The sequence below is a fragment of the Brienomyrus brachyistius genome, chromosome 8, assembly GCF_023856365.1.
Source record: "Brienomyrus brachyistius isolate T26 chromosome 8, BBRACH_0.4, whole genome shotgun sequence".
Lineage (NCBI taxonomy): Eukaryota > Metazoa > Chordata > Actinopteri > Osteoglossiformes > Mormyridae > Brienomyrus > Brienomyrus brachyistius.
In genome coordinates, this window is record NC_064540.1 from 1,978,490 (window position 1) to 2,095,659 (window position 117,170).

The window sequence follows — 117,170 nt, forward strand, 5'->3', positions numbered from 1 at the left end:
TTTCAACCAACCAGTTAAGCACACTGTGACTTGTGACTCTTCATGCTCAGCTGGTCGGTGCAAACAAAACCCTGGTCTGGATTTCTAGCCTCTGGACCTGAAATGTCCAAAACAGCTAGTAGCAAATAGGATGAGGATGTCAAGCTTTATTATATTTACATTCATATCACTTCATGCAATACATTTGATTTGTGAATTCACATCCATAATTCTTCTCAAGACGTCAAAATACAAAGACCCATTACAATCCAGTAACAGCAAGAGAAGGAATCAGGACTGTTACAGACTTTATGTATTTTTTTATTTCTTAACACTCCAATATGAATATACTAATGTACCTGGAAAACACATTTCACTCTCATCACTGAGAATGACACCGATTCTTCCCTCATGCACACACATCCTTTCCTAACCTCTATGCAGTCTCAGCAGAATACGAATGCAAACGGCAGCTGGAGTCCAAGTGGTTCTTAACCAGAATGGCCGGGCCCAGGGTGACGCAAGGTGACGCAGGGTTACGCAGAGGACGCCGACCCCATCCCCGGCTTCCCATCAGCATCTCCGTGATGAATCGCCCCAGCGCTGCACGCTCCCGCAGCCTTGTCGACGACCAGCAGGAGCGGCCGTACCTACGCAATCAGCCGACGTCCTTCATCTGGCCGCTCTTGATCATCCTTCCTGCGATGGCCCGCACGCTTCTGGGTGTCCTTCCAGAGAACATTCCGAGGGTATCAGCAGAACGGTGTGGGCAGAGCCTGTCACCGCGCTGTTATCACAGCACAAAAGACAAAGCCAAGAATTCCAGGGTTACTGAAAGCACCATACTTCAATTTGAGGACCACGGAACACGACCAGGGGCAGCAGATAGTAAAAGTGATTAAGGGCATGCGCTTATAGCCGGAAGGTTGTTGGCTCAATTCCCAATGAGGGGACCAGTTTTTGGGGAGGGTGCCTGATCTATATCGCTACATCAACATACGCGGCTCCATAGACTGTAAATCTTTTCTTGGATAAAAGCACAACAAAGTAACTAAGCAATCTTATTAAGAAGCACGACTGGTTCGCCCTCACATATTGAGAAAAGGGCGAAAGATATGGCAGCGTTACCGGGGCGCCAGGAGGCCGGGGGGGGGGGGGGGGGGCAGAGATGTAAACATTGGCGAGATGAAAACACAGATGGCTCAGCTCCAGCCTGCGAGGCCAAACAGCTAAAAGCAGAGCAAACTGCCATGTGTCACATGTGCCGTTTGTGGAATCAATGAAAACAAAGGGGAGTTTCACACAATAGCATATGCACAAAGTGGGCCCTCTAACGCAGTGTTAATTTATTCACTTACACATCACAAGGCACTGTATCATACCACATGTACGAGGTAATAAAGATCCACGGAGGTTCAGAGGGCTTAACTTCAGCTTCACGCCTCCAAGTGTAGCTTCTCCTTCCTCAGCTTCGCGCTGCGCGCGTGCGGAGTCTGCATGTCGAGTTGTGCGAGTGCAAGTCTCCTCCCGCAGCTCAACAGACATGCATTTAGGCTGAAGAGCGTCAGTAACTGTACATCCATAATAGTAAATTGTACATCCGCGCACTGGAACGTTGTTCGGGATGCTCCCTGCCCTTACGCTTCCTGGGATGTGGCCCCGGCTGACTGCAGCGCTCTGCTGGACAAAAGGATACGGAAGAAGGATGGTTATAAGATAATGTGTAGCGCTATGGAATCACCCAAGCGGACGTCAGTCACATGATGCTGCATAGGGCAGCATTCTCTTTGCCGGTCAGCAGGCACTTGTCATCGTCATTGCTGTCACCTACCTGGACTTTTGGGCACTACATTGGGCCTCCAGTACAGACCAATGTAATTATGTTCCAGATCTTTTAGAGCCCCAGTCACTCAGGGCTCCTTGGATTCATCTTAACCCCCCCCTTACAGCACCCTTGCAGACATAGCAAATGTGGCTAAGAGTTACTCTTCTTTCAGGCCCTCAATCAGTCCCCCCCCCATCACTTCCTGCTCTAACCTTTTTCCTTCACAAGGCCGTGATCGTAATCTACACTCCCTAGGCGATTTTCACACACAGCTGAGTGTCCAGACTGGCCTCCTGCTTCTTACCGCTTTAGCATGTTACGTTTTTGTTAACATTTGCACACCACTCACACAGGCATCCCTAGAGTAGAGCATCATGCCAGCAACTGAAGCTCATAGGTTCTAAACCCAGGGAACACACAGAAACGACACCACTTTCCACCATTTTAACACACTTTAGGAAAAAGCAACAGGTAAATGTGTTAAATAGATACTGCAGGGCCAATCTTATCCGCAAAGGGCCGGTGTGTATGCAGGTTGTTGGGATAACCTTTAGGTCAGCTGTTCAAACCCAGGTGTGAGGACTCTTCACCCAATCAGTCCTCTAATTAGTGATCTAATTAGGGAGTTGCAGCAAAAAAACCCACAAACCTAAAAGCCCTTTCCGGATAAGATTGGCCACCTCTGAGTCAAATACACCTCAAACTAAATGCACCGGCTTTACTAGCTGCACAGTTTGAAGAGAAACTGGCATCTATCAACTGGTGATGTTTCGTTAAACCCATTTGCCTTCATGCAGGTCTTCTGCAAATTGTCGCACGTTGACGACAATAAACCTCAAACGGCCCTTGAGGAATGTGTGCGGCATTAATTTAACACAGGTGTAATGGTATTTACCTCACATTTCATTTATCTGCCTGACGGCCTTCACCCAGCATAAGTTATGTCGCTGTTGCGGCAGATTACTGCGTAATGCACTTAAGCGCAGGTTAAAAACGACACCGGCAGAGTTTCCATTATTCATTAAGGTTCATTTTTTAATTAATTAATTTTTTTATAACATCACAATTGCATTAACACATAACATTTTCTCTACTGTCGTAGCAAACCTGGGCCGAATCTGAGACGCTCAGCTGCCTCTGAGCTTCCTGACTTCCAAGGTCTTACAGCAAATAATCACCCTCTGCAGATGGGAAAACAATTTTTCGATCGGTTGCAGGAAACCTGCAGGGAAAGAGGACAGTTTTTTTCCTCCTATGCAGCCCTCCCTTCCACCTTTAACTCCATAATACACATAGATGCGCTCATCGCCTAGATCTTACCATAGGTGAACCCCCCACTCAAGATTCTGGTGTCTTTGGGGTGGGGGAGGGGGGGGGGTCCTCTTTAGTGGATTTTGCCAACCTGGGGGCCCAAGAGAATTTAAAGGGGATTCATACTTGTGATATTACTACTGGGCTACATGCCTGAACATTAACTAAAAAAAAAACAATGGGGGAGGGTTAGGGTTCAAACCTGCTGTCATCCACACAGCCAGCACTGGTCCCTCATCCATATATGGCGGCCGGCGCATCCCATCATGCTTTGCCAGCTCCTGTCACATGGCACACCCCAGCTCTGATGCCCACTGTGCTGGGCGCTCCATGTCGAAATTAAAGCATCTTCACCTTCCTGCGCTGTTGCCAAAGCAACAAGTCCAGGCCGGGCCAGGGTGGGAGTCTGTGGCATCCATGGCAACAGGGTTACATCGAAGATGTCACAGGTTTTGGTTCACTCCGGCCTTAAGGTTAAGAGTCTTAAGAAAAATGCCTGCCACTGTATTTCAGCACTGTAAGTAATATGGCACAGATCTGTGGTCTCTAATGAAGCACATCTGGTCTTGACAACACCATCCCCCCTCCCCCCCCCCACCCTATGCATTTGTGAGCGTGGAGCCAGATTGTGAGGGAAACAAACCACAGCAGGGAGTAAAGAGGGAGGGGGGACATGCGAGATATGATAGAGAATCAGAATCAAAATGCTTCCTTCTCTTGCATTATATAATTCAGTCAGGACTTGGATTCGGTGCTGATGTCCAGAAAACAAACCCAGACAATCTGGGCTGGTTTCAGAGAATTCTTTAGAGAGTCCTTCTGACGGACAGTCTGCCCGCGGCAGGGACACCTCTAAGTGATGACTTCAATCAGGAAAGCGTGTAAGACTCAATGAGTGGCTTTTACACAGCGTGTAACTAAGTCGAAGTCAAGGCAAGAGCCTTGTGGTCACTGATAACGAAGTACCACATGGTTTTGAAAGGTACTAATTAAAAGAAAAAACATATCGAGATTAACTGCTGCTGGTTTATACTCACATAATCAAACCTATATATCCCTGAAGAGACAGTCAAGGAACAAAGCCACCCCTGGCATTAATTATTAATTATTCTAACCTGTCCTTCAGCTCCAGCAGGGTCTATATATAATTATGCATCTGCTCTAGATTTCTGTAGTTGGCCAGAAAGCAAGCAGAAGTCATATTCATCATGCGCGAACAAACAACAGCAGTCTTTCTCAGTAGTTTTGTTTGTTTCACTTTGTTTGTTTCACTTTGTTTCACTGTTTGTTTCACTGTTTCACTTTGTTTCACTTTGTTTCACTGTTTGTTTCACTGTTTGTTTCACTGTTTGTTTCACTGTTTCACTTTGTTTCACTGTTTGTTTCACTTTGCTTGTTTCACTTTGTTTCACTGTTTGTTTCACTTTGTTTGTTACACTTGCCCTTTTCTTGTACTTCTTCCTTCTTTTTTGAGTGTTTCCCATTCCTTGGAAGTATAACAGTCAATGAAACAGACTGGATCATGACACCTCCCGTGTCACACGGCTGGAGATTCCAAAATAAAATCTTTTGAGGGGGTGCCATTGAGGAGCCTCAAGCGCCGACACAATGGAGTCATTGGAACTGGTCTGGGTCTGAGAACATGCACGGCTCGGAGGGAGAGAACAGATGGTTCTGGAACCTGGAACGGTTCCTTCATGCTACTTGTGCCCCCTGCTCCTGGAGACAGTTATTCTTGTTGCAGAACTCTTGCAGACGACGTCCTCCACTAGACGGTAGCTCCTCAGATGACCCTGTAGATGTGCTGGAAGGGGAACAATTTTTCCCAGGCACCAAGTAGGCCACCTTGGAATGGCTCAGGTGTCACTGCTGCTGCTACCCAGCTGTCCAAGAAACCACGACACTGTCTGCTTTAACAAAGGGAGGAACTACAAAGCCAAACACCTCCCTCATCTGCTGTCCTTGGCTATTTTTCATAAACCCTTCACACCCAAGTGCAGCTCTGCTTGAGGCATATAGCGCTTAGTTGCCCCCACATCAGTCAGCTGCTACATAAATTAGACATGGCTCTCTATTATTCAACGCTGGGTTTAACCAAAGGCAATAAAAAAATCCTGCCAACAGGCCACGTGCACTGCAAAATCGTTCTCCATTGTTCCGATTTACACCGATTTTTACACTCTTTCTTACAGTATAGGGCCCTGATATCCAACTGGTGGGCAGGATCATTCAGCTTCACTTTGCCAAGCCAACCTGTCATGGCCCTTGCAATTATCTTCAATATGTAAGGAGTGCCCTGAAATTGTCAAGATCAGCTGAGGCTTTACTGCAAAACTGGCAAAGTATGCCATCATGCGAAGGGTGGTTCGGGGATCCAGATGACAGGTGCATCCCTAAATCACCAAGATGTGTGATCCATTTCAGGGCTCCCTGCTGCTGTGGGTTCATTTCCTACTTGGCATCTCTGGCTGGGTCCCTCAAGGATTCCACCTAGAAGGGGGAACCAAATCTGGGCCAGGGGGAAGAAGCCACACCAGCTGGTGTAAGCATGGCTATCATGCTGCTCTGAATCCCCTCCTGAGTATCAGGGTGCTCTCTATTCAGTGTTACCCCAAGTGTAGTTTACTCTGCGTACTGGGTGGATGTTTTTTTGGGGTGTGTCATTTTGTTCCTGGCACCGCCCACTATTATGTGTCACACTTCTCCATTTTGATTGGCTGCTTTCTTCCTTTCCATCACTTCCTTTATAAGACCCGTCCAGACAGGAACAGCAGGCCATTGCCTTGGAATTTGCTTTGCACTTCTTGTGCTGCTGATATTCATTGTGCTTGACCCGTGATGCCGTTCGACCGTTGATCTATCTTGGGCCGTCTTGGATTTGGTTAGTTTTGAATCTGTAAATAGCCAGTAAATATCTGTAAATATTGTGTTCACTGCGTGTAGCTGGGGAAGTAGGGATTGCGGCGGCATTTTGCTATGGTTACATTTTCTCACTCTTCTGAAGCTAGTTAGGGAGATAGGTAAGTTTTCGTATACTTTTATTTTCTTTTTGTTTGGGTTAGTTAAAGGAGTATCTTTTATTAGTCATTTATTAGTTGAGCTTTACAACCCTGGAGGTCCAGGAGGTCTGTCCATTAGAAGTGCGCAATCTGAACTGGCCACCAGTCCCGGGGTGGGTAATGGTGGGATTGGGGCGCTGGTCGTGTGTATTTCTACCTCCTGGCCCATGTCTGCTCTTGGATCATTGCTGAGACTGTTGATTGATGAACAGTCCAACATCCATCCCTTGCAATACACATTACCGCCCCACCCCCCCCCCCCCCACCAGCTTTTCTGCTGCCTACATTTATTAGTGCATCTGCTGTTGATGTTTTTATTCAGACGTGAAGCAGGAAAGCAAAGAGGACACAGAAGCGAGAGCTGGTGTTCTGACTAAATGGGGTTCCTCTCTGTTCCTCTGCTCTATCTTGCCTTACATTTGGCCCCCATCCCTCAGGTGGAAATCAAATCAATAAAGCGGAACCAGTTCCCTGCACCCCTCTGTGTCACACTGCTCTGCTTTTTGGCCCGGCAAGAAGAACCTTTCAGGTTCTAATTTCAGGTACCACGTAAGCGGATCTGTGCTGAATCTGCAGTTCCGTTAACATTGCCATCATAATTAGCCGTTATGCCGTATAAACGGGGCTCAGAGTGGGGGGGGGGGGGGTTCGCCATCGGCGACGGGGAGTAAAGGCTGTAACGCGCATTTCCTTTGGGCTGATCCGCAGCAAAACTGCAAGAACCTGTCAATTTAAATTCAGAGTGCGCGACACAAGCCCCGGCCTGACAGCACACGTTTCCATGCGATGGAATGCGGATACCTAACCCAGAAACACTCGATATTAAATTTGTAACATTCCATCAAATTTTTCTGCAGTTGCCGCCAGTTTATCACTTCCACTTCTTCTTTTTTTTGTTTTGTTTTAAATACTGGTCTCAGATACCGCCTACAATTTGGGTGTCAAACCAAAAAACAGATGCCAGCAGGAAATTCAATCGATCAGCTTGCACGCTGTACACAGCACAGTCCCTCTTGTTGTTCCGGTTAGAAAATCATGAGCAAGCAGACAGATGGTGTCCAGCATACAAAAGGAAGGAAAAAAGCCATTCTTACTTAGTCGCATATCCAACCAGAGAACAATGCTGAGGGGAGTGTATGAATAAAAAAAAAAAAAAAAAACTATTATATTCTTCTTCCAACCGCTGATGGAGTGCAGGGTCATGGGGGGCCGGGAGCCTACCCAGGCAGGAGTACACCCTGGATGGTATGCCAGTCCATCACAGGACACTCACAAAATACCAGTTTACCAGAATGTCTTTGGGCTGTGGGAGGAAACCTACACAGCATGGGAAGAACATGCACACATCAAATGCACAAAGAGCAGAGGTGGGATTCAAACCCACATCCCTAAGGGTGCGAGACAACAGCACCACTGAGCCACCCTGTCACCACTTCCTTTTATCCTTCCTGCAGTTTCGGAGCGACTTCACATGCTTTAGCGGTTATGAGTCAGTTCATCCATCTTCCAACTGCTTATACTGCTCATTTTTGACCTGCGGGAGAACACTCACGCAACAGAAGGAAAGAATGCAAAACTCCAGCACACAGGGGCAAGGACACGAACCCCTAGCCCTAGCCCATCAAGTCACCAAGCCCTGATATCATCAGCCTCCATCTGTATGTTGGATAACATCACAACACTGCCATGTGACACTGATATGTGGAGTAGACGGCTTTAATCTTGCTAGTGTAGGTGTATAAATGCACCAGAGCGTATGATCTAGTTTGGCATCAGGTTTGGGAGATTTGCACATCCTTCAACGATTCAGTAACATGTGGAGATTGACATTTTTTCCGTCCATATCCGGGGGCCTTATTTTTGGCGTCTCTGTCAAACCAGGCCTCCCTACCTGTCCTCCCCGAATGCTACAGACGTACAACAGAATTGCAGGCGTTCCCGGGCTCGGCGACAGATGGGGGCATGCGGGGGCCGACAGGATGGCGCTGGAGTGCGGGGTGACCTTTTCGCGGCGTAGAGGCGCCGCGGTTCTGACAGCGTGACAGAGAGAGCCAGATCCTCCGTGTAATAGATGGGCGTCCTCAAAGCAGTACACCCGCCCCCTCGCTTCCTCCACGCCCCCAACACTGCAGATGGTTCCACCCTGAGTTCATTTCCTACCATTAAAATACATATTTCTTTTCTTCCGGCTTTGGTAATCCAGTGTATTTATTATTCCCATTCCTTTTTTCTCGTGTCACTTTCCCTCCACCTCCTGTTCCCACTTCAAGCCAACGATACCTACATACATAGATGTCACCGTGCTAGGAAGAAACAACACTTTATTTGTACAAGTATGAGAACAAGTACATTGGAATGAGTTTGTGTTCCGCATATCCCATCTTGCACTCCGTTTTTTAAAGACACATATAGAGCAGTGAAAGCAAGACTTTTCTGGGGGCATTTTTCTGGGGGGGGGGGGTGCACATGTCACCCCCCCCCCCAAGGTGAAATAGAAATAAAAAAAAAAACCAAGGTGCTCTCCACCAAGCCAGTAGGGTCATCCTTTACTATGAGTAGGGAATGTCCAAATGCGTCAGATTAAACCAAGCCAGTCACATGACACGGGTGGAACCAAGCCAGTCACATGACACGGGTGGAACCAAGCCAGTCACATGACACGGGTGGCCTAGAGCAGCTTCAGCCCTCGAATCAAACTTAGAACCCGAGACAACACATTATTTACTGTGTGAGCCTGGGTGTCACCACACGGTGAGGAAAGAGGACTCCAGAAAACGCAACAGGAAATTCAGTATATTGCCCCGACCTAAGAAACTGACTTCACTGGCATGTTCCGAACGTGCCTTAACAGAAGGTTGCAGGGCGCAGGGTAGGCTAGGCTGTGTGAGGTCACATTAGACTAGAAGATTCCTGCCTCGGAATGAGCTCATCCGACTGCTTGAGGATATGCAGCCGAAATGAGAAAAAATCTGTTGCAACACCCAGGAAACAGCCAGACTGAGACATGCAGGATTCATACCAGCTCCCCTGACTTTCAAAAAAGAATATAGACTGTCACTGAAGCTCGCTTTTTAACCCGAATAAGCAACGGTAACGGAAAACTGGCCATTGGTCCAGCCCATGAAAGAACAGCATGCACACGCAACCAGGTGCTGTACCAATGGCGGCGTCCCAGAAACTCTCGCACTTACCGCTCTGCCGTGGGCCGTAATATCCTCCTCTGTTGATGAGATGCCAGGCAGATTACTCGGGGGGAAGGGGGGGAGATTTCTTCGAAAGATGATCCTAATTGAGCCGTCACTGGTTCAAAGGCGCGAGAGACTCCGCGTGTGCCGACGTCAGGTCTGGCTAACCAGCCAAAGACCCCGGAGGAACCACAACGAATGTATTTTTGTATAGCGCATTATCATAACATTACATCGTCTCCAAGCGCTTTACAGCATCCCCACCCAAAGCCCCCAGTGAGTAAGCCAGAGGCGACAGGGGCAAGGAAAAACTCTCAAGAAGGAAGAAACCTTGGGAGGGACCAGACTCAAAGGGGGAGCCCAACCTCCAGGGGCCGGCAGGGAGAGTCAAATAGGAGAGATGGTTAAGTGTCAAGTCACACTGTCCAAATCACAGGAGACACAACCAGGGAGCGGGGGGGGGGGGAGTGGGGGTGACAAGCCGGTGCCGACTCTCCCTCCAATCGCCAGGTAACCAGAAGTAAGGCAGCGAGTCATACATGGAAGATGGCACAGGAAGCCCACGCTGGAAAAGTGGGCACAATGGCAGCATCCTTTAACGGAAACACCCAGCTATGAACTATGCAGTGCATCATTGTTTTCAGGCATTACGTGAATATAAATTTATTTGGAGCAACAACTTTAAACAGATTACAGGCTTTCGGTGCCTCTTTACCACCACATTTACCTCAGCTCAGTGACTATCATTAAGGCTAATTCGCCAAGGGCTGATTCCCCCAACCAAGACCTGCACGGTCCCCCTGCCAGGGGACGCGACAGCACGATAGCAGAAGGGGCGTCGCCAAGATCTCACTGCTGACAAGCCATAATCCATCATGAATTCGCGACAAACTTTATATACCCTTGCTGATCTAACCCCCCCCCCCACACCTCCCCCAACATTCTGCTAATGCCCCATCCCCATTTCTCGAGATTGTACGGCGTGACCGAATATTACTTATTTTCCCGTCTTTTGCAGACGGAAAGATGCTGAACAGCAGTTAAAAGGGAGACGGTACATTAATTAAAGGCAGCAATTTGCTTTCCTTTCCTTTGTTGCCGGGACAGCAGTGCGAAGATTGATGAAGCAGAGGCTAATTCAAGAGGAGCTACTGCATCTACATCTACGGCTAATTGAGATGGAACACCCATTAGATCGGCAGTATATATTAAGGTGTCAGAATTCATATTATTTTCCTCCATAGCTTTTTGTTTGTGTGGACGTTCCATTCTTCGGTCATAAGTGTGTTGTTAATACGGCGCCGTTAGCGATTAGCGAAGTCGCCTACCCAGCGCCACCAACCCCACCGACTAAAAGGGGAAGCACACCTTTGTTAATTAGCAGGTCATGCTCCGAGGGGGTGAGACGAACAACAGGGGTAGTGTGTGGCAGGGAGGGTCAGTATGCTGTCCTTTTCAACGGTAGGTTGTTGGTTCAAATCCCAGCATTGGCCGAGTAATTTCACCATTAGGTTTCTAAGCGAGACCCTTGATCCCTGATTGCTCCAGGGAGTGCTGGGCTCTGCGTCTGCTTTAAAAAATATTGTGTTCCAACAGCACCTTTTTAGAGGACGGCCCTCACCAGGCCTTCAGATGAACCCGCTCGCACTTTCCTGCTCGCATCCAAACTAGAAACAGTGAGGCTGGAATGGTTTTTTTAAAAATACATGCAACTGGTTTCGCCAGAGGCATCTAGGTCAAGCCTGGAATGTAAATATACACACATTTGCCAAGAAAGAAAAAAACATCGTCAGTGTGCCAGCGAGATGTCAGACTATGTCCGTCTTTCCCTTGTCGTAGTAGTAACATCGCTACAGGCCCTCTGTGAGCTAATCCCATTCTCCATTCACTCCCCCTCCACTGCCAGGCTCATAATATTCAGCAATATAAAATGTTTCCAGCATAAAAAAAATTAAATGTGGCAAACTGAATATTTCAGTCGATTTGTATATTAATAAATTGTCGGGAACTGAAAGCTGGCCTGCGCCCAAGGCAAATGAGAGGATATTATCTGCCATGACAACGTGAATCCATCCAGTTGGCATACAGTTCGCTTCTATCTCATCCTCCATCCTTTTATCAACCCCCCCTCCCCCCCCCCCCCCCACACACACACACACACACACACCCGACCGCTTCACCTCTGCCCTCAGCCACGCCGAGATTGGATCGTAAGGCCAGCTCTGCGTGGCCTTGCAGCCTAATTAATGCAGACAGACTTAGTTAAGATGTCAGTTTGAGGCGTCCGTGGCGAGTTGAAGTGACGCCCAGCGATCGGGTTCCGATAGACCAGCGACACAAAACTAAGCGGATAAATTGGCGTCATGGAGAAAAAAAAAGGTCAGATCTGTGGAGAGTACGGAGGAAGCGTGACCTCTCTGCTCGACCCAGCCCACACACCTCATACCCGCCACCCCCCGCCCCCCGCCACCCCCCGGAGCATTCTGTAATTGCCATTTCTCGCTCGACACGAAGCTAACCACCGCTAATCTGCCTGCTTGACCGCAGGTTCAACTGCGTTCAGAACCGCTAGAAGGCGTGGATGAGGAAGCGTTTCCGTGGCGACCTCTCAGACCTGTTTTCAGAGCGTGCCCCTTCCCCAGCAGAGGGTCCCGCTCTTCAGGATTTTCCCTAAATCGTGCGCCGTCAAATTAGCTCCAAATTAGTTCAGAGCCCAGAAGATGAGTTTGCTGATGGGAATTTTCCCGATAATAGTTTCATTATCAGCCGATGCCGGAGCAATGCGGGAGTTGAATATCTTCATAAATGGAAACAGGATACTCAAAAAAAAAAAAACAAGGCACGTGTCTTATCGCAATACGGTAATAAAGATTTGAAGTGTCAGGAACAGTAAACTCTTATTTTGAAATATGCTCCCCCGACGCTTTTATCTTCAGGCTGGCAAAAACTTTACGCTTCAGAGAGAGGCTAAATTAGGATCGCGACACATTATCAGTCATATATGACTCTGCAGTGCCACAAAAGAAGGCGACCGTGACAGATTGTACATTACTGCAATATATGGGCTCTCACTGATGAATAAACAGCCAAACATCAGCGAGGCAGCTTTGCGAAGCACTTTGGTTAATGAATTGTAAATCAAACGAAAACACAAGGATTACAGGTTAGCTAAAAGAAACACCTGCTCTTAAACAACTAAAGAAATGATTCAGAAAATGCTAGAAATCCCTAGACAGATTAAACGTGCATTCGCACACAGTTCTTTAAGTATGCCAACAAGGGAACCTGGAATTGCAGCCTGGTTAAATCTGCTATTTATGACAGACAGGCTAACACTGAGGAGCAAACTGCACTCAAATGACAAGGCCAATCAAAATGCAGCAAAAAGAAATGCCACATGACTAAATGCAGCCAGATCAAGCCAGTTTGCCAGCACAGAAAGTTCGCATTTGGGACTGAAAGAAGACATTTTTACTTCAGCTTCTTCTCAATCAGAGAGGAGCTGAAACACTCAGAGAAGAGATTCAGCCACATTTGACACATTCCCCCATTTCAAATGTCACACCACCTCCAAATTCACGCCAGCAGCAAACCCCCATCACTAGGGTTACCCTACGTCAGGACACGTCTCCTTCTTTGGGAACCCGTTCGGATGAGAACTTTCGTTTTACAGGGCGGTTCAAGGAATCCATTATTATCCATAAGAGAAGCACCACCTGATTGGCCAATGAATACTAAAACTCATTAATATTTATGAGAGAAGCACTACCTGATTGGTCAGTGAATGTGAAAACTCATTTGTAGTCTGATCTCCAGACACGTCGTCTGTTTGTCTCACCAAATATGGTAACCCTACCCATCACCAACATCATTACTAACTGGACTATCTGATTGCCTGATTGCTCACAGGTGCACATAATTAACCTGTAGATACGTAAATCAGTGAGACTCAATGCAATTTAAAGTCTCTTTCGTCTTGTGGCCTGAGGTTTCGATATCACTCTTAACCGTTTCACATTTTTGGATTGTCCTCATCGTCCCATTCGCTCCTGATCTACCTCTGCCTGACCCTCGATTTTGGACCCTCGATAAACACCACGACTGGATTCCCCACGTGTGAGTTTCCTGTCTCCGTGACAACAAGAAGGGCGCAATTGCTAACAAAAATGTCCTTGTGGACACGCAGCCAAGCTATACTGTGATCTTTCTTCAGGTTTCCAAACTCGATTTCTGAGCAATAGCCCAACTGGCAATACGATAACAAAGGGACAAAGACTGGCGTGCTGAAGTCACTCGTGTTGACGAGTGACTCAGACATGCAGAATGGCTACACTCATTCCTCCATCGCTGGTGCTTAAGGCGCTGCTGTCAATGTTTATGGATCGGCACAATATCGCCTCTCACGCCGACCCGCAACAACGTGGGCTCCTCTCCCGAGAAATGGGCCTTTTTGTAATACTGATTGTTCCAAACGCGTCGCATATGGGAAACGTTTAACGGCAAACTGAGACAAACACAGGGAATATTGGCCGTGACGACGCGCCGTAGTTACCTCCGTCACATTCCATCTTCCTCAAGGCGAGCCGCCATTATGCCGTGATGAATTCCCCGAGCCGGGAAGGCGGGGAGATGCTTAACCTTGAGCGGCAGGTGGGGGTGAGCAAAAGAAGCATAGATGGGAAGCCGTCAAGGTCAGAACCAGGCCAACGGGAAGGTCCTCAGTCCACAGCTAACACAAACACGGGGAGGCTCGCATGAACGCTTGGATGCATGCTGTGCTCACGGAAAGTCATGGGATGCTTACTTAATTCTGCAAAAAATGTTGCAAATTCATTGGTTTTACAGAAAAGTCCATTTACAAGCTCCCATACACACAGCCACGGAAATAAATTAAGAGACCACTCTATATTTTTAAAGAAAATCTACATTTTTAGGTCACGGTTTGATTGAAGGCGACGCTGAGCGGCAAGATGCTTTCAGGTTCAAAATTTCTAAGACAGCAGGACACAAGAACAAGGTGAAGCAGGAGATGCTGGGAACGACCAGAAACCAGCCAGGTAGAGGGTAGAAGTGACCTTCTAATGCCAGAGATGACCGAGAACTTATCTGACAGTGCCTCGTGAATCGAAGGATGACATCAAGTGACCTGGGAAACGTTAAGTGCAGGTGTGAAGCGCACTGCTAGGACAGGATCGCATCAGGCTCATAGAAGCAGGACTGAAGTCCCATAAAGCGAGGAAGAAGCCCTTCATTAATGAGAAACAGGGAAGAACCAGACTGCTGCAGTTTGCAGAAAAATACATATTATTCACAGAAGCGCACCTATAAATTGAGAAATGAGTGACACAAAAAATTGTGTCGTGGTCCCTTAACTTCTTCCGTGGCCGTATATTCCACTTCAACATTTTTTTTGTGTCATCATTTTTTGACTGACTCAATTCTGTTTTGCCATTTTCCTATTAATTGCAACTGTAGTCACAGGCTCCCAAAAGGATGGTATACAGGCATGTTTGGTGTTTTATGGTAATGCAAAGGTGTCACTAATTAAAAAGGTACCCAATGAGACTGGTTGTCACTGATCTTTTTAACTCAGAACAGCTCGTTTAGAACTATAATACGGGTTTCGGTTTATTAGTACTTGAATGTTTTACTTAAAACTTTTTCTTTCTAATGTGATATATATTTTTTGTTAACAAATGAGTAATGATTTAGTTAAAAAAAAATAATAATAAATTCACAATATTTTTACTGAGTTAAGCGAGCGTCCCGAGACTTCCAGTGCGCACTGCATTTGAGCATGACAGGATCCACTGGGGGGGGTGTGAAATTAAAACAGAGCTGAAACGAGACAAACGTGCTGCTGTCTCACGAGTGGAAAGCAGCCAAAAGGCGTCTCCAGCCAGACATGTCAGTGAAAATGGATTGCAGGTAATTTTCAATAAGGTGCTTAAGGAACGACTCCTAATCAGAGCCTTAATTACAGTCCCCAGCCATTAAAGCCAGATAATTCAACAGAACATTCCGGCTCACAGTATTGCCACCTTCTGCACACGCAGCACCTTGGACCCCTAAGCAAACTCATCCAATTACTGAGGTGTTTCTGCATCTCCAGACCTACAAAACCCGGACAGCTATTCTATGTTTCGGCCAGCTCAACCGCAAAGCTACCGATTTCTAAGGACGCATGTGAAATGTCTTGCCTGAAGAATCCAACCACGGGGCCCCTTTTGGGACTCGACCTGGGTTACAAGGTTACAGGCCCACTTCCTAAAAAGCAGGTCTGAGGTAGAAGCAAATTAACAAAACTCCAGTGCTATAACAAGCACAATCAGAGTTAGCCATTCATTCAGGCTGCCTCTTCTCGTGAAGCACACAAACAGCAGGAATGATTTAACCTAATACTCTCACCCTTTGTCGCCCCTATCTAGGCGCATCCCTCACTTTTTATTTTGTCTATGTACAGATATATAGTGGCGTTTGGCTAATAACCCTCTGACCATTTCATTACAGTAATCACACTGGGATCGCTGTTGATGGCAGGATGAGTTAGAGCAGAAGGCCCCGGCTCGTTAACTTCCAGCGGCTGCCGCGGATCGCTCCGAGACAGATCAGAATTGCCTTTGCGGTCCACGGCTCTGGCGGGGCTCCTCTGGCGGAGAGAGAGGCACCTTCGTGTCGCCCCACAACGCCTCTCCCATCTCCAAGTGGGTCAGATGGCGAGATGGAGGTTGGGGACGCCTGTGACAGTTACGGAGGAGGTTAGGAGCAAGGCGGTGCAAAGATCTCGTTTTTTTATTCTTTACTGGCGCCAACCCTTGTTCTTATCTCATTGATTTTTATCATCATCATCCTGGTCCATTTATTTGTTTAGATAGTCATTGCAACTGCCAAGGACTATACCGTACAGCTCTATACCGGTGTACCAATCTGAATTTCCTGTTTCCTACCTACTGTAACCCCCCTCTAGCTAGGTTCAGCCTGAACCCCATAAGAGCCAGACGAGAGGAGGGGAGTTGAGCCTGCCGGTCTCCCCCTCGCTACAATAAAGCGCCGATTCGGATTGCCTCCGAAAGGATCCCGTAGAAAAAAAGCGGACATCGTAAGTGTGCCACTTCATCCAACCTCCTTCACGCCTGTCTGGCTCTCTCCAGGTGTCTGACTGCCTCGAGAAGAGACAATGTGGTCCCACAACAAGGCCCACCGATACTAAGCGATTATAGTCGTTGGATATCCTTTTAGTGATGGTGATGGGTTATCGATATGCCTGTCCTCACGCTCTCCAGGTCATTGAGATCTATCGGTCGCTACGGCAAATGAAGATGCATCGGAAATAAAAGCAGGACTCTTGACATTTTAGAGAGCATAATGGAGCAGAGCCGGGTGGGCTGGGATGCGGGATGTGGGATGTGTGATGCGGGATGTGGGATGGACCGTAATTGGGTTTTAATATCATGGGATCTAACTGCAGCTTTGAGTGGAAAGAGAGCCTGATGCCCCACTGGGGAATAATGGTATCACACGACACAATCCCAGCATGCTTAGCACCTATCCGCCATCATTCCTCTCCACCACTTGAAGGCCACAAGCCCTTAACGACAACAGAGTCTGGGTTCCAAGGTACACATGATTGAAGGTTTGGCCCCCAAGACCAAACGTGCCACATACTTCTCTAAAGATGAAGACCCCCATCCCCCCAACCCCAAATGAATCCCCAGGTACTGCCCCCCCCCCACCCTTCCCAAACAGACTTTCTACTATCTCTATTAATTATCTCCTTTCAAGCCTTATCACTGAACGCAATCATAATAAATAAAGTCTGAGAGGCAGGAGAAGAAAAAATAAATGATTAAACAGATAAATAGAGAGTATGAGATGGTTTCACACTGGAGTCTATAGGACCACTGAAGCCGCAGCCTCCAACCCACAAAACCAGTGTGATTATTCACCCCCATAGCATGTTCAATAACTAGCAACCTTGGCGTGCAAACCTCAGCCACCGATGCTTGGATGATTGAGTAGACTCAAGATTCAGTCCATATTTAATTGTCATGCCCTCAAGGTCCCGGTGTGGAGGGGGGTGCATGATGTAATTATTAGTCGACCGGTATATTAATAAGGCATGGATGATTCCACAGAGGGTGAAGTGATGAAGATGGAGATGCTTCTGTTTCTATGGACAAGGGGGCTTGAGGTATAATGCCTCAAAATCTGGAACAAAAGTAGCGGAAGAAATGTGTTGTTTTCACGCGTCGCCAGATCAGCTCAAACATACCGGAGAGAGGCAGCATATTTTACGCGGAATTCTCTTTTGCCAGCCCTGAAATTCTCCATCAGCTCCACACGGCTCAGCTGAGAGACGCCGGGACTTTCTCTGGTTCATTTGCACGCTGAAGGGTGGAAACAAGCGCTAAATCTTTTTAGCGTTTGACTGTGAACTATTCCGAAAAGGTGCCACAATACTGAGGCTGGATTAAAACACGGCGAGAGGGGCTGACGGTATTGACCCTGCGGTGTCTTAGCACGCCGTCAAGCCAACTCTTCTGATGTCACACTTAGGAGACGTTGACGTTAACAGTGCGATGATTAATGAGGTAATTAATTACTTTATCGATCCATTTATCAATTAAGGGTTTTTTTCTGTTAGAGGACCATGACACTGAAGTGGAAGGTTTAATATTACTTTAGTATGTAATTAGGTGTCAGTTTATTCCATACATTGTATGTGAGCATTTTTCCTGGTCCTGTATATGTGTGTTGCCTGTATGCCATCAGCAGAACTACAGTAATACTATAGAACTCTGTGACTGTATGACAACAGTTAAACTGGGACTGCATCCTGCTGGTGTCCCAGGGCAGCCAAAATTCGCTGTTTCTCCAGAGAAAGAACCAGCAAAGTAGAGGAAAGAGACAATACTGTTCCATTGTTCGCTCAACACCCCCCACACACCACCAGCCAGCCGTCAAGCTGACTGTTCGCTGGGGCTGGGTGGTGCTGAAGGGTACGGCGCCGACTCCAAAATACAGCGATGCAGGGTTCAGATCTGCTGATAGCCTCTTTATTTCAGGGGCAGTGTGCCTATGAGTGGAAGGTCGCTGGTTCAAGTCTCAGGATCGGCAGAGTAATTTCATCATTGGGCCCTTGAGTAAAACCTTGAATCTCCAAATGCCCCAAGGACAGTCTGACCCTACTTTCCCAAAAATTGTGTTGGATAAAAGCACCTGCAAGATTTGTTGAAAACCAGCCGAGGACAAGAGTGGCATCAACAAGGGACAAACACAGAGGACAGATCCAGCAGAAACAACGTTCATCCCCAGCATGTTAAAACAGAACATTAGGGCCATAATTTTAGAACTTTAAGTCCTTCTATGGCTTCAGAGTAATTGTGACCCATCACCACGAAATGGGTCTTATGGGTGCAGTTCTACTAGTGCGACTTAAGACTCATTTCGTGGTGACGGGTCACAATTTTGTTCATAAAAACAGCATTGAGCATTAACTACTGGAGAGAAGGAGACATTTGCTCTTGTGACACTATTGAGGGTGTCAGGGCCTGTTTGGGGTAACGCAAGCAGATGGTTAAGAAGTGATCGAGTGGGAAAGGTGAGCCCAGCTACTTAGACCTGATTTATTTAAACTGTGAAAGAAAGATTAAGGGGAAAAAACCCTTAGAGAGAGATGGGTCTGTTAGACCCTCATAACTTATGGCATGTATGTGCTGTGAAGTTTGCTTAAGATCAACGGCAGCAGGGCATGCAGGTAATGTCCCAGGACGGAGAGAGACGTGAGCAGTGGGAAGCGTGAGTAGCGGGGACAGCAGGTAAGCTGGTTCCCGGGAACGGTAATGGCGGAGTTGGGGCCCCTTTCATTCTGGAGCCCTCGCTCCTGGTCCCAAGGGCACGCCAGTGCTCTGGGAGATCCGGCCTTTTCCATCGACAGCGATCGCCTGATGCATTTATATTCCCTGATTATCCCGGAGCCCCTTCCCATGTGAATTCCTGACATCCCTGGGACAGGCAGGGCTGGAAATGGGGGAGACAGGAGACTCCTGCTTAGTTTTGTGGGGGGGTCACCATCTGTCCGTCTTGAGGATGGAGAATTAGAGTGGATTCTTGGAGACAGGGAGTGTTCCAGTGCAGTGGGATCACGGTAATAGGAAGGTGATTCTTTGGGTTGTTTCCAGCTGGGTCATGGACCCCCCCCCCCCCCCCCCCCCGCCCAAATTCAGGGTGGCACAGAGGCCATGTGTGTGGAGGTCACATGTTCTCCACTACATGCCTGGCATCTACCAAGTCAAGTCCAGTCAAATGGGTTTTATTGTCTTACCATCCATATAGAGGTATACAGTTATGGCCAAAAGTATTGAGAATGACACGATCTTGGTTTCCACAAAGTTCGCTGCTTCAGTGTTTGTAGATCTTTTTGTCAAATATTTCTATGGGCTACTGAAGTATAATTGCAAGCATTTCATAAGTATCAAAGGCTTTTATTGACAATTACATTAAGTCTATGCAAAGAGTCAGTATTTGCAGTGTTGGCCCTTCTTTTCCAAGACTTCTGCGATTCGCCCTGGCTGCTGTCAGTCAACTTCTGGGCCAATCCTGATGGCAGCCTATTCTTGCATAATCAACACTTGGAGTTTGTCAGAATTTGTGGGTTTTTGTTTGTCCATCTGCCTCTTGAGGATTGACCACAAGTTCTCAATGGGTCTGGGGAGTTTCCTGGCCATGGACCCAAACTGTCGTTTCGTTCCCCGAGCCACTTAGTTATCACTTTGGCTTTATGGCACGGAGCTCCATCATGCTGGAAAAGGCATTGTTCATCACCAAACTGTTCTTGGATGGAGGGGGGAAGTTGGTCTCAGAGGATATTTTGATATCATTCTTTATTCATAGCTGTGTTCTTAGGCAAAATTGTGAGTGAGCTGAGAAGCAACCCCACACATGAATGGTCTCAGGATGCTTTACTGTTGGCATGACACAGGACTGGTGGTAGCGTCACCTTTTCTTCTCCGGAGAATCTTTTTTCCTGATGCCCCAAACAATTGGAAAGGGGATTCATTAGAGAAAATGAATTTTACTCAAGTCCTCAGCAGTCCGATCTCTGTACCTTTTGCAGAATATCAGTCTGTCCCTGATATGTTTTTTGGAGAGAAGCGGCTTCTTTGCTGCCCCTCTTGACACCAGACCATCCTCCAGAAATCTTCGCCTCACTTTGCGTGCAGATCCACTCACACTTGCCTGCTGCCACTGTTGAGCGAGTTCTGCACTGGTGGTGCCTCGATCCCGCAGCTGAAGACGGTTCTGGCACTTGGTGGACTTTCCTGGGTGCCCTGACGTCTTCTTCAGAACAACTGAACCTCCCCTTGAAGTTTCTGATGATCCGATAAATGGTTGATTTAGGTGCAATCTTACTAGGGAGCAAGACTGAAAATCAATATTTGTGTCATTCTCAAAACTTTTGCCCATGCCTGTACAGTGGCATGGAATAGCTCTCCCCTATACCCATGGTGCACCATGCAAACAGTGCGGAGGGTTTACACAGTAGAAGGGGGGGAGGTGATGCCCACTGCAGTCGACTTGAGACTGTCCACTAACTGCACTGGACGCAGCTCATTATGCGCCCTGAGTCTGCGAGCCCTGCGATAGGCTGGCATGCCTTCCAGGGGTCTCCAGGGAATTGCAATGGCTCGAGGCTCATCACAGCCATCCTTCGTAAGTGTAACTAGGTGGATGCGAATGTGGAATTTTGGGGGCAGGGGGAATTAATAGCAATAAATAGCACACTGATACTTTAATAATTAGGCCAGGACCGGGAGTTGTGATTAAGGCCCCCACCTAGTAACGACACATAAGTACCATGTAAGTCATTAAAAGAACACACTCACAGCCAGGACCGAAGAGAAAAACCCTTTAATTCACGTTCTCGCCGAGCCCCACGCGCCCCGTGTTTTAATTAGGCTGAAACTCCGGCACGGGGGCTTGGCGGGATGTGAGGGAGAGCGACGAATCACACGGGGAGGTTGAGGGGGACCTCTGAGTCGCGGCGACGCGCCGGCGAATGAGACACCTGTTTATTAGATCCCGGCCAATTTTGCTGCTGACAGCTTTTTAATTGGCTGTTTTTTGAAATGGTAACAGCAGAGATTGTCCTTTGGTTCCATTGGTACATTCCTGGTATGACAGCCCAGCACCTCATAGCAGACCGCTGCCATTAGACTCATTACTTTTAATAATCTTGCCTGTTTTTTCAGTCCTTACACTTCTTCCCCCATTAGCTACTTATTTCTAACAGGAAACAGACATTAGTGTTTACTTCATTATTGTTGACAACTTCATTTAATAAAAAAATAAAAGTCCTCCGCCCTTGTTGAAAATATAGAGTTTGCCACATCTCGTTGTTTTATGCCAGGTTAGATAAGTGCTGAACTTAAAGAGGGGGGGAGGAGTGTGTATTTTAAGTAAAATAATTTGCATTTGGAAACAAGGAAAGGCTTTCTAAAACTTTTTGGAAGCAAAGTTAAAAACCCTCGATAAAAAATTCAAATCATCGCCTGTAACACCAGTCCCTACAGCTGAACTGTCCTTCCTCAGCAAATTGCGTTTCTTTGCATTGCGTCACCCTGCTTACACAAAATCAGAGCTGTGATTTCCCCCCCCCCCCCCCAAGGCTGCAGGTTGTTATCCTGGAAGGTAGGGGGAGCCAGTACATCCCTGAGTAAAAATGCAGAACCCCAACCATCGGTTGTGGACAGAGTCAATTTACTTCGGAGATAAGCACAGCCGCGTGTAGGAGACAGAGTCTGCAGAAGTATTCGGGTGGGAGATTCAATTACTACACAGGGCTTCACGCATGTGAGGCAGAGTTTGTTTTCTAGATTCGATCTGCGGAACATCACCGCTGACAGAGTCTTTTTATTCACAATACAGTGTACTGTCAAGGCGTTGGCAGAGCAGCGGGGACCATGAAGACGTGCGGGGCCAGGAGGTGTGTTTGCGTAAGCGCACTTGTGCTCTCAGCATGGATATTAAGTCGGTTTCCCCTCTTCATGGATGCGCCTGTAGTATCTTGTGTCTAATCCAGTAATAGCTGTATTTATACGTCTGCATTTCTCGTAGCGTTCCTGATGCACCATCTGGACCTACGTCTGGGTGTGAACGAAGTCTCCACTCGTGATCATATGAGTCATTCTGTCATGAGTTCCCAAAGAGGCGTCGCTTATCAGACCCAACGAGACAGAGAGGGCTCTCACCACCTTGTCTGACAGAGCCCAGGAGAGCTTCCGTCTTGTGCTACATGCTGCTGAGCGGCTCTCCAAAACCTGAATGTTTCCCTGGAACCCTTGTACTCACGCTGCAAAGGAAAACATATTCATTGTAGAGGCAGCCAAGTTTACAGAGAGGGGGCACAGTTGTACAGTTGACCACGACCACCCAACTCTCAAAACAAGGTGCATTTAATGGCAGCTGGTACCCGGGCCGGCTGTAGACAACTCGTTCGTTTCTATGAGACCTTCCGTTGGCCCCTGGCGTTTGGTATTCCACCGCCTTCCCTGCTGTCAACATTCAGGAGGAGGGGGAAAGGGAGTCAGCAGGGATCAGGTGTGATTTATCTGTGCTTAGACAGGCTGGAGAGGAGTACGCGACAGCAGGAGAAGGTCAGAGCTGTATAAACACCGACATGGCATCAGGTAGCACCAGCCGACTGGGAAACTCACAGATCTGCAAATATTTAGCCACCCACCCCCTCAACCCCCCCTTTGTCAACCAAACTTCTAATCTTATACAGTTTGCAACTTGCAAAAAAAAAAAATTGTGATCATTCCAGCAGTCTTCTAATGTAGTAAAGGAAACGTGCTTCGCGAAAAGCTCGCTGTTAGACAATGCATATTTTTGCACCCTCCATGGACTATCTGCATGGACTATCTGCATGGACTATCTGCAGGTCCCCAAGGACCGGGTTGTGAAAAACTAATGTAAAGCTTTGGGATTCATAAGCATGGAGTTCCACTCTGTCAGGACCGCCAAGAACCCGCTGATTTAAAACTATATGTCAACATGCAAAGAACTGGTTAACTGTCTCAAGTTTGACTGCTTCTGCGTGATACTGCAGAATGGCCATACGATGAAACAATGCTTCATTTGTCATTGGGAAAAGTACATTGGAATTCTTTAGTCTTCACACACCCCACTGTTCTCTCCTTATGGAGACATACATGCATGTACACACACACACACACATACACACACACACGTGACAGCAAAGCTTGGGCTTGGAGTGTAGGATGAGCCATTTATCCAGTATCCAGCATTTTTCAGGGTGTTAAGAGTCCAAAGCACAAGCGACTATTCAGCCAAGGACAGGATTCAACCCAACAACCTTCCAAACACAGATATAGAGACCTAACTCGCTGATCCACACACAAAGAGATGAAACAGCAAGAGCGTCCTACTGCACACAGTGCTCATCTCCAGGAAGCAACTTAGTGGCCTATAGAACGATGAACCAATTATGAATCCATAGATTTAGTCACACTTGTTTTTCCTCATTGACGTTATTCTCAAACACACGGGATGAGGCGCATTTCCAAGAGGCTGTGAACAGCAGACCAGGCTCTCATTTTCTTCACTTTGTTGGGCGTCTTTGTGATTCTGGGTCCTCACACTGGCAGCTAATTCATCCTATCTGTAGATGCTATCAGTCTGCAGGAAAAATATGACCTATGAATCAGAAGAGAGGATGCAGTCCCAGTCATCGTCTATTGCCTTTGGGCTCTGTTCTCCGGCCTGGAATTCTCCATCTCCGCCTCTCCATGTACCAATCCACAGTGCCCAGAATCCCATCTAACTCCATCTCTTTCCCTGCATGTACCTGTCGATGGTGCCTGTTGGCCATACTCAGGCTGAAGATCAGGAAATGTCTCCATTGACAGATGGCATTGCCTATGCGGGGTGAGCGAGGAGGGGGATGGGGGGGGGGGGGGTTGCCCGCATTCAGGTGCATGGAGTGAGCGCCGGGAGCTCAAATGGATAAGCTTAACGACAGGAGACTGACAACAGCTAGCGAGAAACACTGGGACAACGACAAGTCCGCAGCGTCGGAGAAGCAGAGCATCGCCTCCTATGAACATTTCATCATGGGGGGGTCTGGGCAAGGACAAGATGGGCAGGAGTAGAGGACGACATCTTATGAGGGATGCGGGGAGCTTCACCTAGAGCATCACGTGGGCTTCTGCTCTTAAAAAGGAGCAGCGGTCAACATTATTCACACAACAGGTGGCAGAGTGTAGCTCCAACACTGTAACTCGGCTCAGAATTTAAACATCTACAAATCCAAGACGTCAGAGAAGGTAATCCTAACATGCTCCTATGCAAGATGCAAGACGAAACTGCTTGATGAAGCAAGATGAAGTGTCAGAATTCTCACACATGTAAATAATTTACGAAAGACATTGTGTACCATTGTCTTACTAGCCTCTCTCCTTCTTTTTTAGAAAGTCGCTAATTTTTATCTCTTTTCCCTGGAAGGAAAACTGCTCACTTGTTATTGACATTGCGATGCATTGGTTTCCTTTTCTGCAAACTCCTCACTTTCCTCGCCCATCTGTTCCTTGTTATGCTTCCCTCCACAGATAACGGGGTATCTGCACAATTATTTGCTACGAGAGGGAGATCAATACAACTAATATAAAAGGTTAAAGAACAGAGTGACCAGATTCCGGCCTCATTAGCATAACGTGGTTTGAATGGCAGAGACTCAGCAAAAGGGATGGAGGTGGAAGCAGTTTTGGTGTGGAAGTAGCACACCCCCCCTCCCCCCCCCCTCCCCACTCCCCACTGCTTTGCACACCGAAGCAACAGTGTGTGTCCAGCCCATCTGCCGTGGACAGCTATGCAACTTCACACGCCCCAAAGAAAAACCAAACAAACAACAAACCAAAAGCAATTTCAAGCGGCGCGTTCACACTGGTATAACCAATCGACCAAGGAAGACGGAAAAAAAAAAAAAAGCCTGCGCAACATCACCCCCTGGAGACCACAGCGAGTATTGCAAAAAATGGAGGAAAACAGCGTATCATGCAACGACAGGGATGGAAACACAGATTGATGGAAAGATTGCTGGAGAAAAGCAGAGATTGAATAGTGGGCAGAGAGGAAGTGATGAGAAGAGTAAAGCTAGTTAGACAAGTACTTTAAGCTCCACTGAGCCCTTCTTGAAAAGACATTTCCAAGGCAGTTGATGAAATGGACTCCTCTGTATCACCCTCCTTCTTAATAAGCCACTTTCCTCAACAGCATGAAGTAGCCCACTGATCCCCAAGGGGGACGACAACAGCAATGAATAAAAGCAATAGTAGCAGGTAGTGCAAAGGGTGAGGACTGGACTTGGCCTTCCTATAAGCGACACCTTGCCCACTACAGCCTGCAGTTGATCCAGGCTGTTAAATCGCAGAGAAGGTCACTCACCCTGATTAGCTCCAGTAAGATTCCCAGCTCTGTCACTTTAGATAAATGTGTCAGACAAATAATTACCATAGATAGTAAAAGAGGAGGGTCATAATGATGGGAGATAGAATAATGGGGGGGGGCATGAAAGCGGGCGGTGACTAAGGGTGAACCGCGCACCCGTCCACGTTGGGTTGTGAAGCTGTAATTCCCACCGCTATCCACAGGCTGAAGGTCTGTTACGACAAAACGCGTCTTTAAAAAGAGACGCGACAACAGAGATTGACAAGTTTCATTGACTGGTGCATAGTTCCGGTTCAAAAGGGAGAGGAAGGGGGAGGGGTGTCCCACTGCAACAAAGACAATAAGACGGAAGCGATAAAAAGTTCTACGACCGTATAACAAGGGTACAAACAAAACAGACAATATGAACGGCCTTTGTCGTGAATTCAAACGGCAAGAAGAAATCGTACATGATCCTTGATATAGATACTTTTCTGTGTGTGTTCGTCACCAAAGCTGCAAAGTAAAGCCTGAAAGAAAAAACAGCTAAAATAAAATACAAAAATAGCGATGTGTTCATTCAAAGAAAACGACAAAAAGCTACAACACCAAGCACTTAGTAGCGGACAGGTAATCTGGGTATTTAACTTTTAATTGAAATGGATTATGTTTCCAGGAACCGCATCTCTGCCATACAACCCTCAGACATACAAGCAACCAATAAAACAATCAATGCCGACCTTGTACTCAGTCGCTTTAGCTTTACCTGGGATGCATGTTTTTTGAAAAAAAAGCAAAAAAAAATCAAAAACAAAACAAACAAAAAAATCCAGTGGTTTCACCCCAAAACCCTTATAAGGCACCACATGAATGCATGAGCAATAAAATATTTATCACAGCGTAGAACTGGGGCACAATGGTGATTCATTTTTAATTAAATCAAGCTCCTACGAGGTCCTGGCCATGGTTTTATTTATTTTTATTTTTTTTTTGGGGGGGGGGAGGGGGGGTGTGTGATGTCAGTGACGTTTGTTTTTTTCCTGTCATGCAAGTGGCACCGTGAATCTTAGGTGTCGCCGAAACATCAGCCACATGCAGATAGAGAGTGACCTGGAAGGTGGGACAGACCCACGGAGGGGGAGGAGCCTTTTGGGGAGAGGTCCACGCGGGGGGGCCCAGCAAATCCCCCCGTGTTGAGGTGTCAGTGTGGGCACTGCGCAATGGCAGGGAGTGGGTGGAAGCATGCTAAGACACACACACTCACACTGAGAAACACACACACTCACACAAAAAACACTGAGAGACACACACAGTCACACAAAACACTGAGAGACACACACAGTCACACAGACACATACACACATATACACACACACACACTGAGAAACACACACACAGATACACACATACACACACACTCAGATATACAGTCACACACATCACCCCCCACCCACCACAGCTGCCACTGGGACTCTGACTGCTCTTCAGCTGTGTGGATCACAGAATAAGGGGGGGGGGGGGGTAGCAGAATTAATGTGGGGGGGGGGGGGGCTCACAGTAGATAGCGGCCATAGAGCATGAAGTCCTGCAGGCCCATTAGCAGGCAGAAAGCAATGACCATTAGGTTCACTCCCACTGCATCATCAGCGCCCAATGTCCAATGCACAGTCAGCCCCTCCTCAGCTCCACTTTCGGGGGGGGCGGGGGGTTGACCTACCAGCCTGCATGTCACTGGTATAATCCCACATCATCTGCATTCAGCACATGGAGCAAGGGCGAGCAGACAGAAACAGGCAGGCACCGGAACGGCAGGGAACAACAGCTCCCTGGCATCGGGCGGGGTGGGGGGGGGGGGCGTCATGCCTCCCCCCAACACCATTCAGTCGTCCTCCGGTCTAAATAATAGCGACATCAGCCACCCCTCCTCCACTACACGCAGAAACACACACACTCAGACACATTCATACATCCCGCCCCAGGGATAGGATACATTATGGGACAATTATCCCCTTAATTGACAGTTAATTAATCTAAAGTCAATTTAACCTTCCCAGTATAACCTTGAGATTTTAAGACAGTGACAGGCTTGGGGGGGACATAGGGGGGTGGGGGGAGCACGGCGTCCTGATGCTTCAGCTCGTCAGAGTCGGTTGAGGAGCGCAGTAATGAGGGAACAAGGGAGGAGCGCAGTGACGAGGGAACAAGGGAGGAGCGCAGTGACGAGGGAACAAGGGAGGAGCGCAGTGACGAGGGAACAAGGGAGGAGCGCAGTGACGAGGGAACAAGGGAGGAGCGCAGTGACAAGGGAACAAGGGAGGAGCGCAGTGACAAGGGAACAAGGGAGGAGCGCAGTGACGAGGGAACAAGGGAGGAGCGCAGTAACAAGGGAACAAGGGAGGAGCGCAATAACGAGAAAACAAGGGAGGAGCACAGTGACGAGGGAACAAGGGAGGAGCACAGTGACGAGGGAACAAGGGAGGAGCGCAGTGAGGCGGGAACAAGGGAGGAGCGCAGTGACGAGGGAACAAGGGAGGAGCATTCACCGTCCATCTGCAGCCGCGGAGCCCCCCTCTCTGAGGAGGACAGGTGAGAAAAACATGCTGTCCGAGCTCCGGAAGGCTCTCCTCGTCCCTTAGGAGCGCATGAGAATGTCTACAAGCCCAAAGTTTGTTTCTATGAGCAAAACACTTCCCCAGGACTTCAACATGCTTTCTATAGATATAACTCATAATAAAACTGTTAAGTTCCATTAGTATAAAGAATTCATAAAATAATTTTTTAAAAAGTGTTTTCCAGTCACTCCTGTAATTTTCTGCCGTTGAAGGTGGACCCGAAACACACCTTTAAAGCATTTCACACCAGCTGCAATAGTATCAGAATCACACTTGAACAATAAGATTATTGTGCAAGTTAGATTATTTTACCTGATCTGAGATCACTCTCTACCACTGTAAACCAACAGCAGAACTTCAGAAACTTCTTTCTGATGATCACAAGACATGAAAAACCCCAGCAATGCAAAATAATCTCCATCTGGTCCAATACAGGGCCGGAAACATGCAAACAATATGTGGAACCACCTGTATTATAACAGCAGCGTATATTAAAATAAGCACTATCAGAGAGCTTTAACGCACAGGTGAGGGAGCTTTGACGCACAGGTGAGGGAGCTTTGACGCACAGGTGAGGGAGCTTTGACGCACAGGTGAGGGAGCTTTGACGCACTGGTGAGGGAGCTTTGACGCACTGGTGAGGGAGCTTTGACGCACAGGTGAGGGAGCTTTGACGCACTGGTGAGGGAGCTTTGACGCACTGGTGAGGGAGCTTTGACGCACAGGTGAGGGAGCTTTGACGCACTGGTGAGGGAGCTTTGACGCACAGGTGAGGGAGCTTTGACGCACTGGTGAGGGAGCTTTGACGCACAGGTGAGGGAGCTTTGACGCACAGGTGTAACCCTTGATTATTTTTTCTCAGTTTTTAAGGGCCCCATGATAGAAAATTCCAGGGGCCTCCGCCCAAGTTAATGTGCCACTATCCCTGGCTAATAAATAAAAGGCAACTTAAACATGGGAATGTAATTCCAGTAACTAACAAAAAAAAGAAAGTTAGTCAGAAAAACATGCAAAGTCTGCAGGTTTGTAGGAAGAATGACTCCCAAATTATAAGGACTTGCCCTCAACCAGAAGGTGACCAGTTTACATCCCGGGAGGGGCCCTGTTACAGCACTCAAAAGGACGGTACTTAACTTGAATCATTACTATAAATCCCTATGAAGAAAATGCCTACTAACAAAACAAAAAACATAACAGAGGTTTAAACCTTTTCATGATCAGTGAGCCAAGAGTCTAACAAAACATTTACTGAAGCATAAGTACAGTGTTTTCTCTTTAATATCCACACTGCACATAGCTGCTTCCTCTACCCCTTCCTGCCAAACAGGAAAATGGTGGTGGTGGGGGGGGGTATTTCTTCACAAAGCACTTTGGATTAATTTGTTGCCTGTTTGTGTTGCTGTGACAAGACGAAGCTTTTCCCTTCACGCCCAGCTGAATCCCGGTGATTAAAGAGACGAGAAAGAAAACCATCTGCGTGTCACATTCATCTGTCATGGTGGAACATCCCCCATCAGGGCCGCATCACTCAAAAACGAGGCACCAGGTCCGACGAGAGGGAGGGCCAGCCAGTCGCCCGCAAAGGCGGGGGGGGAACTGAGGACCAGAGGGGTACGGGGGCCATCGGAGGTCACTGACTCACTCCTCACTCTGTCATCTCTCCAAAGGAGAGCCCCAACCCGGCCCCCGCCTGCTTTGATAGCCCATCGGAGCATTTCACGGGACTCACTTCTCCCAGTGCAGGTGGAAACAGGTCGAGGTTACAACACTGCAGAGGAGTTCCTGCAGTGTACCTTTGTATATATATATATATATATATAACTCTCTTTAAGGTTTAAAGGCACTGTGCTCCTGTATAGTGTCCCAAACCACTGCTGGTCTCCGTTGCCTCATTTTCATTTGTCTCATTATGAACAATAACAGGAAACCATTCAAGTCCGGCCACTAACAATAGTACAAAAGACCCAGAAACCAAGTTTCTGACAATTACACATGCTAATTTCAGGGAGGTGGAAATCGAGAAGGGTTCAGCTACAGACGCCTATGGAGTGGAGCTCCAGTGGAAATACGTCATCTCCATGGGAAATACGTGATCTCAACTCTGTGTTACAGCGAATAGACCCTAACCTTAACCCTAACCGGAGCTCCACTTTACGTCCTTAAAGATCACGGTCCGCGGGAACGGATTAAGATTAGCATCTGAAACAGAACAGACCCACAAGCTGCTCACCAGCCCAGAGCAAAGCTTGTATGCATAAAGAGTGCATAGGACAAAAGAGTCAACTTAGTGAAGCATTTAGGCTGCAAAAAGACAAGCCAGGTGCCCAAAGCTCAGGAGCGCATTACTTCGGCACTTACCAAGCCGCCGCGAAGGAAAGCAGGTCTCCCCCCGCTATGTGAGCCTGGGAGAGCCACCAGGCTTAATTCTCACCGTAATGCCGGAATCCCATTACGTGTGCCTCCGCAGACGCCACTGTTAAGCAAATAGATAACAATGACGATCCCTCATGCTGTCATTCGGTCCCCTCCCCCGGGGGCAGTTTCCCTGCCGCTGTGCCGGTCCCCTGGTTTAATTGCTGTTGGCCCTGCGGCCGTCTGCCTGTCTGCTGGGCTCTCTGCACTCCTTACGATGTGTGTGTAGGTGCGTGTGGTCTGGGTCACACAAACACATGTGGCGAATGGACCTGTTACCACCAGCCACGCCCAGCTCCGAACCCGGCTGCCCCTGTCCAGGTTACATGCCCATTCTGGGGTCAGAACCCTGGGCCGACAGGACCCGAGCCAAGCTGTCAAGCCACACCCACTAGCCCCGCTGCTTCTAGACGACAGAGCAGTTTAGGGTAATAATTATCCGAGCGCTCAGCTAAACGCCGGTTTCAATCAACAGAAAAGACATGTTGCTGTTTTGCTATGGAGAAGCAAAACCCGAAAACCATCTTCCGGCTGTGAATTGGGACTTCGTGACATTCCCAGTCATTAGTCTGCGGTAGACAATAAAGATCTGAAGTCGTGCTCCGAAAAAAAAAAACTACTCGTATAAATAATGGGGATTAATAATAGTGCAAATCAGAATAATATAATTTAATTTAATTCGGCCGCTGTGAAAAATCTAAAACGATAACGACAGCTTTTCTCTAACGATTCAGCCTCCGCGCCCCCGCCCCCTACAAAAAAATCATGGGTTTTAATTTTACACTCCAGAAACTCTAACCTCAAAGCCTGTCCGTACCCACACAGTCACACACAAAGCGAAAATAGCCTAAATTAAGTTATTCGCCGTACGTTGCAAATGTCTAAATTTTGTTATGGCTGCTTTGAGAGGCTGGCAAGGAAAAAGCACCAATTAACAGTAAGGAAGATTGCACTCAAATCAATATCCTCCCCACCAGACATAAAGGAACTGTTTTTTATGCTGCCATTTACTAAAATACATTTGCCGCCATACATTACGGTTCGAATCCAAAGGTCTGTATTCCCGGTGCTTTTTCTCAGAAGCGGCCCACAGAATTCAATTTAACATCATGATTATAAAAAAGTAACATGTTGCAGTACAGCGGACTTTTAAAATATACAGGTCGATCATATTTTTTTAAATAATAAAATAAAATTTAAAAAACTCGTTTTTCAGTACCGTTATGTGTATTTTCACTTGCTTTGCTGGCGCTTTGATCCAAGGCAACTCCATGCACTAATGCATTAATAAAGTTAGATGATTTACTGACAGTTAGGCACCTAAGCTTAAACAGGGTTTTTTACAGCTGGGTGGGGTCTGCTCTGCAGTGCAATGGAACAGATTGCTTGCAGGGTCGTTCTAATAACATAATAAAATGTAATGTATATATTGTATTTTTATGAATATAGACGCGATGAGACTCTAACGCATGTTGAAGGCTGTCCGCGGGCTGGTTCCGTTCCCATTTTCGGTCTCTCCCTTTACCCTGTGAACCACATTATTCGCTGGTAGGCTACCCGTCCACCTTGGCGCTGGTGGCGAGGCAGTAGCCATCTGCCATAAAATAAAGATCATAAAGTGTAGAGAGCATGCGGGGGGTGTGCGTTGTAGGGACGGTTGTGTAAGAAGAGTTTAAGGTGAGCTCGGGGAATCCCATGAGGCAGCTGGAAAGCTGACGCCACAAGAAAAAGATCGGCCGTCAACTGTCGGTGATCGGCCGTCAACTGTCGGTCTGCAGAGGCAGGCCGTGATTTTCTGCATGGCCACATTTGCATTTTATGCCTGTCCCGAGCAGAGCCTCAATAGGCCGGAATTATACATCTAGCAGTCACCACACTGCAGAAACTTTGGACTCCAAAACACAAAGTCGTATATAAAAAGTGAATTAGGGAGTTTCTCCCTTGATTTGTTGACGGTGATCATGTATCTAACCGGATTTGGATTTGGAAATGCAATGTTTTAAATAAGTTGCGAGGAAACGGGTAATGGTTGTTAACAAGTCATTTTCATCTAGGGTTGAGCGGCTGTGAGTAGACGTCCCCTACTGGAAAAATAGGGGAAGACTTGCGTTCGCCGTCTGCGGGAATTTAAGCGCAATGGGGACCTCTGGTGGTCGTCATAAAACATTACAAACGGTCGTCCAAACGCGGGATATAGCACGATGTCCTAGCCACTCTTCGGCATGTGTTCGTCCGTTTATCTTGCCAGGAAGTGTAAACATTGGGCACTTTCTTCACCTCCGTAACTTAGCCATAGCTAACTTAGCTATGTTCACGGTACACAAATACAGAAAACACACTGAAGTTAACTTGTTACATCTGTAATGGCAATTATCAGCTCGGTGTTTAATTTATGTGACTTAATGTTATTAAGAAATTGAAGTTAGCTATGGAGGTTTAAAATGTAATTTACGCTATCTCACAAGTTTAGGTGTGTTCGTCTCATGAGACTCAAACAAAGTCTGATTTTGATCAAAAAGTTAATACCAGTGATAAATGCGATTGTTAGAAATAGTTCACAGGTATAAGGCTTCATCATCTTAAAGAATGTTTAAAAAGGAGAATTCTGGCTTCTTCCGTTACACTGAAGCCTTGTGGTCTGACTAACTCCCAGTGCTGAAATGGGTTTCAAGTCAGTGGGTCATTTCCAAATATATATTGTGGGTCCATTGCAGATATTATTTATTTGCCACTCATTCTTGTATTGCATGGTCCTGTCTTGTATTGCACTGCTGTTTGTCCTAATCCCCCCCCCCCCCCCCCACACACACACACACACACACCTTGCAACTGTGGCATAAGAATGTCACTGTGTTCCTCAGAACACAACCATAAAACTTGAAACCTGGTGACACAGCAGATCAAATCTACTTGACAGTGAGGCATTTTTCCCCAGATCCTCCCACTCTTTCCACACACACACACACACACACACTTCCAGCCAATCACAATCCCCTCCCCCACTCTCAGCCAATCACAATGCTGGATTTTTCCAAAAGGGCAGTGCATTCCATCTGAGGGGGAGGGGTTTGTCACCATCCATGCTCCCTCGGCCGCCCCGGCCAACATCTCACTGCTGTTTTGGCAGTGATCGGAGGAGGCAGGCAGACAGCTCTGCCCCATGCCTTTGCTCTCTGTATTCCCATTTATCCTTTCTGGAGCACATCAGCAGAACGTCATTGCTTAATCCGTCTCCTGGGTGACTTTAAGTCCTCCTATCTATGGCCCTTCTAGCATGGAGCTGCCATTGGCGGATGGAGCCCAAGACCTGGGGTGAAATCAGAACCTGCTGCTGGCCAGGGATCAGCCTGGGCTTCTCCCTCTCCTCTCCTCTCCCTCCCTTTCACTCCTCTCCCCACCTCTCGCTCCCTCTCTTTCTGTCTCCCTGATTGTGGGCCGAGCAACAGCAAATGTCCACCTCCACACTATCCCAACACTGTCACGGCCCCCTTTTGACTGAAAAAACAGGCGTTTCGATGCATAACCGAAAAAGTGGATGATTAGTGAATAAGGCAAACAAGCCAGGAAGCCAACACACAGGATGGTAGAATCACTTTATTTAAAGGCATATTACTTTAAATGAAAGCATCATTATTATCATCATCACCATCATCATTTATCCAGGGAAAACACCCCTTTCAGCTTGAACCGTGAATGTTTTAACAGTGCACAGTTTGTTGGGCCAGTGGAGCAGAGCAGTGGAGAAGTGTATAGTGGGCGTGGCCTGACTGGAAAGGATGCGGCTTAATAGGGTCAGAATGCAATGGGTGTGGCTCGGCTGCAGGGGGCGTGGCTCAGTGCATTAAGGTGAGGCACAGCATTCAAAGGTGCGGCCCACCATGCCAGGGTGTGGCAGGGGAGACTCAACGGACGAGGCCGGGGGGGGGGGGGGGGGGGCTGAGGGATTCAGTCCCTGCAAACAGCATGCCGATGCAGACAGGAACATGATTTGTGTGGAGTTTCAATTACATGTTGGGTGGACTGCAAGGAAGAGGCTGCAGAGTCTCGCTGACTGTACAGGAACATGTGTGCACACCCCTAACCGTAATGTACCTCCCAGTACGCCTGTCACTCACAGTGAGGATGGAACCATTTCTGCCCTCTCCAAGCCCCTGGATCTTAAACACAATAAACAAAACAGTAAACTGTAAATAAAGCACAAATGGCAGAACGCCACATCTCAGCTTTCAGGCCGGGAACCATGACATTAAAATCCAAGGAGACCATGGTCTGAAAGCGGCGAAAATCACAGCTAGTGGGGCCTGATAGAAGCAGTTGGGTGTATGGAGGGTTAGGGAGCTTACAAATGCTAAGCCTTACAACTACAAAACACAAAATGGTCTGACAACACACTCTGTTTACAGATGTACAAAGTCTAAAACACTCAATGATTGCAGGAGGATAACATGGCATATGAATGAGGGCAGCGTATAGCTGCAGCATCTCTTCTTGCAGGGTTAAACTCAAAGCGTTATTTTAAAAAAAAGGTGTTTTCTGCGGGGGAAGTGTGCGCACACTGTGGCGTGCCCTTCCAAGAAGATCACAACAGATGGTCAGCACTTGTGAGAAACCCCTTTGTTCACCAGTTCTTCTTTCAGGGCTCTTGATCACTGTCCGAGTGTCGGGCTGAGAAAGCGGACGCGTTCACGTCGGCTCTTTGTGACACCGGGTTCTGGACCAAGACGGGGTCAGATCTCCTGCAGCAGGTCAGCGGGGAAGAATCCAGCTTGCGTCCAGTGCTGACCTTCAGGTACCCATTCACCTCCTCGCCCTTTTTGACCACAATCTGACGACATGGAAAACAATAAGTAAGACGGCATTGGCAAGCCTGCGTCGTCAGTCCTGGCTTCTGGGCTCCGTGATCTTGGCGCACCTCACCTGGTCTTTCTTCAGCGTGATCTGCCCCATCTCCCGGTTCCCGACAAAGGAGCGGGTCACCTTGTAGACTTGTTCCCCGGCTCGCACCCGAATGATGTAAGATGCCGGGAAGAAACCAGCTTTTTCCCCGAGTTTCCCCTGCATCGGCAGGACAGACCGCAGCCCCCACAGCCATATGTATGAGACAAAACCAAGCTGCCAGCTCACAAGGTACCCAACAGCCACCCCAGGTCGTGGTTATGTTGGCAACTTCAAACAAAGTGCTAGGTGAGGTAACGATACACCGTAGCGTCTTACCCTCCACCACTCCTCATTGGAGTCGTCGAAGCACGGTGATGCGGTCGCCGGGGCTGCGGGGTCACGCCACGCACAGATGCAGACACACAGACACACACCAGAGTTTGTTAGCGCTCATCGATGGCAAAGGAAGCTCTTATAGGGAGAGGAATGGATTAATGCTTAAGGTATTCCAGGCTGCAGCCTAGGGGCCAAACCTAGCAAAATCAGAGATTAGCAGATTATTTATGTTGCATCAATTTTAATTCTTCTGGCTCCGTAAAATAATTCAAGCGTCCCGCTTGGGGTGGGGGGCTCCTAGTCTTTTTAGCCTAGGGTGCCCTGAGGAGATAATCTGCCTCTGATGAGTGTGGTCAGCTCATGGAGGAAGTGGAGAAGAGGCTAGGCTGTAGGGGCAGACAGCTGAAGTGGGGTGGGGGGGGGTGGGTAGCCTGCAAGACACAGATGTGGAAGTGATAAAGAGACGAGGACTTACTGGAGGTCCAGGTCGTCCTTCTCAATGGCCTTAAAGCGATAGAGGGCCATATAATAGTGCGACTGGGAGAAGACGCCGAGCTTCCCGGCTGGGGCTTCTTGTTCTGAAACCACATGGATGGCGGCCAGGCTGTAAATCACAGCCGTATCGCGAGATATTTGGTGCCAATGCGGAGGCCTCAGTGAAACCAATCAGGCTGAATCATAATGATCCCCGATCTGGCCAATAGGGGCCGGGGCAGAGGTGACCCCGTACCTTGTCGTCTGCTGCCGATTTCTCTCCTTTCTTATCGCCTTCTGCGTTCCCTGAAACGTCAAAGAGGAAACTCACTCGCACGTCTCCTACAGCCCATATCACGCTGCAGTCACCACAAGAAGACCAGCCTCCTCCTGTCTGACTCTCAGCTGGCCGGGACCATCCCGGGGCACGTCGAAGCCCAGGCGCAAACGGGGAATACTCACCGCCCTCTGCTCCACCTTCCTCAACTTTGGGCGGGATCTCCTCCTCTTCCATCATCATCATCATCATCTGCAGCATGGAGAAGCGCCACATTCGGAGCCAAAATGTCACAGTCGAAGCCACTTCAGGCTGACAATTACCGCTTACCACTGACAGCTTAACATTGTCGTTTCTGGTTTGCTTTCTGGTTCCTACCAGCAGCACTTTATTTATTTTTTTTGTGTGCGAGCGCTGTGTCAGGAATAGCACTGTGGAGATGTGCCTCACATCACACCCCCTGAGAACGGGAAGGGGGAGCTACAGAAACCTCAGTGGGGTCACGATTCAACAGCTGCTCACATGGTTCCCCTAGCTCTGCACCTGTCATTGCCACACCTGCCCGTGAAATCGTAGCGTCAGCTGGGCGGTGGAGCGACCCTAAAGTCCACCGGGTTCGGTTGGCTTGTGCTTTAAACAAGCAGAGAGCAGGAAGACTTTACGGAAAGCAAAGAGGTGCTATTTGAAAACCCAACAATAGTATCTTTTTACAACTTCTATAGGAGGCTGAGACTTCATAACGTATATTGTTATATACGATAGCGACATTAAAACAAGCATTATTTTTTTTCTACATCCAAAGTGCGGGTTGCCAGGGAAACGGATCAGGCACGGCTTTCATGGCGGGCCGCAGCCCCACCCCCGCTCCTAACGGGAGTCTCCTTGACGTCAGAGCAGACGCCTTCACTTCACGCTTCCTCCCATCCGCCGCTCGCCGGCGTAAAAATAGCCGCACGCCCTTACCGCGGTGGCAGCTCAACACCGGAGGGCTGCCTCTCATTACCATGCCGACCAGCACAGAGTGGAGCGGGCAGTGGCCGCGGCAGGAGGGTGGGCACCGCTGGGACGCCGGCGGGGGCCCATGAGCAGCCAAAAGCCGGAAGCCGCCCACATCCTCTCAGGTTGCTCCATACGGGACCGACGGGTCCAAACATCTGGTCCAGCCCACTGCTGGCCAAATGCACACACATCTGTAACGCAGATACTCCACAAAATTCATCTCCTATTACTGTCCTCCCCGTGTCTGTGAGCACGTCGCCCGAAGTATATAACCGGTGACACATACTAGTTGGAACGTCACGCATTGAAGGTGATTTCCTGTCGGTGACAGTATCCCAATATCTGAATTTTTTATATTAATTGCGAGTGTATTCGTTGCCCTGTACTTCTTAAAGCTCCTGTCGTTTCTACTTGCCAAACAATTTTTTTATAGATCATTTTTGATTTTGACCCCACAATAATTCTGCAGCCACACTCCTGATTTTTCAGTTCGATAAGCAAACGACTAAGACGTTATCGCCATTTCCGACCGACATTCGCAGCGATCCACCTCCTCTCCTTAAACCCCGTGACCCTTCTGAACGTTTTTCTCTTCTTCTTTTGCAGACCCCAGCCTGCCTGGCAGACCACAGAGCACCAGGAGAGCATCACCTACGTTCTTCTTGTCCTCTGAGCCCTTCTTGCGCTCCTTGTTGGCCATGATGACTCCAGTGCGCAGCGTTTCGAACACGGGGTCAGTGCGGTTGGACTGCGCTGGCCAGGGAGGAGAGAGTCCGTCAGAGAGACGAGTGCAAGGCACCAGCGCATGGCACGCCACATTTTATTATTAGCATTATTATTAGCGTCCCAACACACGTAGCGTCCAATTTTTCATACTCAACAGTGATTATATAGTTAACATTTTGGCCGTCTGAGGTCCATGAGCGTTTTCACTAGAGCTGAACGAAAACACATTATATAAGCAGCAGTGAAATGAGGTTTGGGAGATGGAGCAGGTTACATAACAACGGGATGCCAGCGAGCGCGGGCCCTGGTATGGGATGTCGGGGTTTGGCTCACAGAACGGCAGAAGCTCCTTCACGGTCGCGTTCTGCTGGCTGCTGTAGAGAGGAGAGCTGTAAGCCCGTCTGAAGCCGGGGGGCTGGAGGGAAGGGGGGGAGGCATGGGGGTGGAAGAGGAGGAGAGGAAGAGGAGGACAGAGAGGAGGACAAGGCAGCTTAGGGAGGAAATGAATGAGGAAGTCTTTCTACTCGTATGTTATTTAATCATGTCTCAGATTGAAGCCTTTGGCAAAAGCACAGGAAGCACATCTCTGCCTCAAAATAGCGTCATTCACAAAGACCAGCAATCGTGCTGGTGAGGAATCGGAGACTTGATTCCCTCTAATGTGTCCTTCGCGTGCATCTCTGTTGAGCGTTCGTCTACAGTGATGTTCATTGATATCTCTGGCCTGAGGATCTATTTTGGTACTACAGTCTCTATAGCGCACAGGTAAGAATTTCCTTGTACTATGTACCCACAAGCACTGCAACCACTGGATAAGCAGTTATGGAAGATGGATGGATGGATGGATGGATGACAAGCTTTGAAAATCGAGCTTGCTTTTGTTGAGAATGGAAACTAAGCTATAGGCACAGCGGCGCTCCCTGCGAATGCGGCGTAGATGGTAGGCAGACCGTCGGCCAAGAAGAGGTGAGGAGGCTCACGATTTTGCCGAAGCATCTCTGGAACTCCACGTAAGACTGGCACTGGTGGTGGATGTTGGTCTTGCAGTTTTTACACCTCAGAGCAAATTTGTTGTTGACTGAAGGGCAAGACAGGAGAGAGAAGCGACGAACTGAGACACCAATATCAACCCCTTGTACACCAATTAGCATGCACTAGCCACTCAGTATCTACGCAAGCAATGCTCATTGCTCTGTGCTAAAGTACAACAGACAGAAATGCATTAAATACATCTAATAAAGGGCAGGAGTAGCACATTACTGAACAGTGAGGCGCAACATGAGATCAAGGCTCAAATCCCAAGATGGAAAAGTAGCATTTGGAAGCATTTTCTTTAATCTTTTTGCGCTTATGCTTAAGGCTTAAACACTCAGCTGTGCAAGCCTGCAATATCAGACATCACACACGTTGCTATGGGTAAAGGTGCGGAGGTCACAGTGAAACAGACGCGCGGCAGTCTGGCAAACTCACGGACTATCATGCGGGCGCAGACGTCGCAGAATTTGGGCTTCTTGCAGTAGTGGTCCTTGAACTTGTGGGGCTTGTCGTTGACAGGCTTGACCGGCTCTGGGGGCGGCGGCTCCTCCTTCTCCTCCTCCTCCACCTCCTCGTCGTAGACGAAATACACCTGCGGGCCGACGCCCGAGTCGTGTCTCCCTCAGTGGCGGTAAGCTAGCCGGGTAGCTCCGTACGATACAGAAACGTAACGTGACGCGGCAAGCGAAACGCAACTGCAGCTAGCAGCGGAGAGGCTAAGGACTCAAAAATCACAGTTCCGTGAGGGGCTCTGACGTCATACCCATAAAGATAGCATGGCACACAAATATAAAATTATGCATTCTTTCATTTTTTGCAGAACATTTGCATGGACATAATTGTGTGCGTCTGCTGTACTTTGACATAAAAATGCCTCAAGTCTTACAAACCAGCACATACCCAACCCAACCCAACCCAACCCAACCGCGCTGTGACTCACAGCTACAGCCCACAGGTATGTTAGTCACATGCCATTCTCCGACGTGACTTCCTGCGTGACAACAGATGATCGGAATGTTTTCCATGACACGTTCCATGACATGACGCTCTAATACGTGTAGGATTAAGCACCTGCACCTTTAGATCTAATTATAATTAGTAACATTGGAAACAACTAAAATATGAATAGGTTCATATCTCATCCCATGCAGGGCAGCCGGTCATGTGCCCTGAGCTTACCCACGGGAGATGCTGCAGGCTCACTGCCTCGGCGTGATGGATAAGCAGCTTACCTGAAAACATTTCCTGAAACGGTCAGCTGGACTGACCACAAAGCAGAACGATTCTGATTGTCTGGATTTTTATTTTAAAAAAATGTAACATCTGGCAAGCTGCAGTAAAAACTCCCCTGAAGCTCCTCTGTTTAACCTCGCTTACGACCCCTTAGCGGCTGTCAATCCATGCTGCCTCTGCATCGAGCAGAGGCCCATCCGTACCAGGAAGGATCTTCCAATATGCACATTTTACTGTAGCCTCCCAGCTCCCCAAGTAGAGAATCAGGACCATTCCTGTCTTACCTGGGGAACATTCCTCATTCCTTATCCCACGTCCTGGACTCAGAAGGGGCCTTTACCCTCGGTTATAAATGCACCGAGTGCCACCTCCTTCGTTCGCGATCCAAGGTGTTCCCATCCCCTCAACCTGTCCATCGTTACCTCAGCCCCTCTCGTTCCATCCTCGCTCAAAAGCACAGCCCCCTTGAACCTCTCTGTTTTATTAATTAGCTCCCTGCCCCACCACATACTGCATCACTCCACCAGCTCTACTCTGTTCCAGCGGCGCAGCTGTGGAATTAAGGGAGGTCCGAAAATAGACTTCAACAGAGACCCGGAAAAACTCCCAAACGCAACTGATGGAGAGTGTTTGACACCGTTCCTAAATATACCGTAAAGCGTGCAGCCTGGGCTCCAACATGGCCGAAACCTGTCCAGTTAGCCTGCGTGCTGATGTCGATTCTGCATGGGTCTGAGAAGGTCTAAATAGTCTACAACTCACCCTGCACAGCTGTCCTATCAGGCTCTCTTTTGGCACACAAGTATAGAGGGTTAGTGAAACACTGATTGACCGTGGGATTACTTAAGGGTGCAACTCTACCATGTTGTCGCTTTCTTTGACAACGTTCTCCGGAACCGGCGGGTTGTCATGGATGTCCAAGGAATCCTTGTCGTCTAGTCTGAAACAAAGACACACGGCAGAGAATTCTGGGTGTGCTGGACACAGTAACGGATAGACCGGGGGAAGGTGATGCATGTGTGATTTGGATGACGACACACGTTTCAGGTGTACCCAAAAATATGACAAAGATATAGCTTGATTTGTCAAAGTATCATTAACATGACCCAAGACGGAAGGACTCAAAATTTCTTGTTAGCAAAAGCAACACTTCAACTTGACAGGAGCTTGACTAAAGAGTAGACTGAATGTACACTATTAGTTACCAGTCAATGCCCAGATCTCCTAATTCTGCTGCAGTGGGATTAATGAGGAAACACTGCCCAGTTTTAACCCAATGGGAAATAGATGCGACCAACCAATGACTGACAAGACACAAAAGGGCAGGTCTTACATAAACTAAGGACTTTTTGATTCGTTTAGCAGCGGCAGGTAGGACACAGGCGGCCAGCAACTGCGACATCACAATGCAAAGACAAGCCCACATGCATGCAGTGGGACTCACTGGTCATACTGGGCCATGTTGAGATGAAGGTCAGACTGCTTGCGTGCAGCTTAGGTCAGCGCGGGGGGGGGGGGGGGGGGGGAGGGGGGGTGAATCTGTGGAGATAATGGCTTTAATGTTCGTGCACTAACACCTCCCACTATTACACATTCAACACAATATCAGATTTTGCTCTTGTAATTACTAGCAGAGGTAATTACTAGCGTTGCATTCTCACTGTTCAAAGCCAATGTTTGATTGTTTTCTGTACCAAAATAAACTAATAAAACCCTCTCTTAGAATAAATATATACCAGATATATATTAGATGCGCACAATAGTGTGGAAACTGGATGATGCTGAACACCGATTTGACTCTTAAGACGCTCGGTGAAAGCAAACAGATGAGAAATACAATCCTCTCGGGGTTAAAAAGGAGCACAGCTAGAATAGCAGTGAGGAGCCACACCGACCGACTCGCTCAGGCTTCATCTGCAGGCAGCCTCAGCTACGTCAGAGATACTCAAACATCTCCGCTACCCTCATGACAGAATGAGAAAGTTTCAGATCTTTTCAAAAACCAACGGAAAAGCGGCAAGCTCAATACACTCGCATCTAAAATACGTAGATGGGCCATACATAGAGAGACTGCCCGCTCTCACAATAACCTAAGTGACCAGAGCATTCACTTCCCCCAGAATTCCCTCCTTACCAGTTGGATCGCTGCCTTGCGGGAGTGGTCCACACAATCTGAAGACGCGCAGTTGGACAGCACGCGGATTTACAGATTGTTTTCCTCGGTTTGGTGCTTTAGGCACTGAGCTGTCCGGAAAGAGTTCTGACAGGTGGAAGCAGTGAGGGCAGCATGTCCCCAACACTCCTGGGCTGTTTGTGTGTCAGAGTGACAGCTAGGGACAGCTGTCCCCTCGGCCCCTACCCCAACCAAGCAGAGCTGACGAGGAGAAATCAGAGACCACCTCCCCCCAACCCCAATACAGAGACCCCACCCCATCTAGCCAATCCCAGGCAGACACACATCTCCATAACCGGCATCGTTTATGCCATCATCGCCTACATCGTAGGAAAAACCAAACCATCTGAAACTGATGCCAAAAGACGGCATTGCTCAGGCCTTCAGTGATGAGCCGACTGGCAGCGAAAATGGTGCTAGCAAGTAGGATTATAATCACGTGGAGTGTAGAGGGGAGATTCCAAACTGCACACATACACTTCAAGTTGAAAGCTCCATCCTTCAGGAGATCTGTAATCACCTTCACGTGGTCCTCCTGTGACTGAGAGCCACAGTTCATGAAGACGTGAGGGATAGTGGGATCCGCCAACCCGAAGAGGCGTATCACTCGCACAGGCGCACAGCAGAAACACACAGCAGGCTGGTTTTTAACCTCATCATTTATATTTTTAAAAACAAACAAAACAGATTAAATAAAATTTACAGTAGACATATGCAATCATTGTGCACTTTTTAAATAACTTTTGATACGTTCTGCACAGCTGTCAACAAAAAACGCAAACACAATGGGGGGGGGGGGGGGTAAGTGATGGAGAGAAAGGGAGGAGGGGCAAAGGGGGCTGAAAAATCAGGGAGAAAAGGGGGCATTAATGGGGGGGGGGGGGTCACTGAATATATAGATTTCTTTAAATCCTTACATCACTTATATAAATATTGAACCAAGAATAATTAACAAAAACATTTGAAGGGAGAAAAAAAAAACTGCGCAATACAGAAACACACAACAGCAGTAAGGCCAACAGAAAGCGAGAGAGAGAGAGAGAGAGAGGGAGCAAGGGAGAGAGAGAGAGAGAGAGAGAGGAAGAATCTGTGCGTATGAAAGACTAAAAGTATTTGACAGATTGTAAGAGTTGGGGGGGGGAGAGAGAGAGCCAGAAAGGGGACATGACTGAAAGTACGGAGTAGAGGAGAGGAGAGAGCAGAAGGTAGGAGCAGTCAAAAGGAGCAACTGAGGCTGCTGATCCAGTGTCCTCCAGTGTGCTACGCAACCGCGTGGCGTGTGTGCGTGCGTGTGTGTGCGCGTGTGCATGTACACCGCAACAATGACACACGTGATCACGTGCGTTGTGTGCTTCTGGTATAAACAAAAAAAAATTAAATTAAAAACAAAAACCAAAAACAACCCTGTGCTACTGGAGAGCGGACAGAAGTACGCCCTCCCCTTCGGTTAGGATGCTCCGCCCCCACGCACACGCACGCACGCACGGATGCCCCCTCCCCTGCTCTCTCCTGCTCCCCCTCACTGAGAGCTGGCTCTCTCCAGGATACGCAGGTCATAGTTCTTTTTGGCTGCTCGCAGCTTGAAGTGGCTCGCGCTGTTGTTGAGTTTGAAGGAAGCGCTCTGCGCGGCCATGGTGTTGGGGAACACGGCCACCACCGTGTACAGGTGGGCGGGGTCACCCGCCTCGCCCTTGCCGGCACTGGGCCCCGCCGCTCCCCGTGGCCCCTGGGAATCCTTAAGCCACTGGATCTTGGCGCCGCATAGCGACAGCTGGTTGAAGAGCTTCTCAGCCTCAGGCCGCGAGATCCCCTCCGGCAAATCCGTGACCTCCAGTACCCGGCTCACCACTGCCACCCGGCAGAAGACAGAAAGGGGGGGTGGGGGAAAGATCGGCTCAGATCGGGGAGGAAAGGGACCCAGGATCATCAGAAACATATCTGTATGATTACACTCTCAGTGCATAAAATCAGACATGGCGACACCTGTGACCAAAAAAGTCTGCAGCTGTGAGGCGCGACTGCCGCCCCCTGCAGGTGACTCACCCACGTCAGTGGTGCCCAGGTCCGTGGAGGCAGATTTTAGTGTTTGTCTCTTCCCTCGCGTGCCGTGCTTCATTCCACCTTGGCCCTGGAATGAAGTAGAAACAAGATGCCCCTTTGAAATCACAGTATGAGAGAGTGGGAGAGAGAAAATGAACGAGAAGGAGAGAGAGAAAGAGAGAGATGGCCAACCTGATGGGAACTGTAGGACTGGCTGTGCATTACTGGAGGAGGGCAGAGGCTGTACTGCAGCGGCTGCCCGAGTAGAGAGTAACGCCCATCCCCTGTGACAAACAGTACAGACAGTCAGCACTGCAGACAGACATCAACGCAGTTCACAGTACATTCTGCACTTCGGGACAGTCCTTGCTGTCTGAGCACCAAGAAGGGCTAAGCCTGCATCTGGAAGGATTAATCAACACGCGTTTGTTTGCTTTCTGAAGGTAACAAACAGCAACAAGGGGCCAGCTCCCCTGAACGCCTGCATCATACCCATAATGCAGTGGGGGGGACACTAGAGAGCAGCTCATTCAGAGGGCTAATCGCCCGTTTGCTTGGCGACTGCGCCCGTCTGCGGCTGGGGGCGAGTTCAGTAGTACCTTGTGCAGGTCCTCCGGGCCGGGGAAACTGGGAGATCAAAGGGAGGGGCCCCAGGCCAGCACACATGCTGTTGACGCTGCCGGAGGGAGAGGGGGTGGGGGACTGAGTGGGGGAGGCCAGGGGGCTGCTCAGTTGGGTACTGACCTGTAACAGCAAGGGGGGGGGGGTCATACATGGCATTAGATCATCAATAGTGTGGGCATTGATCAAAGTCTTCAAATAACACAAGCAGCAGCTATTTCCTCACTGATGACACCTAAACGTTGAATTTATGTCCTTAGCTTATTATTATTAATAATAATAATAATAATAATAATAATAATAATAATCTAGAGACTTTACGCCATTTACTGCAATGACAGGACATAAGTACCAAGCCCAATGGAACTAAACCAGGAATATCCCTGGGTGAAAGATCTGCTCTTCTCCAGTAGCTGAGAGACTGACCGTGAGCTTCATCAGCGCCCCCTACCTGCGGACCCGAGTCAGGCTTGTACAGTTCTCCGGGTTTGTTGGGCCTCTGCTCCAGACTATAGTATTTGCAGGGGTTCCACTGCACCATGGGGGGGTTCTGCGTGGGCTGGGGGCCGTTTGGGACACTCAGCTGCATCACCATGACACCGGGGCCAGGAGGAGGGACGCCTGAAGCAACATGCAGGTAAACAGGCAGCTCAGAGACACACATACACACACACAGATGACCTTGTAGCTACACATTATTATAAGAATGATGGACTACTTGCAAGAACGATTCCAAGTTCAGCATATCATGGCTACTTTGGTTCTGGTCTTACTTGATTGTATGAGGTTGCGGCCTCACACTCGCTGCCGCCACGAGCTACCAAAGATAAACGTAAATGACGTTCATCATGTTTGCAAGATGATGAGCAAAGCACCATCCATCAAGCTGGGAAAAGCCTTCAAACTGTATGCGCTGTGCACACTGTCTGTCTACCTTGTCTACTAGGAACTATACGTTCATTCCCCAGGCAAGCTAACAGCTAAAACGAACAGTGTTCCAGCTGCCGAACAATCAGAGAACCCACAATGAAGTGTGAAATGAAAATATTTCTGGTTATTGATATTCAGTGTCAAATAGAGAGTCAGGATGGCAGGGAAGTCAGGGAGAGACCCTCATGCCGCAGATCCATGATGAGGGAGCTACAACATAAATTAAAAGTTGGGAAGAAACCGTTTATAATTCACCTTGCTAACGTGTAGTGAATCTTCAAGTTCAGATGTTTAAATTTGACATGACTAAAATGTCTGCTGCAAACCTTTACAGTCTACAGAGGCTGGAAAATCGTCATTTGGAACGTTTGCAAGCTACGACTTTCTCAGATTGAACTGGGAAATAAACTGCAGATAAATTTTGAAGATGCTGTATACAGAGGAATTCAATAATGTGCAAAACAATTTCTCTCTCGCCTCTGAATATACTGTGTATTGAATATCTTCTGACCATTCATTTTAAAAGAAAAAGAAAATCACACTACTTTAATAGTACCTACTCTAATACCAATACTACTGTATGTAAACAGACAGATTAGTAGCCATGCTATTTTAAAACTTAAGTGTGTCACAGTGTATCCTGCAGGCGCTGCATTAAGGTCATCAAAAGATGCATGCAGACTGCTTTGTGAACTATGACCGAATTTACAGTACTGTGCAAAAGTCGCGGGATGTAAAAGAAAACATTTAATGTTGGAGTAAAACTACACCACTAATCACGTGTTTGCACATCACAGGTTTTTTTTTTTTTACCACTTTTCCATTTATTTCATAAATTGCAGATTTTCTATTCTTGTTAAGCATCGGAAAGGTGAGTGATTAAAATGTCAAAATACAAGTTTCCTTTATAACATGGAAAGAGTATTTAACAGTGCAGGTCTAACATCCAACTGATTGTGTGATGATGGCATAGTCAGATTCTAGGCTGTCCTTTAACTTTAAATGCACTGGTTTACTCTTTCATCCCATGAAACAGAGCAGTATTTAATGTCCCTTGCAGAAAGGATGCCTCGATTTTCCCTGCCGTTATGACTGCTAGAGGAGGTCACTTTGATTAATCAAAGATATGACATTTTCTTGCTAATAAAAGTACTCAAATGGTGAACATACTGTATTTGTCAGCAAAGAATACTGATTGCATTTTAGTAAATGTTAAGCAAGCATCATGCAAATGCAGATGGAGTGCTTAAATCTATACCTCACTGAGATGTGAATTTAACTAATACATGGAATGGCTGAGGTGCCCCTGAAGAGAGGTTTGGGAACCAAAGCGATGTTCATCTAATTTTTTGGAGAACAATAAATCCTTGCTAGTTTTTATTGTTGTTTTATTTTTTACTTTGCATGTTAAATGTTAAATTTTTCTTAGTAAATATACATTTACTACCCAGATAAATATTTTAATCATTTTCTTTGACTACTAAGACTTTGGCACGACACTCTGTTTAGTCTTGTGTTTAGACCTGGAGTTAGATGCACAGCAGATGTTTGTATGAAATAAGATTAAATAAAAATTTACAGTAGACATATGCAATCATTGTGCACTTTTTAGATAACTTTTGATACATTTTGCACAGGTGTCAACAAAAAATGCAAACACAACGGGGGGGTGGGGGTAAGTGACGGAGAGAAAGGGAGGAGGGGCAAAGGGGGCTGAAAAATCAGGGAGAAAAGGGGGCTCAAACCCAACGCTTACAAAGCCAACACGAAGCTCATAAATGCACATAACGGAACACAGGGTGAGGCACAGGGGACGCATACTTGAGTATTGCTGCTGCATCTGCTGAAGGTTGCAGGGTGAGGAGGACTGTGTCATGGAGTACTGTTCTGAGCTGGGGGGCTGCAGGTACCCCACGGACGGGCTGCAGTGGTGAGAGGTGGGAAACGCAAGTCACATGACGAGGACAGCAGCCAGCGACAAAGAAGCCAGTTACCATGTGCTTGGAACGACGGTAGCTGGGAACTACGATGGGGTTAATCATAGCGCAACATACTAAAGTGCTAAATGTAGCTACCGCTAATAACTGCTGAACCCTCCTAAGAGAATAAGCAGGGACATCTGGCCCGAGATAAAAAGGAACTATTAAAAATAACAGAAACAAAAATAACCGGTACATTTTTCCCGAGGCCTTCCAAACAGAGGATATAACCTTTACGTTTCAGGTTTAGTGTGGCCCCTGGCAGGGCAGGCGAGCTCGGGGGACGGGGCCGCACAGCGGGGGAGGGGGCCGACCTGCTGGCGCTCTGCTGCGAGGGCGTCAGGACGCTGTAGTAGACGGGCACGGCCCCCTGCACCGACTGGCTGGCTGGCACCATGACAGGCTGCTGGAACTGCTGCTGTACCACCTGCTGCGACTCGTTGGCCACTGGCACCTGCAGCGGGGAGGCGACACGGCGCTCAGACCCGAGTGGCGGCGGGACGCAGAGGCGAGGAGGCACATGTTGTGCGGTACAGCGTGCATGTTATTATGAGGCTGTATTAATAACACGGCATTACGCAACGGTGTCTCATGCCGTCTGCCTAATGGTCTGTGCATATATATATACACACACACACACACACACACACACGTTTGTATACAAGTATGTGGATGCATGCACGCACAGTGCAGCTTCAATGCCCAAACATGGCACGGCTCTGGGTGTTGGCGAGAGGAGTTCACCCTGCCAGGGGTGACACTACCTGGTACGATGGCATCGGGGGATATTGGACCATCATGCTCTGCATCTGCCCTCCTATGCCAGCCCGCTGGGTGTTGAGGAGCCCGGGGTTCTGCGGCTGCTGCACTCCCATCATGCCCTGGTAGGCCGGCTGCTGATTGGCCATCATGGTCTGAAGACCAGCTGATGGGGACGGAGGGGGCGGGGGGTCAGGTGAGGTCACGTCCATTTGCATGGCGTCGTGAGCAATCATGCCGCCTTTGCCCGCAGTCGAGGTAATAAGAGCGACAATTTTATGCACTTATGCTGAATAACGTGGAGCCAATAAGCCACGGCGCTGTAATACGCTCATGGCTCGGCACGAGAAAAAAATCGATGCGGACGAGGGCTGCGAATAAACAGAACGTGGGACTTAAATGTATTTCGATATCTGCGGGTGACAGAGAGCTGTTTGACGGCATCAGCAGATGCCAGCGTTAATGGGCTCTGCATCGCGGGGGGGGGGGGCGGAGTACTGACCAGACTGCTGTGTGGGCTGAGACCGGTGGGTGGGGTATGACACTTGATGGGATACGGCCCGATACTGCTGCCCGGAACTGGGGTACTGTCCGGGGGGGTAATACGACACCTGGATCTGAAGAAGAGAAGGATGGGGGGGGGGGGGGGGGTGATGACAAGAAATACCAGATTATCTTATTAGTCAATTAAATAAAGGGGACATTAATTTCAGAGATGAGGTGAATGGGATAATCTGGCCACAGCCGCACACCGTGCCGGGGGCCGGACATCGGCGCGTTAGATACCACAGGATAAGGAGGCAGCAAAGGCAACAGACGCAAGGTTAATACTGATCTGCTGAAAAGAAGAAAGGTGAATGCCAAGTACAGCCATGAGCAGCCATCCCAGGGGCCAAATGTACTGCTGCGCTGGGGATTGTGCTACATTAAAGACAGACACGGCCAAGGCTGTGAGTGACGCGGTGAGTGTAGTCAGAGTGAAACTGTTCATTTTGGTAAAAGAAAAATGCATTATATGAGGAAGACTATAATCTCCAGGGCAACATTTCCAATGTACACCAATTATATGATTATATGAACTGGTTCAACCAACCAGTTGAGCATAAAGAGTCAGATTCACAGAGTACTCAGCTGGTTGTTTGACACAAAATCCTGGTCTGGATTTTTACTTTCTGGACCTGAAATTTCTACCTCTGCAGATCAGTAACGTCACATTTCACGATCAATAAAGTTCACATTTAAAGAAATCCACAGTGAGTATTTCCCCTGGTGTTCTACCGTATTGTATCATCAAAGCCTGTTTTCCAAGTATTACATCCAATACCATGGCTGTGTTACACAATGTTCAGCCTACAATTCCCATAAACCCTTGCAGGGGACTACTTTGGAACACCAGCACTCATGGGAAGTGAAGATCGCAACAAACATCAAAAGGGTTAGCAGAGGCGTCTGGACCCAAGAGCCACATTACCGCTCCTTCGAATCTAGGTTGCGGATTTCTGTCTCGCATGTAGTTATGCAACAAAACTTGTGCAAATGTCTGTCAAATTAAGCTTAGCTCCTTCCCTATGTATTACGGCCTTATTGAAACTGTATGATTAAAAATTAGCTTTTTACGCCCACAGACACAGGCAACAGAAAGCATATTATTAATACACTATACGGCACACAATAATGTCTATTAAAAGCAATGAATCTTCATCTGAAACTAAGAGTAAGAATGTAAAGTTGGCCTGATGTGAAATTAGCTGATTAGCATTGATCTGTGTACCCGAAAAAATAAGACACGGCTTCACAGACAGACAGAAGAGTCGCAGAGATCCATTCATACCCAGCTTGCCTGCATACCTGCTGCGGGGGTGGGGCCTGCATGTAGCCCTGGGGAGGGGGCGGGGCCTGCATCACCGTTTGGGACGGAGGCGGGGGTGGAGGTGGAGGAGGGTGCGGGAGCGCAGAGCTGGGCTGGTACCCCGATGGAGGCGGCATGGGCTGACCCCCCGCCGTCAGGATGTAGCCGGGCTGCGGTGGAGGATGCTGGGACAGGACGGTGGGCGGCGGCTGGTACATTGTGGGGGGTTCTGGAGCCTCGCTGGAACCTTGCCGGCTCAAAGTCATCTGGCCAAACTGAGGAGCGAGGTCATCCGTCTGAGAGAGAGAGAGAGAGAGAGAGGGGGGGGGGCGGGGTGGGCTAAAAGTTACACCTAAAACACAGGACCACTTGCTGCACTGTTTAAGAGAATGAACCCTGCCTAGGAGACACTAATGCCCTCCCCCCACCCCAGTGATGAGAGGAGCCCCCAGGGCATGAGAGTCATGCCTTGGAGGCACCACTGGAGAAACACCCGTGTGTGTGACAGGAGATCAGTGTGAGGACCATGAGCCCGACACTGAGAGTCTCACAGGAGAGACCTACTGTAACCCAATACAGGGACTGGCAGACTAACCAGCAAACACACACACCTGCGCTGGCTATACACACTACTGGGGGGGGATGGGTGGTGCTAATGCTTCAAGCCAGCAGGTTCCACCATAACAGCTACATAACCCTTGAAATGAGAGCAGCCTTCCTTCAGAGACATTGCACTCAGCCCGTTAAATGATCCTCTTCCAGGACCCAGATAATCTACTGCCCCCTTCTGGCTGAAACCTTTACAAACCACCGGCAGCTTCCCGTTAAGTAAATACAAACCAAAAAATTATGTCCAATACCACATCATTTCTTTACTCGCTAAAGTAGATGTATTGCCTACAAATGTAGTTTTTGCTTCCTTGTGTAGCTGCTCACCCAAAACTCTCCATCACTGACCGCCACCCATTCACCAAATGTGTTTACATCGTTTTCCGTATTCTCTGCCCTCAATGCATTACCCCACACTGACGCACATGCACCATAAAACTGGGAAAAGAAGCCATTAATTTGCAGCCATTTCAGAGGAACTGAGGCTCTGCTACAACTCAAACACATCTAATAATGATTGGGAGTCCTGCAAAAGAGGTTTTAGGGTGGCTGCCATTTAAAAATGGGCAGTTTTCTTCCTGCCAAGATGTGGTGCTTGTGTTCCTTTCCCATTGAGTGTTTCTGATGCAAAGCAAGAGTCACGTGCTGAAGTGAGAGTCGTCAGTCTCCCCCAGGTGGCCAGGCGGTTATACAAAATGAGGGAGTGTGTGTGTGTGTGCACGTGTGCACAGGACACGGTTATATGAGACAGAAAGGAAGATAAACTGGGAAGTAAGAAGTGCATCAAAAGACTCTATTCCCTCACATGAAAATCCGCCAATGATTCAACGGGACTGATCTGAGGGGAAAGGATGAGATTGTCTGAACTTTCTTCAGTATATTTTGCCAAAAAAACATACCATCCAAAACAGCAGTGAAAATTAAAAGGAATTGAATGATGAGGGAGGGAGATGGGGGCGGCAAAACGCCAGTGGAGAGACAGAATCAGTTTTAACTGATCTTCCTAGAGACTCTGATGGAGCAGCAGGCTGAATTATAGGTGTGGGCAGCGGCTACACCTGGAACAGCCAGAAATTCACTGGCAGAGAGAAGAGCATTAACTGAAAGGGTGGCAAAAAAAAAACAACACTTTTCTTTTCCAGTTTTAGGCAAAATGTAAATGCGAAAAATCCTGGCCCAAACCCTCCATCTGTCAGAGCACTGCCTGGGAATGCAGCGGGAAGAGAGAGAGAGAGATTGAGAGAGAGAGAGAGAGAGAGAGAGAGAGAGAGAGAGAGAGAGAGAGAGAGAGAGAGAAAGATTGAGAGAGAGAGAGATGGGCCGGGCGGGTACCATGTTGTACTGCTGGGGAGGAGAGACGGGCAGGAGGACCTGGGGGCAGGAAGGACTGGAGTAGGACACAGGCTGCGGGGACGGCTGCAGAGAAGCCACCGGCTGATGTAGAGAGAAGGGGGAGGGGGGAGACCCCACGGAGTGAGAGAAGGGGAGGGGGGAGACCCCACGGAGTGAGAGAAGGGGAGGGGGGAGACCCCACGGAGTGAGAGAAGGGGGAGGGGGGAGACCCCACGGAGTGAGAGAAGGGGAGGGGCGGGGGGAAGGAGCACCAGAAAGAGGAGAGGTTGATTAAAAACCTTTCAAATCGATTCAAGTCTTATTTACACAGGAAAGTCCCTCAGAGATTAAATATCCGTTTCAAGAGGCTTTGACCCAAATGGCAGGGATGAAACAAAGGGAGGCGCGGAGGAGCAGCACACCAGGGGAGGCGCGGAGGAGCAGCACACCAGGGGAGGCGCGGAGGAGCAGCACACCAGGGGAGGCGCGGAGGAGCAGCACACCAGGGGAGGCGCGGAGGAGCAGCACACCAGGGGAGGCGCGGAGGAGCAGCACACCAGGGGAGGCGCGGAGGAGCAGCACACCAGGGGAGGCGCGGAGGAGCAGCACAAAGAGCGTGCAGACATTTACATGCAGACGGGCACTGTGGCGGGTTGTGGGGCCGGCACAGCGACTCGGCCACACTGACACGCACACAAAGGGCCTGGAACTGGGGCTGCGGGGGGGGGGGGGTGCCACTCTGTCACTCACTGCCCGGTTTAACCAAAAACAGGGGGCACTGGAGTGACCGGAGACCTGAAAGCGACTTCAATAGCTCGGAGAGGGAGCAGGGCGACCCCCAACACTGCTCCCGGCTGCCATGAAATACATGCAGAAATCGGGGCAGTGGGGGGGGGCTCACCTGGGACATGATGTGATGCTGAGCTGGCGTGGGCAACAGGGCTGCCTGAGGGGGGGCCTGGGTCTGCTGGCTCTGAGGCTGCTGGGGGTTTGAGGGGCAGGGAAGAAGACTGCGGCCGGGTTGGAGACAGGGAGGTGGAGGGCAAACATCCTGGGTGATTAGGGGAAGACCTGAGAGAGAGAGAAAGAAAGAAAGAAAGAGAGAGAGAGAGAGAGAGAGAGAAAGAAAGAGAGAGAGAGAGAGAGAGAGAGAGAGAGAGATACTGTAAGAGCTCAGAGCAACAGCAAACGCAACTGAAACCCAGCAGCCAGGACCACCCTGCACTGTATGTGAATTATTCGAACTAAGAATATTCACCACCTACCAGCACAAAAACAAGCCCAAGAAGGTAAAGCCCACCCCCCCCACGGCGAGCCGTACCAGAGCGGGAGCCCCGGCAGCTGCCCTGGGAGCCCTTGCTGCCCAGGCTGTCCCCGCGTGTCAGGATGGAGATGCCCGAGAAGCTGCTGGCCTTGGTGACCGGCGGACGCAGAGTGCGGTTCGAGCTGTCCGAGTCAGTGCTGCTCCAGGGCCGCGGCTCCAGGCACTTCATCTCGCTGTCTGTGCTGCTCTGCCGGCTGCTCGACGCCCGGCTGGAGCTCTCGCGGTTGCCCCTGGGGAGGGACGGGGTGGGGGGAGCGAGGAGCGTGAGCGAGGGAGCCGGCACGCGAACGAATACGCACCGGCAACGGGCAACAGACGGCGGCGCATTCTCACGCGCGCAATTCACACATGCAGGGGGGACGCAGTTAGGAAAACCAGGGGGCGGGGTCACATGACGAGTCGTCACACTGAGCGAGGGAGCCCTTGGACCCAGGGCAAACATGACGCACGCAGGCCCGCTGCAGAAAGGGGGCTCCCGAACCTCACAGATACACAATACGGACACACACGCACTCACAGTTCTAGATGAGGAGCCCAGCATCACACACACACCCAGGCGCACACACACACACACACACACACACACACACACACACACATACTCCCTCACATGAGTCACACCCGGGGGCAGTGCCGCTCACAAGAAATGCAATCGGTGAGACAGGACCACAGTCCCAGCTGTGTATGTGGAAGGGGGGGGGGGGGAGAAAAAAACCGGCGTAAAACCCTGACGACGTGGTGGGGGAGAGAAAACGTTCACCCCCCCCCCACAAAAGTGTCAGGACGCATCCTTCCAGACAGGAAATAACCATCATGGGAAAACACCGCAAATTGCCACATCATTAAAACAAGTTCAGATTGCCTGAATATATATATATATATATATATATATATATATATATATAACGATTATGAACATGGCTGCGCAAGAAAAAGAAAAAAAAAAAAAACACACAAAAAAAGATGAATCATTAAAAAAATCTGAGCTCTGGAGATGAAATGTACAAAAAAAAAAAAAAAAAAAAAAAAAGGTTTTTGAAGGTGGCACTGGATGAATATTTCAGCAGGACTGTAATTAATGAATGAGCTATCCTGAGCACTCTGTGGGACTATTTAAAGCACAGACCTGCACTCCTCTATCAGATAAAGGTGACAGAGACGATGGGGATTCTGCTCCACATCACGCCGCATTATCACCAGCATCCCGTTTCGCTCCCGACGCCCTACTCTCCGCCCGCTGAAGAGGAATCTCACTCTAGGAACATTTCTCCATGTATATCGTCCTGCCGGTTGCCATTACATTCATTCTGTTCCCTCTGGCTGAGCCGGGGAATCCCAACATGGACCGGACGCAGGAAACAGCTGTGCTTGGAGTTACGGCAAGCAAGTGAAATCCTTCATGGGTAGAGCACAGACTTTTAAGTTGCTTCCACAACGGACCATTTCGGGAAAATCTAAGCAATTTGTTCATTTGCGGTCCCAAACCTCATGCCACAATGTAAGAGCTTCTATTACAGGAAAAGAGCCCCTAATCCCATGCCCCACCCTCACAGAAAGGCCAGGCCAGGCGAGTTCCACCTTCCCACCAGCAGCACGTGAGAGCCAAAGCGCCAACCGGGCGATCAGGGACATACAGGTCGGGAAAATGCATTTCGTACAGTAGGAATGTGGCGGGAATGGGTGCCCAGGAAACCACAAAGCGGCCATGCAGGGGTGGGGGGCTGGAGGGGCGGAAGGGGACCCAACGCTGCGTAGCCAACGGCAAGCAAGAACACAGTCACCACCGATGGGCATGACAACACACATCACACCCAGTACCTAAAGATCTGCCTCCTCTTTTGGGAGGCAGGAGAATAGCCGTCAGTGGTAAGTCTGTCACACAGGAGGGAGAAACGGCAGGGTTACTGACAAGGGGAGACGGCGAAGCTCCTCACTGGAGAAAAAAACCAGCGACACTGGAACACACATGCACGCAAAGACACACACACACACACACACACACACACACACACACACACACACACACACACACACACACACACCTTATCTCTCTCTCTCTCTCTCACACGCACACACACAAACACACGCAGCTTCTCTCTCTCTCTCTCTCTCACACACACACACACACACACACACACACACCTTATCTCTCTCTCTCTCTCTCTCTCTCACACACACACACACAAACACACTCACAGCTTCACAGTAGATGAGCCAAAAAAAAATGGAGGGGGGGGGGGCTTTCTGAAAGCACCACTGCCCTCATCTGGCTTTTTCCAGTTGCCTGTGCGATGTCCACACTGCTGCGGGTTATAAAAAACCCACAGCGCACACTTCATACAATCTTGGAATATCCCAGGGGGGGCTTTTGGACAGTCACTGGGTTCTCCTGCCAATATTTAATCAAGAGGAGTCTGCAGTCTTCAGCCAGCTCTGCATCGATGTGCAACACTGGTCACTCGTCTGTTCCTCGATCTCAAATCAGGCCGAACAGGGACGGCAGGGGAAGGTTCACCAAGCTGACTGTATGCAGGCTGGACTCGACACTCATACTGGGGCGGTGGGGGTGGGGTGGAGGCTCACCTGTTGTCGTTGACGTATCCATTCTGAGAGGACTAGGTAGATGAGGGCAGAAACAAAAGAAAATCAAGGAAAGGAAAAAGCAGCATTATGAGAAGAACATCAGCATTAAGCTGATGCATTAAGCCTGATTCAGACACTGACAATTTTACAGACCATCACAAAGACGAAAGCAGGGTGTCGTCAAGGCCAATCACGGTCATCTTCTTATGCAAGTTCACCAATGATGGATCACCACCTTGATTATTTATAACAGCTGGTGTGATCCATAGCCTAGAGGCATGGGCTCAGGCAGGTGGCATGCTCACCTCTCGGGCGAAGATCCGGTCTCGCACCCGCTGATATTCCTCCTCGCGTTCCTCAATGGACTTACTGCGCCTCCCGTCCTGCAGCGGCACACGGATCTGCGGGCCAGGGAGTGCACTTTGAAGGGCAGCACTTCCTTGTAAACATTGGCCATCTTATAGGCCAAGGTAAGCGTTTACGCGACAGACAAATCCAAACATTTTGAGGCGAACAGGTGGAAAACACCCTAAATATAATATAAAACGCGTGCAACCAAAATTACCATTAAAAATAATTCTAGCTGTGAAAACATGAGTCACTGTTTCAAGTGATTAGTTTTGCATGCTAAAATTTAGTGCTCATTTAACACTGATTTGTTTATCGTGAATAATTAACTGAGTAATTCAAATTAATCATTAAATATATTGTTAAACATTAACAATTAATCCAACAGGAATATTGGTACAGACAACCAAGTTTTCAGAATGTCAGTTAACATGATTAAAATTTGTACAGAGGGAAGATCTCAAGTGACATATTGGTTCATGCGAGCAGAACTGTGCAATACTTTCAATTAATGTCTCAACGAAGCCTAATTAAGCCTGCAGCTGCAGAAGCACAGCCTGCAGGAACAGGTTACAGACGCTGTTGATATCTGCAAGGAGCTGGCTGGCGGCCGAGCTGCCGGACGGGGTAAATTCAGCACACTCCTACCTGGTTGTCATCCTTGTCCATGCTAGCATCGTCCCTCTTCAGAATGAACTTTTTTTGGAAGTCCATGTTTCTCTCGTCCTTGATGTGCTCAGAGAACCTCTGCTCTGGGCTGTGGAGAGAGAGAGAGAGACAGCAGAATGGGTTACAGCAAGAGCGAGGATGGACCAAAGAGGAGAAAAAAAAAAAAAGAAGTCAATTCTGGATCCTAAAAACACACCATCTGTTCTGCAGCACAAGTTGGAAACCATGAAACCAATGAGATATAATCTCCAACACTCGCACGCAGAATGTACGATTGATTTCCCTCATATTAAATGTTCATATACACGCCCCAAATATATGCTTCTGTAATATATGCCTTTGTGATATATTATTTTATAGCGTTTTGCCATGAATAAGGCTCATAAACCTGTACTCAGAGAACATGTTTGCGGCCGACGGCACGCAGCCCCTTTCTGGCAGGACGTCACAGGCGGCGCCTCTCACATGCGCGTGTTGCCGGTCTTGTTGATGATGACCGCCTTGCCGGTCTGGTCCACGTTGTGATCCATGCCGAAGTACGCCGCCACGCGGTGCAACAGCATGCGGTGGTACGAGGTCATCTGGGGGAACTTCTTGTACTGGTTACTGTGAGGGGCAGAGGAGGAGAAAGGGGGGAGAGAAAGAGGAATACGCAAGCCGGAGATAAGAAACAGAGAGGAGGCACGCAGAGGACAATGCTATGTGTCGTGTGTGTCCGTTACATGTGCGATAGGGGCTTACATGCCCCCCAGTGACTGCTTTCCATTAAAAGTAACGGCCATTACTGTTTTGACACCCGATACATTAGCTGAGACGCGGGAAATTAATGGCCGCTTGCCTCCAGGGCTCAGGACTTACTTGTCATCATTAATGAACTCCAGAATATCTTGTTCCAGTTTGAGCAGCATCATCCGGTCCCTGCAAAAGGTAGCAGGACATGGTGTGAAGCCCCTAAACTCCAGAGGGCCGAGGCAGTGAGGCGGGCGTCACCCAGTGGATAAGGGCAACGTACCGCGGGTTGTTTTTCAGTGTGTTGACCAAGAATTCGTGCACATCGATGCCAGTGGAGTCAGTGTATTCCTGACTGGAGTCTTCGGAGACAATGCAATCAGAAAAGAGGAAAACTTAAATAAATGCTCGCACACTCTTAAAATCTTCATTAACAACAGAGTAAAACACTCAAAGCAAAAACGCAGAAACCAGTGATGAGTCAGTTTCTTCAGGCTGCCTTATGGAACTTCAGGCGACAGCGGCGGCAGCCCCCCGGGGGAACACGAGACCCCCACGTACCGCGAGACAGCATCTTCCGAGGGGCCTTCTCCTTGTTTTTCTCCTTCTCTTCGCTTTCATACTCATCTTTGGAGGACTTTTCCTCCTCCTTGTCGGAGGGGCAGCTGATGTGCAATTGGATGATGTCCTACACAAAGAAGCCAGATGTTCAGTGCAGGTCAAATAAGTAAAAATCAGATTAATGGCAGAAGGGGCTCCGTTACTGCATGCCTTGATATGTCAGTGGCAGCTAATACCAAAAACACCAGGCATTTGAATCACACTGTGCACCAACTTCAATGTCTTACTGTTTGACAACGATGAGACACTTTAAATTTAGTAATGCATATAAACACAGTCACCATGAACAAAGTTACATCAACAAATTAGCATCACTTAGTTTAAAATTAATATAACATCCATATATCTCCCAGGGGTGGAGGGCAACACTTCAAAATCTGAATGCAGGATGAAGGTTTTAACCCTCAAAAAGTGTTCTTCACTGATAACTAACGAGACTTAAACAGAAGGAGTAAAACTGACTGCGTAGGCAATCACAGCCAACCTGAGAGTAGTTATACACACAAGGGGTGCCGAAATTTAAGCAAAATGCCAGTGGCTGCAACAATAACTGACTTTCAGTGGAAATAAACATGCAGGGCTCAGTTCAAGAGGACTGGAGGCTCCCACACAATGACAACACACTCCTGCCTGGGTTCTGTCATCAGATACCTTATTACTGCTCAACAGGTTTTAAACAGACTGTTGTTATTTCAGTGGAAAACTCCTTCTCACGCTGACTAATGATTCAAAACTACACACTGCAAGCATGAAGATACTATTTATCAGTGTGATGAACAGCAGCAGAATGTGATTACTACAGTGGATTAATTCACTTGCATCCTTAATCCACAGACAGTTAATTTCTACTCTTTTGTACAGCAGGGCATTCACTCAGAAAACTGCTCTAGGATGCTGACTGCCAAACTGCCTCCAGTATTAGAAATGCAGTGGGGCTAAGGGCTATGGCTACAGACTGCCATAAGCACATGTGTGAATCCCAGAGTGCAGTGGGGCTAAGGGCCTATACTTGGCTAAAAGTAGGACACAGGCTCACAAGGATCATGGGTGTAAAATGGCACCTGTGACTCTGAGGGTCCATCCGTGCTGTACGGGTTCGAGGATTCCTCACACACCGCTAAACTCCGCACCAGTTTCAGTTTGGCATTGGACTGGGAAGGGGGGGGAGCAGAAAACAAGGTACAATGTAAAAAAAAAAAAAGTTAATCTACATATTTCATGGTTCAATACAAATCTTACACGGGGGTGAAGGGCGGGCTGTTTCCTCGAAAAATTGAACTAGTAAAAAATAAATCAAATTTAACTATAATCATATTTTTATGGCTAATACTGCAGAATTAAGATAAATCCTTATATGTTTTTAAATAAACCCACCGAGGAAAAAGTACCATAAAACCCCCATTTACTTACCAATAAAATAAAATTCTTGAATATGAACCTGGGAACATACCCACTTGCATTAAAAAAAAAATAATAATCAAAAAATCAAAATGAAGTCTACTTCAATACTGAATATGAAGTTGTAGCGTTGCATATATGCATGCAGGCATGCATGCAAGTATGCACACATGTACTGCTAAAGTAACATGACAAGCAGGCTAATAGCTTCATTCAGAAATGGAGCTGACACACTTGGCATCTCGGCCAACTAGTGCAACAGAGGATATACAGGAAATGAGGTCAGCACCGAAAAAAAAAGATCCTCACATTCTCTTCACAGAGGACTGACCCAGATACTATACATGACAGCAATACGCAGAAAGGTCAGGAAAACGAGGAAGGAGCGAGCGAGCGAGAGAGAGCACACACAGGATCCTATTATCACAGAGTAATATGCAGTAAGCTACTTAGCAAGCTCGCTTCCTCATGAGTGCTGCATCCTGAGCTTAACTCTCGGGAATTAAGGTGAGGGTGGCCAGGGCACTTAGTGTCCCAAGAAGGCTGATAACGCAAAGTGCCTTCGCCTCCGTCTCTACTGGCTCTCTTACCTTTGCCCTTTTCCTTCCATGCCCGTGATTCTGGGTTCGTCGCTGCAAGACAGAAAATGAGCGATAAACAAAAAAAATCTGCAAGGTACCAGCATCAGAGGTGTTCAGCATCAAACCAAAAGCAGCAGCCCTGGACTGCAGTATTTATGACATGAAGAAGCCTGATCCTAATCCTGCCTCAAATCTACTAGCATTCCACTGGATGGTTCTCACCCATTTAAAAGGAGCTTGAATGACAGCACAAACCACAGCAAGGGCACTGCCTGGGTTACCAGGCTCGGGTCAGTGCCCCCTAGCTGGCTCCTCACAGTACAAAATGAAGGCACGTTCTCAGCACTAACAAGCGCTTAATTAGGCTGAACTGGAAGAATAACCTCAATTTGAATACGAAAGATTTGACTAAAACTACTTCTGAACCAAAGGTTGTAATCGGAATAATTAAAAAAATTTCCCGATTAATACGGTTTTCAGTCCTTGAATTCACACCTTGAATTATTAAAATCAATTAGTCAAATTCTGAAACTTGAGTAACAGCAAACCAATAAATGGAAAGCATTTCATAGGCACAAATAGGTGACCCTGGACTGTGAAAGTAAACAGTACTGCAAAGGGTCAGAGGTCAGGGCATTTCAGGGTCATTTAAACCAGTCGCGTTTGTTCAGCATCAAAAAGCAGCACCTGTATTTTAAACTGCCTTGTTTGTTTCATCAATTTAATGGGGGCTTCATATTTGGAATGAAAATTTGGTACGCCCATAATCAGATGCCACTGTCACATGCAGTTTCCTCCCTTACTATTACTAGGCATGATGGAAGTCAGGGTTTTCACAAATGGTGTCACTAGTTGAACACTATGACACCAACTCCCCTCTCCAAAGAGAACTCTGTACATCTCTCTAACAAAGCCACCAGGCCAGAGGGGCCAGTGCTTCACACACTTGCGAAAAACCTAGTAGGGAGCAAAAATGTGAACTGTCTGGCAAGGAGCTCAGAGGGAGCACAAAAAACACGGACTGGCTGTGGGTCCCCGAGAACTGTATTGAGAAACACTTCCTAGACCATGCGTTGGTGATGTCTTCAATGCAGTGCTTATTGCTACTAGCCCTCATCCGAGTTTGAGTCTTTGCTGTGCATACGGACATAAGTTTACCGGTTCTGCTGTTCATCAAGAAGCAGATTTTTTGCTTCCTATGTACTGAATTGCAGTGATGCAGTTTGTGTTGGAGGCTTCTTGGCCATATTCTGCATGTCTGGGACCTCTGGGTATACATACTATTAAAAACAAAGCACTGGTCTTTTGCCCGATTCATCTATTAACCTATCCATACTTCTTACATTTCAGAATTAGAATAACTTCATGATCCTGAAGGAAGTCACTTTGGAAGCAGAGGTGGCAAAGTCCAAGTAAAAAGAAAAGATGCTCCACAGTATTTGAGGAAGAAAAGTGAACCTGGTCTTTTTAGGGTCAGCATACTAGGTAATGTATATTATTACATCTTTACCACAGACACAAGTTCAAAGCGAGCCTCGGTGTGCAGCTGAGTGTGGCGCTGTCTGGGAGGAGTGACCGCTTACCTGAGTTTCCTGTGCAGAATTCTCCTCTCCCTCCAGGCCCTCGCCGGCCCCCTCCTTGCCGGTGCCCTGGGGTGCCACCCTGCCTCTGCCGCCCACGGACTCGATCAGAGGTCCATTCTCACCCTCCTTGGGGACGTCGACAGCAATGGTCATCGACATCTTTCACGTGGGGAGGGAGAGGAGAGGGGAGAGGGGCAGGGGGAGGGGGGGGGGGGGATTGGTGGGTGGCTGAATCCGAGACCCCAAAGGAAGCGGCTGTGGAGGGAATGAGGAGGGGCACAGGTTGGCAAAGTGGCGGTCAAAAAGGAGAGCAAGTCCCCTACACGATTCTCCATATTGACCTGAAAACGCGAAAGGGATTTTGCTGGAGTCTGTGCCAGGTAACAGTGCATTGTTAGCGTGTCACACCTAGGATTCCACACCCAAAAAACCCACGCACTGGAACAATGAGCAAAACCACCCGCAAAGCCAAGGAGGACGGACAGGTGTACCTGCAGGGGAAATCAGCTGCGCTCTGTTGGTCCCCTGTATGCAGTGGGAACAGAGGGAAATCCTACAGTGGAAGATCGAGTTGGGCCACAGGAAGAGGGCATTCCATAGCAAGTAAAAGAGCAGGGAGGGGAGGGAGGGAGGGGCAGGAGTTCAGCAGGGGGGGTGAAGGGGAAAAAATATATATAAAAATAAAAAAAAACAAAAAAAAAAAAACAAAAAAAAGCTCACTCCTCCGACATTGTTCAGGACGTCATGGTAGAGCTCCTGTGAAGGACAGAAGGAAAAGGGATGTCACATGACGGCACGGGCGTGACTGCGAGCATGGGCGTCACTGGGAGCATGGGCGTCACTGGGAGCATGGGCGTCACTGGGAGCATGGGCGTCACTGGGCAACACAGACGACGCAGTGCAATGAGCAATTAAAGAAACGGCAGATTAAGAAACCCAAAAGGCGTCGCTTTCAGTGGCAGTTCAACAGGCACCAACTCCTACAGGAACACTACCCCCCCCACCCCACTGCTCCCTGTCTGGAAACCACGAAACCCAATTATTCACCATGCGTCATCATTATCGACACTGGCCCAAGCAAACATGATAGGCGGCTCAAATGCACCTTCAGAGCAGATGTACCAGTGCCAAAGAAGGGATGGAAACAAGAAAATAAGAAAATATCACACACACACACACACACACACACACACACACACACCAAGACAGCTCTCCATCTGTCACACACACTGCTCAGTGGACAGCACCATAATTCTACTGCCGCATCGGATCACCTCCAGAAAACTAGATCACCTCCAAAACATCCGGCTGCAGACACGCACGCAGACACGCACAGGAACAAATTCACAAACACGAGAAAATCCATTCCTATAATTGCAGTGGTGATGGAATCAGCGAGTTCAACCCCTCCCATCCCCTCCCCCAATAATGATGAGGGTAGGGCAACACCATGGGGGGAGGGGGATGTCAGTAAGTGTGGCGCAGGAGAGAGACCGGGATTCCCACAGCAGGGAACACCCCTGCAAGGAGACAGAGGGGACGTCATCCACTGCACTCAGCATCAATGACCAGGACACCCACACAGCAAGCGCGGCACACATGCGGGTCCACAGGCTCGGCGTTTCACAGAGACGCTCACAACACACACGCACACTGCTGAACGTCGCCTCTAATTATCGCAGATGCGGGTTCAAGCTGGTCCGAGCTTTTTCTGCAGGCGGCAGGCAGCGCTTGGTGGGTCTGCTCAGCGCAGAGGCTGAATGAGCGAACCAGGCACTCATGAATGAACGCGCACCATCCCAGAGTGAAGCCTTTTCCTTCATTCTCGCCCTGTACTCCTCCTCCTCCTTCCCCCCCCGTTCTCCTTCCTCCCCATTTCACAGGCACACTGGGTTGCCAGGGAGACCGTGACGTCATTCTCAGCTGCTGCCATTTGCGTCTAGAGAGAGGTGGGGGTGGTTTGGGGTTGGAGGGGGGGGGGGGGTGTGTGGAGAACAGCAATATTATTAAAAATAAATATGTGGACTGCAGACAGCTGAACAGAAAAGGACATGAGAGAGATGCAGAGACCGGAGAGAGATGAAAAGCTCACATCCTCACACAAAACACCCATGTCATCCATTCTGGTGCCATGTCTTCCCATCAGCTGGTACCAGATGTACCAGCCCTATTCCATACCAGTGAATTTATCCATTTACTATATTTTCTGCTCCTGACAAGCCATGAAAAGAGTTCTTAACTTGGTCCATTATAAGAAATTATAAAGGTGATTATAGCAGTAATGAGGGGGGGGGGTGTTTTGGATTTGGTATTGGGGCAGGTCAGGATTCCCTTATCTGACATTCCACCCGAATTCTGTTATCCTCCCAAACACTGCGGCAGATTTAAGTGGCTGGAGTGCAGGATCCCAAAGGGATCGAACCTTCTGTACCATTAAACAAAACCAAAACACCTAGCAATAAGCTAGTGAAGTTTATTACTTATTTAAAACCTGTTGGGTAGCGAAGGCACAGCAGCCACGGATATCTGGGTATTACGGCAGCCCTGACTGCAGAGACGGACCGGTAATGCAGCAGCGCTGAATGAGAGGTGACAGATTCCATTCTGTGAATGAAGTGCCGACTCGCTGCAGAGACCGCTGATGCGTTCTGACCTACTTCAGCTTCCTCATGAGCTCCTGCATTACCCACACCGCAATTGTCCATTTTAATTTCTGTCATTGAAGGGGGGGAGGCAAAAAGCAAGCAGGCACGCAAGCAAGGGGAGGAAGACAGGGACATTGTGGGAGGGGGATTTGTTCTAATGCTTTTCTGTTACTCTTCAGTCCTGCATTTCTTTTTGTCTTCCTGCCAATAAAGCTCATTTTGAATTTGAATGAGAGAGAGCGAGAAGGAAAGAGAGAGAGAGAGAGAAGGAGAGAGAGTGCGTGAATGGGTCAGAATATGTGATGGGAAGGGCATCAGCAACCAACGCTGAGGATTCCCCTCACCCAGCAGCCAGCGAGTACACACACATCTGCGAACACAGAACATGCAAAGAGCATGGCGGCGACAGAGGCGATGAGCAACACTGACACAGCCATCATGAGGTAGGGGGAAATGAATGAATGAAACAGGGATGGTGGAGGGGACAGGGGAAAAAAAAGGAAATTTAAAAAGGAGAATGGTGGGGCGGGGGTGAGAAAATGAGGCAATGAGTCAGAGCCCATCCCACAGGACTGAGGGGGCTGTAGGAAAGAGGACGCCACGAGCGGGACTGACAGGAAGCAAAGGGTGGGGGCTAAGATGGTGACATAAGGAGATCAACGTGGGTACTAGGCATGTCGGAGATTCACGCCAAAATAAAATTAATAAATGATGAAGGTCACGAGAGACACTATATGAAGCACATGGAGAGTCAATAGAGTGATCACCTCAACTGCACGCAACGGCTGTTAACCGCCATTAATAATTGATGGTGGCAAAGAAAAGTAGGGGGGACCCCCCACATTGCATTCATTATGGGTTAGAGAGGGAGTGCAGGTGTGAGGGTAGGTGTGGCCCAAATAGAACCACCAAACGGACCGGAGTCTCCCCATCTCACGGAAACGGAGCCGCCCATCCCCACGACGCAGGCTCTTGGACGAGCGCGTCCGCCACCTCCTGTCGCTTTGCTGGTTAGTCACAGGACTCGTTGTTCAAGTTCTGGCTGAAGTTAATTAACACGCCAGGGACTTCAAACAACTCCCAGTGGCTTCACTCTCCCCCTGCACCCCCCATGCTTGCCTGACGAGTTTCCCTCCTGATCCATGCCAGGCTCAGCTTGACTGGAGGTCGGAGTGAATCCTTGCAGTTTTTATCATCGGCACTGGCAGTGTGCATGTGGATTGGCCACGGTGTGGCACACTGACATCCCGCTCATTCTAAGGCCAGTGAGCCATTGCTTTTGGGTGCGTCTCCCCCCCGGCAAGGCAACATGCAGTTGACGCTGCGGCCTCTCTCTGCCACTGCGGCACGACGCTCTCGAGACTGCACACTGAAATTTGCTGCGATACAAAGTTTGTGTGGTCTGGAAATAGAGTGATGCTAATGCGCTTCAGGATGCTAACCCGGCTGCGGCACTCTGAAACGTGTGGGCGCCACGAGCTGCACAGCACTCATTAAAAGCCTTGTGAAACCTCCCCACTTACTGTTTAAGGTGGGAGGGAAGCAGTGAGAAAGAGCTGGAGAAAGCAGGAGAAATATTCTCAATGATGAAATAGTCATCATCGCACTGCTATTGGCCAAGTCCTCTGCCAATGGGAGGACCAGCTCCATGGCAACAGGCTCTGTCACCAAGAGAAAAACCAGAGATCTCCCCTAATACCCATATTCCTTTCCACTCCCCCAACTCACCCACACCCACCCCCAACCCCAAACACCCACCACCCCTAAATCTGGCTCCATGCATCAGAACAAACACAGCTTAAACCTTTACACACATTATAAAAAATACATATTGACACAGTACCACCCATGTTGCCATCTTCCATCTGCACACTTAGCCCTGATTCCCCTCCCCCCCCCCAATGGGCTGAGTGCAATGGGTCACTTACCACTGAACTCTCTGCTGGACTAATGCCTCAGAACCAACCACAGTCAGTCCGTGCCCCTGCAGGCTGAGCATGCATACAGCTTCCCTGCCCCAGGCTTCAAAGCAGCACCCCTCCCATACCCAAAAGTAAAATTATGGGCGTGTTTATGTGATCCCGCCTCACACAGCAGCAGGCGCGCTCAGTTACAGCCACACACACACACACACCCGCGCGCACGCACGCACACACACAGATCCACACAGATGGTACTTGATCACTCCAGCACAAAGGGCACAGAGCAGAACCAGGGAGGGAAGGACAAAAAAAGAAAATGAAGACTGCAGCTAAGAACTGGGAGCAGTTAGGGGAAGTGGGGGAGGAGGAGAGGGAACCCAGTGACGAAGGCCTTTCGCAGCCAAGCCAGCATTAATGAGTAACGTCCATCCTCTGCAGGGCTTTCCTGGAACACTGATCCGCACACTCCTGCCCACAGAGCCAGGGCCGGAGCACGATGCATGCTGGGAGATGCTCGCGCCCAGGGCCACCTCACTCCTGTAGAAACCTCCATGGCGTCACAAGCTGCTATATCCACGCCCACCACCCACCCACCCATCCCAACACTGTGAGGTGGGGGGGGACGCTTCAGCCAATCAGGTTTATTTAAAAACGGCAAGTTCAGCCAAAGCGTGGTGGAGTGGATTTTCCAGGGGGAATCAAAGAACAACAAAACAGCTGATGAAGCCATTTTACCGTGACCATGGGTGTGATTTTGCTATAGAACAAACAGAAAACCACAGGCAGAACCCAACTCAAAGGCTACAGCCCCCCAGGAAGCATCATACTCCCTCTGGAACCAGGTTTAGGGGAAAATCGCAGTCAAGTTCTCTATTAGGGATGGAGTGCCTTCTGATTTTACAGACCATAAAAACACCACACTTCTGCAAAGTTGAATATATACACTATGGCATATACAATGTACATTTAGTTAAAATATTAAGAAAAGAAAACACAAATTACACACATAAAATACAAATATGAACACGCGGATGTGCAGGCTATTGAGAATTTTGGAACATTGCAGGCTAGACCATGTTGGCGCTTTTCACCGTGCATGTAATGCAATATGCCTGAAGCACGGCTGTGGGGGGGGCAGAGTGACGTTGGCAAGGATTTTTCAGGTCACGGATTCAGCGCCCCTTGAGCAGCCGTACCCAAGGCCAGCGGACCTCTGTGACTTGGCTGCAGGGGATACGCGGGTTGCATGGCTCACTGACTGCTTTAATACAACCAGTCTCCATCCGTTCGCACTCCCCCCCCCCTGCCCCCGCCCAAAGGAAAAAGCGCAGTCACGCAACACTGACCTTTGCTCTGTTCAAACTGGTCAGATGGAGCTGCTCAGATTCACATCACGTGACTCAAACAGAGGATCCAAAAATGATTGTAGACAATTGAAGGGAGATGAGAGGTGGGAAGGAGAGACACAAATCTCTGAACTATTAAAAGAAGGACATCAGCTTCGCAAAGGATTTAAATTCTATATCATCATTTCCTTTTGATATCATTGCTCAATATCCAGAATAAGCCTCAGCTGACTGTGAATCCTGAGTATCAGTTACATGACAGCCGCGTGCAGGCTTTCCGCTCTTGATAATCATATGGGACACAGCACCCAGATCACGTCACTGATCCTGCTAGCAGTGGCAGGGCCAGTCTCTCACAGCGATGCACCATCTGCTCACCTGTCGCATGTCTCCACCACCACCACCCCCCCCTCCTTCCCAAACCATTCTCCACTTCCCTCGCTGTTTCCCAGGCCTCACTAATGTTACACAACAGAGTGGCAGAGTGTTCAGTTGTGTGCCCGTGAACATGAGCCTACACGAGTCCACAACGCCGGGATTTGTGGCGTTGTGTGTGTGTGTGTGTGGGGGGGGGGGGGGTCAATCGACAAGCTCTCTGTGCTTCTACGTTCCACTCACTTAAGCTGCGGTATGACACATCAGGGCTCAAGGGCCACCAAGAAGTAACATCAGTGGCGGTTAAATCAACATCGTACCAGTGGAACAGAAAAACATCAGCTTACATGGTTGCAGAACAGCTATACTGACAAGTATCGTCACCTCCAGATCATGGAAGGGTCACGCCAATTTGACACTATCATCCAATCTCCAGATGGGCTAGACACTTTGACCCTACATAACCTCAACTCTCTCTTCACTGTTTCTACTGCAAAAACATGTACAAACAGCGGCCCATGTCTAACGGTCCAGCATTTTCCAGCCAGAACTAGATTGCACAATTATAACGAAAGAGGTCTGCAGCAGTTCTGAGCTACGAAAATCCTTCCTGGAGATGAGGGAACACTCTTGCCTTTGAACACACCTTCCTACTTCTGTTCATCTAAGCTGAGCCCCCCACCCCTGTCTTCCTGCCAATATCCAGAGGGATCATTCACATATACATCAGCACATGCTTGTCCAGTCCTCATCTGTAGTGAGCGGAACCCAAAGAATCCAATAAAAAAACCTGGGAAACTAACAATGCGTCAAACTAGTAAGCAGAGCCTGGAGGGGGTGATGCTATAGGGGAACACTTTTTTATATATTACACACACACACACACACACCACTGACGCAAAGGCTCTCCCAGAGCATTACTTTCTAGGCCAGCACAGGTATGGTCATACAAGATGCAGGTGGGCAGAAGGAGGAAAGGGGAGAGGTGCTTTATAGAGTTTAAAGGGATAAGAAAACCACAAACCTTCAGACTTCAAAAGCAATTATGCCTGCAGTCGCTATTGATTTCCCCATCGCCGCCTTTTTCCCACGGACTCCGATTAGCATGCAAGCTGCTTCCTCAGCAACCTGGGCAATGCTCTCCAGGAAAAGCAAACAAAACGGGGGCACTGTAGGGAGTGACGAATTAACCCCCACTTCTGGGTGCTCATGTGAGGCAGAGAGGACCCCTTTCGACCTCCTTTAACAGAACACGCTGCCTGATTGGTGCACGCCCAGATGGCCGCCACAAAAAACTGTACCCTTGGGGGGGGGGAGTGGGGGGGGGTGGTGGTGGTGGTGTGTATTTAATTGGGGTCAGCAAGTTTCCAAGAGTTCTTTGGTGGAGCAAACAAAATGCAGGGAATCCTGAAGATCACTGATGAACTGATAAATGATGTTCCAAAGGGTTTGTCAGCCAGCAAGCTGAAACTGAGCACTGGGAGGTCGACTACTGGCACAACAGATTATGCAATGGCCGATTGTTAACGCTCAGTGTGCTGATACAGACTGACGTGGGTGAGAAATTTCAGGCGTTTCAATGGATCTCATTCACAAACACGAGCGAGGGCTTCCACGCAGGTGATCTGATGACACAACACATACAAAAAAATGCAAATAAATAAAAAGCAAAACAGACCGCCCTAAACCTATAAAGCTACTACCACAAAAACAAACCATTAGATTTTTTCTAAATAATTTTTTTAGAATAGGAGGACCCACAGACGCCGCAGATTTTTTAAAATATAGATACCACAACTTTTTTCGGTGCAGAGTATCGATTCTGCAATGCAAAAATTCATAATGACTTCCGTACCAAATGCGGTTCATGCATATTCCCATTACGTCATCAAAAACATCTTGTGCACAGAGACACAGGAAGATTAAAGCACACAGAGGGACAGGGAGCAGCCCAGCAGGTGACGGTACAGATAATCAGGGAAAAGGAAGATGGTCAGGAGAAAGGAAGGCAGGTTTTGCAACGATGGAACTGCAGTCAGGCCATGAGAGTTAGCTTCTATTTTTAGCAGGAGATTTTTTATTTTTTTTTATTCAGGAGAGCGCTGCTGCTCCTCGCTCTCTCTCTCCCTCTCTCCCTCTCTCCCTCTCCCCATCTCCCTCTCGCTGCTTCTCTGTTCTAGCACATCATGTTCGAAAATAAATAAAGGGGGAGAAATGTGCTGTGAAAAGCAGGTGGATGCACAGACAATGAGCACGGTGGCAGCGCAGCGTCAAACTCCTTTATTTCTGTTCCCTATGTGGGTAAGGCTACAGGCTGAGGTTTGATACCAGTAACTTTGGAAAATGCTCATGTTTGGGCTTTCTGCAGGAAACTGCCCCTCCATACATGCAGCGACGCAGACCCGCGCAGGCACACACTCTCTCACACTCACACACACCCCTTTACCCATCAGCCAATATATCCACATTTCACCAACCACACCCCCCACCAATCTTGATACTATTTTACATGCATGGCAATGACTGTAATGCTTTCCTCACTGCTCCTTGAACTCTCTCAACCCCCTCCCCCCACCCAAAAGATGCACTTGCAGGGAATTCCTCGTTACCTCAGCATCGTCCCCGTTTGCGTGTACGTGGCATTCAGATCACAGAAGCCTCTCACAGCAGCGCGTGCGCGCGCACACACACACACACACACACACACACACACACACACACACACACACGAGGGACTCTGACTCACAGCCAGCGAAATCGGTTTAAAAACATACAGCAAAGATACCAATCTTCACCTTTCTGTGAACGCACAGATGTGTGTGTACACACATGGGCACAGGACTACGTCACATGACTGTGTCGGGGTTTCTACTTTAAAATAAATAAATAAAAGCAGTACCTGGAGTCTATAAATATCCAAACAGGCAACAGTTAAAATGCGACTCCACTGTCCCTGACCCATCCAACGCAAGAGGAAACTGCAGGCTCCTAAAAGGGTATGTCAATAGCACATCTTTGTACAGAAGCACAATTACAGATATTTAATTAGCTCTTCGCACGATCATTGCAGGCTTTGAAGAAGCAGCTAAACGCATTGTGCCATCACAGCGAAAAGAACGGGGGGGGGGGGGGGGGGGGGGATGACTGAAAGAGACTAGATGAGCCCTGAGTGCAACAGAAAGGCAGGAGCCCAAAAGGAGCAAAACAGAGACTGTAAGCATGACGGCAAGTCGAGTTCTGGAAGTGTCGCATGCACACACACCCACAGCTTACTGTGTATGTCGCTCCTGCAGGTCTCCTTGCAGACTTTTGAATGCTTTTCCAGAGCGGCACAGGAAGTTGCTCAGGAATCACACGACGCTCACGACTCTCATCTCAGGGATTCGCCCAGTCGATTCCTTCTCATCCAGCCTCCCTCTGACAGCCCCCCCCCCCGCCCCCCTCGCAAAAGCCCGACAGGCTACAGCGGTGCTAAGTGGCAAAGCAGGGCAGAAAGTGCGGCCTCCTGCCGGTCTCTGCCTGCCCCCTGCACCAGGTCTGCCCCGTCCGTCCGTCTATCTGTCTGTCAGTCAACAACAACAACCTGCTTCTTTTCTTTTTGTGAATGAAGCCTGAGTGGCACAGAAGCACAACGATCTCCCTCGCTCTCCCTCGCTCTCCCTCGCTCTCCCTCGCTCTCCTCACTGTACCACAAGCACATTCGCTCTCTCTGCACCCCCGCCTCCCCCCTCCCTTCGCCACTCTCGCTCTCCCTCGCTCTCCCTCGCTCTCTCTCCACCCCCCCCCCATCTCTTGCTCCGAAAACAGTGATAATGTAGTTACAGTGACTGTTAAAAAAGGCCAGCTGTTTCAAGCACTGTACCACAGACCATAACATGCCATTCAATACTGGAAAGACAGGGTGAAGGTGGCATTTGTAGGAGAGAATTAAAACACACACAATTGCATTCAAAAGTATCGGTTCCCCCTCCTTCCATTCAACAAATGATCGGTTCTAAGTTCTGTCTGCAAGCTAATCTCCATAAGAGTCCCCTGAACAGGCCAGTCTCCAGTACAACATTCGCACGTGCAATTTGCTTCCTTTAACAGCAGCAAAATATGGCTGATTTCAACAGGTGTCTACAGCTGATTTGTTTCATCTGTCCATTTAAAACCCATTCAAATGCTCATTACAACAATTAACCAAATGACAGCATCTCACAGAGCTTCTGTAAACCAACCATGCTTAAAAAAAAAAGCAGTTGATCAGAATGCAGCTGGCTCAGACCTGGAATTGGAGCGGTATGCCGTCCTTTCAATTAAATTAATTCTTATTAAAACAGAAATAACACACCATTATATTACCCTACTTGACATGCAACCACATAAGTGAGCACCCTTAGAAAAAGGAAGATCATATTGTGTACAGATCCATGTTATACAAGCCTGGCTGCCACCTAAGCATTCCTGAATTAGTTCAGAACATGCATATTCTTCCTCAGGGATGCACACATTAAATATGTGGCCATGTGCTCACAAGTGCCCCTCAAGGGTGCACCCTGGCCTTTTGGGGACCCACCATGGATTATGGAAATTACGTAAATCACTGAGGGATCAACACCGCCAACTGAGCCTTCCCAAGGCCACACTTGTAGTCTTGCTGGCCGAACCTACGGTCCACCACATCACTACACCGTTTTGATCACATTGGCTCCATTAAGATCCATGAGGAACCTAGGGGTTCCTGACCAGATATCCGTTTCATGCCATATTGCTACATCTCCTGGTCTTGTAGATTTACTCTGTATATTAGAATGATCCGATCTTATTTGTAACAATATGCAAGAGTGCCTAGTTGAGGCGCGTCTCATCTCATTACTTTACCACTATAATTTTATAGAAGGGCTGCCAGCTTGTGCTGTTAAACCACTGCTGATTCAAAATGCAGCACGTCTGGTATTCAATCAGCCAAAAAGCTCTCATGTAACAGCCCTCCTTGTGTCTCCCAAAACATGCTCGCATCATGTTTAAGTCTCTGGTGCTGGCTTTCAGAGTTGTTAATGGAATCGCACCGACATCCATTGAGTCACTCAAGACAAATGTTCCATCACACCCTCTTCGGTCAACAAGCCAAAGCAACCTGCTGAACCCTGCACCACATGAGAAATTTCACTCTAGGCATTTCTTGTATAATGTTCCACGACTGTAGAACAAGCTACCCATCCAAACCACTCAGCAGAGCCCCCGTTCAACCTTTAAGTAATGCCTCTAGACACATCTCCCCTAGGAAGGTGTCAACAAGCTCATCCCACCTTTGACCTTCTGTGTTCTCTTGCTCAGGTTTAGTAAGAAGCGACTCCATTGAAGTTGAATAGCTCTTCCCATAAGTTGTTTTGTAATATACTGTACAGCTCTTGTTCAAATGTTAACTTGAACTTGTCCCCCACTGGAAGTTCAGCCCAGCCGTACTCATACCTATGTTGGCTCATAACAGCTATACTTGCTGCCTCACTGCACACTGATTTCGATAAAAGTGTCTACTAAATGTAAATATAAATGCAAAACATGAACAAATCCAAGCAGAACCATTTAGTGTCAAAATATGGCCCATATGATTTCAGCCAGGAGACCCCGCAAAAGGCAAAATGTCATTGTTAGTTCCATTTAAGTCTGGGCAGCCGTGTGCCCTCTGAAACTTACAGAAAAACATTCGAGAGCCCCCAGGCAACAGAAGGCAATGCCACATTTCCTCTAGAAACATAAGAAGGGTCCAGACTTGCGTCAAGAGATGTGTGTGCTACCGTGATATGTTTACACCCCATTGAAGAATTTTGATCAATTTTGCTTTCTTACGTGAATGCGTAGCTATTTTACTTTAATAAATAATTCCAGATCAAAGTACCACACACACACACACACACACACACACACACAATCTCCTGTTCCAGTGACAGCGCAGGGTCAAGAAATAATACACATTTGAAATCGTCTCAAAAATGTCACTGATATATTTCAAAAGACATTAAAATGGGAAAAAAAAAATCTGTATAGAGAGGTTTCAGTTGGGTTGTGTGTGACAATGACGTCACTAGTGCAGGGGAAGCCCATCATTAGCATAACATCCCACATGCATAACACTACAGTGACTTCACCCTTGGTCGTGTCTTAGCGCGTGAAACAAGGACAGGGTGACGAACTGAGATTTCCTGAGGTGTCGCTTACTGACCAGGCTGAGTAATGCTACACTTGGTGGATGAAGTTGTTGCCAATGTCTTTTTGAGGACATCCTTTTTTTTCTTTAAAAAAAAACACACACAAGAATCTCAAGGGGAGAGGGACTAAAAGCATTTAGGACACAACCATGCTACTATGCTACATTGCCCTTTAAAACGGTACTGACACGAGCCACCGCAGGGAAATATCAACCTGTTCCTATTTTAATGTGTTAAAATGTAGATGTTTTAAGCCAGGAAGCTTCCTTGAGAAAGAATTAAATACCAAACTAGACCTCATAAGGAAGTTGAAGTACATAGATAAAGTACACAGGTCAAATGGAAATTTTTTTATAAGTGACAGTCTTGCGTGAAATTAGAGATTCATTTTAACCTATGTAACCTTGACAAACAAAATAAGTGCACATCCTGCAGTGATAGCTTTCATGTGCTTTGAAGTGTTTTGTGCAAATCAGAAAGACTTGGGAAAAAAATGAGACAGAAAAGCTTTTTATTTCCTTCAATTGAAGCACAATGTTCTGTCGGCAGTGGGTGATGCATCTTCCGCTGCGAGACGCTAGCTGTCGGCACATGGCGAACTGCGGATGCCGCCGAATCAGGCAGATGCGGATGGTCGCGTGACCATGTGCAGAAGTTAGCTGGGTATGGCGCCAAATCGTGAGAATCACACCAACAGAGCACATGGGCTGATATTCAGGCCAATGCCACTCTAAAAGAGCATGTATGCTCCAGACACACCTGTATGAACATTCAGATATCAATAGCAACAGAAAACATTTAACGTTAGAAAGGAAAATTTCTGTACATGTAGACTCACTCATGATGGCTGAATAACTTGAACAGCTTTTAATAGTCACATGGTCGTGGGCTGGCCACTTGTGTAATCACAGCGCTGTAATTCCCAGGCTTTTGAAACTTTAATGCTCCTCCTAAACAGTATAATTATTAAAACTCTGATTTGATCTATTAACTGTTTGAATTTAGTTTAAACCAAACGTCAAATCAAAATCACAAGTTGAAATAAAAGGGGAAAATGCATCACACCCTATCAAGTTGTACCATCTCCAGCTGGAAATAGGCATCACTATTAATCATGTAATAATAATGAAGATCCCAGAATATTTCATACAAAAAGTATTCCAACATCAGGTCTGCAATTTTGAACAAAATCCTCATGGTTATTTCAGTTTCAGCGCTCTGACAGCACACAGGGCTCCTGCTGAGGAGAGACGCCTGCATCTCCTCACTCCTGCAGGGTCTCTGCTCCATGCTCACCCCCCCCCCCCCCCCCAAAACCCCTCCCATGTCAGTCTGCACAAGTCCACCTCCACTCTCCAGTTATGATCAATCATTTGCCGCCAGCAAGAGAGCGAGGGAAAGAGAGAGAGAGAGAAATACGATGGACTGAGAGGAAGAGAGAGGGTGTGAGATTGAGAGAGAGAGATAGAGAGAGAGAGCACGAGAAAAAGAAAGCGGCGACAGACAGGCAGTCACAGCAGCAGCTCTCCCCTTCACCAGCAGCTCCTATAAATAGAACCTCAACTCTCTCACACTCGCTCTGCTGCTGCTGCAGCAAACCAAGATTCGTGATAATGGGAGACGCAGGCGAAGCCACAGAAGAAAAAAGGGACAGGAAAACAAAAAGCAGGTGCAGATTGGCTGTGGCACTGACCACGATTCAGCTGCACCCCAAAGGAGTCTCACCACACAGCCTTGCTTAACATCACTTGCAGGTATAAGTAGCACAAAGATAAGGTCAGAAGCATACCAACTTAACATCACAATACCACAGAGAAAAACCACTTGCACTTCAGTCATCTCTCACATTCTTCTGTAACAATAATGGGTCTCCCTACTCATCAGTACAGATGCTGGCGACTTATGCCCATTCTTATATTCATTCATCACGCACAGTTAGCATAGCTACAGCCCTCATGACCACCCACGGATCAAACATGGTCAAAGGAATGTTCAATGTGTTCACCAGTGGTTGGTACGGCTAGCTAAGGCCTGGAAAATTCTCTATATAGTCACGGCCATTGAAGGTCGGGCGAGTAAGTATCAATTTAGACAAAATTGGCCACTTCATCATTTCTGGAGTCAACTACTTTACAGCAGATGACTGCAGGTTCAATTATTCACCCACGGAAGACGAGTCATTGGTCCTGGGTAAACATCCCCCACCTCAACCATACAACATCAGTTTATTGGGTGTATTTTGTACAGTTGCAAGACTGCAAAACAATCTTTACCTCAGTTACGGTTGAAGTTAATTTAAGTGTGAACAACTGACCAAAAAGGCGATTGCGACAGTTTTAGAGAAGCCAAGTTTGAAATCTCCAAGGACTAAAACTCTGCCGTTTTGGATACGTACAGACCAATGGAACCCATACCAGAAGACCGGCGGCACTAAAACACAGCGCAAGTTATACAAGGGTGTGTTGTGGTAACTTGTTACTCCACTAAACACTACATGCTAAGACCCTGGCGATATATGCAAGAATTTGTTCGATATTGTTTGATAAATAAACAAAGTGATGAGTGATAGATACATTATTCAACTGTACAGGAATACTCAACTGGATCTGTACAGTTAATAGCATCAGCAGACAGATTTTATAATCCACGAGAGCATCGATGTTTAAAAAGTTCAATTAGCATAACCTTCAGAGCATTGACAGATATGTAAATCAATATTATGATTTAAAGTAACATTTTTAACAAAGGCTACCCAAATACAAAAAGAATCTTTGTTGTTTATTTTGTGCACTTTAGGCAGGTCTTGTTTTCTACTCTTACGCACTGTGTGCATATATACGGATTCCTCCCATTCAAAATGCTACAGTAGGAAAAACATCAAAAACATTGGCTGACTCAAAATTGCTGAAATCTTCCATTTTACATATTAGCACATGAAAGCAGGTATGACAGGAGCCTAAGTATTATACAAAAAACAAAACTGTACTTTGACAAAATTAGTAAAAAAAAAAAAATACTGCAAAAATGCTGCTTAACATAACACACAGATCTGTTACGCAGCCTGGTGTCTTAGGGGTCAGTTTCTGTTGGTGACTACAAACCACCTGCTGAGGAAACCCAAGGGGTTGTCTAGGAAACAAAACGACTTCCTGAAGTAGACCTCATTACTATACTGGTCAGCACTGTGAGTGATTGCTGTAAAACTGGGACAGAGAATTAGCATGTACAACAGCCCCCCCTGTTTTTCCCTTTACAAAATCACCGCAATGTTTTTTTTTTCTGCAGTTTAATATTTCCTTCACAGGATCCCCTCATGGTAAGGAAAAGCAAAAAAAAAAAAAAAAAAAAAACGTTACTGCACCAACTACACAGGAAGTTTGGCTAATGATTTTACTATGGTAAAATCGAAAGCATCCAACCGCTTATCTTCAAATAAAACACACACTTGAAACAACATTTGATCCAAATAAAAGAATGACAATTACAACAGGATGCCATAATGGGTAGTACTGTTATCACGCACAGCTAGCTACATATGGGGTTTGCATGGTCTTTCATATCGCAGGGACTTCCTTTGGGTATACTGATTTCTTACCACAGTCTAATGACACACAGCCAGTGTTTAGCATCTCTAAACTGCCTATAGTGTGTAAGTGTGAATGCGACGGACTGGCATCCTGTCCAAGGTGTATCCCACCCTTGTGCCCTGTGCTGCCTGGGATAACATTTTTCTCATGGATGGATGGATGGATGGACCTTCTACAGTGAATTGTACAGGTTAAATGATACATGGTCATAAGAAAATCTGACCTGCCAAAACTATCAATCTGTTAACGTGGTTTTTATTCTTTGGAATAACTGAATGAAAAACCGATTGTAACCTTCACAAACCAAATGGCATGCATTTAAAATGGACAGCAGGAAACCAGTTCTGGCTGTTAAATATGAGGCACAGATTATCATTGGCTCAGCAGATTCTAATTATATTTTATGACCTCAATTCAATTGACCCCAGCGTTAGTGGCAGGCATGCAGCTGCCTAAATGGAATAATAAGCTGCCATTACCTCATTATAAACTGAGAATGTCCATTCAATAAATGATCAATAAAACCAAACAAAAAAGCAAGGTAAAAAAATACCATAGTAAAATTTCCCTTTAAACAAGAAAACTGACACGTCCAACAGCAGTGCAGGACAAGACGGTTTTGGTAAGTGGACCAACATAATTGATACATCGGTAAGATATAACTCCCTTCCATTATCATAAACTTTCAGGATTAAAAAAAACCCTTTTAAAATAGGAGTTCCCAGACTTTTGATGTTTATAGGCCAGTTTACGATTAAAAAAAAAAAAGTGTCACGGAGTGCCAGTGAATAATTTAGCAAATTTCATAAGTCTAACCATTTCCAGTTTTTCCAGATGTGAACATACAAATGTGAAATGTCATAAAAAATAAAAATATGTAGTTTATTTTTGTAAATTAACCAGTCCCCCTGCAAATCCACATTGCAGCACGGCCCAGGGGAATATTAGCCAAGAAACAGGACTGGGGGGTTGGGAACCCCTAATTTAAAACTGAAATATGTATTCAATATAGCAAGTCTATGCTTGTAGCAACATACTGTAGACAGTGATCCTGAAAATGCTTCACCTAAGACAAACAGCAATTTTTCATTTTCAGTTTATATCGCTGTATGGAATTTCCGTCGCTAAAAAGAAAAATGTAACTGGCTTCATCTTTTGCTGAATCATCTATAGTTTAATATGCACCCTTAATATAGGGATACTATATGCAAATAATCTATATACCTTTGTTACTTCAAGACAGCACTTCACATGTTACATACAAATTACAGTTGCAACTACATAATGCATAACATGTACATAATAGGATGCACAAAGTTTGACAAACCAGTTCATTTACAAATTTGTTAATCAAAATCACAAACCTCATGCCATTCAACAAATATACAGATTGGTGATGATCATATAACCCATCCAATAATAAAAATTTCCCCCCATGTCTAGATAATAGTGGACTAGTCTACTGAATGGATTATTCTACCAAAAGCTGATTCAGGAAATAAACAGCTTCACCACATAAGAGATTTCTTTGTTTAAGGTACATAAGTCAGTTGCATCACTAAGAAAAAACAAACTTCAGCAGCAATCATTAATAGCAGGAGGCCAAAGCTGATTTTCCACTGTGTAACAAGCACCAAAAAACGTATCACCAATCACAACACCACAATTCCCAGCACAGAACTGGCAGAGCAATTAGTTATAACAATTTATATAAAGATTCAGGTTGACTACCCATATCTTTGAAACTGTGCTTAAGGGAATGGGAATGTGGTTTTGTGGTAATACTGCTCAATGAAACAAACATCACATCTAAACTCAATTACATCTTTTCATACTGACTAATTTCCAGCAACAGAGAACAATTGGGGAAAGCATCCTACATCCCACTCTATGTACAATATTAGTAAGACAAAACAGACTTAAAAAGCAGGTACCATCATGTTTCATTTTCCAGAAAGACAAGCCTGAGTACTCAAAGAAAATGACTCCCTGTTAAGACCAATAAACTCAATCTACAGACCCACTGCAAAATGAATGAATGAACAAATTTATATAGCACTTTTTCCAAGACACCCAAAGTGCTTTACAGAACAAATTGGGAGCCGCGTCAACTTCCACCACTGTGTAGCCCCCACCTGGATGATGCAGCAATTCTGCACCTGTACGGGCACCACACAGTAGTTAAGGTGGTGAAGGGGCAAGAGAGAATTCACCAGTTACATGTAGAGGATGATTAGGAGGCCAGATTTGATAGGGTCACAAAGGGCAATTTTAGTCAGGACATTGAGGTACCACTCCTACTCTTTTAAAGGATACCCAGTGATCTTTTATGAGCTCAGAGAAACAGGGCCCCGGTTGTATGTCACATACGAAGGACAGCACCATTTTTATAGCACAGTGTCCTCGTCACTGCACTAGCCACAATGGGATCCACACAGATCAAAGGATGGACTAGCCAGTTGGCCACAATAACACCTCTTCCTGAAGGAACCCAACTTTCCTAGCTGGTCTCCCATGCAAGAACCAGCCAGGCCCAAACCTGCTTAGCTTCAGATGGATTACCTAGTCTGAACTGCAGAACGGCTGCTGTAAATGGTCTGTGAAACATGTCTAACACCTTTAAGATACAAGACATCAATGTTTACATAAAATAAAGATTAACAATTTTTAAAAATTGGTTTACTTCTAAAAGGCAACTCATCAGCACTGTGCAGTGCCTTCTATTTTATAAAGATCAAAAATAATAGCAGACAAGTAATCAATTTCCATTCAGTGTTGAACTTTGCCAACATTCATCCATATACTATTCTCCAGTACAGGGGTATAGCAAGCAAGCATGAAATCCCAAAAGCAGGACACGTGGCAAGGGACACCCTAAACAGGATGCCAGTCCATCACTGGGAATGGTCTCACACAAGCGCACACTATGGTCAATTCAGAGGCACACAAGCACATTTCTGCAGACAATGGGAGGGTACCACAGAACCCAGGGAAACCTATGCAATCTATAACAAGAGACACAGCAGTATTTCAGTATGTTAAACTTTAATTTAAACAATTAAACCAATTTTAAACATACCTCTCTGTAATTGCTTTTATATATAACTTTGGTGAATTCTGACATGTCTAAACATAGACATGGAAATGTGCTACAAAAAGAATATATACCACAAAAGAAACAGAATGGGATTGACAATAAGTGATATGTTTAACACTGACTAATTTAGCAAATGTAAACAAAGACTGCTTGGACAGCATAAGATATTGCTGTTTTGTGCCAAATAGTATTCTGTTTGAAAAAACATTAATTGGTACTGGAGAACAACGTGAGGAAGACCAGTGGGCTTCTATGTAAGAAGAGGTAGGGAAACGCAATAAAATTCAATGCAAATGTAATTTTATAGGGCAAAAGATTGGGACAGCAGCCAGAAAGTGCAAATGCTATCTTGGTTACACAAAAACACTGCATGCCTAGTTAATTTAAATTTTAAAAATGTACAATCTTTCCTCCCGATTCCACCGAAACCGGAATGACTAATTTCCCCGTTTCACATTGGTCTCACCCCACAGCACATGACACCCACAGCAACTGGGTGAAGGGTGAACACACACCTCCTCTGATGAGTGTGTGTCATCCACCCACTTCTTTTCACTCTCAGGGCTTCACTGGGCAACAACACAACACACATGGGGGAGAGCACTGTTCACTGAATTCCACCCACAGGTCTGCAAGCCCTAGTAGACAGAAGACGGAGCTATGGAGCAGCCTAGGGGAAAGAACACCCCCCCCCCCAATAGCAGTACTTTACACAAATTTACAAAAGGTACATTTTCTGAGCCTCCTTGTGCAGAGGGGTGGAACCAGATGTTCATAATGGACACCACTTTGACCAGTTCACTACCAGTACTGGAAAGGACACTATGTTTGTTTTAATAACAAAAAATGCAAGCTGAACTTGAAGCAGATTCCTGAAATATAAAGGAAAAACCTGAGGTACAGGAAAATGTCTGGATGCTGCTATAGCTACAGGACAGTAAATGACAACAAACAAACAAAACAAAACAGTACTAAACACAGTTGCACAGAAGAGTCTTTAAATTTGTTATCGGTAGGAAGCACAAAAAAAATAACATCACTGGCCTGGACAGCATATGTTGAAGGGCTGTTGTACACGTGCTTGTCTTATTACTCCAGCAGGATTGCAGATGCAAATTAAATACAATTTCCTAGATAAAAGTAATTGTGTTTCTACTGCCCAAGCTTCCTCTGTTATTGAAAAGGAAAAAGGATTTAGGAACCACCCAGGCAATTTATTGAAAAATTGCAATTTCACACACATTAATTCCATCCCCACTAGGCTGATACATAAAACTGAGGAGAAAAAAAATGTTTCATAAACATGTGTACAGTACAGCTTCAAGCAGTTTTGGCCATCTTTGAAAATTTCCAAAAAACCAAATACAGATATTTCTGTACTGCCTGTACGAAATAATTAACTAAATGCTGAAAGTATTTAACCATTGCTCAAAAACAAAGATCATGAGATCAATTACATACATATGAATAAAACATCAATGCATATCAAATCAATTTGTCTGCCAATAATCCAGTGAAGACTATAATACTAAAAGAAAGAATTAAAAAAAAACTAAAACCTCAAATAAAATTCAGAGTATCTGCCAAGAGTATATATTTCAGTCTTCCTGCTAACATCATATTTCTTCAGTGGTGTTTTCCAGTGCCATAATAATTTATTACATAAACAGCCAATACAGAAAGTGAACAGCAGCTGAAAAGAATGTAGCCCTAAAGGCTTCATTATAAAAGGTAATTTGCCTGAAGTCATACATGACAAATGGTAATGTCATAAAAATGTTACCATTTAAACATCCATCCACTTTTAAAATTTGTAGCAGTTATCTGTTGCATGTGATTATAAATCCCAGGCTGTTACCTGTTGTTATAAATAAGCAAAAACATTTCTGAAAATGTAACTCACTACAACACAACAAAAAAATTACAATTCTGCAGTGGTTGCGTCAAAAGGTGTATTCATTGCCAAAACTGGTGAAGGCAATCAAAAAGACAACAAATACAGGAGAACAAGTCTTCACACTAAATTTACATGCTAAATAAAGAGAGTGCAATAACTAAGAATCATTCCAGTAATGTTAATTGTATGCACATGCACACAATCATTCAATGTTTGACCACTGCAGTCAAAGAAAGTACATCAGCCAAAACCTACTTCGTTTTTCTACACACCAGCTATAATACAAAGGCCAACAGACAGCAAGATAACTGGGTAAATAAATGGCAAAATGGTTCCATGTTTTATACAACAACCATACACATGATTTTGCGTTTGGTTGTCTGCACTTCGTCTTGCATTAAATAATTTAGAACAACAAAAGGCAGCACATTGCATAGGGGCCAAGAACATAAATTTGAAACCCAAATATTGTGGATTCTAAGCTATTTAAGCCCCTGCTTATTGCACCCTGGAGTATAAGACTTCACCTAAATTACTTCGGTAAAATATTAAGCCGTTATAATGGCGAATAAAGTCACCACAACTACTTTTCAGCAGCTAAAAAAGTACAGTTACATTAACTATAGCAAAACATGCCCTGAATGCCACGATTTTTTCTCTTATTTCGATACCTTGCTGCGTTCATGCTTAACTCACGCCTTACCTCATTATCCATTGCAATATTTCAGTATTGATTTCAACACCCGAATGCAGGAGTGATCCCACCCAACAACTACCACTCTAATAAACTTCAGTGCAATTTACAAACCATTTATTTCAATTACTGACCGCGATCAGTACTTGTCATCTAAAGTTTCATTTCCCAACACAGGGCTTCAGCATATCAAGGCTTCCAGTTTTACTTTCTACAACCATCTGTTTCGGCTAAAAATGGAACTCATTACAATGCTCAATAACATCACTTTTTTAAAAAAAACAACAAAGTTAAGGTCTGAAGAATATGGCTAAGCAATCAGGACCTGTAAAACGGCACTGCCCTGCTTCATCTTCCTGAAACTGCCTACCTTAAGTAGCTACATATCTCTCCCACGCATGAGGCATGCACTTTATTAAGGCTTGTCGTATTTGATGGAAACATGCATACACCACAGTCAATGGAGCTAGTCTTTTTCTCTTTTTTTAACGCGCTATCATGGCTGCCAATGCCTTCCAGCCTGCACACAAGAAGGAGAGAAAGGGGGAGTTTCCATCGCAGCTCGAAATCAGATCGGTGCTTACGGCTCAAGCGGCCCTGTCTTTCATGCACACTATGTAACGAGCAGCCGGCGTACAGCTCTTGGGCGCGAAACAATCGGTCATTCAACAATGTCCTACGACCGTAGCAAACACCGAGTTAGTTAAATGAACAGGCGACTCAGAAGCACCTACTTTTTAAACAGGCGACTGCGAACCCAGTATTCTTGCATGGTAACGGCGGGTAAAATGCGCCGGCCCAATTTCTCCGGGGTTAGGAGAACAGTGATATACAACAGAGATACGAGGTTTTTGGTATGTTTACAACACAATAATGCGGATTTGACCAAAATCTTACCGTCTCCCAAATCACAACAATGAAGCTGAACAGTGTTAGCTGAGTAAATGCAGCCACACTCCGCGACAATACACTGTCTATCGCCTTTGCCGTGGGAAAACTACGCGTCAGTCATCGGAAACGTAACCGCTGTGTGATCTGTTGATCCGCCGCACCATTTCATACTCTCGTGTTTATTACTCTTTAACCCGCATCCATCGAATCAAAATCGAGTCTTAACGCCCGTTAGCAAGCGCCGACCAGCCTGAAACGTGGATTATTTAAAACACAATTAAGGACGTTTACCAACCCCACAATCTCCCTCACATGACCAAAATATTACATCTATTTGCTAGAAATGTAGCTAAGCAAAACCGAAAGACTGGTGTATGTAATACAAGTATTAGCCGACTAAATGTTGGGTTAAGCAAAATGCGCTTTCAAGTCACATAACCGGACGAACAGTTGCCAGATTAAAGCGCAAATTTGACCAAAGAACGTATACAAACAACTCAAAATAACAGTGACACTCACCGGTTAAGCGTCTCTTCATTCAAAGACAGCAAACTCCCGATCTTATGGTCCTGGAGTTAGCGACAGGCTAACCGGGGTCCCAGCGCTTATTTTTCTACTATGTCACCGGACTGGCTAGCTTGTCTACTTGGCGTTTTATGGCGAAATATAAACACTCGACGTTACCAAAGTTAGTCGCAAATTCAAAGGAGCAGTGGAACAGAACGGCAGCCGCAACAAACCAGCGACTGACGGGAGCTAATAATACTGGTAGTTAGCTGGCTGACTGACTAGCCGACTGGCTAACCCCCTTGCATTAAAAAAAACACACAACGCGTGGGAGGGAACGTAACGTCAGCTAGCTGGCTAATCCCAAAATAATTAACCGAACAGCAAGATATCGGGCAAAAAGTGAATAGCGAGGAGAGGATAAAGCCTCTGAATTTAAACTAAAAGAAAAAAAATTGCTAGCTAACAACATTCCCCCCTTGGTCTCAGGCTCCTGTGTCGCGCGTCACCCCTATGTGCGCTCGTGCTCTACGTCAGCATATTTCGTTGTGTCGTCTTCCCTCCTCCAAGTAAAATCCTACGATAAAAATCTGCCGGCTGAATCTCTGTTTGCAATTGGCATTGTCACTCTGTATTCACACGTATGTTTCTTATGTTCCTGTAAGACTTCATTACCCCATGCTGTCTGTTATTCTGGAATTGGTGTTCGTGCAACACACATTATTATTATTGTAGTTGTTGTTTTGTTGCGGTATGCAATAATAGTAATAATAATAGGTAAACTATTTGACTTTATTATTGTAATGCAAATTCGATTTCAAAAGCGTAATGCAAGCGACTTCGTGATGACATTTTAGGCGTGGAATTTTTTTTTATTTTACTATTTTCAATTGTGGAGTGAAACCTAGTCATTAAAGGCAGCATGGCCATGTGTATGTATACTTTGAAGCCTTTGTATGTAGCACAGGCATGTTAGTTTGTATACACAAGGTGGTAGTAGAGTGACATTGAATGATTACGAGCGACACAAAAAGGCACAACTTTCTCGCCGCTCCAAGGTGAAAGTAACGGAGAATTATTGCTGCTGTCTTCATTTGTATTACATTTCATCTGAAACACAATGACTGTATCCTGACTCTAATAATACTAATTCCTTACATTCGTAATGTAAAAAACGTAATATTCTGCCTTATTTTTTTCTTGCAAACCCTACACCTCATAAAGTTTTAATTAATAATTCGAAACAAATGTATTCCTTGTTTCTATGCACTTCTTTATCCCTTTATCAGGGATTTAATTTAAATTGCATCGTATCAGCGAGTCCGGCCCAAAAATAACGTTCTCTGTATAGCGCTTTTGGAATAATATGGTATGGTCTAATTGTTTTATAGTACAATGCTACATAGTCTGAACACTCTACATGTAGCATACAACACTGCAGCTTATTGGACTCCGCTCCTCTGAAACCTGCTGTCGGAGTCTTAAGCAATAAGCGTTAGTTGTTCCAGTTAATATATAAATGGATTACAGTGTGTGTTTTGTGTCCATTTTTGAGCATCATACGTCACCCGGGAGGGTGGTGCCACCAAACTTATTCGGAGGGAATTGGGTTGTGCAAAGAATTAAAGTACCACATTTCTGGATTTCCATTCTGCGATGCACTTTAATAGACTCCCTGTAACACCTGTAATAGACTACATAAATGCATTTGATATAAAATATTTCATAACATTGTTTTAATACAAAAAGAACGAGTTATAGGGTTATGGGCTACATTAATTCTTACTATGTCAGGTATATGGGCCCACACACTATATAACATTACATTACCTGCTCCTTATAGAAATTAACGTCCTTTTGGAATTAAGTTTTCAGGGTATAACAGCAAGTCCATGATGTGGCACGATTTCGACGTGATGTCAGCATCATGTCTGTCTGCGTTATAGGGAGCACGTGAATATAATGCATAAGAAGTTTGGACAGATGTTTATCTTGGTCTCACAAGTTAAGTTTTGGTCCAAAAACAACCGCGTACGGCCAAGGGAGCACAATGTGTTTAGGGGGGCGGGTTGATTTGGTCCATACCAATGCATACCAATACTAATGCACGCCCTTGCGCGTGGAGCACTGGGAATGTAAAATAATGCAAAACTGCAAAATTAGAGCAATTAATGATCAACGATCTACATTTGTCCTTTTTGCCCTGACTCTGTGGCAGACTGTCAATCGTCCCAAACAGTTTTGTTGCATCATATTTACAATACACGTGTTGAGCTCCACTTTCCAAAACCGGCTCTTTGGATAATGAATAGGAAGGAGAAAGGTAAGTGGCACAAAGATCAACGCATTCGTACTTTGGATTCCAGCGCTGACTAAACTTTAGGCTTGTTGCCATATTGGAGTCATAGCACGGTACGAATTGCATTTTACGTGCGTTTTTTTTGTTTAAGAACGGTGATTATTAACTGTACCTGGACAGCATACTCCTCAGTGATTAGCACAGGCAGGGTTACGTGCCACGTTGTAGAGCCAAGTTTATCACCTTATTGCTCAATCCTATAGTTACCGCTTGCCTCAGTTGAATCCCTCTCTCTCTCCGCTTGTATTCCTGTGTGTTTGTGTGTAATTTCTCTTAGACGGTCATTGTTGCGTGCCGCTAACGTGTAACAACTTTTGGTGGATTACTCTTAGATCTCTACAAATCCGCATTTGCTAGTCCTCTGCTGTAGCGATCCAACCATCCCAGCGGCTTCAGCATCAGCTTACCAAACTTCATCATTGCTTGTAACAGTATTTTTCCAGTGGGGAACCATTTGAATGAAACAAGAACAAGAAAACAAAAAACCAACAGAATTATATTTCTAATAGTTCTAATTTTACTCTAGAGCACAGCCAAAATGTTTATTAATAGGACCACGCTAAACGACGGCCTAAACTCTTGGGTATTTAGAATTTTTTTGATGATGGCTGTTCTTTTTTTGGAGGGACTGAAGGCAGCGACCACTGCCGGCTCCACTTCTGGTTGCCCATCTTGCGGCATGCCAGCGATGGTGAAGGGTTCTGAGGAGCAGCTACTGATCGAGATCGCCAAACAGCAGATTTTAAACAAACTGCACCTGAAAGAGCGCCCCAACATCACGCAGACTGTGCCCCGGCCGGCGCTGCTTACCGCACTCCGCAAGCTGCATGCTGGCCGCGTAAGACAGGACGGCACTTTGGAGCTTGAAAACTCCCCGCTGGGCGCTCAAGCCAAGGACCAGGGGTACGAGATAGTCAGCTTTGCAGACATGAGTAAGTTCCGCTTGTTTAATTTTGTATGGAGAACCGCCTTTCCTTTCATGTTACAACCACTTATTAAGTACAGGGTTGCGAGGACATGTGAACTAAAATATTTACTATTATACTACTGTTTGTTGTAACTACATAATAGTATAATATACAAGATCTGTGGACATATTAAATTTCTTTTAGGCCTATAAGTTAAATCAGTTTTCGGTTTATCTTTATAGGTTATTGGATGTTATGTTACACTAAATAAAAAGGGTAAGATGTGTACCTTTGCTTGTCGCTGGGGCTGTACCCTCAGAGGTCTACCAATTGTACTATTAACTGTAGGTAATTGTACCTTTTAAGGTATAGAAATGGACTCCGAGGAACATTTCTGTACCACTGATGATACATAAATGCTGTTTGTACCTTTGGGATGATCCTCAGAGTTTATTTCTGTACCTTAAAAGGTATAATTACAAGGGTACAGCCTCGGTGACAAGATACAATTTTTTACCCCATTTTTTTGACAGTGTACAGACAGGATGGTTCTAATAATATTTCTTATGTACTAATCTAAGGGGAAATAAAGAATCTTGACTCTGATTTATCTCGGCCTCTAAGAAAACTTAACTGACACGGTGCAATGTCAGTTACTAGAATCGTATAATGAATAATTACACAGTAATCTAGCCTGCCATTTCAGCCTAATACGACAGCGGACCGTTATTCTAGCACAGGAAAGGAAGGGAAAATCTCTAAAGTCAAGATTTATAAAGATAAATGTGCATTTTTGATTATATGGCCCCTAAAATAACTTTAATTTCGGGTATTTCGTACAAAATTTAAACTATGTGGTGATCAAATTTAATGTGCGAGCTGCAGCAGGGGAATCGACTTGCTTGGAATGTTATAATATAATTATAAATTTGCAAATGGGCATGAAAAACGAACCTAAAAACTACTAGCAGGCCATAAACAGCCGACGCGTCTCGTAAACCCGTTGACCCATCCTAAATATCGGCATACGGAGAGCAATCACGTTGATGGTCTATGACAGCAACTATTGATGTTAAATTTCCATATGGTGTTACCTGGCCACGTGATGACTGCTCCGGCATAACACAGCCTGTTGCGCTATTAATTTTCAAAAGTACGTAGTACTTTATGGCGGACTTTGTTTAAGCTACATCGATACCATAAGTTTAACTGGCCGTTAACCTTTGTCCTAATTTGTGTATTTGGGGTCTTTCCCTGTGCTCAGATGACACCAACTCCAGTGGCTCTCAGCCAAGCCTCGCATTCCAGTTCCTGCAGGAGCGTGGACAGAGTATTCAGGTGCTGCAGTCCTCACTGTGGCTGTACATCTATTCTGCTGATGCTCCCATTAGGGAGTCCCGCGTGATGGTGCAAATCTACCTGTCCGCACAAGAGGTCGGGAACCGTACCCTGCTGCTGCAGCAGGAGGTGGAGGTCCAGCGAGCTGGCTGGCACACCTTTGCCATCACGCAGACCCTGCAGGAGTTCCTAGACGGGGGGCGGCAGCAGCTGCGGATGGAAGTTGCATGCCGTGTGGGCGAGCAGGACCTGTGCATGGCGCAAGCGTCTGCCAATTCCTCCCACCGGCCATTCCTGGTCGCACAGGTGCGACTGCGCAAGGACGAATCCAGGCACGCCCTGCGGAAGCGCTCTTTGCAGTGCGGCGACGACGTAACTGTTTGCTGCAAGAAAGACTTCTACATCAAGTTCAGGGACATCCAGTGGCAGGACTGGATCATTGCGCCCGAGGGCTACCACATGAACTACTGCATGGGCCAGTGCCCGCACCACCTGGCCGGCTCGCCTGGCATCGCCTCATCCTTCCACGCCACCGTCTTCAGCCAGCTGAAGGCCAACGGCATCGAGACGGCTATCACCTCCTGCTGCGTGCCCATCCAGCGACGCCCACTCTCCATGGTGTACTTCAACTCGCAGCACAGCATTGTCAAGACCGACGTGCCGGATATGGTTGTGGAGTCCTGTGGCTGCACGTAGACGTGATGGAGACCTGGGATGAGGGGCAGGGGGAGGGCTGAAGGACAGTGGGGTATCATTAGCAATGGTTGGGGCATCAAGAGTCATACAATTACTGCCTGCAATATCTCTATGCACACATGACATACAGGTGTTACACACAAGCACATGCATGCAGATACACACATGGCATGTGCTAACTAACCGCAAGACCCCTTTTCCATTGACTGAACAAAAGCAGACTAATGCTCTGTGAATTAAAAAAAACACCTCTGGCAAATACAGAATGCAAGCCGGAAGAACAGCCTTCGAAAGCCTCGAGATCTGGACCCAGCTTTCTGTGTCTTTAATTTAATCGTGTAGGTTCTCTTTGTCTTGCATATTTTTCTGACAGTGTCTTTTCTAGGAGCTGTAGTTTCAAAATGCAGCCTTTCTGAGAACAGGAAGTACAGCGCTTCAGCTAAGAACAGGTCATTTTTTGAAAAGTTTCTATGAGGAAACATCTATGTTGAGAGTCTTCAGGTTGTAGGTCTGTCACCATTGCAGCTGTTGAGTGTATTGAGAAACCTACTTTGAGTAGGCTTGGGTGGTATTACGGTAATACAGTATACCAAAAAGTACGGTATTTTGGGAAATCATGGTGACAAAATTAACCGAACCGAGACAGGTGGTAATCCATGAATCCATGAACCTCCCCCCACCACCACCATCTGTTCACCGAATTTTACCAGCAAAATTTCAGAATTCATACAAACTTAAACCAAAGAGAAACATCAGATTCAAAGTGCCTTTCTACTGGCTGGAAACGGGAAGCCTAAATACTTTTCTGTTTGTGGTGTCTATCTGTGGTGTCATACGCGTTCGGGTTCTGAACCGACGCTTCACTAATGGATGGTGTACAAAACAATGACTGCTACTAAATTGCCTGGGTGTCGGCAGTGTACGCTTCCGGAAACGTGTTCCGTGTGGTTCTCACGTCACACTGCTGATGTCAGGAGAACCTGGCATGGTTCTGTCTCAAAGTTTGTCAGTTTTGGGAATTCGAATGCTTTCACCCTTCAGGAACGCATATAGCGCAGCAGCTCCTGGCCGTCCTGTTTCCAGGTGCAAAGACATGGATCCTCTTATCCAATAACAGGAACAGGTTTTTGAGCTGTGTCTGCTATATTGGCAGCATGTTTAAAGCTTAAACATTTTGAAATATCTGTGAGGCCTACATGGCCTTTGATCTCATCTTTCTAAATGTAGCACCACCCCTCCCCTCGCCCCACATCCACCCCAGTACGTATTTTTGCTCCATTATTATTCTACTAGATAACAACTACTAATACTTTGATTATCTGGAATGGGGGACATTAAAGACTACAGACCTAGACCTTTTCATTTTAATGTAGATGTTCTGCTTGACAGGCATTGTTCATTAATTTTTTAGTAACAATGCCAAAAAGCTCAGGGACTAACTAGAATTGCTGTGTTGCATTTCTTTGGCAAGGGCTTCCATAATGCAGCCAGACAGTCACCCCACATACTCTGAGTCGCTGTCTAAGTCACTGGACACTGGAGCAGCTTTTGTCCTCTCTGTGGTGTCATGCCACCTTTGGAAATCATTATTCACCAGACTCACGTATAAACAGGCACCAGGGGTATGAACTGTCAGATGTTCTCCGCAAAGAGACACACACAGATGACAAAAGTAAGCCGTATGCCTTGTGACATTGTTGCATCAATTGTGGATCCCTCACTTGACTTTTAAAAAAAAAAATCAAGATTTAAAATAAGAAAACAGCAAAAGCAATGAGAGACGAATTTGTGTGGCATAGACGCTGGTTGGTCTTACGGCCAGCCAGTAGCTGCTTGCAGAGAATGATGTTTCAGTGCATTTCGTGCATGTTGCTCTGGAGCTACATCATTTACAAAGGAAAATTCATAACAAGCAGAATCGATTCATTTTGAAATAGAAAATGCTATTTCGTCATTTCACACTATTTCTCCATTAGCTGCGCTGTTGCGCAAGGATACATCAGTAGCACCTACAACAGTGTGCAAAAAGTCTTACGCAGTCAAGTAAAGTGAGGCTCAAATGCTCTTCATGTTGGTGTAAAACTATGATATTACGTCTGTCAGCTTAACCACTTCAAAATCTCTTCTAAAGTCACCCCAGTGTGTGCAGCAACCATACAGCAAAACACCCATGTGTTTTATGACTTGACCACCAACAGAGCTTGTATGGTTAATCAGTACCTCATAATTTAATTAATTGAGCGAGCGAGCGAGCTGGTGGTGAAATTCAACAAATACGTGGATTGCCTTAGGTAGCCCGTGAGGAGAGGTTTAGGAACTGAAGTGGTGTTCTTCTAACCATCTAACAAGATTTCGGTAACCTTTTGGAGAACAGAATAAATTCCTCTTAGCTTTTATTGTCTTACTCTTAATACGTTCTAGTGTTAAATTGAGTTTTTTTTTGTTTTAGGCAATTAGACACTTACTATGGAGATAAGGACTGTCTAAGACTTTTGCACAGTAGATGACAGAGAGACCTGGGGTGCAGGACATTCAGATGCACCCCAGGTCATCAGTTTCTTCATTTTTTTCCCCCAGTCCTGACCGTCACTGTAACACAGACAGCAGGAGTGATTACTCAATAGTATCTCCTCTGAGATCTTTGTGAATAAATAAATAATGAGCGGCAGACTTTAAAAAAAGATGATTTTAAAGGCACCAGAATGGTAATATTTGCTCAGCTTACAGGTTAGGCAATGGGCTCCTTTCAGTATGGACCCCAGGTTATTACTCAACGGGCATGTGCAAACATTTGGCTATTGCCACAGTGTCAGGAAATGTGAAGGTCCCTCAAGCTTAGCAGTACATTGGCAATTTGCAGAGGCACGTCAGTATTCTTCCCTTCCAAGGTCTAAAGTTTGGGGGGTGATGTCAATGTTCTCATACCCTTAATGCAAAGTCTTATATTAATTACCATTTGTGAGTCAGATGCAATCTTTAGTTTACCCTCAAAATGCACACGTTGGCAGGATTATTATAGCAAACAGATTCCGGAGAGATGTATGGAGGTTTCCGTTGGTTTGGCTTCGTGGTAGAATGGATTCCAGCAGTGCCCAGGCATTACAGAAACCTTATAGAAAATCACCATCTCTTAACATTTCCTCTCCCTGGTATAGATCTTTAAGGCTGGTTTTCTGATGTGCCCAGGTGTTTGTGTACATATGTGCATATATACATAAAACACCGTATATATCCATAAAACGTGTTTGCATAACATACAGATTTTTGTCTTATATGGTGAAAGCTCTTGCTGTTTTCTCGTTGGTACTGCATTAATAATTTATTGCGTTATTCATTACCGTGTTCAGTGTTAGACTGGCAGGCTAAGTCTTGAAAAGCACTTTAGCCATAGAAAGTATTTTTGAAAACACAGAGATGGAAATTCATACATGTCTCATTCATGCAATTATAAGTTTAGGAGCGTGATTCCCCCTGCACAGAAGTTAATGATCTGGCCATTTAAGAAAATGGTTGAGGGTAAACGGAGACAGCTTTCAGCTTTGTCTTCTGAGTTTTATACTGTGTTGCAAAAAATTTTTTGAAACGGAACAAAAGCAACATCTGTGTGCTGTTTAAAAAACAGGAATCGGTCTAGTCTAACAACCAGAAACAACTTATTTGTCAGTACTTTATTTATTTGTTAGTTGTTTTTGCATTATTTGCCCATTCTGTAAATTAAAATAATGTAATAGTATTCTAGGTATTTGTTTTGGGATTAGGAATTGTAAATTCAGAAATGGTATATTTTATTGTTTTTTGTTTAGTTCTATTAAACACTGTATTTACAATACTGTAACTGGTAACAAGACAGCCAGGCTTCCAATCAAACATACATGTCTTCAAGAACCTGATTTCTATTTTTTTAATATACTCTATTTTTTCGTACTTTATGAAACAAAATCATGTAACACTTTAATGCAATCCCGAGTCCCGTTGTACTGTACACTGCAGTTATGCTGGAAAATTCTATTTTGAATAAATATTTTTCCACTTCAGCAAGTGTCTTGTTATGTTTATAATATAAGAAACACACAACTAAACAACAATGATTATTTAATTCAGTAAAACCGGCCACTATATTAATAATATGAAGTAATATATGTATTAAATACGCATTCATAAAACAATCTACTCCAAATGATTATTACTGTTATCATCATCATCAGAAGTCAACACCATGGAAAATTCTGACAGAAATTCTTCTCAAAATGCAATTTTTCCCGCAGACCTGATAGGCAGAACATAGCCTGCATAGTTTTCTTCAGTTTTTTTTTTTACCACAGTGACAAACATGTCCTGGATGGACTGATGACAGTCGTCAGGCACAAAACGTACAAAATGAACATAATAATGAACATAAAATAATAATGACGAAGCTGATAATGGTGATGTTGCTGATTATTGCCGTTTTGTAAGGTTTGTGCTTAACCACTCCTTTGCTTTCCCTCAATTTAACACTCTTGCTATAGTAAAATATATTTCTCATTACTCTTTAAAAATGTGAACATGAATATATAATTTTATGTTCTTCAGTGAACCAGTGAACACATCCTATAACTCAAACTTATACTTTAATTTACTTACATTCACCTTCTTTGCTTTGTTCTGATTTGTTAACTTGTAGTTTTATATTTTATAGATATATGTTTAAAATTTTTTTATATGGATATATCTACAAAACTATAATATTTTAACAAACATTTTCAGTATTTAATACGTATAGGAAATATGTAAATTCACGATGGTTTAGTTTTAAGTGAAATATGTAACTCAGTTTATCATTAATAACTTTATGGTTACTTTTATTTGTTATTTTTATTATTCCTATTACTTTAATGTAGGAAAACTAATTTGTTCTGTTTTTCTGTCTCAAAAATGCTCACTGATTAAAAACAGTTCTTACAAGAGAGATTAAGAAGCAAAATGATTATTTTCATAACTGATAAATTCTCAATATTGATAGTTAATTTATCATTAAATCGTAAAAAATGTAAAAGCACTGTTATAGAGTCACACACGGCAGTTTAAACATACAGCTTTAATGCGTTGCCACACCAACACTGCCTGTACATTTCTGACCATTAAGATTTGTAATTGGAAAAGCTTTTGAGATTTAGAAAAGTTTTTTTTCTTTAATATCAAAATCAGAGGTTAAAAGTTAACAGATTTATAGACGCAGATATGACGCACACAAGATTTTGAAATATAAAGTTCAAGAACAAGATTAAAGGTGATTTAAATTAATATGCAATTAGGTGAGAGTAGGAAACTAAATTAAACAATTTTCCAGTTTGGAACAGTTTAAATAATTTAATTTTAATACACTTATTCTCTTAAAATTGTTAAATATACTGTAAGAGTGATCAAGTTTCAGCATTGCTAAGGCATCGATTATGTCAGTTAGCACAGAAAATGTACTATGCACAGATTCAAATTATTCCTAGAATGTGACAATTTGACAATTACAGTGTCACGGTGTCTGTTAATTTACTGCCAAAAATGAACATGCATTAATTGCACATGTGATGGAGCAGAATTGCCAACAAGTATAAAAATCAATAATGTCTGAAAGGCAAAGAGCGTATTTGCTCGGACAAATAGTTGAAGTGTTTTTTTATGGACTGTCTGTGTTTGTCCTGTAAACAATTGTCAAATTGTACTGGCACGGCCTCTGTGTGAATGTCCACTGAAGCAGAGAGGCAGAATCAGAACGCAATCTACTGTAGCAACAGGTAGAAACTGATCGATTTAATCATTTATATGCAAACAGAAACAGGCAAAATAAAACTTAACTTCCATAATCCGCTTTCTTTGGACATTTGTTTTTTAATCATCGTATTGTTTGGTCATAAGGGTGACATGAAACAACCAGGTTTGTTTTCAAAGACACAGCAGCATAGACATTCCTTGAGGCTGGAGTAAGTCGGCTTAGGGTTGCTACATCATGCTTTTAACTACTCTGCCAACACCTTTTACCACTATCTATCGTATTTTATAGTCTCACAAATAATGATTATTCAAATATCACGATACGACAACAGGGGAGAACGTCCAACCCAAAAACTAGGAACCACGTCATTCTTTGTTACATAAGGTGGATTATCAGAGAACATCCATCCATCTTCTAACCAATTATCCTGGTCAGGGTCATGGAGGGGGGGGGGGCTGGAGCCTATCCCAGCCAACAAAGGGCACAAGGCTGGGGTACGCTCCTGAGCGAGATGCTAGTCCATCACACAATCATACACCACAAGTACCACGATGGCTGCCAGCCAGCCTAAGTGCATGACATGGGAAAAAGACGACAGCTCCGTAAACACAGGAGAGATCTGGAGCCCCCAACACTGACACTGACTGAATCACTTTCTAACTGTTTCAGCATTTAAAGGCAAACATGAAAAAGCTCCAGGTTATTTCCATCCACCCCCCCAAGCATAAGCGATCAAGGAACGTTCCATGCACATCTGAATTCCACCATGCTTTTTCAGTGCTACCAGGCCACAGGTTTTGCAGCATACAGTGTGAATTCCGGTATGACCATGGGATATTAATTCATGTGCTTTTCAGATTCACTGCAGTGTTGCAGGCTTCGGGGGGGGGGGGGGGGGGGGGGGGGGCATGTAGTGCTGCGTCAGCACTGCTGCCTCATATCCCCACGGTTGGCGGCCTGAATAATACATGGAGCATTTTTCATGTTCTCTCCCAGTTGTGCCCTGGTATTCCGGTTTTTACATGCCCTGTATTGAACTGGCATCCCATCCCTTGTACTTCCTGGAGCCTGTATCAGGAAGTGAAGTTGTTAGTTAGCTAGATACCTTGTGGAATTTAAGGCACCCCAGTTTAAAAAGACTTCATCTTTGTTCATTTACATTTAGGCCAGACTTCCTTAAATCTGACAGGTTATCTTGCAAACCCAAAAATCCAGTTTTGTGATATAGAACCCAGGTCAGAAGATGGATGGAGCAGTGAGACTGAAGCAGTCTGATGAGCTAAAACACTTCAGGACTTCCCAACCAATATTAAAGAGTGTGAGTATTTCATTATGTTAGATTAAAAATGTTTTGGAACGTGGAAAGATTTAAGGTAAAATTTGGGAAAATGCACTCATCCTGGGAAAGCATCCTTAACCCGCCATCTGGCCCAGAAACATCTTCCCTAAACTAGTTCCCTTCACGGCGCCACTGCTCCTGCTGCCATTACATTGTAAACGAAACATTTGACATTTCTGACCAATTTGTTTACAGAACAGCAGTTTGCTCTGTCTACACGCTGTGGTGTAGCTCCAGACCTGAGAAACAAAAAGACAAAAACTCTCTCTTTCAATGTCCAGAAAAAAACAGACATGTGACCCACAAAGTGAAAACAGCTGGCTGGTGCTGACACTGCACTCACTGCGCGCTCCATGCACCCAGACTTCATATGCAGGCTTTTTATTTGTGATGCCCAGAATGGAATTTTTGCAAATACTGTAGTACATTGAATTCATCCATCCATCCATCCATCCATCCATCCATCACTGCTTATGCAGTGCAGTGTTGCAGTGTTATATACACTATGCATAAAAAAATTCTTTAACGTGAACAATTTGGCAAATACTTAAATCATGCACCGTATAAAAAGTACACACACACACACACATGTATATGTATATAGGCTGAGCTGCCAATGAATGCCCAGGTACAGGAGTGTAAGCAGCATAGGAGGAAGAGCTACGCAACAACTTCTAACAAAGCAAGAAGCTAAGAAGACTACTGAAGGACCACTGACTAAGTCTACTGACAACTACTGAAAATGCAAAATATACCATTCATCCATCCCTTCCAATCACTTATCCTGGTCAGGGTTGAGAAGGGGCCTGGAGCCTATCCCAGACAGTAGAGGGTACAAGGCTGAGGAACACCCTGGATGCGATGCCAGTCCAGTGCGCAGACACATACTCACACGCTATGGGCAATTTGGAGATGTCTTTTGGTGTGACTGCGTATCTTTCAGCTGCATGATGTAACTGGGGTAACCAGAGGAAATGCATACAGCACAAGGAAAACATACGTGAGGGAGCCCTCAAATAAGTGGTGCCCAAATAGAAGTTTTTTTGTTTGTTTTGTTTTGTCTGTTGTTGCTAAAAGCTCTTGTTCTGTTGTCGGTTGGCAGGCAAATTAAAATGTTGCAACCAAACCTGTTTATACAGTTGGATGTGTACTGGAGAAGCACAAGTAAAAGTATATCTCGCTCAAGGGTCCAAGAGCATGCACCGTTTGGGACTCCTGTGTTTAAGGCCAGCACTTTGAATGCTACCATATTTTTTTGGTAGAATATTTCAGATTTTTTTATGAAGAGGTATAAATAACTATAATTGCCATCATTTTTTTTTTTCAACTGGCAAACAAGGCTTTCTCTATCGGTCAGATTTTAAGGGACTTCAGCGAGTGTTAAGTCTTCTACAGCAGTTCAAACATGCGCTATTTGCTGTGAGATAAGGATTTGTTTGTCTGATATTTTGGGAATGTAACAATGATCTACAGGGGGAATCCATGTAGTTTCAGTTGTACATTGGGGCTTTATATGCAGATTTCTGACATGTAGGATGTCATTGTCAGGACACACGGCATGGGAGACACGAGAGGACATAAGCCACTTATGGCTTTAATGAGCGGGAAACCAGAAAAGGTTGAGGTTTTGATGGAAAGGAGGTTGCATTGTGGCGAAAACCAGTGACTCACTGACATACTGGCACACTAACCCACAGACCCAGTGATCGCTAACAAATCTCTAATGCCATAATCCTGCCCTCGCTCAATCCCACAAATCCCTCCGGAGGGTTTGGGAGTCAGCAAGCAGGCTCACTCCTGTCAGAGAAGGACACCATTAGGAACTAAACAGAAGAAGCCGGTCAACAGGTTCCAGACCCTTCAACGTGAAGCTGTAGAGAAAACCACATGACATTATACAATAGGGATGGAAAGGACAATGGATGAAGTGAAACCATATATCAAAATGTGAAATGCATAACATATGTGATGTTCATAATATCTGAAAGCCATTGTATGTAAGACTGTTGAAAGTTCCTCTTTGTTATGAAATAGATTTATAATTTATTGGTCAACGATAACATGTGTTTTGAAAAGGGCGGTCATCATTCAAAACAATGTGGCTGATGTAACCAATAATCCCTGAGCTGAACTCAATAACTCAATTACAGAGCTCAGCACATCAACTGACCCAGGAACTGGGTGACATCAGGTGACCCAGGAACATGCTGACATCCATTAGGCCCCTGAAAAACATTGCAGCTAAGTTGCTGCTACCCAACCCACAAGGTTGCGGTGGTTTGGTGAGAAAAGGACCCTCTAGATCAGGAGTGGGCAATCTTATCCAGAAAGGGCCGCTATGTGTGCAGGCTTTCTCTGCAACTCCCTAATTAGATTACTAATTAATGGACTGATTGGGTGAAGAGTCCTCACACCTGGGTTTGAACAGCTGACCTATAGGTTATCCCAAAAACCTACATACACACCGGTCCTTTGCGGATAAGATTGGCCACCCCTGCTCTAGACACTCAGTGGCACAACCAAACCCAGAGAATGGAAGCTAAACTACGCTTAATCTCACAAACAGTGCAAGTAAACCTCACCACCGTGTCCATGTCCTGGTCACTATTAATAGCACAAAACACTCCGATCAAGCTGCGAAAACAGAATGTGCAAATTCAAGCCTTCTCCAGATTTGTTGCTTTGCAGATGTGACATACACATGTTGTCCCAAATAAGTCACAACGTGTAAGTTTTGGGAACAGAATCTAGACGGTGTCAAAACCACACAAAAATACACAACATCCAGAGAATGATTTATTACTTAAGATGAGGTATGTTAATATATATCTTCAGAAATAAGACTCTATGTAATGTCTACAGGCCAGTCCCTTTAAGACCCAGTTTCCTGATTCCTCTCCTCTATGACATCAGCTGCAACTTTTTTTGGCTCTAAAGATAAAAGGTTTCAGACTCACATTTTACACAGAACTCTGCCTTCCACATACGCTCACAGCATCTTTCACAGCTACATAAAAATCACGAAGCCAATTCTATAACCAGAACCAACATTTCTCTAAGAATGTGAAACATGACTACAGTGCTAAAGGAAATGTTACACCAAAAACAAAAAGGAAAAAAAAATGGCCAAATCTAAATTTTAACTGTGCTGACCTATATTTCTGAATAAAACATGATGATAAGTTAAGGTACTTAACTAACTAAAGCATAATGCAAGCCTCGATAAATCACAAACAGAAGCATCCTATTTATACATTTATTTCCAGTTCCTCCACTTTTTTCCTGGTCAAGTGCTTTTCTTTGCATTATAACATTTTATAAGCAATGAAAAATGGCCGGAATCAAAACATAGAATCATTTAACAAACACAGAAAAAAATGAGAATTTGGCTTTTTTTTCGATGCATAAATATCAAAAAGTCCAGTGAAATCAACGCAACGGCCTATTTCCTGGCATGTTTTTTCTGCTCCTCTTTATTTCCATAAACTTTGGGCTCAGCTGGTTTCTAAGTGCAGGCCACAGTACCGATCCTCTCCATCTGAACCTGCTGGTTGTCATTCAGCAGAGAGAATTCTCACTGATAATTAATGGGTTGCTGGGATGCCGGTTTTAGAAGAACATGGCTGGTGTTCCTGTTTCCATTCAAACCCACAGTGCCGAAAACCTTAGAAACCACACTGCGACATTGGCTGTTCACGGCATCCCATCTCCACCCAGTTACCAGTTCACTTTGACCTCAAGGAGATCGAAAACCTCATACTAATGCCTTGATGTGACTCCCTTCAGTGGATTTCAGGACAAAGACACTGAGTTACCATGTTCCAGTACGGTAAAAGGCAAAACCGCTCGGGCTAAACACTTCAGCCTACGCAAGGGCCGACAAAATGAATAAAACTCTAGAAACTAAAGACAACCAGATCTGTATAATAACATAGACCCTGGATCTACCTGAACCATTGTAGAACAGGTTAAAACTTAAATATAGTTTTCCCAATTTTGATCACGGTACTCCCAGAATAAACACAGCCCTTGTTTCATTAACATGATTCTTGTCTGAGGGAATAATTTAACAGAAAGCATTTATTTGGATGACAGACTAAATCCATAGAAAAGCACCAAGGAGACAGGTCATTTAATCAATGAGCCGGTGAAGCAATTAAACCATGAGTCACTGGCAGCACACTAATATGCCAACAAGTCTGTTTCTTTCATGCCAAAGGGGAAGGGGTAAGTGTATTACAACATGCGCAATAAAAAAAAATCTGAATTTCCGGCATGAGTCAGACCCAGACAGTCACCTTGGGAAGAGATCAGATGAACTCCTTAATTGCTGTGTCTTTAAAAAGATGAGAGATTATTCAGGTATTGCGTCATCAAAAGCAGCCTATCGTAGCTTTACTATTAGCATACAGCATACTGCATTTTCCAGTGTCCAGGGGTTGAGCTGTGGACGTGTGTGTATAGATCGATGATAGCCTTAATACAACAGCATACAAACGAAGCCACAAAAAACTGAATACAACGGAAACAGACAAAACAAGATATATTCAAGGTAAGCACCAGAAGAAAAGAAAATTTAATTAATAATTATTCATTTAAAAATTTAAATAATTATAATTAATAATTCAAATTCGAATGTCCTTTTAGAAGACTTACACCTTATAGATAGAGGTCTCATTCTTTCAAATCTGCTTATTGGAACAGACATAATCTAAACCAGCCAGGATGGCAAAAAAGTAATATTATGTGAGAACAGTCATGAAACAATAAGCTTTATGTCAAAGATGAAAAAGAGCCTGTTGTACTTTGGGATCCATTACAAGCCAAATTAGTAATACATTATCTAGAATTAATAGAATATAGAATATAGAATAACTCTGGCAATGAGCAACCTTTCGACAGACCATTGACTGTTTTGTGTATTGAAAAGTATGAAACCTCACTTTGATTGTCTTACACTCCATCCTCTACACTTTATCCACCAGACCAGATGAGGAAGTGTCTGAGCACAGCAGGTGTCAAGTGTAAGACCTTGAAGGAATTTCTCTGGACCAGCCTGATCTCGCCCTCAGGCCTTCACAGTACTCTGGCAGAGGTGGAAGGCTGCCTTTAGTGTTTAATGACAGGGCCAAAGATGGAGAATGGAGAAATGTACAGCTTAAGTGGATGCAGGAGGATGCTCAAACACAGGAGAGGGATGTGTACATTCTAGCGGATGCTCTCACTGATTATGGCTAAGCTGGTAAGACTGATATTTGGGGGAACTTAAACTGTTCTTTAGTTTATATGAATCACACAAAGAGAGCCTTGGGTGATTAGACTAACAACATACGTTTTTGGACTGTACTCTAACTGAAACACATAATTTTGAGAAGTTGGATAAACACCCTCAGAAATAAACGTGACAGCAAACATGCATCTATTCATCCATCCATCTCAGTGTTTCCACACCCAGTCCCCAGGGACCCACAGATGGTCCACATTTTTGTTCCCTCCCAGCTCCCTGCAAGAAAGTCCATCTTTTTGCAAAAACGTGGACAGCCTGTGGGTCCCCAAGGGCCGGACTGGGAAACACTGATCTATCTTCTAAGTACTTATACTGCTCAAGGTCACAGATGAGAGCAAAAATCCAAGTGAAATTTCAAAGTCATAGTTTTACTTCAAACAATATCAAAATATGTACCTTACCACAATAAAATGTATGTAATATATCGTATTTAACAGTGTAGTGAGTCAGTAAATCACACTGCAACAAGTGTCAGACAGTAATAAATGTGACCTCATCAGTGTAATATTGTTTTATTATATTTCACACGAGCACATGGTATTTTTATTTCAATACTTTAAAATATATAAGGAAGCACACTGGGTCCATAATTTTGGGAAAATGTTGTTTCTGCTGTCTTTGTCCAGATATTAAGACCAAGCATAGAATCAGTCAAAATTAAAAATGTCGCAAGTGCAAAATCACCTACTTGGATGACTGAAGTCATTTAGGAAAATTTTATACTGCCGGACAAATTTGACTTTTTTATCAAAACAGTCAACCCACCACAAGCCATCACCCAAACTACTCGACCTGACTTTCAAGCTGGAAGGGATGTCAATGAGACCAGCAAAAACCCTACATTCAAAGATAGTATGAAGGACAACTTGAACTTGTTCCCCCCTCACAAAATAAAACATTACTAACACCAATCCAACCTGACACCAATCCAACGTACACGGCCAACTCAACAAGGAATTACCGAAAGAAATAAGATAAGTATCCAGGAATTATTACAACATGGGGGTGGAAGCGTCCAGTTAAAATCGATTTTATTGACTTCCCACACAGGACATGCTAAACCAAGCACTGCACCTACATTATCCCTAATAGACTCAAGTACAGACCACTGGAGAAACCAGGACCAAGATCCGGGATACATGGACCAAGAAATGTGGCTGATCCAAAGACAAAAATAAAAACACAAGAAAACAGACCTAAAGCAAGACTCCAGCAACTGGAGACAACAGCAGTGGAACTGCTAACCAAGAAACAAAATGCTAGCCAACCATGAATATGAAGCCAAACATAAGATCCTGTCAACTAAAACCAGGTACCTGGAAGCAAGATGCGGGTACAAAGAACAGCCAAGCTACAGAGGAGATACCAACAAACTGAGGGAAGAAACACTAAGAAGTTAAATCTGGTCCCACAAATATGAATAAATAGATGCCGTTCTGATGCTGACACTGGAGAGGATGCACTTTTAAATTTTGTTCCTGTGGAAACAACAATGACCTTAAAACATCTGACATCTGAATCTGAGTGTGACCAAACAGGAGAACAGGCAACGAAGAACAGGAGAGAATAGCTAAATTCACAGACACTAAGTTGATTGAGGCATCCAATCAAACCTATACATTTTTCAAAGCAAATGGTATTTCCAAAAATTCACTGAGATGTTTGTACACTTATGATGAAAGTGATAGAGAATTATTATTTCAAATGATTTTCTAAATCATTTTTTTTGGTCGTCATACAGTTAAGATAAATCTAACTATTGCTGTAGTTGATTTAACTTTTACAAGGTGGTTGAGATTTTGATATGGACTTTGTCTCATCACCTTCCACCGTCAGTCAATTCCCTTTGAAAAGAGTCATTGGCTCTTTGAAGAAATGCTTGTTGTGAGTATAAAACCTTCAGTCATCGTCAAGAGAGTCATGCACTGGTTCATGTACAGATTGCAATAGAATAGGGAGCTGGTGTCATTTTCATTACACATAAATATTTTCCGGAAAGGGCCAGTATTCTCTGTTGTTATTCTCAATGCTGTTATAAACGAGACCTGAAACTGTGCATTAGGAATATATTTCGCATATAGCCTAAATTTAGTAAAACGACAATTATGCCATTTTAAGTTAATTACGTTTATGTTCTCTTCGAGAATACTGTGAGGGGGAAATCTAGCTAGCTGCTCCGTACTGTCAAAGTAACTGTAAATGGTGATGCCGGGAACACCCACTGGATGGTGACATGCACCCTACAAAAGGATTATAATGTTATTTCGGCAAGTACTTATGAACGATCCTAACTTGAACGTATATGAAAGTTTGCTGAAAAAAATTCAGGCAAAGCACCTTTTGCAAGCGTTCAGCATTCACTCTGCAAGAGTTCAATATTTTGCCAGTTACGTTAATCGTCTCTTTGATAGTGTCTTTTAAGAAACACGCCAAATTCAAGTTTTCATGTACATATCCATGATCAAGCTTACTTTTACAGTCTCTGGAAACAATATGTCATTAGTACAACTTGTACATCTATCACATGCATTATTTTCTGTGTGTTCTATTGCCATTCACTACAATTTATTGAGCACAGCTTAGCTACCGCAGACAGGATTTCTCTTGTTTGACAAAGAATTTAAAAAATGATTCTAAGTCCTACTCTTTGTCACACAATCTTTATCAGTTTTTAATAATTCAGGGGGAGGTAAAATTACACGTTTATGCGTAAGTCTTGACCTTGAACGTCACCTTGAGTAGTTCGCTGTCCCAGAAAAGAAAAAACGGTAGGTGAGAAAGAAACATTCTAAAAACTTTCATAGACTAATGTTCACAAGAACACAAGTTACCCAGTATGTAAAGAAATGAAATACATGGAAGCTGCCCATTTGTTGTGGTCCTCCACCATAACTCTTCAAGATTATGTTCTCTGGCAGTTGCTTCATGAATTTTATACTTTCAAACCTCTGCAGGATCATGCTTCCTCCTGAATGTATGTGCCCATCCTCATATAGCTTCCCATCATTCACATGCCTACAGTGTACACCACCCACTTCCTTGACAGTGGATGGTCATTGAGAAATCTGACACTTAATTTTAGGTGACAGTTCTTCACTCAGTTCCACCTGCAGCTCCTACTAATTGTAGGTAACCCTATAGTGAACCAAGCCATCTAAACCACCCAAAGGAATACAACCTTACATTTGCTAGGTGTTTTTTCAGACAGTTAATCCAACCAAGATCCCCAGTGTAGACTGCACCTTAATTTGACTAATGGACCATGGGGAATTCCCCGAGGGTCATGTTCCTCAGCTCATGGTTTCTTTAAAGCCAATTCTTTTTTGTCCTAGTTGTGACAATGTGCAAACAGGCATTCATCCTTCTCCTCTCACAGGTTTTAATATGAAGTTGCATATGAAGATTAATTGTTCAATAGATCCCGTTTTACTCATATGTTTGTACAAAACCGTAAGCCTGACATCAGATTTATAATAGAATTAATTTCATAAAAGAGTTTAAGCTTTATATGTACTCTTTGGGGAACCAATCACCGGACTAGTTCCATTCCAATTGATATATCAAAGACAATACACTGGAGTCTATCTGGAAAAGAGGAATATTTTTTGCAGCATTAACAATGCAGGCATGGCAAAAAAAAGGGATTTCAGAAAACACTGACCAAGTCTGAACTTTTCTTTTGGAGGTGGGTAACGTGGCTTTGCCAAGATCCAACTAGTGCTTACCAACCTCCTTAGGAAAATGCAAATCAGTGTACTGTATTCCTGTGCCTCCTAAAATATCACATAAGTTAGAATCAAAAAAAATTACATCCCAGATAAGGCATGGAATCTTAGGCTGGGAAGTCTTCTCTGTGAAAGATGCAGTCAGTAACACTGGAATGGCACACACTATTACAAAACATCACATTGACCTCAGTCATCTTGTTCGACCTGGTGATGAGCACCCTTGTGAAGTCTGTACAAGACAAAAATACCACTGCTCCCTCACCACACCTCAAGTAAGACCATCCTTACTATAAAACGCTTAAAATAACTTTTCAAGGGGCAGAAAAGTTCTTCAGAGTCTGTCAGTGCAGAGGGCATCGGTCTGGAAATGCTGATTCATAAGTGAACCTGTTCTACTCAACATGTATAGATGTGGGTTACAGCTGATAGTGCTATCTAGATTACCTTCCGGGGAAGATACCAACAGTCTCGATTGGTATATTCAAATGTCCATCTCAATTGATAGATTACTCATCTCTCTCTCTCTATCTCTCTCTCTCTCTCTCTCTCTCAGAGCAGTTTTAGTCAAGCTCTCCCTCCAGAGGAACATACCTGAAAAAAGAAACCACCTGTGTCTATTGTGGAGATGCTGGACCTCTACAAATAAGTTGTCTATTCACTACAAGTGAATATTTCAGCTCAAATTAACATGACTTTAAATGTCTCTCTATACATATATGACTAATAGTTCCATATTTTCCAGTTCTGGTAAGGTACAGCTTTGGGATTTGCTAGTGCTATTCGGACAAAGTCGGGTTTGGTCTCAAGGTGTCTAGTACAGGCCAGGCTTGGGCCTTAATTTCAAGTCCGTCCAGAACTCCAATATACTCTGGTACGGCAGGGAACTTCATCAATGAAAAGCCGGTGGAACACGTGCCACATGGGGCCATCAATCAGGTGAACTCTTCAGCAACTCCTCTTGCAGACTGTGGTCATGTATCTTGAAAACATCCAAATACTTTGGATGTTTAGGCCACCCTTGGTTACAACAGCATGGCACAATAATGTCATGGAGAGAGGGAGAACTTATTTCCCGTACAGAATTCTGTATTTCTATATTTATACCTCACCCTTGCTGCTCTGCTTCTTTCAGGAGTCCACTGGGTATCACCTCTGTACCAGTCCCAACAGAATACTGGGAATTCCTTAATGTTTTTAACAAGGATAAAGCTGCCACTCTACCACCTTATAGCCCCCTGGGATTCTGTCACTCACCAACTCCCAGGTATCTCTCCATAATGGGTATTAGGGCTGCGCGATATCAGATCTCGAAATAATGGCGATTGTTTGGGGCATGTGCAATAACCACAAGGACTTAAGATGATGGGCAAAACATTTGTCTGGATGCCAGCTTTTCGGTACTATACAGACTCTTATTTATGCCCACAATTTGGTAAGCAGTTTAGCAATACACCTAAAATTACACTAAACTATTATCTATGATCATAAAGAAGATGAGTGGATGACAGCCTTTTCTTTCCACAAGGGGACACTATGAATATTTGGTTATGCCTTATGCCCTTATGAATGCGCCATTAGTTTCTCCATCATTCATGAATGAGTTTTCTGGGATATAGCAAACCAGTTTTTATTGTGTATTTAGGTAACATCTATTCTACAGATCAAGCATCATGTGTCCACCATAAGCCTTAAGTATTGCAACAACTTTGGGATCATAAGTATTGTAATATCTTTGGGATCATCAGCTGTACATCAAGGTGGAGAAATGTGAATTCCATCAGGCTACAATTTCATTCCTGAGGTATGTTTTGGGACCAGAGGGAGCATGTATGGCCAGAAACCAAGACAACCAATGAGCTTTCTAGGCTTTGGTAATTTCTTCATTGGGAATTTCAGGTCAGTAGTTGCCCTGCTAACTGACCTGACTTGTGGGAACATCAACACAGTAGTGTGGGATGGGCCTGTCTGTGCTGCAAATCAGTGTTTAAAGAACCTATTCTGGGTCTATTTTGAAGCAACTGGATCCTTCACAGCAATATTTGTGGAAATACACACCTGAGGTAGCAGTAGACACCATCCTTTCTCAACAGTAGAAGACACCTCCAGCACTCTTACCCTGTGCCTTTTTCTCACACAAACTATTGCCCGGGGAAAGGAATTATGACACTAGATAACTGGGAACTACTGACCATCAACTGGGCTCTGGAAATTTGAGGAGCTGGTTGGAGAAGAGAGTTCACCCATTTGTGCTCCTTCCTGACTATCAAAACTTAGAGTACATTTGTGATGCTAAATTGGTTAATCCTTGACAGACTATCCATCCCTCAATCCAGCCATCAATTTTCCATACCAACTTGACTTGTCCTATGCAGGCTTGCTGAAGTCCAGAGCCTACCCCGGAAGCTATGTGCGCAAGGCAGGGAATACACCAGGATGGGGCACCAACCTATCACAGGGCACCAACACAGACACAAACACACACACACACCTGTGGGAAATTTAGCAATTCCAACTCACCTTAACAATTTCTAGACTGCGGGACGAAACTGGAGAACCTGGAGGAAACCCCACAATAGCATGGGACGAACATGCAAACTACCTTTGACTGACCATGTGGCAATTATTTTTCATAGGATTCCAGTTGGCTCTTACTGTCCAGACTCAAGCAACATCAAGGCTGATGAGTTTTCCTGACAATTTGAACCATCTAACCCAACCTGACACTATCCTACCAAGCTCCTATACCCAAACAGATGGAAAACAACAGATTCCATTCAAGAGGCCCTACCTTGTTAACCTGTGAAATGGAACCCAGCAATGGACAAGCGTTGACAAGTTTCAACAGAGTGGACAGTTTTTGAAGGTGGCCCATGATCAACACCAGATGGTTGTCCTAGTGCAGCAGAAGTTTCCAGGCAGATGCCTCCATCCCACACGTTATTCCACCGATAGGAGAGTGTGTCTCAACATGGGACATAAGCACATAGATCATTTTGCTTACCAGCTGCTGTTATCACACCCCTTCCTTCTTGCCTCCTCCCCTACTGGATGCTGGCAGGGAACAGGCTTACTCTGTCCATGGAGACAAGTGACTGGTAGAGATATGGTCCAAAGGAACAGGCTGGATTCCAAGGAATTACCATCTTGACCCCTCTGTAACTTAAGACCAACATCATGTCCATCGTGATCGATGTCTCCTGCCTGGATGTCCTTCTAGTGCATAGGTTGCCACCTATAAAGAATTCACTCCTTTAACAGTTACATCCAAACAGTAGTCCTTGCAGTATCCAGTTTCGGACCAGATACGTTCCTTAAGTTTGTATTTAAGTCAATTTGTAGGCAAGTGTTCGTCATACTATATAGAATATATATTTCCTTTCAACGCACATAAAATACTGCTACTACTACTACTACTACTACTACTACTACTAATAATAATAATAATAAAATAATAATAATAATAATTAAGCAGGACTTCAAAACAGTTTTTTAATCAGTTCTTTCCGAGTTTAATCGGTATTTTAACGTTTCCCTGTTTCGTGAACCATCTAGAACCAACTAAAATACAAGATGTATCTTTCGAATGGAATAAAATATCTATTGATAGGTTTACAGTGCCGTATAAGGTTTTTCTCGATGCTGTCCCATCTGAACACAAACATGTAAATTGGTAAAATGAGGAACTATTGCTGCCTTCAAGCCCCACTTGGAAGATGCGACTAGGGAGCAGGGGAATTGTAATTACAAAATGACGCGTGGTCTAGTGGTTAAGCCGGAGCAAAATGGAGACGATAAGAAAGCTACTTTAGTTTTATTTTTCTTTCATCCAACGCCAACTCATCATCACTTCATTATAAATGTTGGCTGCTGGTCGTGTCAAAAATAGCTAAGCAAGGCTGCCTTTTTTAAAAATAAGTTTACCAATATATAAAAAGATTACCAGTATGTATGTCGATATCTGCCATCTTGTAATCAAAATGACAGAAAGGTGAAGTTTCATATTACTAAATAGTATACGTGGTTGCTGCCTGAGGAACCAGATACATATCAAATACTGAGACAAAAAGCTATCAATAATTTTTGACGGTACACCAATTAATCACAATCTGATCAACATTCAAAACAATTAAGAGTTTTGCAATGATGCGCTACATAAGATTTAGTGCTTTCAAACTACTTTCAAAATTTGCCTTTCACAGTGGAGCTATCCATCGCCTCCGCCATGATTGTTGTAATAAGATGTATCCAACTCGGGAACTCGGGTTTAAAGAAAATCCCGAGTTTCCCAGTGGAAGTTACGACTTTGTAGTGGCGTTCATATGCTCTCATGTGGTATTTACGAATTAGACAGGGTATGTTTTTTAACGCCACAGTTAACAATATTGCTAATAGGTTGGGCTTAGCCTAACTGGAGCTAGCCAGTTATTTCTCACATTAGTTCTCTTTCCTTGGTAGCCTATGTATCAAACATTCAGGAAGCTTATGTATAAAACGAACATTTATAAAGTACATAGCATAATATTTACCTCTCTGGTTACAAATACAACACACCACATATCACCATCACGCTGTTACCGCCAGCCAACCTCTGGTAAATTTATGTTCGATATCTTAAAATGTAGGTCTAAGTGATGTTAAAAGGAAGACAAGTTGTAAACTCCTCACCAAAGTTATTGAGATCAGATGTATGTTTAATTTGTTCTAATAAACAGAACAATGAAAAATAACGTTATTAACCAGCTGCCATTATTTTAAATAAACGTTTCTGTTTCAGAATATAAAAAATAGACTATAAAATTTCTGGTTTTCGATTGATACTGTTTTTCGATTTCGTTCATTGAATCGGTCCCCAGGTAATACAGTAGTAATAAAGGTGCCTGCGCGTGGTACCGTACTGTACCTCAAGCCGACGAATCGCACAATGTTTATATGCGCGTCACAAAATAGTGCGTGCGTTTGTTATTACTAACCATTGTACTTATCCTGATTTTTTGTATAATAGGCTTTATGGCTGTCCTTTATAAGTAGGAATAAGTCGTATGTTCCTATGTGCCTGTAAGAGTCTTTTCCTGACAGAGGCTTTTTGTAAAGTGTTGAACCAGCTCCTTACTTAATTGTGACTTGCTTTGCTTCTGCCACTGGTTTCAGAATTGTCTACCTTCCTGACATTGTTTTCTATATGTCACTTGAACTTGCGATGGGTTGGCCCCCAATTCTGGGTTATTCCCTGTCTTGCACCCATAGCTCTGGGCCCCGTGGCCCCTGCATACAAGCACGCACAGAAAGTTGATGGATGGATGACTGGATGGATGGGTTTAGATGTTTGCTTTGCCATGAAGTGATTGAATTCAGCCTATGTTTTGACCCCGGTTTTCAGATTACTTTACGGTGCTTGCGTTTCTTTGAGCGAATCGTTAAAACTACTCGCTTTGCACTTGGATCTTGAAGCTCTTTGATTACAGCATGATTGTCTGGACATACACTGCAGCCTGCAAAAATGAAACGTCACAGGCATATCGGTGATTTGTCTGTCAAGCCGGAGCGATCTTTTCTACGCAGCATCGACTCTGTGATGGCAGTCAAAAACCTGGCATGTCTCCAGTCACCTCTGATCTGTAAATAACACAATAGGACTGCCGATTCACCCGTCTGTTATTATGGAAGGGAAATTTTCCACTTAAAGGATTATTTGAACACGGGTAAATTATAAGGAAAAAATGAAGGGTGAGACAGTGAGCATTCCAGTCCTTTTATGCCTTTTGTTACCTCCTGCTACCCAGGGAGGTTAGTGGCATCAGCAATTAACGTGTCTGCCTTAAATGGCTGGAACCTCCGAGAGCTCGAGGCTGTTCTGGTACCATGAAAGAGCACCGAGGTGGCGAAAGGAGGAATTCTGACAACCACAACATGTAGAGAGTTTAGATTTTCCTGCTTTCTTGCACAAATCTGCATTCTGGCCATGGAGACAAGTGATGCCACAGTGTATTTTAGGATCTCTGGGTTACATCACAACAATAGGAGAGAAAGCAGGAGCACAGGAAGAAGCAAACGAAAATTGAATGTTGACTGTTTACCACAGCTCCCAGTGTACAGTGTGTATTTTGCTTATGTTATACTATTGCTATATACATTTTGGAAGCATTGTTATTTAGATAGATCCCTTTAAAGAAAATGGGGATATGTAAAGCAAACTGGTAAGTCTGTAATTTTGGTTACCAGTTCTGTATTTATTTTTCTGAATTTTTAAAATATGAAGCTTCTATATAACCCTCTGCCTCCAGTTTGTGTAAAGCATAGTTTCTGTTTCAAAGCATGTGAGAATGGTGTGTGGCAGTTTGTTGGTTTTTATAGCCAGTGATATCATTAATTCTGCTCTGCCTGTTGTTTTTATTTGCCAGCTTCTAGAACAACCTTCTGTCACATCCAATATACCCTAATGCAATCTGGAAGAGAGGGTGAGGCATCGCTTCCACAATGAGGACAGGGGCTACTGGATTTAAATAGTCCCTGATCCAAAGAGAGCCAGCATCAGCAAAGCTTAGGGAATTAATGTCATGGTCCGTGTTTTTTCCACCCTAACCTCTAGGGCTTCTCTTCTTAGGACATGCATAATTTTCTGAGGAGACCTAATTCCTTAAGGTTAACTTGAATCCAAACTCCACAGCAGGTCCTTCTTAGTTCTTAAGCTCGCTTCTAACATGCCATGATGGTGAAGCATATTGGCAAAAGATAGGAGGCTGGTGGCAGTTCCCGGGTTGCTGTTCCTTTCTGCTCCTCGTCATTTTGCCCTGACTGAGCCAGAGGCCATAGTGTTCCTGGATATTATATTACAATAATCTCAAAATTTCAGATGTTTGCTGCATAATTTTGGTGCCGCATTCACAAAGATGTAAGGAAGCTGTGCTATGCAATGGTCTGAAATTTGCTGGTAATCCTTTGAAACATACAAATTTGTGTTCAACAACCCATATTATAAGTAACAGGCTTGTCCTCGATGCTGATTGGCTTAGATCACTTTTGAGGCCATTCACTATTCCCTGATGATATAATGCTTGTGACACAGCTGCCCAGCTAATACCTCGGGAGCTGAAGCCTCTAATGTAAATTTACTATATTTAACTGTACTGGCATAAACACAAGTTATTTTAAGGTTTTCCAGTCAATAGGTTGGTAGCAGAATATGCCTTATCTGCCCATATAGGTACGTGCAACTTTTTTTTTTAAAGTTTTACATGGTTGTCAGATGTGGTCAGGAAACAGTGGCAGAAATGAGACAGTGAAAAGGGGGGTCATAAGCAGTAGGTCGCATTCCTTACTTACAGTTACTGTAGGTATTTTCATATGCATGCATTATGGAGGTCAGTCACATGACAGTGTGCAACCTTAGGAAAGCCAATGGCAGCCCAGTGGGCTCCGCCATGTAGGGCGCGTGTTCCCCTCCCATTCCTGTACCTGACAGCCCCCGGACAGTTACGCAGAGAAAGCCGGGCAACCTTTCCTGCAGTCACCTGTGAAGAAAATGAGAAACATGAGTATAAACGTGGTAAATATGTGAAACATTGCCGGGAGGCTGGCACACATAGAAATGAGGGAGACATTTGTCAGATTCGCTGAAAATGGTTGAATTAGGAACATTTGTGGTAAAAACGTCCATCCAACCATCCACCATTCTTGGCTGAAAAAGAGATAAAATATAGACATAGGCACATTAACATAATCTTCATATATATAAAGTTTAGTTTGGACCCCTGTGCATTAAAGTGCCCTTCAGTTCAGGAGCCCCACCCAGGAAGCCAGTCCATCACGGGACACACACACTACGGCCAGGTTAGAGATACTAATTCACCTAAACTGTATGCATTTGTCCAGTGGCAGGAAACAGGAATACTGCAGGGAATCCCTTGCAAATGGAAAGAAAACATGTTTTCGTGCCAGAGACACGATTCAGACCCACAGCCCTGCAGAGGCAAGTCTACAATACTGCCCACTGTGTCACATATTATGTGTTGTTTCTGGAAGCTTCTCGTTGCTTCTCAATGAGGTGCACAAATGCTGCTTTTAAATCTGTTTAGCATTCAGTGAATTATGAATTATTTACAATCATATATATGATTTTGCACTAAATCAAGGTAAAATAATTTTTGCAAATATAAAATCAATATCAAATCTTTACATTATTATATATAACGTCCTTCTGGATATCTATGTATATCTGGATATTTCAATTTATATTCATTGCAGTCATTTTTTAGTTTTTCATTTTATCCACTTTGCTTTCAAACACCGAGGAGTTTATTGAATTGCCTGTCTCGCTAAACGGCTGTGTCACATCGCCCTCTGCTGACAATTATTTGTAAATCAAAGTATTTTTTTTAAGACATCCGAAGTGCGTGAGTCTTTGCGCCTTTGTATGACGTGTCCCACTACAGGTGATATTTTACTCTAACTTCATCCCCCAGAGTTTCCCAGAATTAGACAGGAACATCCTCCCAGCTTCAACCCAGGAAGCAAAGGCCACAAATAGCGTTCCATCATTGACCCAAGCGACCTCATGCCCTCAAGCCGTGTTCCTCTCAGCTTCATTTCTGGCTTTATGCTTGACACAGCTGACTATAGAAAACCGTAATATTTCCACATCTCCCTCTGCCACAATCCGAGGAACAGATCCTGCCATGTGGACCGCTGGGAACATGGCAATAAAAATCAAAGACTGTGTTCCAGTGGAAATTAATGACAAATAAATAAACAAACATTAGAGAACAAATTGACGAGACTGTCGTGGGACCTGGTGACCAGATCATTTCAGGTTGAAGCTTCTGACTGCAACCTCTTCTACTGGAATCTTCCTAAGCGAAATAAAAACTACTTTCATCTGTGCAGGAACGGAAAACTAAAAAGACCCCACATCATCACTAGTTCTTCAGTACAACCCCCCCCAATAATTATGTTTCCCCCTAAATGAGTGGAGACCTCAAACCCACCAATGTTCAAACCAAAGGTGCATGCTTGCCATCTATCATAGTGAACTAACATAGTTTAAATGAAATCTCTGTCCAAGGTAATGATTTTTCCCGCAGCAAACCTGGACCCCATTCTCTGAGGTCACTCCCTTTTCCAGGAACATCTGGCATCTCCTACCGGTTGACACTGATCCCCTGCATTGCAGCATAAGTGTCTGAAGGCCAGATCTGGCACCAAAATTGTATCCCCCAAACAACCTATGATTCACAAATGGCTGTAACAACATACACAAGTATTTCTGCGTTGCACACAACATAAAACAGTACATAACAGTGTGACTGTCGCAGTGATCATTTTTTTTAGATTATAATGGATAAAAAGCAGATGTTTTTGACCATGATACTTTACACACGTGGAGGTGTCTTTAACGCAAGCAATTCCAAGTAAATGCTAATCATTGATTCGTTGAATCAATATTACCACAAGGACATTGTTTATAAGAGGAGAGATATTGCTCTAAAGTCACAGTTAATCATTTTCCTAAAACTTTATTTTAAAAATTAAGCATTGCTTGTTTTTAAAAGCAATGTTAAATATTGGCTATACAGAGTATTCAGCGTTCTATATTTGCTGTTAATGAAAACGCACTGAAAAAAATATTCGTATGGACTGTTATCTGCAGTTATTTTCGTACTCATACATTTTTCTGTGACTGACAAAGGATAGACTTCTTAGTAC

At 45.5% G+C, this 117,170-nt stretch overlaps 3 protein-coding genes and 2 long non-coding RNA genes across 7 annotated transcripts; 1 reads left to right on the top strand and 4 right to left on the bottom strand.

Moving 5' to 3' along the window:
* Positions 1 to 279: 279 nt before the first annotated feature.
* LOC125747088 (uncharacterized) lies at positions 280 to 9,750 on the bottom strand. The gene is made up of 3 exons (XR_007399172.1): positions 9,366 to 9,750; positions 1,338 to 1,659; positions 280 to 766 (listed from the first exon to the last, which is right to left on the bottom strand). It is a non-coding gene; the product is annotated as an uncharacterized LOC125747088 (long non-coding RNA).
* Positions 9,751 to 34,405: 24,655 nt separating this feature from the next.
* Positions 34,406 to 43,150, bottom strand: LOC125747990 (SH3 and cysteine-rich domain-containing protein 3-like). Its single transcript, XM_049023727.1, is given in 16 exon segments — positions 34,406 to 35,594; positions 35,597 to 35,654; positions 35,747 to 35,884; positions 36,044 to 36,070; positions 36,072 to 36,096; positions 36,519 to 36,600; positions 36,603 to 36,621; positions 36,774 to 36,823; positions 36,980 to 37,046; positions 38,449 to 38,546; positions 38,853 to 38,934; positions 39,500 to 39,597; positions 39,990 to 40,146; positions 41,649 to 41,727; positions 42,232 to 42,326; positions 42,922 to 43,150. Coding segments are annotated over 15 exon segments (1,035 nt in total). The 5' UTR covers positions 42,249 to 42,326; positions 42,922 to 43,150; the 3' UTR covers positions 34,406 to 35,556.
* Positions 43,151 to 43,610: 460 nt separating this feature from the next.
* LOC125747519 (R3H domain-containing protein 2) lies at positions 43,611 to 63,113 on the bottom strand. 3 transcript variants are annotated; one of them, XM_049022851.1, is made up of 24 exons: positions 62,916 to 63,113; positions 61,342 to 61,383; positions 60,415 to 60,504; positions 59,294 to 59,420; positions 59,016 to 59,094; positions 58,862 to 58,921; positions 58,469 to 58,609; positions 57,983 to 58,091; positions 57,292 to 57,387; positions 56,987 to 57,018; positions 56,222 to 56,275; positions 54,401 to 54,633; positions 53,981 to 54,150; positions 53,080 to 53,181; positions 51,138 to 51,434; positions 49,792 to 49,906; positions 49,295 to 49,455; positions 48,845 to 48,984; positions 48,373 to 48,473; positions 46,073 to 46,242; positions 45,600 to 45,744; positions 45,193 to 45,284; positions 45,004 to 45,088; positions 43,611 to 44,808 (listed from the first exon to the last, which is right to left on the bottom strand). In XM_049022851.1, exons 1-24 carry the CDS (start codon positions 63,072 to 63,074, stop codon positions 44,480 to 44,482), a joined length of 3,129 nt encoding a protein of 1,042 aa, XP_048878808.1. In that variant the 5' UTR covers positions 63,075 to 63,113; the 3' UTR covers positions 43,611 to 44,479. The 3 variants fall into 3 exon arrangements, with proteins under 3 accessions (XP_048878808.1, XP_048878809.1, XP_048878810.1); XM_049022852.1 differs by lacking the exon at positions 56,222 to 56,275; XM_049022853.1 differs by lacking the exon at positions 53,080 to 53,181.
* Positions 63,114 to 63,121: 8 nt separating this feature from the next.
* On the bottom strand, positions 63,122 to 86,573 carry LOC125747520 (uncharacterized). The gene is made up of 3 exons (XR_007399323.1): positions 86,080 to 86,573; positions 63,407 to 63,671; positions 63,122 to 63,170 (listed from the first exon to the last, which is right to left on the bottom strand). It is a non-coding gene; the product is annotated as an uncharacterized LOC125747520 (long non-coding RNA).
* A 1,833-nt stretch (positions 86,574 to 88,406) lies between these two features.
* On the top strand, positions 88,407 to 95,402 carry LOC125748160 (inhibin beta B chain). The gene is made up of 2 exons (XM_049024035.1): positions 88,407 to 89,358; positions 90,599 to 95,402. Exons 1-2 carry the CDS (start codon positions 88,965 to 88,967, stop codon positions 91,366 to 91,368), a joined length of 1,164 nt encoding a protein of 387 aa, XP_048879992.1. The 5' UTR covers positions 88,407 to 88,964; the 3' UTR covers positions 91,369 to 95,402.
* Positions 95,403 to 117,170: the final 21,768 nt, after the last annotated feature.

Bases quoted from the DNA above. Each gene is read 5' to 3' on its own strand.
- LOC125748160 (XM_049024035.1), top strand. From the start codon at position 88,965: ATGTTTATTAATAGGACCACGCTAAACGACGGCCTAAACTCTTGGGTA. The intron at 89,359-90,598 runs GTAAGTTCCGCT...CCCTGTGCTCAG, and splicing joins AGTCAGCTTTGCAGACATGA to ATGACACCAACTCCAGTGGC.
- LOC125747519 (XM_049022851.1), bottom strand. From the start codon at position 63,074: ATGTCGATGACCATTGCTGTCGACGTCCCCAAGGAGGGTGAGAATGGA. The intron at 59,095-59,293 runs GTACGTGGGGGT...TTGTCTCCGAAG, and splicing joins TCGGAAGATGCTGTCTCGCG to ACTCCAGTCAGGAATACACT. The intron at 51,435-53,079 runs GTACCCGCCCGG...TCTCTCTCTCAG, and splicing joins CTCCCCAGCAGTACAACATG to ACGGATGACCTCGCTCCTCA.